This window comes from Amia ocellicauda, chromosome 13 (assembly GCF_036373705.1).
Source record: "Amia ocellicauda isolate fAmiCal2 chromosome 13, fAmiCal2.hap1, whole genome shotgun sequence".
Taxonomy (NCBI): Eukaryota; Metazoa; Chordata; class Actinopteri; order Amiiformes; family Amiidae; genus Amia; species Amia ocellicauda.
Window position 1 is genome coordinate 31,507,449 of NC_089862.1, and position 123,400 is coordinate 31,630,848.

A 123,400-nucleotide genomic window follows, 5' to 3' on the forward strand; every position below is an offset into this window, starting at 1 on the left:
GATGGGGCGAATGACCTCCTCTCGATTGTACACTCTCTTATGTTCTCTGCCTGTTTGCTTCAGAACTTATAAACAGGTATTTTCTCAGCCTTCCATTAGTGAGTGAGGCTCCCTTACAGGGGCGTTGCTAGACCCTATTTAGGGGGTTTCGATTATGAAGTAACAGCACGGTCAAACAGACCGACAAAACACCATTAGCCACCCCTTCTATCTTCTCTCAGCCCCCAACAAATACAACAAAGCAATGCAAGAATGAAGTAGTAAATCCGCAAAACACTGTCAGCAACCCAACCCCCCCCCCACCCCCCGCTCTTACACTGGAAAAAAACGACATCAGCACATAAGCACCGCCCCCCACCACCCCCTCCCGCTCCTGCTCTTACACAGGGAAAAGACACCGTCTGCCCACCTCCGATCCTGGACTCCATTTCGAAGCCCCCCTAAAACTGGAAGTCTGGAAACGTCCTGCTCCCTCATATGTGGTTTGCTCAGATGAGCCACAGGTGTGTTTTACCTGAGTCAGCTGATGGAGGGAGAAGCAGCTGTTTTTCGAGAAGGGGGAGGGGCTTCTCCTGTGTCAACCTCCCGTTCTTAACTGCTCTTCGCATGGCGTCACATGGCCTGAGCAGACACTGGGACGTGGGAGGAAACTGGAGCTCCCGGAGAAAACCCACACAGCCTTGGTGAGAACATGCTAGTAATAATACCAATAACAATGGTGTCAATACTAATCACTACTGATACACAAAAGAAATATGAAAAAAATATGATGGGTTCCACAGCTGAAGTTATTTTAATCATATTATAAAGAATTTAAAAATATATATATATCTGTGTTACTAATCCATTTGTGTGATTTTATTCAGATGAACAAGGGTAACATAGCACAAATATGGAACAGTCTCAGTGAATCAGACTTGCAACCCTTGTTAAAGGATAGCAATTCAGTCTGTGTTAATGGCTGTGCCATTGAAAGGTCAGTGCAACTGTAATAGTTAAGCAATTCAAGGAAAAGTCACTGTGCAGTCTTGCAAGCATATGTTTCCTAATTGATACATGTGTATTACATAGTCGTTGTCTCAAAACTGCATTTTACCAGGTAGCCTTTTACATTCAATGTTATGAAAAATGAAATGCATGTATTCCTAATAATGTTATGTGAAGCAGGAGCTCTATAAATCATTTTTAAATATGATTTTGATATCTGTTGTTATGTTTTGTTATACCTCAACACCTTCAACATATTCCCTCATTTTAGTTTTTATTTGTAGGTTAATTCTGTTTGATCTCAGTCTTACGTATTCAACTTAATTGTATTTTCAGTATACGTATATAACCTTCAGTCTTCATTCCACACCCATTGGAAATCCGGATTGGACTAGGTTCATAGTCGTTAAAACATGCTAGGAACTTTGTGGAAACTGGAAATTGTCAAGGAGAATGTGCAAAATAATAAATAATTAGACAAAAAAAGACTCTAAAGACCCTTGGACTTGTCAAAGAAGTAGAATATCTTCCTCAGCACTCACAGCAGGATATGTTTCAGGAACAGAAATTGGGGTCGTGCATTACTGTAATAAACATTTCATAGTGCTCCTGTCCTATTTAAATAAGTATTTAGTTCTGGTATCTAAAGTATAATATTTTGTACATTGCTTAGATGTTTGCTTTACTCTGAACTGCTGCCAAGACCACTTTCATAACAAACCACAAAGGAAATTCATATAATTTGTATTTTCTCCTCAGTCTGATTTTTTGTTTGTTTCTTTGTGTTCCGGGCTAAATGCATGGATTTCTACCGTACAATCAGATAAACCAAGACATCATGGAGATCCCAATAGGCCAAACAAATATGTATGTTTTATTGATGTACTCATTCCCATTATTTATCAGAAAATACAAGAAAAACAAGGGTAACTAAAGTTATTTATTTGGAACTAACACAGCATGCTATTTCTTTTTATTATATACTAAGTTATCAGTAACAATGTTATATAATGCTCCTCTGAAGGAATAAGTTAAAACTAATGAACTCACTTCATTCTGCTGTGTGATGAAAAATTGAAAAAACTAGCATAGCAAGAGCAACTGCTTTTTATTCTGAACACCCCACAGTGACACTACTCCATGATCATGATTGGCGAAAATTCTCTCAGACCAGAAGCACAACAGATGGCACGAAAAGCTGTATCCTATATGTGCCATCGCTGATGAAGTCAGAACTATGGTGCTGGCATGCACTATTGTGAACTTGAGACTGCTAACAAGATAAATGGCACAGGTGGCTGTCAGTCGTGAATGGATTTTTCCTTTTATGATGTTTCATCCATTAAATCTATCTTTCTCCGAGTGTTATCTGTAGAAAACAGAATTCCAGAAGAGATGACTTGAATAGATGAAAGAACAGACTTCCAATATTGCAGCTAATGCCCTATTCTCTGAAAATGAATGTTTTACTTGAACGGCCTGCAGAAAAACATATGTCCCATGATGTGGCCTCCATTACCACAGTATTGCCAGTGAATGCGGTATCATACATAGCTGTCCTGAAACGTATTATTTCGCTGTACAGGGATGTCCACATAGCACAATGGGACCCTACAAATGATTTCACGTTTTGAGTATTTTTGGTTGGAACACAGACCTTAGGTAGTCACTTTCCAGTATAAGGCTTCTGATTCATTGCAGTGTCAAGCTGTGTTAGAATTAAGAAAGTGATAAATGCTTGACAAATGCACATTGTTTGCACGTGTTTATATTGGTTTGAGTTCTAATGAAACGTCAGCTTTAATTAACAACCCTTTCGTAGCCAGTGTTGCTATTTAATTTTCTTTTCTGCATTATCCTCCATGTGCCTTTTACATTTCTGCAATGCTCCACCAATACTTGGTTATTTTAGGTATCACTACGAATTTTATTCTTTAAAATAGGTTTTGTTGGATGTTTTCTTCACATACAGTATTTGTATTATTATTTAATACATATTTTATTATATATAAATATTATTCATGCTACAGCATCTGTTGCTGGTTGATTGAAACACACATGGGAACTTCAACTATCTTAATTATGTTATTATCTTATTTGACATTATTAAAGCTAGCAATAAAATGGGGCAATTGATATTTGGAATATTGTTGTAACACAGTTTGATTTTCAGTTTCTCTGCTCTGATTTCATTTCACACACACAACATATCAAACCAATGAAGCAATGGGGTGTTCGAATCAATGTCCACAGTACTGTTTGTGCAAAAAATGTTTCCTTTTTCATCTTCTGCTCAGTGGTTCAAATATGTATTACAAAATGTCTCTTTAGTGTTTTCATGTAGAAAGTCTTGATGGAGATTTTGCTTTATGGGAGCCAAAATCACTTCTCCCCACACAGTCCTGTGCAAAATATTCATCTTCCCCATGAGCCCGTGATTTAGAGAAAACACTGCTTTCTGAACTTAATAATTCAATCATTATTCCCCTCACTTCACTGGCACATTTACAATTAGTATTTGCATACAGGCATAAACAGAAATCTGCAACCCATTTGCAAGGGAGAAAATAATAGCTGTGGCCAGTCACTTTAACTAGCGCCATCTTTCAATGATGTTTCGACATTTTATTTTTAATCAAAATACTACATCAAAGACATACTGTAGTATTTGTTTTCCCCTGAGTTGTGTGTTATCTTATAGAATAGTACTAATTAAAACATGAATATGCAAAGCTTATATATCTTCTTATGCAATGTTGTCACAAAAAAAAGCTTTCAACATGAACCCAGAATTTTGCAGTGGATGTAATTGGGCAATTAGATAACTTGTCATTAAAAAACTGATATTAGAAGTAACTCTGCTTGAATAGTTGGTTACAGATGAAGTGTGTGCACACTGAGTCAGAAGTGTGATGAGGATGAGGTTGGCAACTTCAACAGAAAGAGTAATATAACTTATACTAAGACCTGGATAATTAACTGTGACCTCAAGTCCAAGGAGCAAATCATGCAGTAAGAACGTAGCTGCTGGTTAGATCATAAGCACTGTCTTCTGGGACACTGGAGCGCAATTTTATTGACTGCATACCACACAAAGTAACGTTCACCAACGTTTGCATTACTTAATTGACTGTAGCAATCGATCAAACAAAATATTGGCAGAAAAATAAATATCAGATTAGCAGCAATGAACCAATATATATATATATATATATATGACTGCAGCAGCTAATGCCTGTGGCTGTGGCAGGAGGAACAGGGCTAATTGCTCATCAGTGATGCCAAGGCAAGTGCCAGTGGGAAAACTGCAGTTCATCAGTGGGGACACATGGACTACAGGTGTGGCAGGACTATTTAATCCTCCCTGTGTCTCTAAAGCTGGAGAGAACAGGGGAGTGAATGCAGGCAATTAACATATCTATATGACAGAATGTTTTGTGAAAAGTATGTATTCAGAAAACTCAGGAAATGAGTTTTCTGAGCAGGACACTCTGCTCTGTTTTCTTGACATTGAGTTAAAGTTCTAATTGAATTCCACAGATCCTTTTCAGTAAACAGGGCACTGACAAAAAATGTACAAATCCGATGAGCAGAAACGAAGGTCAGTCTGCATGTAACAAAGACATTATCGGAGAACTGTTTACATGTCCCAAATTTAGTTCGCTTCCACAATAGAATTGGAGATTTCTAGGTGTTATTTTCTGCAAACACACTTTCTGAATGTTTCAATACGTGTGTTTATATGTGTCAATATGGCAATTGAAAAAATCAATGCAAATAAGTTAGTTGAAGTGATGTATTTGATAACGCGAATGCCAGAAAATGCAGCAATTTACACTTTTTAAGGTGAAAATAACTTACTCACCCCCCTCACAGGAGACATTGGAAATAAGACACAAATGCACACATCAGTGCTTTTACCAATACCTCAATGACACACGATGCATGCGCAGATGAATCAGAAAGCAATTTGTATTTGTTTGTTCTTGCTTTCAAGGAATAAACCCAGCATTTTAAGAATGAACGGGTACATGTGATTCACAAGTAGTTCACCAAAATAGGGCTGTCAAATTATTTAATGAAAAACTAAAAAGCAAACGTTTAGTTATGTTTTGTTGAGTAATATTTAATTGTGAACTAAACAACATGGCAAGAACCATGGTTTCTATACATTAAGATGTATAGAAAAACTTCTGTCCGGTTTGAATGTTTTTCTTGAAATATGTGTTTTAGTAACAATACAGAATACAAGGTATACAATGCTAAATTTACAATTTTATTGATCAATGTTTGCACCATCAAAAATAAATCAATAAATACTCTTTCACCTTATACATGAAGTGCTGCACAGTGTACAATAAAACATGTGCATTCAAACTAGATTTGTAAATTAAATATAATTAATAAATAAACAAATATGCAATCCATTGTGAAATTGATCTTTAAATATAAACGAAAAACAAAACTTGGTTTACTTTACAAAGCTGCACTCAAGAAATATATATTTTAAACACACAATAATAATAATAATAATAATAATAATAATAATAATAATAATAATAATAATAATAATAATAATAATGCCAGTCAATGCAGCCCTGTTTCTGTCTGTTGAACCAGTTGCTAATACCAGTTTATTCACAATTTCATGTTTATTTACAAACTGACCTGAATGTGAGAAAAGCCATTTGCATAGCACCATTGTAGCTGACATCGCAAAGTATTTACTTCCCAGATCTGCTGAGCTTTTGTTGGCCACTGCATGCTTTGACCACACCAGTTCTTCATTCTTATCGTCTGTGCCATGCTACACTCGACCCAGGGTTGAAGAATTTGAAGTACGATGGGGGGAACTTAATTTGTACCTGTTGTCTCAAGTTTTAAAAGAGCAACAGACTCACATGCAAACTACACTATCTGAGCAACCAAAAAAGAAAATGACAATGCTGTCAGTGACAATTAACAATCAGCACTGTCTTATTCCTTAAGCTATACAGTACCTATAGGAAGTATAGACATTTTCACATTTTGTTGAATTACAATCTAACATGTTGCTGCATTTAAATTTTATTTTTTTCTCTTTGATTTACAGAACCTACTCAACACTTTGAAGATGTAAAATATGTTTTATTGTGAAATGACAGTTAATGAAAAATAAAACAACTGAAAGGTGTTGGTTAGAGAAGTATTCACCCCACCTGAGTTAATTGGTAGAACCACCTTTGGCAACAGTTACAGCTCATTTGGGGTTTGCTACCAGGTTTAATCATCTAGATTGTAAAAGAAAATCATCCAATCTTCTTGGCAAAATTGTTCATGCTCTATCAAGATGGATGGAGACCATTGGTAGACAGCAATCTTCAAGTCTTACCAAAGATTCTCAATCAGATACAAGTTGGGGCCACTCTAGGACATGCAGTTTCTTGATTTTAAGCTAGTCCAGTGTCACTTTGGCTGTGTGTTTGGGGTCATTTTCCTGCTGAAAGGTGAATCTCCATCCCAGTCTTTTGCACACTGAAGCAGATTTTCCTTTTTCCATCCATTTTGCCCTCCACCCTGACAAGCTTCCTAGTACCTACCACTTGCAAAACATCCTCATATCATGATGCTGCCACCACCGTGCTTCACTGTAGGGAAGGTGTTACCTGGGTGATGTGCTGTGTTGGGTTTAAGCTGGACATAATGCTTAGCATTTAGGCCAAACAGTTATTTTTCCATCAGACCACAGACCCTTTTGCCATATCTTTCATGGAAATTCCAAGTGGGAGTAGACATTTTTGCCAACTTCCATACAGGCCAGATTTGAGCTTTTGTTGATACATGGACGGTTTCTCCCATCTCAGCCATCGAACGCAGTAGGTCTTTCAGAGTTGACATTGGCCTCTTAGTGGCTTCTCTGACCAATGCCCTTCTTACCCGGCTGCTCAGTTTGGGTGGACAGCCTGCTCTAATCTAGTTCTGGGTGGTGCCATATAACTTCCACTTCTTAATGATCAAATTAAGAGTTGTTTTGAAAGCTCCTTGTACTTTATGGTTTATATCGTTGCTCTGAAATGCACTACCCACCAGAGGGAACCTTACAGAGACAGTTGTATGTAATCTGAAATCATGTGAACCACTTTTATTGCACACAGATAGACTCCATTCAACCTATTGTGTGAATCCTGAAGGCAATTGGCAATTACTTCCTATAGCCACTGTATGTTTCTTCAGATGCTGACTAATTGCTCTCACTGCCTAAAATCAAATTATTAAAACAGTGCACTATACAATAACATATGGTAAGTTAAGAGGGTCAAAACAGCAAAGTGTGACTCAAGTCTCATTTATGCTTCTGCGAAGATACGCATTAGTGTCTCTACATAGTGATGCAGAGCAGGGGTTTCTGGGTAAGCGTAGCCCCCAGAGGCTCTCAGAGGAGCAGACGCGCACTCCTCTAAAACCTCAACAGCGCGTTGCGCATCTCTGCGGTCCTGTGCATTGGCCATGGTTCTCAGAATCTCCCGGCTTAACCAATCAGCGCTTGCATGAGCCAGGAGATTCTGAGAACCATGGCCAACCACTCAGTGGTGGGTCAACTGGTGTGCAATGTACGGTTGTAGGCGCAGCAGCAGGTCAGAAAAACGATGTGGTGACATACGAAAGTATTCAAAATCCATCTCCTCAGCCCCAAAAGGCATTTGTCGCACTAACAGCCTATACCCCCCTCATCTGGACATGTGCAGAGGTCTCACAAAACTATGGAGCACCTTTTGTATCATTCATAATTTCATGCACATAATGAGTATTTTGTCCCACGAAATGCCCACTTATTTCGTGCTTGGCAATTTTGTGGATGAAATGTAAAATGTACTTTGCCGTGGACGGAATGAACATCCGAGTATGCATTATGTCCATGAAATTATGTAAGGAAAACAAATGTGTGTACCAGTCAACCTGTCACCAGCCCTACACCTAATACAGAATAATTAGCACTCATGATCAAACAGGTGACTGATCAAGGCATTGATCCAGAGACCTGGGTTTGCAACGTGATCAGGATTTAATTCCAAAGGAAAGTTAGAAACTTCCTGAGCCGATCAGGACAGGCAGACGAGAGCTATATCAGGTGCAAATCTAATACAATAAAAAATTATAATTAATAGGCTATATGATGTGTAGAAAATCATGTGTTTCACCAATCAACATGATTATAAATCTTTCACAATTACTAATTTTATTCCAAAGCCCATATTGTCAGCTATATTATATTCAGGAGGCTATAGCCTATAAACTGCAGGTATGGCGGTTGGAGAAGTAAGTGTTTATAGCTTATTCATTTTGATGAGTTTACAGCTGAAATGCCCTATATGTATATAATTCTAATACTTAGTAACATATACGAACAGATATGCAGGAGAAATTCACAGACGAAGAGATATTTACTTGGAAAATCCACACAAAAAGTGTCTGGTGGTTCTAGTGTTAAATCTCTAGCCAACTATAGCAAGACAATATAGATCTGCACATACAGGATGCAATATGGAAATTTGTATGTGTGTGTGTGTAGTTTCTGTAACATGTCATTAAGAGTAAGTGTGGATTTTCATCCATACAACACTATTCCCACACCACCTCGGCACCCCGCCTTCTGTCCCATGTTTGGATGACAGAAAGTTGACAACCCTAGGTGCACCATGGAAAACGGGTTTCCATTTTTGTGTTTCTTCTTCGTTTGCTGTATATTGCGATGTGGTAAATGCAACACTGCCCCCTATGTACACGTTGACGTTACATGCAAGTATGTTGGCAGACACCATGCGAATGTCTCCGTACGATGCCTGCGCATGTATGCAGAGGTGCAGACGCAGAAGCATAAATCAGCCTTAAGGAGCATAACTAAATAATACTTAAAATGTATTACATAATGTTGCTGATTATAATTTACTTCAAAGTTGGATTTATATTTCTAACATATGAACAAATTTCATTACAAAATATGAACAATTTAAAGGATCAAGAATTCGTTCAAGTCTTTATAAAAAATCCTAACATCTGACAGACGTGGTTGGTTATTTTGTGAGGTTACATTTAAAAAAAAAAAAAGATGCTAGATTTAGTTTAATTCTTTATTTACTTAAATTGTTTAGCCGTTTGGCCTCAAGCCTTAAATAAAGGAAAGCAAGTAACAATGCTTATAAAAGAGAACCTGACCAAGCAGGGATAAGACATCAGGTGGAACAATTTTATACACCCGCATACCTGTGAGTAAACAATTGTCTGGGTTACTTAGAAAAAACAAATAAAGAAACAGTAGTTCATTTAAGCAGGCTCTCTTCTCGACTCTGCTGTGGCTTACAGAAGACATTTTGTTCTCAAGGACACAGGAAAAACTGTTTTCGACAGAAACAATCTTTATCTTATAAAGTATATGGTAAGAAGAAAAATATACAAAAGTAGCAGTTCAATAACTGGATGCAGAAGTTCTCCTTTTCTTTTCTCCAGCAAGCTGAAGGAAAGGGTCTTAACCACGGACAGTCTGTCACTTGACCTGCTTTTTCATAAAATATGGTTTTAATTCGCAGCAGCCAGTATAGAATACATTTTAGGAATGAAAATCAAAGCAATTCAAAAACAGAGGAACAAGAAAAGAAGAAAATAAAAAAAGACAGTAAAGGAATACTTTGCTCAGCAGCAGAGGATATTACAAGGTACTTTACAATTGGACCTAGCTTTTGGAAATGCACTTGTCACATATAAAAGATTGTACATCTTTACATTTCTGTTGCTCACATGTACAATGCCAACTGAGTTTTTATTGCTAAATATACTCTGCATACTGTACTATTGCACAATCCTTTAAATGTACTGGAAGAGAAAAAACAAACAAGTGGATAAATAGGCTTTCTTAAAGTGCATTCCCCCATTTCGCAATTGGTTGATGAGGCCATAACGACAATAATCCATAGCTAGGCCTCAGTATTGGCCTGAACACAAGAAGGTACACTCTGCTTTAAATGGCAATTTTAATTGGGAGCTGAATCACAAAAAGCTGTGTTCAAATTTTTATTTTTGTTGAAATTATAATATCTGTGATTTTGACAGCAATACCACCATGCAAAGCAAAATAATTACAACAAAGGAAACAAACATAAAATGAGTTCAAACATACAAAAAAAAAGATTTTCCAATATTCCAATAAATTCATATCCCCCTATATTTCAGATATCATTTTTAACAGTGTACTGAGTTTTCATGTGCGCCACACCTCTGAAAGTATTGAATTCATTACTGTACACTACTGTAACAATTTGCACTAAACTACATTTTTACTTACAATAGAAATGTTTATAACAAAGATTTATCCATGTTCAGATCAACTAACAACTGCTAATGTATGTAAAAATATGTAAAGTAAGTAAATTAATACATCAAATAAAATATTGGACCTCTCAGCTTAAAAATGTTTCTCAGTACAACGTGACTGTTTTTTTTAAAGCCAGCTGTAAAGATGTAAAGTATACACAATAGAAACTCCCAGTTGTTTCCATAAGGATTGCATTGAAATCCAAAAATCAGCCTGACTTAAAAAGAGTGTTCCCTGCAATTGTATTTTTGGCCATTTAAAAAAGAATATCAGAAATGGCAAAATAAAAGAAAGAAAGAAAAAAAAGTCAAACACATGGAAGTTTCTTGGTGCTGGAATGAAGTGAATGGAATCTAGATAGTAATGTGTAATAGCAAATGATTTAAAAAAATCTTACATACATACTGAATGTATGGGATATATACATAAATACATAATTAAAGGATTGATTTGTATAGATATGTTTGCAGAAACCAAATAAGAAAGAAATCTACAATTTTTCTGGTTAAAAATCAAGCCAAAGTGTAATTCAAATTCCCTCTAAATTATATTATGTATCGTGTAATCTATGTACAATATTTGTATGACTGGGAAAAAAACTAAAGAAAACAAAACAAAAATATATATTTCTCACTGAGTTTATATTAGCAGAAAAAAGGAAATTTTATACTTAATTTTATAGTGATAAAACCTTGGGAAAGTGGTAAAAAAAATATTACATACACAGTTTCACTGAAAATGAAATATAAAATATTTTGCTATGATATATATTTCTTCTTTCGAATTTAAGCACTTGTAGGTGTTTTGGTCCTTTAAAAATCACTAACTGAAGACAAGACTAACCTATACAACTGCTGCCTACAAGAGCTTATGTCAGAAAAGCAGAACAAATTGAATTGCATACAGTACAGTTATGTGATTTTACCAGCATCTACTATGTTCTATCTTACAAATATGAAAATAAGATGATTAGGATATATATATATATATATATATATATATATATATGTGCAATGCAGGGACTCAAAGTATTTGAAGCACAACTATAAATATGTGAATTAGTCTCATCAAAAATTATAATGTACATATATATATATATAAAGGAAAAAAGATATATACATTCTAATGGCTAGTCAATCAAAAAGCATTGCAGAAACAAAGGGTGACAAAATCTTAAAGTAATTTTAAGTTTTGGCTGCTGTATGCCAACTTACCAAAGCACATAGATTAGCAGTTATTTGTTGTATTTGGCATGTCTTCAGTCCTATGTTCAGAATATTTTACACGGTGTTCAACCATCTACTTTGTTGGTACCAGACCTTTTATGGCAGGTTCCCTATTTAAGTATGTGGCCCAATAAACCAAGTTAAAGCTTCCGAATAGAACAGGGAACATTATTCTCGACATCCTGTCAATTTTGCTTACGCTGTTGAATGTCTTCTTGTTTTCTACTGGCTTGGCTTCGGGTTTGGCCTTGTTTGGATCTGTAGTGGCACTTTTGGATATTGTTGGGAGCACAGAGTCCTTCGTGATATTTGGTGCATAGTTTGCTACTGCCACTGCATATGCGTTGTTCTTCTTAATGATGGAGGCCTTTTCCTTTTTCTGTGAAAAGAAAATCAAGAGCATTGATGTTGAAAGGTCAGTCCTACAGCATTTGTTAGAGTCAAAATTGATAGATGCATCCAGGGTATGCTTAATAATCATTAATGAGATTACAGAAAGGCTAAGACATCAATCTGAATTCAAAAAGAGTCCCACATAAGGTCATATCTGGCGTAATGAAGCAACAGTGCCTGCATTTTATTCATGACACCGCTTCACCCATATTATATGAATGTTTGAATTGAATTTAATAATTTACACAACTTAATCTGACCTCATTATACTAAGCCTCCACCCTGTAAAGTAGAGTTTTACTTCGAATATCTCCGTGACACACCTAAATAAATGTATGAAAATATGTAAATATGTATTTTTCTCCAGCGCTCTCCTGATTGTAATGACATATCATACAAATCAATGTGTGGTGAACAGATTAAACTTCATATCAAGATCACCATTAAATCGTACAAGAGGTTAATCAAATAAATTAACCAAAAGCAACATTCACAGTCATTTGCGGCAAATTTAAATGGGCGTATTAACTGAGAGTGGTGTTAGGACAGAAGACGGGACTTAGTGAGCGTGAAGGTTAGTACAAGGTGTAGGGAAACTTTTAGTAGGAAATGACAAGCAAGTAAGCACTACATCTGTTTCCACTAGCAGCTAAACTGCACTAAGCTGTACCTGGAACAAAATACTGAATACACCTGCAGTTAGTTTAGCATAAAGTTGCTGACTGATTAGTATGATACTATCTGGATATCATGTCCAGGGCAGTACTAAATCAATCCCATCTGCAATGCAATTAACTGCCACATGCAATCTCACAAATGCACACACAAACACATACAGGTGCTCATTATTAAATTAGAACAATAATAGGAATCTGAACAATTTTACACACTATCAGTTACCAAAATACTGTTACGTCATGCAAAGAACATGAAAGGATCATACACAGTTAAAAATGTATAATAATTTTCTCCAGTTACACATGCCGATAGAGAAGTTTCAATCCAACGTGAGCCGTCAAACTCAGATGAATGCAATACTCTCTGAAAGGGAACGAAAATCAGTCACTGGCGCTGAAGACAATATCCGTGCTGGAGTAGAAATTGCATATTTTGAACAATCTTGTTGAGAATGTAGGTTTGTGCAGACAGACCAAAAACTCACTTCAGCTCTTTCAATTCTTCGACCACGATAGAGAAAACTGACCCAGAGACTATGCATATCGTCAGTGTTTCTGACGACACGGTGAATTAGTCAGCATGTCGCTTAATTAGTGAAGGATCAGACCACCTATGGCAGCTGGCAATTGTACAGTTCAATTAAATGCCTGTGGTTTGTGCCGCTCTCACAACCTTTGCTTTCAATTTCCAAAGATAGAGATGCGTGCCAGCAGCCTACGAGCCACACTGTTCACCAGGAGCACAGGACGTTCACGCGCTTAATAATATGGTGCTCAGAATAAGCATGGATGGGACCGACTACTGTATCAGTGAATCCCCCCCACAGGTTTCATTTGTTAACCTGTTAATAATTGATACAGACAGTGGCACAGCTTCTCTGGGGCCCCCTGCAGGACATGTTTGGGACTCAGAGTGCGATGCTGTGGATGTGCCAGACACTTAACTCAATGTGTTAATGTATTCTTTTATTACACTGGGGACGCATATCCTTTTGAATAACTTTGTATAATATGATTCCCTTTCTTGAGCTGACCATCATTTGCTCGTATTTAACTGCAAATGGTCAAATAAGTACGTCTCCAGTCTGCAAGTAAATAACACTTCAGTACTTATTTTATTAATCAGCTTGATTTGATAGTTAATGCATTATTATTGTGATAATTAGATATTTTAGTGAAATTTATAATATATATTCATTATATAGAGAGAGTGAAAGCTTTAGTTGAATTTAGCCGAGTAAATTGCAAATGTTTTACTCTTGAGATACAATCTTGAAAACTAATGAATAAGGCCTACTGCTATCACAAGTACTGAACTTAGTACCCAATTAAGTCGTTGAATTCCATGCCTTTTTCACAACTACTCATCCTTAACCATTGTAAGTGCCATTAAAACCCACTCAATACATTAGGAAAGTCACCAGAAAAGGCTTTCCCCGATGAGTGCCATGAAACCCTTTTGATTGATTTGAAACACACCATTCTGTAGTACAAGATTTCAATGTCAGTGTTCATGTTTGAGCAATCCCCCACCCCTTAACTGTGAATGGATATAAAAATATACTTTAATTTCTGGTTTTATTAACCATGTGCAAAAAATGTATTAAGGGAAATGTTGCAACTCGGTGCTCCATAGTGCCTAGTGACAAAGACTGCTTATTAAAAAAAATCAAAGAGAAGAGTAATGTTTCATTATATAAAATGCTCAAATACCACAGTGATACTGTTTTGGGAAAGCATGCCAACTCTGTGTTTTCATTGGACATCCATGTTCATAAAGGTATAGCATGTGAACAGCTTTCACATGCAATGCAGTACATACCTTTTGGATTGGATAATTGAATGTGCTTTATTCTATCATTAATTACATGAATTAGATACAAGAGCTATTGATTACTTTAGTGTTTGAGGATATTTTCTGCATTACCACACATTTTGTAAGCGTTTCAATATAAAATACAATCTATATGCATGTTATTAAAAACCAGGATTGCCAACACAGCATTTTGTTTTATTTTGGTAATTTGGTCTCAGATATACGCACCTATGCAATCCGGTACCAATGAACTCCCAGATTTAATGATGGTTCAGAAAGAGGCAAAGGAGTAAAATACATCTAATCCAAATTCACAGACGTATTTAGACTTGTTAAAATGTGACGACCCTGCTTTCAACGCCCACAGTTGGTTTAACATCCGATCCTCATGCCTCAGCAGAATCCACTTGTACAAAACTACTTTCACTCTTGTTGATCAACTCAACTCGAATTGAATTACTACAATACCTGAAATATCATTTTTTGTTTTTTCCGTATTTGTTGTTGTCTTCGCTGTAAAATCTCAGTAAAATGATCCCAGACAGGTTTCAAGGATGAACCTACTTTTATTAACAATCAATGGGAAAGAGATATTCTCTCCAACAAATGTTTTGCCATCTGACTATTCTTTGCATATCTCCTCCTCCCTTGCCTCCCTGGGAAAACCAACTACCCATGGACATCAGGACTGTATCATCTCTGTCCGTCTTCCAGCATCTACTCAGAGCTCACCTGTTCAGACTGCACCTGTAGATGTGTCAATCTGCTTTAGTCCTGCACCTATACATTTAATTTTTCATGTTTAGACTGATGTGTAAATTTAATTTTACAATAAGAGGCTAGGTACTGAAATGCCTATTCACGTTTTGGTCTGTCCCTACACCAAACCTAAGAAGCATTACAACAATTACACTTAGACTGCCATATATTATTTAACATACAAACTGTCAACAACAATCTAAGAAAATGTCCATTAAGATGTAAATATGTATCTGTACCCATGTTTTCACACTTAATTCAAATGCAATTCCACCTCCTTGCATTGATCTGCATTCGTCCCGTCTCATCATAAGCTTTTCAGTAGCTGTCGCAGTTGCACACGAATGCTACACTGACTCTATTTCATTTACTAATGAGAGCTAATCAAACCGTTACATAATGCCATACGATTTACTGTAGATTATATAAATGAAAGCCTTATGCAATAGTGTCTTTCAAAAAGCAGTTTCTTAACTACAGATGAGAGAGGAATAAAAACAGCAATGTTACCAAAAGGTCTAATACTGATTTATGTCTCAAAATGTCTACGATCACAGGGCAGTATCTTTTAAAAGACATTTCATCTTGTGTGATTCAATTTATGTTTGCAGTGGTGCTGTCATTTATGAGGAAGGTGTTGAATGTGCCTTCTAAATGTGTTAAACGTCCTGTTATAAACTATTACAGTCCTCGACATTTGCATCAATATTTATACATTCAAAATAATACAAAATAATACATGGTAAGCTTGTGAGCTGACAGTTAAAGTAGATCCTAAGAGGCTGTATGGCAGTTGAATGAAGTCAAAGTCACGTGTCATAAAACTACCTAAACTAGTATGTTTGTGTGGCCTGGGGTGAATGGATACAAAAATAATTGAAAATTGGTGAACTACATCACCATTTGTACTGCAAACAAAAGTTGAACACAAGTATAACGCATGATATATCGGTGTTTGGATAGGTATCTGCCCATACTGCCACAATATACAGTCAAAATACATTTTATTGCATATAAAATATACACATGCACCAAAAAAATGCAGAACGGATTAAGCATTTTGGATTATTTTATTTCCTTTGATGCATTTTTTAACATAGATTTCAGGTGAAGGTGATAGGCAGCAGAATATTAATATGCTATGAGAAAATGCACGACTGACCTGATGGTGAGAACCACTTAATCACAACCATAACAACAACAAAAATATATAAATTTATGGAAATAACCAAAAATGTCATGGCAGCTGGCTGATCATTGCTTTGTCTACAGACTTTCCTGTCTGAGCCTCCACTACACTGGAGTTAAAACATAATGAACATTAAAACATTGCGCGTTCTGCTTTACATTTTTTTAAAGAAAATGTACTTTCAAATGTACTACATAACTCACAAAGTTTTATATATATGCAAGTGGAAACATCTGGGGAAGGCCTTCATCCAGCACAAGATCGATATAGGCTGATGATGATGATGATATTAAAACAGTTTTAAAATAAAAACATCAATAGGATAACAATTTGCGGAGGCCATCAATCCATATTTGCCCATTGGTTATTGTATCAAAGTGATGTTATCATTGAATGTAGACATATCTTAAAGAATTCCAGAGAATATGTGTTTACAAATTCAGTTAAAATGTATAGTTGTTACTGGAAATATCTTTGGTTTACTTCTCCAATAGTTGTGGCCTTTTATAAATGTAAAAAGTTTATTAACTGTATTTTTGCTAATCAAAAATCACAGAGGGTCTAAAACAGATGCCTGGAGCACGCCACTTATTACCTCAATCCCCTTATCAGCGCACTGGGTTTTCTGCACATAACCCAGATGTTAATCCATATGCACACGTGACATGCGATTCTTACACTTTTCAATTTAGGATTTAATGTTAAACTGTTTTAAAAGCCTATGTACTATATGACATGTTCTACTTATATCCAATTTTAAATCAATACACAAGTTAGACCACACCTGCCTTTTCTTTACCCTTTTTCTATAACCTGCCTGCAGAAACACGAGAAGAATGTTAAGAGATGACGAATCATGTAGTTAATCTGTTTTAATGTTTCTGTATCTTAACATGTAATAGATGTAAGACTAATTAGTCCCTAGTTACCTTGCCTTTAGATTGCATTTGCAGCTTTCCAGTCAGTGGAAAAAAACTCCTGTCTTACGTCTCTGTTGACAGATCCTAATTAACGGTCTGTAAATAAAATTCCTCATTCTTTCATCTGGAAAAATATCAATATATTGTCAATTTGGCATTGTGCTTACACATTGTTTTGAAGAGAGAAACAATCCTGATCAGCTGGATTGTATGCATTCCTGTCTAACAATCTGCATACGTGAGTCCCTATGATATTCACCTAATTTAATCGTAGAGAAAGTTGGACCTTTGCAAGTAAAACTGTGTAACAGACGTGTATGGATCCAATTCAAAAACAAATACATAATGCTCTACTAGAAGAGGACTGGAGCTTTGTGCACACAGCCCTGAGGCAAGTCAGTATTCCAGTTAGTCACGCACTGCATGAAGATTGTTTATATTGATTTCCAAAGCATTAGCACTGCTGTTGTCTGCATTTTATTTCGGATAGCATGCAATTACTGGAAAATTAAAAAGTCCTATACAAATTATCAAAAACAACCCAGCTACAGTATTTTTTTTTTTTATTAATTGATAATCCATGGAAGTCTCAGATCTTATTCTTGGGGCGCACGGAGACGTTTAAACCCAGCTTCTGCACATCAGGATGTTGCCATGGAAACATAATCCTTTCCAACATATAACCAGCCGCGGCACTTCAGACACGGCCGTCTCTTCCCCAAGTTTCTCTATACTCCACTGTATCACTGAAAACATTTTTTTAAATGAGGAAAACACACTATTATAGAGGCACACTAATCCAACATAACATTTCAGTTCAGTCCTAGAACCACCGCTGCTGTCGTGAAAGGCGATTATGATGCATTACTAACCCAGCGCTTGATCTGGCCCCTACAGTTCATATGGTCTTTTACAATGTGATTGGGAATTGTATGCCCTGTATTTTTCAAGCACTTTTCTGTTCGATTAGTGGATTATACTCTCATTTGGATATATGCATTTTTCTAAAAATATAACTATAATATAAATCATTGATCAAATTCACAAGCATCAGATGTTGGAATGCCCATTTGTAATAAACTGTACAACCAGCATGGGGGAGATAAAGGCAACATAAATGCCTTCATACACACATACATACAGCCTCATTTGGCCCATGGTGCTGTTTATACAGTATGAATCAGAAGCAAGGCACGGCACAGCCACTACAATGCAGCTATAGCAAGCTACATGAGGTGTAGTTGCATGGAAAGACACAGAAAACCGTATCAACGTCAAGCCTAACCAACTCCAACATTATTCAGCAAATGCCCATATACCCCTTAGAAATCCTTCTCATAAAATTTGAAAGAGCATTAGGCTATATACTAAATTGTTACCAATTTAGCCACTTTATACCCTAATCTAAAAATACACTGTGATGGCACAGACACAAAAAAGGTTTTACACAAATAATTCCTATACGATTCAACATCCATAATCTGTTTTTCAAGGCAAATGTTCTGTTACACGGGCCATAGGACTTGGGATGCTCTCCCTGATTAAATGAGACACAAAGACCTCCCCCTCCCCCCTTTCAGCAGACTATTGAAAACCTATTCTATGTAGTTTATTCCTGCTGGGGAATAATATGATTATATGTGTAATATGCATTGGAATCTGTACACATCAAAACAAGGTCAATTAAAAATGCTGCATGATATGGTCTCCAAGGGTGCTTGTTTTTATCTATTGCAATAAATAAAACAAAAACATGCATATCTTATTGTTGATATATAACACAGAACAATTCAAGAAAGGTGCAAAAAATAGCTTTAGCTCACAAATGGTTTGCTTTGGGTTGCAGCTTTTGTTGATGGGTTTAAAACCATAACCAGAAAATGCTGACAGATCAAGTTAATCTTCCAGATAATTAACATTACATGGGTCCCTTATGCTAAAATTATGGAAGGAAAAGCGAACAATATTAATCAAAATATGATGATTAAACATGCTTCTATTTAAAGCACATACTATTCTGAGAAACAGGTGTTGTTTAGATGTTGGCATCAAATAATGAACACCACAGAGGTCGGTAAATCCCTTTTCATTGCCAGAAATAAAAATAAAAAAAGCCTTCAGTAACTAAACATTATAAACCAGCTCTTGGTTGTAAGGGATATAAGTAAACTGAGCATTTCTTCTGTATAGTAAACAATACATACTACATCTCCCCATGTTTCAAGTGAAAACTACTAAAACCTATATGATTATGCATACATAAATCCTGTCTTTTAAATATCAACTTTTACGATTTTAAACACAGCATTATCTGCAGTAAATGTGGTCCACCTTCGCTTATAATAATATATTTGTATTAGTTAAAGTCTAACATTTGAATTTAACATGCATACAAAAATAAAAAGAGATGAGATTGCCACTACAAACCCACACTTTAGACAAGCTTTGACCCCATCAATATCAAAAGAATGGTTTGTACTCTGGACATCACCACATTTATACTTCTAGTAATTACTTTCCCAAAGCAGTATGATACGTTTCTGCTCATCATATGCAGTGCAGATGGCACATGAAACCAAACACACTTTTATGGCCCATAAAACATAGAAGGATATAAGTTAAAGGTGCATCATATTGCAATTATAATATGAAAATGTGTGAACATCACAGGGCAATCCTGTTATTTCTACCTTACACCTTGCTTTGATTTATTCTCAGTTGGTATTCCTTGTCTTGTATCTAATTTTTTTCATCCTGGTTTACATCAAAAGATACCATTAGAACTTCAGCCAAAAAATAAAATTCCTGGTATCAGACCTGCCCAAAACACAATGCATCCTTCAGGGTCTCTATAGAAAAGCAAACATTAATGTTCCTTTTGTAGTAAAGACTACATATACATTATCGGAGGGCTAGTCATAGGGATCTAGACCTGAAGAGCACTGCGGGAAACCCTGCTCGTTAATCTAGTATAATTTGTTTAAGCCATGTTTCAACATAGGCAATCACTATTGTTTTGTTTTCTCACATGATCATTAAAGAAAGAGAAAAGCATCTACTTTACCTTATCGTTCACTACACTCTTCCCATCCCAGGCCCATCCACGTTTTGTAAAGTAATTCACGGTCGCAAACTCTATCAACGCCGAGAAGACAAACGCGTAACACACGGCGATGAACCAATCCATAGCGGTTGCGTAGGCCACCTTGGGGAGGGAATTGCGTGCGCTGATACTCAGGGTGGTCATGGTCAGCACGGTTGTTACTCCTGAAACATAAAACAAAGGTCTGCAATGTAACTTACATATAGATTCAATGTATCTTCAACAACTGATTGTACGTATTATGTCTACTTGACTCACTTGCAACATTTGATGGCAATAAATAGTGCATGCAGACAAACATTGTTATGGAGCCACAGTTTGGACAGAAAAACAAAAATAATTCACTTTGTTGAGCTCTGAGACCTGAAACTGCAATCTAATCTTCCCCCTTAAAAAACAAACAAACACTGCCTTCAAGCAGCGATCTTATAACCTTCTTATAATCTTATAATCTTTATAACCAGTGAAGTAGTGATTTGGGCTTCAGGATATGTTTTATGTGAAGTTGGTAAAACTCACTGTAATGTAAAACATGAATTCAAGCTTTCAGGTTCTGTGTTTTGAATTTTGAATATTAATAAAACACTACTACTAATAATAATAATGCAATTGTTGTTAATCGAGACTATAATAATGTTTCTTTATGTAGTGCATACATTGCTTATTAGTTATTAATTTTGAACAATGACCTTTGTGATATGTCTTTGTGAAATATTTTGCCTTGGGGCACACTAACACCACAAGTATGAGAATGTATGATCTCTAATAAAGGAAACATCACACTTTAACACATTATAACCATAGCTGCATATTGCACTTAGGTTTCACACCATTGCATTTATCACATCAAACGTCTGCTTATCCTAAAATACACTTCCAAAAGTGTTGACTCAAAAATATGTCCTGTGATATTACAGAAGAAAAGTGTTGAAACTTGCAGACTAATAATAGAACTTCCAAAAGTTATCTTCTCAATGGCTTACATCATTTCACGTTTTTCTGTGCATCCTATAGTAGTTTTAAGTGTGCATTTGAAAAAGTTGTGTATAAAATACAGGCAGAGTGAATTATATTCTACACATGTTCATATGGATGTTTGTTTGAAAGACACAGGGTTCATTTTCTTGTTTTTATCTTTAAAAAAAGGTATGATTATATCAGATACAAGCAGAATAACAGGCAGATATAGTATGTTATCATAATAAACTCCTGATTTGAAAGTTTTAGAAAAGAAGTACACTCCATCTTCACTTAGTGTCAATGCACCAAGGTCTTTGAAGAATAGGAATTATTACACCAGGAGATTAGTTAAGATTATAGTTAAGATCATTAACAAATATTCCCATAATTATAATTTACTGTATGTCAATGTCTGCGTAGATTATATGAAATACATGAATACAAAAAATAAAACATGCAAAACAAAATGATTTAAGTCACCAACACTTTGCACAGTCTTTATATTGTACGGACTGATGATTTAAGTGATCATTAACACTTAAGAAAATAATGTATTAAGAATGTTTTTGACTGAGCCATTAACGTCATTATAGATTTGTGATCATAGAAAGCAGGAGCATAAAAGGGACCGTTTTCCTATTAGTGATACATATGGATACAATTTAATATAACAATACTTTTACAGTTTAAGGTTAACAGTATATATATATTTGTCTATCCATTATTTATACACTAGTTTTGCTGGTATAATCTTATATTTAGTTTGGCAGCATGAATCAGAGCGGTGATAGTTATTTAATTAACCTTTTCTTGAAGCACAATGAAAAAGCATGTATGACACATGATTCATACATGACATAAAACATAAAATGTCAGGTCCAATCTGAACTCTTAATAGAAATATCCAGGTCAGTTATTTGGCACAAGTATTAAGGCATTACATGTAAGGGAGAATTAAATAATTACATTCCAATTCAATTAATGTAACACTTTATGTAAGCCTTATAGCCTATAACATATCCAAATGTTTTGAAATCCTCCTAAATACCCACCTATCTATCTATCTATCTATCTATAATTTTGAACAATACAAAAATACACAGGATAACGTGTTCAACAAACAACAAGGACACATTCTTCTAAACCTTCAAAGCACTTGTATCTTAATTATTGATACAAGAATGCAAGACGGTCAATCAAATAAGTGTCAACTCGAGCGTAACTAAATTGGGTCCTGTTGTTTAGATGCCTTGTGTTGTTTGGTTTTGTTTTGTACTTAAAATTGTGTGGCATTAAGGAAACTAAAGGAATAAATTAAGCAATGTAGTGCGTTCACCCTGAGGTCCCCAGTAAACACTGCTCTCTGTGTAATAAGCAGAGATGCAATTGATCTGCTAAATGAATAGCATGTTTTTATTAAAGACTGTCCATCAGGGCCTATATTGTAAGCGCAGTTTTGCGAGTGAATAGGAAGGATGATAAAGTAAAGGATAAAGGATGATAAAGTAAAAGACAAGCTTCAGTTATTGCTGCTGAGTTTTTAATGCTTACTTGACACAATTGTACATTGTATTTATGTCTATTCTAAGAACTTCTCTGTTGTTATTTTTTAATGTTACATATTTCCATAATGTAATTGTTTCTGTCTTACCTTTTATATTCAATGTAGTCTTCTTAAATAAATTGGACAGCATTCCTTATTGCGAGGAACTATGTGTCCTGCTAATAAAGCTAATGGCTGTGATTAAATCAAAACTTTGACCCACCCGCTAATATAAAACTACAGAACTGTACTCAGTTGCGGCTTTATTTTCATTAAGATGCCACTTTCTTCTAATCAGAAATGTAATCGCTTTGATGCACAGGTTTGTTGTTTGCTATTAACGGGTGGGTTTTGATTTAATCCGGCCCAATATTTCTAGATTAACCATCTTTTTTTATTTTAATAAAAAGTAAAAGAGATGAAATTTGAAGCATTGTACTGCTAAAAGCTGATAGTGAAAAAGACAGACATATGACACTTCCTGTAACAGGACGCAATAAAAAAAAACATTAGCTTGCTGCAGAATATTGGAAATGAATGTTTCGGTAAAGATAAAAACATTTTCTCCTCTCTAAAATGTCTTTGCAACCGATTGGATATTACATCCATTAAGTTCATTTTGTACATAATGGATTCTTCAGTAAACTGACATTTATGCTACTGGGCTGTAATAACCCAAGGTTGTCCTATAAAGCTACTTTAATCATTCACAGTTTTAAAGCAAACGATGACAGCTGCATTCCCGCTAAATGAGGCAAAAATCTAAATATTTACAGTAATAAAACAAGACAAGGTTCTTAATCTGTAGAGTCAGCATTAAATAGGAAATTGACTGCACAGCATGCATCTCATTTGTTTGCTTGTATACATCTATTCCTAATCACCCCATTCATTTAGGCCCAGTGGTCTATTAACAAAATGTATTTGGCAAACCTTAGATAGTTTTTCAAATAAATAATGTATGTAATTACCTAAAAGGCAACCCTTCGTTCAGGGTGATTGATAAAGATGGATCGATATTGTTAAGAGCATAAACACGGCCTTATTTTCATTCCTGACTCCAGTCTTTATTTTCTAAGGCGGGGGCAGTCATGGCTGGCCTAGGCTTCATTTTCAAAAGTGATTAGTTAGACACTTAGGCATCTTATCATTTTCATACATCACCGATCATCACTTCTGAGATGATTATCTTTCTCAAGAAACCCTTACGACAGCTTCCAGTCTAATTTTTACTTTGTCACCTCAGTAATTACTGTAGAGGAGGCTTGTTTCGTAAATAGAAGTCAGTTAACAGAATGTCCGAGATAAATGCTACCGAGATAATCATATATTTCCTTATCTGACCGCATTGTGGGTTTTAAGGTAAAGCAAGTTGCTGATGGAGGTTTCATGGTTATACACATCAAACCAGAGGAGCTTTCCCAGATCTGCAGGGACACACGAACCCAGGGACACAAATTGAAATTGGGCTTCAAGGCATTCAAGACAGAAAACAGGAGACACTTCTTCACACAGAGGCGTCACAATCTGAACAAACTCCCCAGCGATGTGGCTGAAGAGACAATTTGGGAACATTTAAAAATATACTGGATAGGATCCTTGGATCACTTAGTTATTAATGGACACCAAACGAGCACAATGGGGCGAATGGCCTCCTCTCGATTGGACACTTTCTTACGTTCTTATTTCAGGAGAATGGCAATGCGGAAAGCTGTTATTTATTTTATTTTATTCCTATTATCATTCTGCTGTATGTTGTTGTGGGTCTATGGCGCACTGTTCAGTACTGCACATCGTATTGTAATCCTAACTTCATAAAACATTTATATTCACAGCTTGCAGCTCCATCAGTGATGTGAAAAACCACTTGGGTAAGATCAGTAACACAGAGTATTAGTATTATCTAGACGCAGGGCACACGCCACAGCTGCACACTGTTTAATTTGAGCAAGCGGTCACTTGACAGCCATGGATTCAGTGATTTAAGTACTGTTCTCCGCGTGCGATGAAAACCACCCTTTTTGTGATGTTCGTGCAAAAACAGCTTGAGAACTGTACCTAGAGCTAATTTACATATTAATTCACTACTTTGCCCTTAATTTGCATGATGTCGGGTAAACAGCAGCTCAATCAACTAAAACCATGTATAGACCCATGTATAGTTTATAATAATAATCATCATCATCACCATCACAACCATAATCATTACAATCCATCCACTGTTACCTTCATCCTAAACTGATTTGATTTTTGGAGGAGAAGGGTGCTTTGTTTAAAATATATACATTACTCGTAAGACTTAGAGTGCCAGAGTAAGTCACACACTGTAACTGTAAGCTAGTTTGAAGTGCTCCAATTAAGACACACACAACATAATTATGTTTCCAATTCATCCAATAAGAATTTAGTACTTCAATAATTCCAATAATTAAGTTAATTATTGTGAAAATACACACAAGGACTTACTATCGTAAACCTTTTAAGACATATATGTGATCATGCATTAACCATATTATTCTTTACAAGCGATACAAGACTGATGTTGACATTTTCTACACTGTCTATTCCCTATGTCTTAGTCTAGCACAGGAAAATCAACAGATTACATTTCTGTACTGCTTTTGTTTTTGTTTTGTTTTGGTATGAAGAAAACACGAGCCCCGTCATTCAATAGTCCTGCATTTAGTCACGAATACAGAAAACGGAATGTAGCACACTATTGTTTTTCTGTTGATGTATTTTACATTTCTGGAATTCTCTTCCTGATTTAACCGAAAGCAATTTGGAAAGCGTTAAATTGGAGTATAAACAGACTTAGCATATTGGCTTAAATATGTCACACTGGGGTATGCATAGGTGGAGACTGCATGTTCCTGCACCTGCTCACTGCTGACGCGTCCAAAGGCAAATGCTCCGGGAAAATTTTGTTATCTAGTGCTCTACAATAACTGACAGATGAATTCACTGTATAGCAGGAGAGTATGGGGGTGGGGGTGGGGATAAATATATGAGAGAAACTTCATATATCTTATCAGCAGTCTTATCAGATATGCTTATTAGCTGGTATGGTCTATAAGCAGTCAGTGATCCAAAGAAAATATTCAAGGTTCCCAGGCATCCATAGATTAAATTCCCATACAAGTCTGTCGCTGTCTTTAAACTTGAAAATGTTGATCAGTTTCTTCAAAGATAAAAACCTGGGTGTGATATTCCATATTCGTAATTTTTTTCATAATGACCTCAGTGTACCAATTAATATGCAATGTAGAATAAATATTGAATACTTCTAAGTTAGCAAGTGTTTGAATTTCAGGTTTCATTTATTTTGTATTTATTTTCTTTGCAGGTCCCTGGGTCTAAGTGCATGACATTTAAGGGGTTCTAAAACATGCTTTAGCAAAGTGTCTAAAGTTAATGGCTAAAGGAACCTAGGCAATAACAATTGGAACTTCTTTAATAGTCATCCTTCCTGGTGCCGTTCCAATGATTGAACCCTAGGCTACAATCTCTCTCCCTGCTGTCTGACAACCACCGACTCTCTCCATTAAAGTACAGGCTGACCTTGCGGAGAATGCTGGTCTTTCTGATGTTTTACCTTTGTTTATATACAACGCATGCAACTTCATTTGGATGATGATGATGATCATGGAAATGGCCGTTGTTCCTGCGTTTTTGTAGTTTTTACGTAATTTACTTGAGTATTTGTGGTTGAACCGGTACTTCTCCATTGCCATTTTTTGGGCCGTAAATCTGATTATGACGTGTTTTTGGGACAAACGTGTCTCTTTTCACAAGTTAAATACACTTCCTCGAATAAAACACTATGATTGGCACAGTATTGCTGTTATACATTTTTAATTTTTAATTTTTAAACTTACATTTAAACTTTTACTTTAGTTTTTCTGTTTGTTTCCCACTGTTTAAATATGTTGTATTTTAACTTGATTATCCAACACTGCTGTTCTTTCAATATCATATAAATTAAATGTATTCTGCGTATTTGTACTAAACACAAACGCTCAACGATCTTTTGTATGTTTGATCAATGCTGACAACTGTTCACAACATACTGGTTAAATAATTGTGCCCTGAAGCACAGAAGATCCTTACACGAGGTTGTCTCTTTTGCCGAACCCCAGCTTCTATGCTCTTATAAAGGGTTATATCAATACATATATCTATTGCAACAGACACACAACGGTTTAGTACGAGTAAAGTGCCGATGTAGAGCCCTTGTTGTATTAAAGTACTTTTCAGAAAGATGTTGGCGCTAAACTAAAAATGTTACTTCATTAACATTTATATTAATTAATTCAGTCATCATCAGCCTATATTGATCCACTGATGGATGATGGCCTCCCCAATGTATGTATGTATATATGTATTTATTTATAGAGTTTTGTCTTTTCATAAATGCATTTCAATAATTAAAGGTAAGATAAGAACAATACTGCATATGTAATATAATTATACATTATAGTTATTGTTGGGTATGAAGATGCCTGTATGCAGAGATAAAGGAGGAAAGAAAGATATATACACACATGCTCTGCAGTTCTACACATTCCTCTTCAATGTCAAAATGACGTAACGCAGCAGTCTGTCAAAGCGGTTTAATTTATTATCAAATCTGAAATTAACAAAGTCAGTATACATTGTGTTACTTGATATCGGAAGCCTTTCCACTGAAGTCCTGATAGATTGTTTAGAGAAACGCTCACATTGATATCTATTTGGTTGAACAGAATTTCAACTTGAATCCAGTTTAAGTGTATTATAGTTTGTTTTCTCATTTAAAGAGGTCAGAACTGCAGTCACAATAATAAACCCTAACACACTGACATTTTAGTGATATATTGTCATATGAAACATCTGAACAGACTTAGTATACAAAGATATGTTCTGCCTGCAGAATAGATAATAGAGTCCATCATTAATATTCTTTAACTATGTATATTCTGGTTTTGTTTTCGTTCTGTTTTTTTTCTGTAATTGGTTCTGTTACAAATATAATGCCTGTGTCAGCATTGTAAGTTTAAAGTAGGAAATCTGACCTTTTATCATAAGCAGCAGATCTGTATAAATTGTGTACTAAATGTGTTTGTGTCTGATTCTCTGCATATTAATATATATTCAGGGTCCATCTGGGGCTAGAAAAGTGTACCTTTGACTAACCCATGATAATGATTCATGTCTATTGCTCTCCTCTTTAGTGCCATGTGTTTATTAGGCTTAGGTGGTGTAATGTTAATTGTGTCCCAGCAGTCAGGACTCCTAGCTTTTCTTATAACAAATTAAATGTGAACACTGACCTGAAGCCAGAATGTACTTACCAAAAACTGTCCTTGCAGGCACAGACTCTCTGTTCAGCCAAAATGACACTTGTGACAGAATGACTGTCATGATGCATGGTAAATAAGTCTGAATAACAAAGTAGCCAATCTTCCGTTTCAAGTGAAAATGTGCTGTCATGACTGTGTATTCACCTAAAGGAAGAGAAACAGAATAAACAGAGCTGTTCAAATTGATACTCATTGAGAACAAAACAGGTCAGTTTCAGAAGGACAGTTTGGAAAGTCCTGAAACTTGTGCTGGAGAACCAGGGTTTTCTGTGGTTTTCAGACTTGTATATTCCCTAGTAATCCTTTCTAACATCTGTAGTCTTTGGGGAGAGGCATTTGTCAGCTACTGTACTGTAAAAACTATTTGTTTGCTACAGTTTTGGAATTAATTATTTTAAATATTGACTTTTGTGGGCACCATATTGGAAAGGTTCCTCAAATAAATTATAACATGCAGATGAGTGTAGCTCATTCTAGGATGATATCTTAGATCATGTATTATTAGTCATTTGCAACTGAGCAGGCAGATTTGACTTGTGTGAGAGAGGCGAAAAAGAAAAGAAACTGAACTTCACAAAACCCTTTTAATGACATATTAAACATTTGTGTAGATATTAGAAATATATTTAAATCAAGGTTCCTGACTCTTTTCAGCAAGTTATCCTTCAAATTGAGAATACTACCCAAAGGCGGAGACCTTGGTTGAATGTATTTTTGTATAACAAAGCTCACTGTGCACTGTCACTCCTCAAACAGCCACTCACCAGGCCTGAAGGCTTCCAACAGCCTCCAGCCCACCAGTACAACCCCCAGCAACTCTTGAATTAGCACAGGACTCCTGGATGCTCCAAATTATATCAGTTGGCTATTCCAAACCAATCCAAGCCCACCACTCCTCTTTCAGGGGTGTGGTGTGGTCGTAAGTGAAGGACCCCTTTACAGAGATCTCAGCACTGCTGCACAAGTGCGCAATTCCTGGAAGTGGACCCTCCGGTGCAGCACAAGTGATTATATTCCCCCTACTTCCTGGTGCTCAAGAAAGACACAGGTTTCTGCCTCATCTTGGATCTGAGATGTTGGGCAACCAGCGCACCACAGCCAAGGCCATTCCACCAGGCAACTGGTTTATCATGGTGGAACTGAAGTATGCGTATTTCCATGTCCCCATCGTACCAGCACATTAGAAGTTTATCCGCTTTGCCTTCGTACAAGTCTGTCCTTCAGCCTGTCTCTAGCTCCTCGCACTTTTTCCAAGTGCATGGATGCCATGTTAGCCCCCCTTCATAGACAAGGGCTGGTATGTTCACTGAGCAGAAACCCTTGGCAGCTTCCCCCTCAGAGCATGCTGTGGCATCCGAACTCAGGCCTGCTGCAGCTCTGGGTCTGGCTCCTGTGCAGGACTGCCTCACAGCTCTAGGGGCTGTCTGGTGCTGCTGTGGTCACCATCCAGCTGGCGAGAGCTCCGTCCATAAGGTAGAAAAACTCTTACCACTGACAAACTTTCCTGATATGATGTCTGGACAGAAGACATGAGTCAGTCACCTGCCCTATAATGGTGATTTTGCAGTTTCTGCAGGAGCAGTGGAAAAAGTGGTCTGCTGTGCTCCTTGTGGGCTTTGCAGTGTTACAGAGGACTCCTTCGCACAGACCAACTGTTTGTATCCTATGGTTTGTGGACACTAGTCCAATTTGTTATTATTTGGATGCTATCTACTTAGCGTCCAAATAATAACAAATGGAAAACAGGAGACACTTCTTCAAACATAGAGTTGTCACAATCTGGAACAAACTCCATAGCGATGTGGTAGAAGCTGAAAATTTGGGAACAAATTTCGTTTGTAAACTTTCTTATGTTCTTATTTACAGTTGAGCTTGGTATGCCCTGCTCCTGGTTTTATGTTAGGGGTAGGGGCAGATCTCTATGCTACTCTATGTAGATGTCCTGCTCCTCGAGTACCCGATGGGTGATGTGCAGATGCCATTACCTGCCTACGTCCAGTGTTGTTTTATTTATTTGGCCTGTTGCGCCCTGCTACTGGTCTGCTATGGTTGGTGTGTAGGTCCCTGTTGGTTCTCTGCCCCTTCTTTCATCGTTACATTGTTATATGGGTTAAATTGAGGCCTTCTCCCTTAGCAAGCGTTCTACTCACCAGAAAAAAATAATGAGGGAAAAAAAGCCTACACATCTTTTAGAACTAAATGTTAATCAGTTTTAGTTTTGTTTCTCATTTTGTGTGATCAGAATAATAACAATCATATTCGTCACTTCAATTTAATATATAGTTTTTAGTTATTATGTTGCCCGTCAGTAGTTAAGCAATATAATCTATTCAGCAAAGGCTCATTAATTGCTTTGTGTTGTTGATTATTTGCAATTACTTAAAACATGTCTGTTTCAAAGTGTCCAGGAATTATGCGGCCAGATGGTATGCCTAGTCATGTCCATTTTGTTTTTTAATTAAGTAAAACCATTCAAAAGTTATACTGTAAACTTGATTTTAGTTTATGCATTTACAGATTTGTGTTTCAAATTCATACATGGAAGCAGAAACTATAATGTATATTATTCAATGAATGTCATTTATTTATTTGTATTTCTTGAAGCTGTATTCAATAAAATAAGCTGGTTTACTTATTAGTGACAATCCTTAATAAAAACAAACATTTCTAGACAAGCTTAGGGATCTGTGAAGTCTGCAAACGGTAAAGATTAAAATCCAGTGAATACTCCTCAGGGGGAATAAACTGGGAATCTCGTAATGCTAGAGATACTAGTAATCTCACCATTGCGTCACAGTGCTATATTTAAATTAACCCACTGAGGCTAATTTCATTAACATATTTTCTCTTAGTACGTATAAAAAAAAATGTCAATTTTTTGAATTCTCAATGAAAATGTGGCTTGAATTATTGTATGTAAATCTTAGTATATATGCCCCTTAGTGTTGACAAATTAATCTGTAAATATGACACGATTCTATGTAGAGTACTTTAATTTAGATCAACAATTTTGATGGTGTACTTTTACTCATTAAAATGATCATTATTAACATTGATTTTGTAGAATATACCCTTACCTGCGGCAACACAAAGTTATCGTTATCACACTTTGCTTGACTAGGTGTAAGCATTCTATTAGAGTAAATGTATGGATTTAAAAACAAAAAAATACAAAAACATGTGTAACAGCATGGATTGGAAAACTACAATTATTAGTAGATTTACTCTTCACTGCCCTAGTTCATGCATAAAACCATTACCTACTTCTGAAAATAAGGCCCTCTGGGTTTATTCATGGCATTTTGCTTTGAAAATCATAGTCCATCCAAGAATAATGTTAATTGTTCATTTGCGACTCGTGTTACATGAAAATGAATCAAATCAGTCTTTAGCTGCATTTCGTATTCCATTGACAGGAAGTGAAACACAAACAAATGGCTGATTGCTCAGATTACTCAATATAAATTTGCAATTATTACAAAATACTTTATAATTCTACTTAATCAACATTAAGAGAGTGTTGCAGTGCATCAGAACCTAATTATATATACTTTGATTATTTAACATTCTCTGGTGTAATTATTTGATATTTTAATATCACAGATATTGTTTATGAAATGACTTTAATTGTGTGGTAATTTACCATATGATATGATATGAAAAGTACTGAAACCAGTACACTTTTACAAGATGCCATAGCTTTGACAGTGTCATTTCAAAATAAGTTTGGTTCACAATAGTGTATAGAATGTGCATAGAATGCTTTGAGGGTTGTGAAATAATACAGAATTGTTCAAATAAAACTTTAATTACAATCAAAATCACTTTTCTGCTTTTTTGTTTGCCTGTTAAGAATCTAATTTTGAGTGTTGTGTTAAAAAATCATCAGTGAATCACCCAGTGGAACAGGAAGAGGGGCAGAATTTAAAACCATGGGGAAAAACTGAATATTCAAACTACCATTTTAAACATGTGAAGTCTTTTGCATACCATAGCCAGCTAATTCTTATTTTACTTTTGTGTAGTAAATCATTGTATTAATTTTTGTGGCTGGGGGCAGGGACTGTCGTTATGTATTAGTGTGTAAAATAGCCATTTGAATAACAAATACTTTGAGTATTTTGTAATTGCATCAGAGAAATAAACCAATGTTGTCTTAACAAATTCCTCATTACATTTCCCACGAAGGAAGGGAGATATACCCACAGTACACCATAAAGCTGGGACATTTCTCTGTTAGCCCATGAAGGCGACTCCAGTCACTGCTTTGCTTTAGTTTGTGTGAAGGACCCTGGTTGTAAAGCATTATTTCAAAAATGGTGTTCCTCTAATAAAGCCTTAAGCACAGAACACTGAACAGTTAGACTAGACTAGTTCGCTTTCAATGCACAGAATATATATGCGATTTATTTTGGCAATTCTAAATTAAAAATACACTTCTGAAGCAAAGATGAATACAATCAGGGTGATCAAACTGGCATGAATAATTATTGGTATGTGACTTACAAAGCTGTAGTTGAAGTATAATCTGTAGGTATTATGGTGGTTCTCTGACACCCACCACCCCACTTTTAAATGTTTAAGTACTATATGTTTGATTAATTACATTTCAACATCCAACAATTACCATTGTGCTGAAGTTCAGATACTCTGTAAGTCTGTGTTTCAAAGTTGAGCAGGTTGTGACAGGTCAGGCTCCCCTGTCACAGAGATTTAAAGGTACACCGGTCTGCGGAGGCTCGATTGATTGATTGGCTACCATGAGAATGAAGCAATTTGCTGTCTAATATAAGGCTTGCCAATCGGTCAGTGATCACCCTGGAGCGGGACTGAACGCTTTTAAAGGAGCCTATGCTCTTAAGGGGGGACTGTTGGACAGTTTATCATGTGAAATGTCGAAAGCAGGAGATGTTACATTGCTGCGGTATTAATGTTGTTACGGGTTAATGTGCAGGTTGTCTATTTATTGGAATTACTGCCTCCTGTCTCTCGTGTCGCGGCTCACAGGGTGTTAACAACATTCAGAGACAATTATCTAGCAGAGAATATGCAGAGAATTGAGAGAATTCCAGAAAATCCCAAGATGCACAATTCTCTTGAAATAAGCCTCAGCCCTTTCTTAAAATAACTAAGCATTATTGCATGCTTTAGGCTGAAAGGGATTTTTTTGTAATCACTGAATTGTCACCTAAAATAAACTAAAAAGTTTATATTTTCAGTCAAATCTCATGCTACAGTTGCTCTAATAGAAACCATGTAATGCATGATATTATTATAGTGATAGAAGGAAATTCGATCATAGGGATGCTAACATTTCTAGCATTACTTTAATTAGCTCTGTCAAAACTATGGTAAATGATGAAATCACCAGCCAAGAATATTAAGTTGCACCAAATGAACATCACTCTGCATCACTGGAAAGAGTTCACTAGCAAATTTAAAACTCTATGTTTTTGAAAATGTTGTGTGTGTGTATATGTGTGTGTGTGTGTGTGTATGTATATACATATTAATTTGTCAGTTATGAATCCCAAGATGCTACATCATGATGTCAGCTGAGTAATGGAACCAGGCCATCACTGTGTTAGTATAGGCTCTATAGGTTGTGCTGAGCCACAGTGATGTTGGCAGTGGGTCCGCACGGACTGCAATATCTGTCTCCTTTAATCAGAGGGCATTGTGGACTTGTTCAATTAGTGTAATCAAACTGCAGCAAACTCTAATGCTAAGGCATGCTGTGAAGCTCCAAACGTATTGCTGGGCAAAGCTCTTCCTGGGATGAAAAGGCCAACGGTTATTGTTTTGAAAGACATGTTCTATAAAAGCACATAGGACACGTTATTCCTGCAAATTAGGTACCAACCTGTGTTGAATCAGAGCATGAACTTTGATGTTTCTCAAGGATTAAATAATATATATACATAATTGTATGCAATATTTGTAAAATTAAATACTTGACCACTAATGTTTCCTAAATAGTTCCTTTAGGTTTGCAGTTTTATCAAAAATGGTTTCCCCTATATTGCTTGTACTCTGGAGTAGGTTACTTTAAAATTAATGTAATTCCTGGATTTAATATGAAATAAAGGATGTAACATGTAACATGTGTGTATGTAACATGTTAGATTGTCTGTTTACCTCATAATAACTTTAGCTTGCTCAATTTGATTATAATTATTTAGCAGTTAATCTGGTAATTCATTAAAACCAACTGTAAATATGTTACAACATGTGTCCTTATAAAAATAAATATCCTGGATCAAATAAACACTTTGACCCAAAAATCACACATAAAAATTGCAAGACAAGTTATTTGTTTGACAGAGGATTAATTCTGCTACCTAATGCAAACTTGCAATCAACACATTTATTTTTAATTTGCAATTGATGGGTTGAAGGTTTGATTTGGTACAGGCCACAATTTAACAAATTAAGCCAAATATTTAATTTTGTTTAATCGCCTTTTCCTTAATACAGAAAACTAATATTTGTTTTCTTGTAATTAGAGCAGGTAGAATTTAGATAGGGAGTATATTTTCAAAAGCACAATTTACAAAATAAAGTAGATTTTTTTTATATTGATAGAGGCTTCAATGTCAACAAAATATTCAAACAGTCACCAAAAACCATAGAAAATAGAACAGCACAGAATTATGAATTCCATTCCAGATTTCCATAAAAATCATATTGTTTTTATGGTCACCATAAAATGTGGTTATGTATGGGTTCAAAAGTTAAAGAAAGCTGTAATGTATAGTTCTGACATCAGAATCAAATATAGGAGCTTTAGAGCTTGATCTTCCAACACAAACCATCAGTCTAATGGGGAAAACTGCATTACAGAAAGTCAATTACGCTGTGGTGACACCACACTAAATCGCTGCTCCAAGCCTTTATGTATTCTGCTTAAAAAAGGGAACACTATGAAAATAGCAAATGGGTGACAACCCATAAACAAGGTTATGTCCCATCTCAGGAAGTGAAGCTTGGAGAAATCTTGAACTTCACTCTTTAGCTCTCTTTGTCCATAGTAAGGCTGTGTTTCTCAGTGAAATATGGGCTTGTTATGGACAACTGGCCATGTGCTATTGTATGTATTGTATTTCACCAACAGTTTATGCACCCACCGATTACGGAGTTGTATCTAAAAAACATAAATCCAGCTTCAGAGACGTGGTGGTTTCCATATAACTCCAGCATGTTATTTCCTCAAGAGGATGAGAGCACCCCAGACGATCCTTTTTTCAAAGCAAGTCCAATAGCAACTCATTTATGTAGAGACTGTGCTCTAACTGTTGGTAGAAAATTGGAATTGTACTGAACAATCCCAGGGTGGCGTAGAGCAGCTGGGAGGTTTGCCTGTCTTTGTATTCCAGTGAATTTGTTTCTTCCACAGTGCATTCCATAGCTATTGAAATACTACTTAAAGCTTGGTCATGTTGTGCTCCGCAAGTCTCATTTTATGAACTTAAATTTCATGTTGGAACTTGGCTGAAGTGGAAGGCACAACGTGGTGACAAGTGCAAGATCTTCAGGAAAGGTTAGTAAGGCTTCTTTCAGCGAGGATTAGATATAAACCATGTCTCCGTTCTCTCCAACAACGACGCACAGATGTCCAGGAAGTGAAAACAATCAGTATCCAGGCTTGATAATCCAAATGTATAATTATTCCACACAGGGCGTGCGACAGCTTCTTTCCAGATAGTATTTTTGGATCTGATGAGCAGCAGACATCCTTTTATACCATCCGCTGCAAACCGTGATATTTCTTGGGATATACGGTCACAGCAATACATTGCGATATAACGAGCGTTATGTAAACAAAGGCTTTTGGCAAAACACTAAGACATATCATCTGTAATGGCAAACATGTGTTAATACTTATCAATTGCTACTCACGAGTTCTACTTACCTGTACTTGATTTGATAGTTTCATTTCCCACAGTTTGGCCAAGCAAATCGTACTGATTTAGTCTGGACCCATCTTCTGCCACCACCACTGATTCAGAGGCATTGCGAGTCCAAATATATGTCACTTCTGTTATTGTGTAGGCATCTGCGGAGGAAATGAGTAGAGCAGTGGGGAAAATCAATAACACATTAAGATCCTAAGGAAGTCGGCGCAGCACTTATGGGAAAATATCACTTCTGTCAATGTGAGAATGGCACTGGTTCCTTTACTCGGCAAAGAAAGAAATCTTATTTATTAGTATACTGAGATCAAAATGAATATAGACCACAGGGAATCGGACATTATTTTCCATTGTACGTGCCCAATTTTTAATTACCTACTGTTATTCAAGCGAACTTGCCCGTGGGGATCCACAGAGTAGTCACGCACATCTTTCAGGATCTTTCTGTGCTGCAATTCCAGACAACAAACAGCAAAGCCTTCATGCCGAATAGAGAACAATCTCATCTGTATAATGTTCAGGCCTTTGTGAAGTAGCAACAAGGAAAGATGCTGCACAGCAACCTAGGGATCCCCTTGATCCATTCATCCTATCCAGTCCTGTGGGCATGGGGCTAGTTTTACACACAACTGGAGACCTCAAACTGCCATTGGTGTCCCTCTCAGGATGGGCTGAAGTAAGACTCCAGACATCTGGGCTAATCTTGCAATTTGGGACTGAGGCTTTATATGGAGGAGACACAGAGACATTCTCCATGTTAGCCTTTAGCGTCTTTTTAAAATAATGTATTCAAAATGCAAGTATCCTCTTCAGACATATGAGGTAGTTTTCAGTACTAAGTTGATTGAAAAAATGGAATACAACATATTTTCAAAATATAAACAGAATTATGGACATCACTGTTGATAATTTGAGGACAATATGTAAGTACAATTATATACAACTTTTCCCCAAAGAGAAAAATTCCAAGTATTGATGCATTTAGGATATCTCAAATGTATGTGTATTTCACTTTTGAAACGTTGACAAATGCGACTAAAGGCTTTGCCATTTCACTGTCAGCACAAACACATTTGGCATTCTCGATGTACCTCGACCCACATACCAAATGTTTACACATGACACCACTCTGCAGAGCATTCGACTTCAGATACCACAGATTGTGAAATTTAAATGAAATGCAACATCATGTCTACTCACAGTCAGATTTTAATATGTTGGTAGTTCATTATACAAACATAATGACCTATTTTGTCTGTTTTTATAAAACCCATTTACTCAAACGCATATTATTAGCAGTACTGAAATATTTCTTGGAGAAATTACGTCTGTCAGTGACATAGTTCCCCTCCTCTACTCTCCCTGTACACATTTAATCTAAAATGATAGAAAACAGAAGCATAGACCAATATATAATGGCTTTAATTTCACAGGGATGAAACTGAGCATTAATCTGTACCATTAGTGAGGGATCAGTCTTTCATCCTTTTTATATATATATATATATATATATATATAATCGCTTGACTCTTTATTTATTTATTTTTACTCCAATCTTAAGAAAAGGCTCATAGAGCTACAGGAATTAACTAGAATAAATAAGAGCATGACAAGCTATTTTATCAATAGCAGATCAAAGTCCTCTGCTGCAGCCGAATCCCCCCATGTCACTTTATTTGGCTTCCCGAGGATCACATCCATCCGGTTCTTCACAGCTTCTTGCTTTTATTGTTCTCCGTTCTGTTTTTCATTAATCATGAGTGTGTTGATCCCTGTTAAAGCTTTCCTCGTCTCCCTGTGCTTCGTGCGTGGCAGCTCGGTTGCATAAATATAGCAGGCTGTTCTAGGTGAATTTCCTTTTTTAAGTGCAGCAGAGATTGCAGCTGGGTTGACATGCATATCCACATGCAATGGGAAAGAGAATGACCATAGCAACTGTTTGCTTATTTCACACACACACACACACACACACACACACAAAACATATTGCCAATCTTATTGAAATCCATTTAATAATGTGGGATAATTCAATGTTTTTTTCCACCCACGCTACTCCCTGCATTCCTAATTGGATGTGCCATAAATTAACCTAGCTGGGAGATCGAGGCCGCATTGCATTAAAATAAGTACATTTTTAAAGGATTGGGAGGATTAGAACAGAGTGAGAAGCCCTCTGTTGACTGAGAAGTTAGTGCCTGCTAGATCATGAATATGTATGAAATTAAAATGATGAAACTTTTACCATGGGCTTCCATAACGCATTTGCATTCAAACCATATTTTAGGGTGACTAACGAAGATTACTAAAGCATACCAACATGTCTGTACAAAGGAAATTAGAAAGAGAATTAAACCTAGGACTTGTAAATGATTGTAAAATGTCAGTAGATTGTTTGTAAATGTTAAATTACTCTAAGGTGTTAAGCCTCTTGCATAATGCTTCTATCTCTAAAATGCTAACCTTCACACAGAGCTCTTTGTGGTTCTTTGCTGTTGTATGTTGTAATGCTTTTGTGTATCATCGAGGGGAGGGGTTTAGCGATCACCATCTCCAGCAAAAATAGCTGCAGCTATACCTAGCCAACGATGTCCAAAAGCCAATATCCATTTCCATAAAAAAGCCACTACAGTATTGTCTTTTTCTAAACACAGTAAATGTACAAAATCAACAACTGGCTATATAGCTAATAATAAGAGTACATCTATATTATATATTAATTCATTTCAAATTCGAGGACAGGAAAACTAAATGAGAAAGACAGAAGAAAAAGTCCAGCATATGGTGACACTGGATTGTATGAAATAGTAATTTGTATTAATTAACTAAAACAAGTTCGCACCACACAATACTTGCTTTTAGACCGATCAGTGTTTTGTGCCAGTGAAATACACCCTTTTAATAGGTGTTTTAGGAGTGAAAACAATTAAATGTAAACATTTTACTGCTTCCATTAAAAGACAGAGTAACAAATTACATTTCAGCTTCTCGGTCATTATTGTGAGTCTCTTTGAAAGCTTCAGTCTGATAGTTGCATTTGTTGGAAGCTGTCCATTTCAGAAGGAACAATAATACAAGAAAGACATTAAAAGAAAAAGCGTAATTTGCATTAATTATACAAATCCTGTTGGAGATTATATCAGAAAGTGAAGATTTCAATTGTAACTGTTTCTCATTTTTTAAATGTCACACACTTCATTTTATCATTCTTATTTCTTCATCAGCTAAATATATTAATCATTCTTTAAAATGTAATAAAGAGATTTTTTGTGCTAAACATAAATATTGGTTTTAATTAAAGAGGAAGACAAACACTAGCAAGTATCTTCCAATAAAATGAAAACTATCAATGTTCACAATACATAATGCAATTATTATTATTATTATTATTATTATTATTATTATTATTATTATTATTATTATTATTATTATTATTATTTTAATTTCTTGGCAGACGGACTTACAACATAAGTGCAAACAAAGTGCAAAAATACAAAAATAATAAAAATACAGTTAAGCAATGTATGGCAAGAAAGGGTAGTGTATGAAATTAAAGCAAAAGTATTATTATTATTATGTAAATCTCAATTTGAAATATTTATTTCCACTACAGAATACCTTCCTTTTTCTTTCATTATTATAATAATTTTCACTTTAGGAAAATCTGTGCTTGCCACTGGGTGAAGATGTACATACATGGCAAAATTAGGTACATGAAAGTCCCAGAGCCTGATCAAACACTTCAAAAATAAACCTTCGCGCTTATATACTGAGCTATAGGATTTGGAGGGTGAAATCTAATTATTATGGGAATGTGCCATTGGCAAGTGAGTTTTGCTTTAATGCCCGACTACAACATTCACATCTGTAATATATTTAACCACATATGTCAGTGTTAATCAAAGTAATACAGAATGGGAATAGCCACTGACTACACACGAGGGCTTTTTGGGGCTCTTTTGGGCTCATCTGTCCAGTACATCTTTAACTTGACCAGTGAACAGACAGGAGTATATCTATAGCACATGTATTTTATATGTATACTTCTGTTTTTTATTTATCAATACTATTAACCAAGTGCAGATTCTTTTGCGCCCTCCAGTTAATAACAGCAATGCTGACACATATTGTATGCAGTCTGAACACCACTTGCTTCTGTGTGGCTAATTCATACTTACAGCTGCCAAATTTCAAAGGACATGCGTGGGCATCCATGGGAAAATCTTCAAGGTGCATAGGACATTCTGCCTGAACAGTTAGCCTAGGAAGAAAATACAAATTCCCTTGAAAGTATATCTCCCTCCAAGGCATGTTTAAGGCTTTAAAGGTTAAAAGACTTATGATGTAGGATAAAATGCAAAAAGAAAACATATTTTGGAAGGAAGAATATAAATGATCTGACTTCATGTTGTATGTGTTGGTAGAATGTGAAATGGCCTTGAAATTGAATAAATATGTTGTGTTATTGAGGGTTTTGATGAAAGTGGAAGTTGTGGACGGACAATAACAAACAGTTTACTTAAACAACCCCGACATTTATAATACTCATATTGTATGTATGGTGGGATAGGTGTATTTTTATTTAGTTAGTCATTTTGTTTAGTGTTGTGGAAAAAAAATGTCAGGGTTCCACATGTCTCTCATTTATTTTATATTCTTAGATGATAATTGTGCAATTTATTCACATTTCATTGGGACTCTTTTTGCACTGGACTGCAAGACAGAATGAGCCCCTAGTTGAACATACAGCAGACCTTGCACCTAACTGCATCAGTAAAGAATCAATTATGTTTTCCGAGCATTATATCCCTCCAAACAATAAGACGAAAAGCATATGAGGATGACATAACAGGTATAAAATACAGTGGGCGGCCTGCCAATCAGATGGAACACATCGAGTGTATGTGCGTTTAAGAATAGAAGTTAGACGTTACATAACTTCGCTTGATAATGTAATTGGTGAGGCACCGGGGATGTGAGGGCATGCAGCTTGGTGTGTTTCCCAGGCAACTCTGGATGGGCGCTGTGGGCGTTTCAGTTGGGACTCTGAATGTAAACGGCACTGCAAGACTGTGAGGGTGACTGCCTCCGTTCCTGCTGTCTTCCTACACAGTGAAGGCATTAGACTGATGCAGTACTTTATAGTGATCTGGTTTTAATGTGGTGAGTGCGTTTCTATCTCCCACACAGGGGCAAAACAATCGCGTTTAAAACAACTTTCTTTTGTATTGTGCTAAATGTGCCTTCTTTTCACTGAACTGAAAGGCTAATTAAAGATTAATTATTAATATGCACCCATTAATCACGATTTTTCATGATTCTGCTCACATTCTGCTCCATGAATGTCTTAAGCAACAAAGGTATTGTCTGTTAAGTAACTGGCACATTTTGTCTTTTTTTTGTCTGATAACGTTGTATCATGCGAAATGTTGTGCAATTCTGCCATTGTACATATACGTTTTTCTTTACATGAGTTGGAGACACGTATGTTGCTATTATATTGAGTATATATGTTTTTTTTTTTTGCTTTCTGTATTTGTTTTTATTTCATAACATAAAAACTGCCAAAGCAAAGCTGCAAAGCTGTGTCGGGGGACTTCTCTTGTCACAATAATGGTCCAATCACTGCACTGAGTGAAAAGGGTCAAAACATGTTTCTAAAATAAATAAATAGAGATACTGTTTGCCTGCTTCCCCAGGATGATGAATTCCTGTCTGTTCAGAATGATGAGGTGATTGATGGACCAATTTGTTTATTTATATTGTGAAACCAAAATGTCAGGTTTGGTATCTAAATGCATAATACAAATTCAGCAGTCGTGATTTTATCATGATTTAAGCACCTGAAAGGACAAACATGGATTTATGTTAATAAAGAGAACATGGAGAGATAATACAATGCTAATGTGATAAGCAGCCATGTGGAATATTTTTAACCTTTTCAGCTTTCTATTTTGTACTGATTGGGGAAGAAATCTATATTTGAGTTTGCCTTTCTTTGTTTTTTGAAAAGCATGAGCACTATGTAAGGTGGTTACATAGAAAAACAAAGGGATACATTAGTTGAGAAAGAGACTACATGGAAAGAAGAAAGACCACACAGAAGATGAGTATGGTTATAACACTGACCATCACATCTCCTTGAAACGTGATAAAGGTTGTACCTCATTGTATACAATAGCGTTCCATCCTCTTGAATTCGCAGCAGCTTGTTTGGCATCGTCATGTTGTGAGCCACTGACTTCTTTCCATTATGGAAGAAAGTGTCTGGGGTCCAAATTTTGCTGGCCATCAGGTTGTTCAGTCGCAGGATGTTCATAGGTCCATGAAACTTTAACCTCTCGTCCTTCCAGCTTTGTCGGAAGAAGACATCTATCGTGTATTCCTGTGAATTACAATGACAAATCGACATATTGTATGATGGGCAGAATCATTAGAGAATTGTTTTTACAAGGATAAATAGATGAGGGTGCTGTATCTTCTGCAGAGAATATTATCTAATTTAATGTTCCATCCACACTGACTATTTTAAAACTTTAAAAATTGCTATGCTATAAACATAGCACTATATACCTGATAAAAAATCTACAAAAGTGTATTCGATAATTTGGCCTGATAGAAAAGTCAGAAATAATGGCTAGGCAATGTTTTAGTTTTTTGTTCCCTTAAAGAATGATTTCCATTCATGTCTAGTGAGTCATGCATATCCTGTTCATTTGAATTCAGGGGATCTAGCCGTGTACCAATGTGATGTGTCTGAGCATTAGTATATCTACACAGACTGACTTCTATGTGTTGAGTTAACTGAATATTATGCACTTTTAAAGGAATAATATTTTAGCCAAAGTTGTGTACTTGTTTGTTTTTGCAAAAGTAGGGTGCCAACCTTTAGCTTTATAAAATGCAAACAAATCCATTAAATCATTTACTCCACATGTATTTCCTTTACAAACTGTATGAATGTAATTTGAAACAATCAATGCGTGCCTTCTCAAGCATAGTCAACATCCTGAAAAGTAAAACCTTGTACATTAAATCAATATGTTTTACAGTTTAGATTCAAAGGCTGGTATCTTCAAAGGCAGCCTCCAAAATGTTCAGTCTAGTTGACGTAACTTCATATTTATGTTTAATCATATAATAAATCAAACATGAGAAAATCACCCATCACTGAGCAACACTAAAAAAAAAACATGAATCATTATACATAAACATTAAACCCAATTGCTGTGACTGTAGCTTCCCCCCTGCCCCCCTCTCCCCAAATAGCTAAATCTGCAGCATCAGAAACGGTTTTATTTTATGAAAGAATATTATATTCTCTGTATCAAACAAGAATAATCAATATCATATCAATCTTCATCTCATCAAGTGAACTATTACATAATGTATCGGTCTCAGTGAAAACCAAAACAGAAATGTTTCTCTTTCTTCCATACTATATTTTATTATTTATTTCTTAAGATTTCAAAATATGTATTCTTGGCTCTTTAACCCACAGTCAAAATTAGGTTTGAAAAAAGAGTCTAAGATTAAAACTGAGACATAAATACACAAAATACATGAAGGAATAAAAAGTAGTGGCACTTATCCTTCTATATTTAATAACACCAGTGGACACAGAGCACAAAACAGGGTACTGGACTAGATGCCATCTAAGGGCAGCACTAATGCACACACAGCAAATTAGAGTAACTACCAACCAAAGGGAGATGGGAGGAAACTAGAGAACCAGGAGGAAACCCACCTAAACACTGTGTCACCTTGAAACAAAATAATAATACTACTACTAATAATAATAAATATTCCCTGAGATATGTGTGTGTGTATATATATATATATATATATATATATATATATATATATATATATATATATATATATATAACATTATAATTTGCATTATACTTTTTACAGGAATGAGAGACACCTATGTTGCTATTATTGTTTGCTTTTTTCACACAGGTTTTCACCCCCAGGCAGGTGTCAGACCACATTTATATCACCAATTTGCTCAAAACCCTTCAGGGCTTTCTGTCACAATGCTGTTCAACTTAAACCGCGGAAGCATCGCGATTGCTGAACCACAAAAGGTACAGTCTGTTTTGTTCTCTGCTTTGGCCCAGTATAACCCGATTGTGCTTCATACTCCAGTGGAAAAATAAAACCTTTTTAACCTGTTTCTTTGGGAATATTTAACAGTAAAACCCAAACAGGCCAATAATGAAGGATAAATTGGACTTTGGCAGGGCTGTGGTGCGGACAACATGCAGTGGGTTTATTCGGCTCCAAGAACTGGAGTCTTCTGTTGAGTGGGCACCATGTAATGCTAGCACCAGACACCCAGCACCAAACTAAGACACATTTCCTCAGCTGGTGCTACCCAAAGGATCACGTTTTTAAAAGTTTCCAATCTCCTCAAAGCCAGAAGGCTGAAAATTTGAAATGAATTGACATTTGGCATTGACTTGTGGTTGCAGATCTTTCTTACGCCAATAAAACTGCAAATGCGGCACAGAGAATTTGATATTCTAAAGGGGGTTCTTCATCTCATTGCAAAGTATCAGCGGGACTATTCTGCATTTCTGAGTGCTGTGCCTGGTGTGTGTCCTCCAGTTGGCACAGAAATGCGGTTGTTTCCCTCTGGGTTGACTGCATGAAAGGAAACAGCTGGCTTTATGATTTGGTCTTGCAGGATCCTGGGCTAAATTAAAAAAAATTAATTAATAACTAATCGACAGGTGCAACCTAAACATAAAGGACTTTCCTTTTTTATATTCTTATGTATCTTGTTCATGTGCAGAAACAGGATTACTCTACAATATTAGGACACACAGTAGTGCATGTTGTTACTGGACACAATGGAACCAGATTTAGACAGGAACCAACTAGAACAAAACTGAGCCATCATGTACACTATATTATATATTTTCTGTAACAACTGCATCATTTAAAATGGAATTGGTCTCATCAAGTGGTTCATGCACAGCACCAGATACAACAGTCACTCTAATTAAGTAACCTTTTAAGAAAATCACCATCTTGGATTAAATAAAATAAACCTTTTTCATTTTTCCTTGTCATTTTACAGTGCTGGCAGTATTTATGTTCCCCAGATACACACAGAATACATTTTAAACATATTGTAAATACCCGATTCATATGTGATCAATACATGTTTTGTGTGGATCAGTGTAGTATTTGTAATATAAATGTTTGTTTTTTATATTCGACATGTATGAATGTATGGATACATATTTTTCTCATTTTATTTTATTTTTAATATGACTAATATACTTGTCCATGCATGTTTTGGTTAATCAACATTTTATAATTGTATTGTTGCCATATATTTTAAATATGTTTTATATTTCATGTTTGAAATATATTTATATTTGCATTCCCATTACTGGCAGATATGGGTAATTTATTTCAATGTACATACATGGTTCTTCCATATGAGTGTCTTGTACAATAGAACTAAATATAGCCCAAAAGATGCCATGTGACTGTTTAAAAGGTTTTGTTGAAGAGGAACCTAAATTTATGAATCGAATGATCATCACAGAACAAATAGAAATTACTCTAGTCACACTTTAAGGTTTGGTTTTGATTTGACAAAATTGTGGTGAAAGAATGACTATATTGCATGCAGCAATGAATAGCTAAGACTAAACCACAATACTGTGACCACATCTGAGAACTAAGTGTTGTTGACAGCTCTTGTCATTTACTCACGAGCAAATGACAATTTAAAATACGTAAATGGGGCAAACTGTACAGATGACATCCAAAATGCGTAAATGGGTTTTAATCATGTGCAACTGCTCTCACAATTTAGTTTTTCCCTTTCTAAGTTTTGTCTCAGAGGTCAATGTGGGAAAGAGATTTGATTTGAAAATGCATATCCAAAAGCCAGGAAGTAAATGGGGAAATGAAAAATGAAACAAATATGAATGCTTCCTTGAGTGAGACATTTCCCCGCTGTGAGGATGAGATCATAAGAAATGTATTGCTAATCCTCACCACTCATGTTTGGATTCCAGCAGTTAATTATAATTTGAAACAAACGATCAAATTGTGATGGCATTAACAAATGATACTAAATCAATAAATACACATTTTAATTTTCAAAATATAAATTTCAATGTATTGTTATCTTGGTTTAGGAACCATTGCATGAAAATGTATTATTGAGTCACATCCATCCATACATGCATCCATATTCAATAACGGCTCCTGTACAACAACGCAGCGAGTTACACAGGAGGACACAAGTCACAAGACTGGATACACCCTGAGTGCGACGCCAGTCCCATCAGAGGGCAGCATTGATTAACATATTTGGCATTTTCAATGCCCATGTCATCTGGATCTCTGGGAGTGACTGAGATGATGGTTATATATGATTATAATTATAATAAAATAATCAATTATATTCCCCCAACATTAAGAAACATTATGTCAAGGGTGATCTTGTTCTAGCATTCATTCGATGCACTACAAACTGACAATCTGACTAAAGCAACTAATGTGGGTCAATATCCTGTCTTACATTGTGTTATCAATACATAAATAAATGACTGCACTAATACAAAAGTAAAACAAATACTAGTGGTTCTATTTTGTTGGCTTTTAAAGACATTAGTTGTACAATAATGCTGTATAATACAGTGGACATTCACCTGAACTAATTGAGATAAGACTGTCACCTTATGATGATATTACACAGGGAGACTGACAGAAGAAGAGAGTATGCCTTGGCTCTTTGAAAGAAGATACAATCAAATGTATTTATGATAACTCTTCATAAGGAAAGGTGTTATGTAAAGGAAAGTATAGGAACATTTAAAAGTAAATGTTTTGTAAAATGGAGAGTAGACAGAGCACAATTGAACAACCGGAGCTGAACAACTTATTAAAACTTCAGGGTTAACTGTTTTCTACCCAGCCAAACATATTTGTTCATCTAATCTTGGTGAAGATTGTTTTCCCCCAACATAGTGATATGTGCCCAATCTATTGAATAAACATGCACAGTAAGAAAGTCACTGTGAGCCAATCACATCAGTTGTTATTCAAGCTAACAGGGAGGATGGAAGCCTTCATGAGAGACTACATAACCGAAACTAAAACACACTAACAGTAAACTATATTAACTTGACAGTGGATATATTTATTTATAAGTAGAATAATTAAAATGAAGCGTTACACTGTGTAGGCTGTGATTATTTAGCATTTGTTTAACATTACTACGAGCTATTGTCCAGTGTAACTGCGTGTATCTGGCACTGTCTTTGTCTGTATTCAGATATTAAGCGGCCAGTAATTGTGCTATTAGCAGTCCTGTGTGGGAGGGAGGGCCATCCTGACCAGCCTTGTGTCATTCAACGCAACACAGGTGTGCACTGTCCTCATTGGTTACAGGTGACGTATTTAACAGCCCCCCACCCCTCTGCGCCAGCAGTCAGCGCCAGCAGCCTCAGTGCCCCCCTTTCGAAGGGCCCCAATTACAAAGGGCAGGGACTCTAGCTGCGGGGACTCCAGCGAGGAGAAGACTGCAAGGAGACGCTGCACAGCAACAACAGGCAACCATGACGATCTCTCCAATTCCTGTCCTCTCACATCTCGTCCTGCCCGTCCCTCCCCTCTTCAGCCTTAGTTCTCTCTCTGCTGTTCTCAGTGCAACCCAAACTAGTCTGCGTGCCGCCGAACAAAAGTGGAAAAGGACCAAACTCCCAGCCGCCCCCGAACTCTACCGCTCCCTACTGTCCACATTCTCGTCCTCTCTCACCTCAGCCAAGAAGTCTTACTTCCAATCTCTCTTCGAATCCACTATCAACAACCCTCACAAACTCTTCTCCACCTTCTCCTCCCTCCTTTCTCACTGCTGATGATTTCGCCTCCTTCTTCTCCACCAAGATTGCAGACATCCGCAGGCTCTTCAATACTCCACCCTCATCTCCCATCACACCGAATCCTCCCACCGACCAAGCTTCCTTTTCTTCATTCTCACCTCTCTCAGATGCTGAAATTTCTGCTCTCCTCCTACGTCTCAAACCCACAATATGCGACCTGGACCCTCTCCCTTCTCGTCTCTTCCAAGCAACCGCTCCTGATCTTCTCCCCTTCATCTCCTCCCTCCTCAACTCCTCACTCCTCTCTGGCTGTTTCCCCTCTGCATTTAAACAAGCTGCTGTCATCCCACTGCTCAAGAAACCAACCATTGATGCCACCTCTCCTCAGAACTACCGCCCTGTCTCCCTACTTCCCTTCCTCTCCAAGACTCTCGAGTGGGCGGTCCACCGTCTGCTCTCAGACTTTCTGTCCCATCACTCACTCCTTGATCCTCTGCAATCCGGCTTCCGCACAGCTCACTCCACTGAGATGGCTCTCCTGGCTGTCACTGACTCCCTCAGCCGTGCTCGGACGGCCTCCCTCTCCTCAGTCCTCATCCTCCTTGACCTCTCTGCAGAATTTGACACCGTTGATCACTCCATCCTCTTCTCCTGCCTTGCTGACCTTGGGATCTCTGGGACTGCTCTCACCTGGTTCTCCTCCTACCTCAGCGACCGGTCCTACAAAGTGACATGGCGAGGCTCCTCATCCACCCCCCAACCTCTCCTCACAGGCGTTCCCCAAGGTTCCGTCCTGGGCCCGCTCCTGTTCTCTCTCTACACTTGCTCCCTGGGCCCCCTCATCGCTTCCCATGGTTTCTCCTACCACTTCTACGCTGATAATGCCCAGATCTTCCTGTCTTTTCCCTCTTCTGACCCTCTCATCCCCTCACGCATCTCTTCCTGCTTGTCTGCCATTTCCACCTGGATGCACTCGCACCACCTCAAGCTCAACCTCTCCAAATCAGATCTCCTCTTTTTCCCCCACTCTTCCTCACCTTCTGCTGACCTCCCCATCTCGATCCCCTTGGAATCCACCACACTCTCTCCTTCTTCTTCTGCTAAAAATCTAGGAGTCACCCTCCATCCTGCGCTCTCCTACTCCCAGCACATCACCACGCTGACGCGCACCTGCAGATTCTTCCTGAGCAACGCCGGATCCGTCCCTTCCTCACCGACTACTCGACTCAGCTACTCGTCCAGTCACTGGTCCTCTCCCGCCTGGACTACTGCAACTCCCTCCTGGCCGGCCTGCCTGCATCCACTACCCGCCGCTCCAGCTCATCCAGAACTCTGCGGCTCGTCTGGTATTCTCTCTGCCACGATTCGCACACGCTACTCCACTGCTCCGCTCCCTCCACTGGCTCCCGATAGCGGCACGCATTCAGTTCAAGACTTTGACCCTCACCTACCGCTGTCTTGACCACACTGCACCAAGCTACCTTCAGTCACTCGTCTCTCCATACATCCCCTCCAGACCACTGCGCTCCTCCAGTGCCAGAAGGCTAACTCTGCCTCCTCTCCACTCTCCCTCCTCCAGAGCCGCTCCTTCTCATCCCTGGCCCCTAAGTGGTGGAACGACCTGCCCACCGAAGTCAAAACAGCAGAGTCCTTGACCTCATTCCGGCGCTTACTCAAGACGCATCTCTTCCGACAGCACTTGTAATATTAGTCCTCTATCCCTGCTAGATAGCACTTCAGATTATTATGCTCTTCACGTTCTTGATTGTTTTCCTCCTTGCTCCCTTTCCCGTAGCCCTTGACTGTGACCCTACATCTTGACAGCACTTAGCTTTCACCGTCCAGGATGTAGGATGCACTAAATTGTAAATTGGAATTTGTAAAATGTATTATTTTGAATTGCTATGTTTTAGCTAAGTTGAATTTGTAATGATTGATGCCTTGTACTTCTCTGTATTTTTGCACTTTGTACTTATGTTGTAAGTCGCCCTGGATAAGGGCATCTGCCAAGAAATAAAAATAATAATAATAATAATATAAATGTTATGGGAAGTTATTCATCCATATTTAACAGCACTGCCAATACATATATGTATATTCATGGTAAGGAAAAAGGGGGCATAGCCACATTGAAAGCAGTGGCACAGGTTGAGGGGTGTGTGGGAGGGGGTTTTGATGTCATGTTTGTGCCCCCCAAACCCAATCGGAGATTCTCACTTTCACGGTCGCGACTGTAGATCACATGACATAGTTGTTGTTATGCTGCTCAGAACAACTGCACAAAAAATCACGATGCACATTAAAATATCGTCGAGCCTCACCACAGTGAACACCATACCTGCGACTGTGACTTCGACATTATCTGAAATAAGAGGGGCTGCGAGAGCATATGCAGGTTTGTTCTCACAAGTATGTTTTTGATTCACCACTCCCACAACAACGCTGAGCCATGAGAGTCCATGAGAAGCTCGTTTGGGACCACGAATCAGAGCGAAATCCATCTGCAGTAATGCCACTAATGCCTCTGCTAGGGATTCGCAGCTCAAACAATTTTATTTTCTCTGGCCCTATGTATTAAAATTGTGAATCAGAACAATATTAATGCATTAGCCTCCAAAGTTTTGGAATTAATTTGAAACACCGACAATGCATATAACAGTTGTGGGACAGAACCCACAGTGAACACACACCCGCTGACAATTACTATATTTTCATGACAACAGTTTGCAATACAATGAAAGCAAACATCTTTCATAAATGTATTTCAGCACAATATTAGTTGATATATGCAAGTAGTAGAATTAAAGAGGAGAAGGCATTAACTTTATATCCCTTGAAAGGGCAACGATGGTTTTGGCCAGTGCAGGGGAGGTTGCAAAATAGCAATCTAATTTATTACCGATATCTACAATAAAAACTCAATAGGAGCAATTTAACAATATGATATTGCTTCAAAACCATCAGCATATACGGGACAAGGCAAAGAACTTTATACAGAAGGTCAAATCTGACAAATGAAGATTTGAGACAAGCTACTGTAATTTTCAGGTAAATAATAAAACAAATATTTTGATTTAACCGAATAAAAAATCACTCCGTGGGTCAATGTACATTTGCACATACACATCAAAAAATCATATATGTGTATGTGTGTGTGGGGGGTGGGGAGTTTTATGTATGTCCCTGACTCCCCATACCACCAGGCAGTTTTGTGTTTCATACCATATTAATTTCTTTATACCATTTGAAAATCAAGGAAGAGATATAGTATAGGAGGCACAGTCGATATCTGATGTAATTCTGAGAAGCTATCAAGTTTAAAGGAAGGAACAAATTATCAGGGAAGCAGTAAATTAAACCTAAAGTCAAGCCAGTCTTAGACTTTTATAAGCCACCTACCTATTCAGCAACCCAGGCATCGAGAAACCAGTTCCATAAGCAAAAAGCCAGGCATGATAGTTCTTTATAAAAAGTGTGTCATGCAGAAAAGTGAATACAGATAGAGACCCTTGGAAACGAACATAAAAAAGGAATAAGCCTGACTTTGAAAAGAACTGAAATATGTATGAAAGGATGGGAGCATGGAAACTGTGCCAGGCAAATTATCACATAAGAGAGACGTCCTGACAGTGAATTTATTCGGTGTGAACAAGAAACCACACAAATAGAATAAATTACATAAATACCTTATCTTTTTCAAGCCTGCCAGCAGTGGACATTTCCCTATTTGCAAAAAGTGAACACAAAAGACACTAGCATGGAAAGCTTTCAAAGTATCTCCTACTAAACACTAAGTGCTACAGTATAACATAAAAAAATTAAGTTGAAAGGGTAAATAAAAGTAAGAATAGAAATGGTGGTTTATCATTGTATATAAATCATGTTGTTGTGTGACTTGATCTGTAAACAAATCAATAAATAAAAGTGTAGACATTCCATGAAAAAGGAGACATCTGAATCTTCATTATCCAGTTCAGTTCAGATCTATAAATGTAATTGTTTCATAGTAACGTCTAGTTATGTAACTAAATGAATGGCTACTGAAGCCAACTGTAACTTATGTGTATGGCTTACATTAAAAACAATATCAAGTGTACATTTACAGAGCACTGCATCCTGGTTTCCAGAAATCTCCAGGGTTTGATACATGTATTCCGAAGAAGTGTTTCTTGTTTGTTTGTTTTTCCTGTCATCAGTTCAATCTCCAAGCCATGCACGTCTATTCATTTATTTTATTTTCTTCCAGGAGTAGAGTTTCTTCCAGTGGAAAGAGAGAACCCCTGGGCAGATTTGTGCCTCCTACCACAATGGCCATTAGCCAAGCATGCACTTAGTAAAGATAGACCCAACAAGGCAGCTATTAACCCAACGTCTGTCAGCGTGTAATTTTCCCATAAAGGTCATTAGTTTGCTTAGCCTCTAAAAGCTGTCAAAAAAAGGCTACAAAGGGGAATGAGTTACTCCCACACAGTGCTATTATACCCCTTCCTTTACTGTGTCTGGCCAGGTCTTTCCTTGAGGGGCTTTAATGATGACTTCGCTCAAATCCAAAGGTATTTCTCCTCATAAGCATCACGAAATGACCATTTATTTTTGCAACAGTTCTGAAAGAGGTTCTGGTTGACGTGTTACTCCACATTAGGACTGTTTTATTTGTATATCGAGTTATATTAAAATGTACAATACTAGTACCTATGTTAATGGTTAAGTCTACTCTGCTCACATTTAAAAGACAACAGAAGACATGTTTGGCATTGGAACTATAATAGGTTTCCCTAATGGGATAGATTGGGTCAACCACAATAATGTAATTCACCTACTGTATAACTTAGTTGCATCAAATGAATGCAGTGGAAAATCTCCAGGAACATCTACACACAAGGCATGTGTAACCAGCTCAAAACTAAATACACATTGTTGATTTAATATGTGTTTTAAAAGGGTATTAATAAGGATGCACTCTTCGTCAAATACCTAAATAACTGCTCAGGCACGTGCACAGATAGACCCCAGGGGGTGCTTGAGCCCCTGCCCTTTTTCCCTAAGACTCCCAAAGTGCCCTTTACCCCGAGCACCTGCCCCCTGGACCGCACTTTGTCACCCTCCCAGCCACTTTTTGGGATAATGTTTCAGTTCAGACAGGCTGAATATCACTGGCTCGATGTACGTAAGAATTGTGATGAATGGAATTTGTATTTTTAAGAATGAAAGAAGAATGCATTCTTCAGCTATTTGAGAAACCTGTAGGAATCTGTGATTAAAATATGAGGACATCGATGTTATATCTTGTAAAACAGAACTGCAGAATGGAAATGCTGCATACAGAAAATGTGTGCTATTAAAAACAAAGTTAGTACCATGATGTGTTAGGTAAACACCAACTGTTGAACATGACTTAGTTGTACCACAAATGTGTTCACATTAAAGCAAAATCCATTGCTTATAAAACATAACCCCGTGTAACCATGCCAATATACAAGATACGTTAGGTAGTGCTTTTTCTCAGACACTAAATGAGAAACTGAATGTTCCCGAATCTTTTTCTAATTAGAGCGGGTGATTCATTTCCACACATAATATTGTATGATTCCTGTGCAAAAGGATGTCATTCTATGCCTTTAGATAAAACTAGGACTTACCATGTCTGTATCAGAAACTGGTCCGAAACTGGTAACATAGATGTCAGTCTTCACTTCTGTTACACGATCTGTAAACAAACAAACGTGCAAATAAGTACACAGATAAATGCATTATAGATCTCCTAGGCTGGTAAAGCAACTCCCAGGAAAATCCTGTATGAAAGCTTCCAACCACTGCGTCAAAAGCTCATATTTTAACATTAAACTTATATGACACTGCTGCCATGTCAACATCATGTCATCATAACCACTTTAATTAATTCATTTCCATGGGCCTATTCAGGTTTGTAAATATATACATTTTGTACATATTGGATCGTTCTGATAAAGAAAATACACACACAAGCAAACAAACTTCAGTTTTAAAAACTAAAAGTGACTCATGTTTTCACCACAATCGATATAATTTACCTGTAGTGGTTTTTTATTTTATTTTTCAAATAGATATTTAATGATAACATGCAACCCCATAAGCCTGACTAATCCAACAGGCTTTCACTTTCTTTTCTCCCTCGACTCCCACCTACATTCGCTCTCAGGAAAATGACCTACATTTTAAAGTGCATCTCATTAGGATAAACAAAATGCTCCCAAGCAATATAATGAATCTGAGTGCTCCTTGAAATTGAATTACAAACTCTTATTCTTTGCATATGTTTTTACATTGATTGAACAAATGTGCAGGAAAAAATATTCACATAGCTCTTATATCTACAGGGGATTATTTTTATGTTATTATTATCTGAAATATACACATTTGCTAAACGTGATTAAAACAAATTTAAAAATATACAATGCTATGTAAATGAAAACAGTATTCCTGAAAAATGGATATCCTAAATGTATACTTGCAACACAGACCCTATTGTTTGTTCAATTCCTGTCTTGTCAGTACTGTATTTATATATTGCTATTGGTAGCAATTAGCCTAGCATAGCCAAGTATAGAAGTTAAAATCAAACACCATAAAAGCTCCGGTTAATCTTGGAGGAATCGATACATCAAACAAAACTCTCAAGAAACAAGAGAAGTAATAAAGCATAGGCAAAACCCCAAATCAAAAATTAACTACACTGAACTGTGCAAAGCAGTCAGGATATATTACTAATGTTGTAATACAGTTCAGCTATAACTAAATTAGAGAAACTATTGACCAAAAAATGAATGCAATAAAACACCTTAATCCAATAACTGCCCTGAAAAAAGATGATGGCACTGCAATCAAGAACAGAGATGCAATTTTCAAGAATGGATGAATTCTGCAGAAACCTGTGCCCTAGTGATAACAGGAGCGCTCATGATGAAGAACAGCTCACAGTGAACATGTGAGATACCAGAAGTGATTCGAGAAGAAGTAGCTTATGCCATAAAGAAGATTAAAAATGGAAAAACACCTGGAGAGGATGGAATCACAGTGCAGATCCTGACAGAAGCTGGAGAAGAAATGGAGAAGATTCTTGCAAAGCGTTTTGCACGGCAGGGGGGCAAAAAGATAATCCCAACCTAGATGCTATTTAAAAAACCTTTTTGCAAATACATATTTTGGCTGTTAGAGAGTAGTCTACTAAGTCAGATTGTATTCAAGTTTAATGTCTCTGATCTAGGAATATCCCCGAATAAGTAATATCAACCTATTAATCACTTTACGTCCAATCAAAGAATGTAAGATCTTAGAAAAACTAGCAGAGACGAATCACCGCCTCGATTTCTGAGAAAGTGATTTCAATTATTGTTATTGGCCTATTATTATTATTACTGTTTTTATGATTGTTATCATCTTTATGATTGTAATCATTTGCATAATTCTCAGATTACAGCACTAATTAAATGATAACTATTATTTCCTCGTTTCATATGAGGTACAATTGTGCGCAGCTGTAAATCAGCGTATTTCAAATTTTTCTAATGGACTAGCCCAGTGGTTCCCAAACCGGTCCTGGGGGACTCCCTACCCTGCTGGTCTTTGTTCCAACCGAGCTCTCAATTACTTAATTGAACCCTTAATTGAATTAGCAATCTGCTTAGTTTTTACTTTTTAAATTGTGTAAGAAAATAGTTGGTTCTTCAATAAGTTTTTTAATATAATTCTATACTTAACTTAAACCCCCTACTGTTTAAAATAATTTAGGAAATTATTAGTTCAATTGAGGGTTCAATTAAGTAATTGAGAGCTGGTTGGAACAAAAGCAGGGTAGGGGGTCCCCCAGGACCGGTTTGGGAATCACTGGACTAGGCCCTCACCAAAATAATGCTGTGAGGGAGAAGCATGGTGAGCTCCCCACTATTATGTATATTTTCTCCCTCAACTATTTAGAATGCGATCTGCATTTATAATGACTGTTACACAGGGGGAAGGCGATCACAGACTTTTAAAAGTTTAAATTAATTATTAAATATGCACTTTAGCGGATGTGTTGTATCAGGGATTTATGAATGCATGTCCAGAAAATAAGCACTGTACGCATTGATGGTGTATGTATTCAGAGACTTTAATGAAGGGGGAACGATCAGGTCGTGGTGTATGTAATAAGATTACCTACCTGATATATTATCTTCCATCTACAAGTATTCGGCTGGGTAAATAAAAGTATAAGTGGTTTGGGGAATACTTACTGAACTGGGAGGCGGCTTCTCCGGAGCAGGTCTTTGTTTAACTGAGGTGACGTGACACTAATGTATTCTGTTTAGCAGAGGCGTGCTCACCTCTTACATAGAGGAAACCAATATAAGCTAATAAAAGATTACCTGCCGGGTTCATAGGGTCTGTGTACTTTAAGATATTTATGTATCGTGAATGTTTTAATGTGATTAACATTGTATTTATTATCGGACATGTACATTGTGGGTATTAAAGAGACTTTGGTTTTAATTAATGGTTTAGCCAGGAGGAGGGTCTATTGAGGCTAGCCTATATAAGTCCCCAGTAGGAGACCTCTGGGTGAGATAGGTTAGGAGAGATTCTGCCTGCATGTGTTTGCACAGTGATACCTTGTTTTGAAGGTTTGATTCTTGTTTTTGAGTTTGTTCAAATAAACTTTTGTTACCTTTGCTAAAAACAGTTGTGTGCCTGCCTGCTTGACTACAGCAATGAAGATCACCCACAAAAATGCATAATGTAATTGCTGTGGGAGTCGGGGACACTTTGCCCCGGAATGAGACACACCTGAACCCCAGCAAGAAACACCAACACCAAGAAATGCCAACGCCAAGAAACACCAACATCAAGAAACGCCAACACCAAGAAAACGCCAACACCAAGAAACACTAACGGCACGGCCAAAAAGCTGCTCCATTTTCCCATATTAGTACTTCTCGTCTTATAACTTCTCCTGTTATCAATCCTATTATCCCTTCCAGTCCAGTGGACTCCGCACTAACTAGCTAGACTGTGACTGTAGCAGAGGAGAAAGTCAGGCAGATGGCCGCTGTGGGGGTAACCGAACCATCGAACAGCCGCGCTTGTGAGGAAGAAGGGTGGCTCGTAGTGATTCTGCATGGACTTTAAGAAGCTGGATCATGTCACGCTGATGGAGTCCTATCCCCTCCCCAGAACAGATGATGCCCATGATTACATCACTGGGATGACAGTTTGTTGGACCTCCACAGCGGCTACAGGCAGGTAGAGTCAGCGCCTGCAGCCTGGGCAAAGTCTGTGTTATCAATAGGGCAGAGGCTTCCCCAGGATTTTCAGTAAGCGCAAAAGTTTCTGCGAGTGGTGGGTGGAGTATTGACGGATGGGGCAACTTCGGGTATAACTGGAGATTGCGATTTGCTCGGTAGCCAATGAGAAGTGGGAGGTGGAGGGTGACTTTGGGTATAATCAGAGATTGCATTCATCTCACAACTGCCTCTGTACATACCAAAATAGCGGGAAATGTAAGCATATCGGTACAATATTTATAGCGCAACTTTTTAAATTATAATTGTGTGTATGAATGTATCTCTTTCTTTTCAATAAATCAAGGTTGAACCTGACTGGGGTTTGTTGTTCCTTCTGTTCAAAGTCCTATAGTATGGACCTATTCAAAAGAAAGGGTGAGGTACAGTGAGTTTGTGTATAAGTGGTATTTGTTACATGTTCAGGTGGGAAGTGAACTGTTTCTTATTGGCGGGAGCTGGTGCTTGAAACTTTACACCAGGCGGTGTAGTTGAGCAGTCAATGTATTGGGGACACTGTTTGTGTAATATGCTCCTCACCCCTTTACCCCTTGCCACATTTCTTTCTCAAAAGCTGGATTGTTGTGTTCAGGGAGTGGTTCTGTCCATAGCCAAAGCATTTTGCTGGGAATTCAATTAGACAAAAATTGCCGGATATGAAAAAAGGATGATAAAACACTGAAAATTAAATCCTTGCACTTTCAAAGGTGTAATTAACCGGTTACACTTTAGACTAAGGTGCTGCTTATTAATGTGTTATTTGTGATTTATATAGTATTATTAATTGATAAACAGAAACTTTATAAAGCCGGAATAATGCACTATAAATTAGTTATACTGCAGTTATAGCACTCCATGGAATGGTCACAATGTTTAACAGGTAGCTAAAAAGTGACCCTTTTCACTACTGCTTTGACACATTCATAATCAATATTTTTTCAGTTTTGGATCATTATTTTTTTATAGGAGAGACACTTTTTAGCTACCTGGTCGACTGTGGCCATTCCATAACTGTGTTATAAATAATTTACAATGTATTACCAATGTTTTATAAAGTATATATTACTCATATTTTAAACGTATAAATAATTAATAACACATTGATAAGCAGCACCTTATTATAAAGTGTTACCAATTAACTTTTTCTTAGTTTTATTTTTTTAAGATGTAAGAGGCTGTTGTGAAAATTTTTAATTAGTTTTCAAAGGTTACCTAATGTATTACAGAGGTATGATTATATTATGTTATATAAATTATATAGATTAAAGGTTAAGTATGATCTCAAATTAATGTGGTACTAGTATCTTATAGCATTGTATAGTTCTGCACTTTCAATTGCACTTTTGCAGGTTAAGGCACATAGCTTAATTCAATTCCTTCTATAAGACACAAAAGCAGTTATGAATAACATTTTGTTTTATTAATTAATTAAATTTTGAACTATGAAACCATCACCAAGGTTTGTATTGTTTTATTTTTCCTTTTCCCTGAATGTACCTAAAACTGTTTCTCTGCAGCGGTTCCATGCAGATGTCTATTTGTATCCATTTGCACATAATGTATATTCTTAATTGTGTGAATGTCCCTGAATGGCACTACATCTCCCAGAATCCTCGGCAGATGATTCGCTCTGACATTTAAGACTTCCCTGATTGGTTGGCTCCTCCATATAAGCAGCAAGCAAGCAGCCCTTGTTTGTTGGAGAGGCAGGAAGGAGTGCCAGGGCAGTTGAAGAGTGAAACAGCATTTGCGTTGGACTTTGTGGAACTGGAACTGTGATTTGGACTGGTCGCTGAATGGCTTGTGTTTGTCCTGTCAGTTATTACTGCATGTTTAGAGAGGGACCTGTGAATATGTTTAGTAAAGGTTCAATCAAGAGCTAGGGTTGCGTTTGGTCTGTCTGTTTCTTTCCTGCACCAGGACTGTAAATAATAAATATGACCTCCTTCTACCATACTTGCTCACCTTTGTGTGCCTGTTTACCTTGACCCCCCGCCTATACACCAAGCCCAGCAATTTATAATAAATATCCTGAAAAAATACCTCAGATTCTTCCTCAGATTGAGTATTTATACTTGAGTACAAGTTATGAGTATATAATCAGTTTTGTTGTATTATTAGAAGAACAAATTCCCCTTCCTTGCCAACTTGGGAGAAAATAAACGGGATTTATATTTTGTGTTCTCTATTCAAATACACTTTGGGAAAACATTAAGATGAAGAGGTGTAACATAACTCATTGTGTACATGAACCTGTTTTAGTGACATCACTCCCCTAGACCTGGAAGAAAGTTCAAATCCAAAGCATCACGAGATGAGTCTTTTTGTGTATTGAAACAGTAACTCATTAAGTGCACAACAAAATAAAATAAAAAGAATGAAGGAAAGCGAAAGAAAAAACAAACCAAAAACACACCTGCATCATTGCAGATTGATGGAAATCAAAACCTGATTTTACAAAAAGGAGTTATGTCCCTATTTCACCCACAGCACATACCTCTTTTTTCTCTTTTCATTCTTAATCTATCTTCAGTTAGGAGTCTTTGTGCCAGATGGACTGTATTGTGTCTATGCTGTCCCTCTGCTCCAGACCATTGCCACTGCTCAATGATCACCTAACCATCCTGAGAGGATTGTGTGATACTTTTCATTTTCTTCCCGTTTGATAGATTGCCCACCTGACTGGCTGATTAAAAAGGGATGCCTAAAGGACCCCTGCCTCCAGGTTCAGATTAGACAAAGACAGAGAGGTCAAAATAAGGATCTAATGGGAATAAAAGCCCAGCCAGGCTCATCATTCGCTGAGCCAACAAGACATCCTTCATTACTGCTCCCATCATGAGCGTGTGTTCTGTGTCGCTGCTCTGACCAATGCATATTGTCAGCACACAGATGCAAGGGACAAGTACCCTTTTATGTTAAATAAGTCTCATGTCTGTATTACAATTTCTTTAACATAGTCATTGATTATATCCAATTCCTGGGGGTGGTTTTCCAGTATTTCAAACTGGAACAAATTCCAACTACCAACAAATCAATACTGGCTTAGCATTCACCACACATGTAGTTCCTCACGATAACTGATTGGCTAATTATCTTGTGCATGGGTCCTGACTAGGTGCTATTCATCTTCTTTTGTTTGCCTCACAGATGCAATTATTTTTAAGATATTTTAATTTTAATTCTTATTTCCTCAATAAAATCATGCCAAAAAGTACCTTCTAAAAACATTGTGTAATATTTAATATGTATTATACTTTTTACTTCAAATCATACATGGTATTTGTAATAGCTGAAAACTATCTTGGGGTGAGGTGAAACACATAGGTGGACAATAAAACTGTATAACTGTGTAAGTTCATTTTTCCATTTTATTTAGTTATTTGTAAGCCTTTAAGGCTAATTGGATGTCAGGATCATCCACCGGGGTAGTGTTTAGTGTGACCATTTGGCAGAGTTTGATGGTGGAAGAGAAAAAATACCACAATTTGCTTCCAATTAAGCTAAATTGCAATGCACTAAAGCTAAGCAAAATAAGACCATCCAACTTCCCTTCCATGACAATAGACTTGAATAGCTAAGACCCAATTATCTTTCAGCCTTGCCATGTTGGGGCAATTAAACTCCAAGAAAAGATTTAATGAACGGGTTTGTTCTAAGATGGGTTTTAAAAGGGACTTCTGTGAGGGAAACACTTGAACACAACTAAATAATACTGAATATTTTGTTGTCCTTGTTTATAAATAAGTAGTGTTCAGACTTTAAGGAATATATTTTAAGAGAAGAACAATTGCACTGCAGTTAAACTGGTATATTTATTAACAGTTAAGAGATATAATAAAATACACACATCCACAAAACCCTAATAAAGACCAAGCAGTACAATTCAACACAAAAAATGTCAAAATCAGCATCCCATTACATTTGCATAACATTCTCTTATAATAAGACAACTGATTATGGTGACATACCAGTATTTTAAACTTAAATCACACTCCCATTGTTACTTTTGCCCTCACAGTGCATCTGTCTGTATATCTACTGATGACACAGTGTTTGGGATGAACAGCAGTTTTAAAAGGGATATTTTGAAGTTGTTAAACAAGATGGCGGATTCAAGGACGACCATTCTGCAGACGTGATAATGATAATATGCATTAATTTATTTGACGGTAGCATTTTAATGACCATATTGTTGTAGTTATTATGAAGAGTTAGTGTACTGCATTTTCACTTAGGTTAGGCTACATGGAGCTTGAAACAAATGTAAGAATAGTATTTCAAAAAAGATACTACAACTATGAGTTAAAAGTGTGATCTATCGCACTTACACACTCTTCGGCTCATATGTAGAAACCCACCGCACTGGCTTGTTTCTCAAGTGCAGAAGATGCCCTTTCATTCACTGCCCAACACAACAACTCCCCGATAAAGGACTGCCGTTGAAAAGTGACCTGGCAAATCTTTTCTTACTATCAGAATTTTAAAGGGTATCATGTATAGATCCAGTATTTTAGCAATTATCTGTATTCTTTGCCATTATTCGTATTCAGTTAGTTGTATTGTCTGTGGAAAGATATATTGATAGTTTTATTGGGCTGCTACATGGCACGCTGCCACAGATGTGCCATGGAACGGGAACAAAGAATCTACTTGTCATTTTGTCAGAAGGCACATATTCTCCTGGGAGTACATTAAGCACAGATACTCCTCACCGCTTCAAAAAGCAGTCACTTGCTCTTGTGATTGATGGAAGGGTACTCCTGGGCTGTCAAATTCCTTTTTCTTCCCTTTGTTTATCCCTCAGTAATCTATGCATACTTTCAAAGACACACACACACACTCACACCATGAACCCACACAAATACCAACTCCCACACACTCTCAACTTTCCTCATTAAAACAAATACACATTTTGTTTTACATTTTTTTAGATCTCATTACAATCACATTTCAAAGCAAAAATGTGAACTGGCTGCAAAGTCTGTGAGTAAATTAAGACCTTATTAACTCTGAAGAATTTTCAAGTTAGCGGAATGACATCATTGGATTGGTCACATACTGTATAAACCATACTTACAGGGCTTTAAATTGAATAATGGGAAATCATCATGGACTGACGCAATTATTTCCCTTTAAAGACACATAACTGTGCATGCCCATGGCTTGTTCAAAGCCCAGGAGTATAATTGACCAATGTGTTGTACAGTATAGACTCTGGAATTGTAGATTCATTGACAAAATCAACTTCTTAATCCCTTCTCTGGGCCCTGATGGGCAGACCTGGAAAGACTATTTAGTGTAGTGAAACTAAACTCTAACATAGTAGTCCATATCCCTGAAGCCCAATATGGCAAATGTTTTGATCTCCAGTTGGCTGTAACTCTATTATATTCTTTACAAGACTAATACATTTTATTCAATCTTCTTCTTTAAATGTTTTTTAACCAGAAAATCATGATAATTTTCATCCTCATTACAGCCTATCAATGTACTATATAAAACAGGTTTATTTAATTGTATTAATTTTAATGTCCCTTCATGCAAGGAAAAACAGACACTTTTGGTTGAAGATAGTAATGCATATGAAATTGATAAATGCAATTCCATATATGAAGCAAAAAGTATATGTCTCTTTGCCAGGTCAACAAACTATCTGACTGGTTTAAAGCTCGTAAGAAAACCGCAGTCTGTTCTATTTTGTTTGACAATGTAGCACAGCAGTGCTTTAATAATTAACGAACACACCATGTCTGCATGCATCCTGCCTTTACTACTTTAAAAGAGAATACATGATGAAGTTGATAAGGGCTGTGTTATATAATCTACGGTATGGGTATCAACTTCAAAATGCTGGTAGGTGGTAATTAACAAAATACTCATTAGTTTTGAATACCTGCCTTATATACTTCACTTCTAATCATGTTATTCTGGTTATGAAAATGAATAATGGATAATTATATAATATATACATTATGCATATTCCTTATATTACACCATTCAGGTAGGGCAATATGTTATTTTTTGGTTGTACTAAAAACATCATTCTCAGAGCAATGTAAGAGTTGTACTTGGCAAACTGAAATAACTTTGTAACTGGTGCTTTATTAGCCTGCATGTGAGAACATACAGTCTTGTTGTCTTGGAAGATCTTTCATTTTATTATTCATCTTCCGTTCAGCTAAACACTAACCCCACCTGCAGTTCTTATGCTACATATACCAAACTTCATACAGTGGTTCTCCATGATACATAGTTTAATGCTTATTGGTTTTTACGGATTTGATTGATCTAAATCACCAACAATTCCATTGACGATGATGGAACACATGAAATCCCTTTCTTGCACACTTCAATGCTGTCCAGTCGATAGCCAATCAGCATTGAGCCATAAGTTCAATAGCCAATAAGCAGTAAGGACATACAGGCGATTACAGAGTAGATACCTTTAAATTAATATTGAAACAAACTCTGTCAGTAGTTCTTATTTTCTCAGCATTGCTCTCCTGCACTGTGATTTCTCATTGTGGTCCTAAAACAGCATATTATTTGATTTCCCATTATAATACTTTATTATACTAATACTTGTACTACTACTAAAAATAATAATAATAATTTTGATGTGAAATTAAATGTGTATATACAGGACTTTAGTACAGATTATTATTATTATTATTATTAGTAGTAGTAGTAGTAGTAGTAGTAGTAGTAGTAGTAGTAGTAGTAGTAGTAGTAGTAGTATTGTTGTAAGTAGGGGTTACTGTTGACTGCAACATCCTTTATCAGGAGGGAAATACACAGCCTGGTTATACCTGGCTAATTCAGGCACTTGCTCTGTGTTGATTATGAGAAAACCACAGCCAATGTTTGAAAGAAGCTGCCAGGCAGTCACCTTACCTCATGATTCAACCTGTACAGAAAGCTAATTGCTTCAATGGAAGCTGAACTAAATGAAAAATCACTCGAGCTTTAATACAGATGTACACGGTGGCCATTGCAGTTGACAAAAAAGGAGACAGGAAGGGGAATTTGAAAATAACAGGACATAAAAAACACTCAATAGTGTTACATCCAAGCCGATGTTAAAACATTACCATGAGCTTTGACTGGCACTGTACAATAAATACTATTAAACCACATTGTATAATAAATATAGATTCTAATATGGAAAGAGTATTAGCTTAAAGAAAGCTATGACACAACACTTGCTTAATAAAATCACACACACAATACAATTTTATTTTAGATTGGGAAAACTAAGACCTCTCTTGGTAGAATATTGGCCAAAGAATGTGGCTAAATATACTTGTGTTAAATGATCTGGACTGATACAACACATCCATCATTTAGAGATACAAGAGAAAAACAGTTATTCCATGTTTTGAACATGAAACAGGAAACATGGGAGTTACCTAAACTGGCAATCATCTAAAGGACTTCCTTTAACCTCACACTGGATAAAACATATGACAGCAAGCTGGCAAAATGAACCAGAGCATCATCTCTTTCTTTGATGAAAACTTCATCTCATCTCTGAGCAACATTTTCAAACAGAAGGCATTTTGACTGACATGAGCTCCTAGTTTATAATCCTATAAGTATCTAATTCTGAGGGGTAGATCCATACAACAAATCAAAGCTTTTCTGACATGTCTGTATCTGTATGCATAACGTAATTATTAATTTTAAGAAAACCAAAATGTTACATTTATTCTTTTTATTCAGTTCAAAATTATTCTCAGATTTATTTAAATTATATTATAATTCCAGGATTCAGGTACCATACACACTTAATCAACTATAACAATACTGTATCTAATCTCCCCATACATGTCAAGTTAATATATCAATACATTATTATATAGATGAATGAGTGAATGAATCAACTAACTATATAAATACACACATAAATAAAACATAATACATACATAATGCAATCTGAAACAACATGTTTTGAAACTGGGCAAAACTGATAATACTGCATTGGGATTTAATTGTTATCGATTTGTAAAAGTAATGGCACTGTGGCTTGCAAAGGCTTTTCCATTTGAAATGTATATTAGATGTTAAAATGGAGTGGACATCCTGATAAGCATCTCCCTTGTGAATGTGAATGCTTTTCCTTCCCTCATTTCAACTCTGGTAAATTAGCTTCTCCATCTTAATTGCTATTCAACAGCCAGGACAAGCTATTCTTCCACTAACTTTTTCACATGATCTATTTAGGTGGTGGTCACTCACTGTAAGTAAATTGAGAAGTCTGAAGCACCCACTTTCTTCCTTACATTAATTGAAATGGAGACATCTAAAAACAAACTTCCATACTACATTGAGGTCTCAAGCAAAGGTTATGGACATTGTTTTCACCAGATCTTCACCAACCATATGATTAATTTGCCCATTCAGTGGGACCAGAAATGGTCAACAGATGATATTGTCCTTAAAAAACAGATCTTGCCTCTAAACTTTCTTCTACATTAAAATGTTAAATTTATCTTAACCTGGGGCTAGACTTAAAAAAAACAGTGTAGTGTTCTGACTACTAAAAATACAAATAAAAAAACATTTTGCAGGCAGCACTTTAATCATTTCTGTGCACGTTAGTGTCACTACACTACACAAAAGATGACCACGAACATGTCTACATAAGAATTGACTGATTAACTTATAAAAACACAGCATGGCAGCTACAGTATATAGTTTACTAAAACAACACGTTATAGGACATTGTTCATCAATACTCTGATACACTGGTCAAACGTGTTGTACTCATCCATTTGGAAAGGTATGACCTTTCAAAATAACTCCTGCTATATTAGCATGCAATGTTATTTATTATAACCTAGATGGTAGTAAAAGCTGAATGTTGTTTCTCCAGCAGATGCAAGCATATTACCTCATGGACACTAAAAGCAGTATTGTCTTCCTTCAAAATCAGTTTACTGTTTTTTAATATTAATATAAAACAAATAATAGGGCCCTTATTCTCAATACTCACATTAAAAAAGTAGAAGAAATATACAAGGCAACTGTAACATCCAGAGTGTTTACCCCAAGCCTCATTTTGAAATAGGTAATCCAAAATTATTTTTAAATAATATCACTTTTTTGGGAGAACACCATCAGCTTTGGTTGCGTGAGATGACACCAGCACATACTAAACTGCTTATGACTGTCAACACAAGACCCTCGCTCACATATGCAGGAGAAATACTTTGTTTCTGTAACAGTACGTTGTAGTAATAACTCTCATCTGCACATGAAAGCTCCCTGGGGGATTTGTTGATTTGAACTTCAAAGTTTCCTGGATTTTCTTGTGGATATACACATGTACAATGTCTAGAGTTTCATATAGTAGTGAAGAAAACTGCAAATGAAGACAATCTAAAATAGAGATGCAAAACAATGCCTATTTCTGATGTTTAAGATCCACATCTTCTGTCATGAATTAGTATGCACATCAGTAGCTATATTTCTAGTCACAGAGAAACATCCACAAATAATACTAAATGCCGCTGCTGCTGTAAGAATAGGAGTTGTGTGGATTTCAATCCTAAGGAACAGCAAAGCAGCAGAGCTCAATACGAGATGTACTTAATGTGCCAGAAGAGTTGATTGTGGTATTCACTTCTTTCTAGACAATATCACTTGAGCAGATGGAAACATGAGTACTTTACAAGGTGTCCCTACATTCATTTTAACTAGGGCTGGGATTAAATCAAAACTTGTGCTGCTTTATTTTGAGTAAGATGTTACTTCTAATCATAAATGTAACCACTAAGATACAGGTTTGTAGCTTGTTATTAGTGGGAGGGTCAAAGTTTTGATTTAATCCTGCCTCTAAATTATTCCATTCATGTTGTTTTCTTCCAACAAATGAATAATTAGTTTGTGGTTGGAGTAAAAGCTACCAGGATTGGGCCATTTTCATATTTTAACTGTTCAGTTCCAAATCCATTGTTTGTAATTTAAACATATCATGTGTGCAAAAAATGTCATAACAAACCATCTTTAAATACTGGTAATGACAAATTAGATGTTTTTTTACCTCCTAATCCAGGTCTAAGTCGATTATCATAGCCGTCCAGCAGTCTGTCAAGAATTCTCGTGAAGAGAGTGATGTTATTTTTGAATGCATCTGTCGTTGGGTTAGCCACTACTGATCTAAATAGAAATTAATTGAATTAAATTGTGCATTTTATAGAAGCATGTTAAAGTCAAGAATCTGATATTTTGTATGCTTTTCTTTCTCTCTTTGTCTTGATACATATTCAGATAAACACACGTATACACACACATGTACAAACACATATATAAGACTGTATGTTTGTACACAAACAGACTCACACACTGCAAATAGTGGAGGTTTATATTATTTTACCACTCAGCAAAAAAAAAAAGAAATAGCATGTGTTAATCTCTTTTAATACACATTTAGTTGATCAATCTTTAGCTTTTAACACTTTTGGCTCTTGTTATGTCATAAACACCAATCTGCTTCCATGTGTTTTATTGGATTTCAATCCAGGCTTTGAGAAACCATGGTCAGTATTGAATGCCTCAATCTGTTTTCAAGCTATAGCTGTTCTGGTCATTTTTCTTCTTTGGCGTATGCCTCTTTACTGCACAATTGAGTTTAGTATAGACACGACTTATCCTACCAGTTATTTTCCTGATTTGCAATGCTCTTCTGGATTGATTTGCTTGCCTGATCCAGGATATTTACTGTTTGGTGGTAACACAAATTATATCTCTAGTCATTTCATTTGTGTATCCTCCACAAATTATTAAAATTCAAACTATTAACTGTGTGGCAATTCTATTTACACAATACCCTTATATAGCAAAATTGTTAATGACAATTTCATTTTTTTAATGTTATTTTTGGAATCGAGCGTCCTATCAAACAGCAGCCTTTTCTGTTTGCACTGTTTTATGTTTTTACATGCTTCCCATATATTTAAAATTAGTTCTTTCAAGTCTGTGAAACGCTGTCATATTACATTTTGTACAATCTGTCAGAATGTTAATTTGTGGAAAGGCTCTTGGATGTCACATTTTGGAACAAATTCACTGACATTGTCAGAACAAAGCACATGTCACAGCACTGAAAATATATTAGGTGGACACAGTCAATTGTTTCCTTGGTTTTGAAGAACTGTGTCTTTGATTGTTAGAACTCTTATTTCTGATAATATTTCAGGGTTCATAATAGTTAATAAATCTTAGCAAAATGTTAAAAACAAAGTAATGCATATATATGTGTGTTATGTATATTAAACAGCAGTGAAATGCAATGCTTAGCTGTGCACGTGTTTAGCCATTCTGAATTTGTTGCATGTTAGTGTTTTTAAATAGGACTTCATCATTCTGCTTCCTATTTAACAACGTCAAAACATGTTTCACAGCAGGTAGAAAATTTGCCATGAAAAAACATGCCTTCTGCCCTTTTCGTTTTCTTCCCCCCCTTTGTTCAGATGTTTAATGAGAATAATGTTATGTATGGCATGTACAGGTTTTTTTCTTTCTTAATGGTATAATTTATTTAGTCACGTTTGAGTTTATTTGGCACTTAGGCATGATATAATTAGATCATTAAAAAAAGTCATTGCATAACCAAAAGCCTTTTCCCCAAATTGAAACATGAAGCTATGTGCTCTGTAACATTGAAGCCACGAGGCTTTTCAAGTCACGTTACGCTCACATGGCTCTGCTTGAATCTGTACTACATCATCATCATCATCATCATCATCAACATCATCATCATCTTAAAAACAGTTACAGCCTAATTAATAAGTCAATAAATACATGCATAAATAAATGATATTACAGTTCATGATCAATACAGTTAATATCTTTATCCAGCAGAGCCTGTTATAAGTGTTGTCAGTGCACAATCAGTCAAGAATTGCACCCTGAAAATCTGGTGTAGTCTCCCCTGCTGTGCATTACTTAACCATGAACTATTAACCATAAACTGTTCATGTCGGCTCTGTGAAGCTGTACACTGTCTCCCCCTAGAGGAATTGAGCCACAACTGCGCCGATGCTGTGGCTTGTTTTCGGCAGCAGGGATGCTACACTCGCGTCCTGCTCAATCCTGCACTTTCCCCCAATCTGTCTCGACGCACGGAGACGCAACACTTTCTGGAAAGTTGCACTACTTCGCATGTCATGAATAGCGACTGAAGACTTACGAAAAAACAGCATTCAAATTGTCCCCTCAAGTACTATTAAATAGCTCTGCTTTGGCTGGGGATTATAGAAACAACAACAACGATTAATAATAATAATAATAATAATAATAATAATAATAATAATAATAATAATAATGAATGCACTTACCTTGCCTGCCAAAATACCACCAAGGAAAAGCAGATGAGTAAATACTGAAAACTGTGCACCCTCTCCCTCATAGCTGATATTCACACCTGCACACAAAGGTGGAAGGGAATTACAATTGAGGCTTCACAACGCATGAGTAGCCTATGCATGGAGCAGAAACGAAATATCTTAAAGAGTGTAATGAAAAATGTATAACATAGTAATACAGTAGATATTGGTGGACATTGCTACATACACGGAAATTGAACTTTATTATCTAGAGATAATGCACGCACACCCACATATACCTCAATCCGATTCTTTATACACTAAAATCCCTCATGTAACATACATTCAAACACATCACGTCTGTGTATGTCTATGTGCCGATCATTTCTTCAGGTTATCCTCGACAGAATTGTGAATTACATTAGACAACTTTAGTTGAGCTTCCTCTGGCATAGGCATTACACAACACACACACAACAATATGAGTCTCAATATGACTGTGTGTGCATTTCATCCCATTCTTGATTTAAAAATCCTCAGATATGTTGTTGATGTACAGGGTAGGCAGCCAGAAGAGTTAAGCTACACAGACTGCACTTGCTGTACTGTAATAAAAGACCAGGGTCAGTTACCATTTAGCAGCAATAGCCAGATTTGTGTTTGTTTGACCCTTTTGGGGGGTAAATGAGCACTAATGAAAAATAAGCAGCTTACCTGGGAGGATTGCTGTCTTTCCCTGGGCTGGTTGTGAGGAAGAGGAGGAGATGTGAAAGTTGTGCCGAAGTGCACTGCAGTGCCAGTCAGATTGGGTCTCAGTGAGCTTTGGGTAAGACCCCGGGAGCGCGCACGGGAAACGAGGGCGAGCCTGAATCAATTCCCAGCATCAAGGACTCACTCGGACCGCCGACACTGTGTGTGCATCCCAGAGCCCCGTGTCCCCCAGACTGCCCCGATGCTCTGCCAGATACCCCCGGATTTCAGTGCCTGTCACCTGCTGACATGCGGATCCCAATACGCTGCCGCCGGAGCCGGGAAACACAACTACAAAGACAGAGGAGGCGCGCCACTGGGTCCTAACGCCGTCCGGTTCGCAGCGCTACTCGAGCACAACACTAGAGAATCCTGTTTAGAAACGCATGATTTATTTTTGCATTTCATAACGCCGAAGATGGACATGTTATTTGGTCAAACTGATTTTTGTCGTATCTATGTTTTCCATGCACAGCCATCTAATATGTAATAACCCCGGTTATATACCGTTATCCTGATGAAATGTCACTAGGTATCGGACACAATATTGCTGGCTTTCTCTATTTTGTTGCAGATAAAGAACACGTTTAACGCTGCAGTGAATGTGGCTTTGTATCATATCAATATTTAAGCGAGGACTTCGAGATTGCAGATGTGCAGGCAAACTTTATTTATTTATTTATTTATTATGCATGCATGCATTCGCTCATTTATTTATCATGTTAAAGAGCTCCTGTGGAAAATAAAGGAGCAGCCATACACACGAGTGAGCATTAAACAGAAAATAGGCAGTTATCACTACAATTCGTTTGCTGTTCAACGTAGTGTGAATCATTTATAGACATTGTTTTTCATGAATCATATTGTTCTATATGTAGGAACACATGTAATAGGTTGATATTGTCTAGGCTGTGTTAATATAAATACAGTGACATTTCTTATATAAAAAATGTATTGTCCTCTTTAGTCTCTTAATAATGTAGACAATGTAATTGAACTATTGTGTCTATGCTGGCATAGTGTGCAATATAAATAATTAAATGCAAGCCTGTGCTCACCACAAGCAGCACTGTGAATCATTAATATGCATAATTTGCCCATTGGCACAAGACTAATTGAAATTTGCAGAGACGCAATGTATTGTCCCCAACAGTCCTTATGAAATAAATTCAGCGACCAACACAGAACGGGAGATGTGTGTTGTTGTTTTTTTTTTTTTGTATGTTTATTTCGCCTCCTACCATAAATAGTTCTGTCTAGAAATATAGATGTGTGAGTGTGTGTCCATGTGTGCATGTCTGTGTGTGTGCGTCTCTGTGATTCATCTTTCGTTAAGGAAACAGTGACTCTTATTCTTCTGAGGTTGATTGAGCGTAATGCCTGAACTAAAGCTTGCTTTTGCTGCAAAGGACGAACCATCTGTCAATTCAGTTTCACGTCACAGAATTACAATTGTCGGCAGTGTAGTGTTGCACTTTAAATATTTTAGACAAATTATAAATGCAAACCATTTGGGTGGGTGTGACTACATATTAATGATATCCCTAAGCATGCCCCAAACTTCGTCTATCGCAATGCGTTCCCAACCGCGGTTTGAGCATCTATCACATGACATCTTGTTTCTAGGAGAACCGCTTAAAATGAAATCAATCGTAAAGTTAGCTGGGTGGAATGAAGAGATGTGCTCATCAAAGACGTTAGAGATGTTTATTCTTCATCTAGACCAAAATGGACCGCAGTGTGTTCATGTTGGAATAGTTCCAGCGTGTGACTGATGTTTCTATTTACTGTCAGCGTGTTTTACTCAAAGGAGCTGTCCTTTCAGCACCAACAGTCATGTAACGGCAAAGTTAAAATTGTTGGATATTGAAATATGTATTTATATTGAATGCAATAAAATAATGAATTCGTGATAGTTTTGCATTAATTTGCAATACACTAACGCGTTATTAAAAAACCTCAGTACAGCCATTAAACCATACGGGGTCACCATTTGTATGGTCATCGCAAACTGTGTCATTCAGCTGCTCCAGTGATCCAGCTTAGCTCCATAACAGTTCCTGACCAGACCTGCATCTGCTCAAGCCAATACTGCAGCTCAGCACTTTTATATGCTGTTTGATTGAGGTGCTCCCTTGTATGTCTGATTATTTTTGTATTTTAGACATTTTAACCATTGAACTGTTGAACTGTAACTACTACTACTACTTAGCACACACCAGGGATGGAGCCCTGCTATGTTTAGATTATATTACCATAATAGTATTGTATATGATACTATTATTGGGAAAATTACTTTACTGATAAATTGTAAATGGGAAAATAAAATGTTGGGAGTTAATCTGGGATTATGAGATGCTTTTACTTTTTGAATGCATTATCATACACATCCATAAACTGTACATACATGCAGTAATCAAAACAAACACAAGTTGTAGTACTGGATTCCTACAGTTTGTGTATACAAAGAGAAACAGTAAACCAATATGGATCGGTGACATTTGGGGGAGGGGACACAGACAAATATACTACTACATACCTGTGAAGACTGAATATAAACTGGCCTAGTATAAGACAAAATAGAGACAAAAACATGGACACCAGATTTCCCAGTTATGTCTTTTACATTCCGTCTTTACTGGTTGTCTCAGAAATCACTTTTTGTTTTCTTGCTGGTTACTTAATTATTATGTTGGGAAATTGTACCTAGCTGCTTCCACCATTATGTTTCTCAAGACTCTTTTGCTTGATTTATCCACATCATATAAAGGAGATGATCCTAAATCTGCTTTCCCACAAATCACTTTCAAGGGGGCTCCCTGGTTTCATCAGACATACAATCAGATGTGTAGTATTTCTCATCTTCATCAGACAGGCCATAAACCAGTCTGGTGTCTTGGAGGAAAGTTTAAGGTGGTTGTGTTGCCTCCAGGCATATTAAAGGCTGAGTGATGGGCTACCGTTTTAGTTTATTGGTGATGTGCATATATATCCTATGGGGCCAGTGTATTGGTTGACCAATCCCATCACTTTCTTTCTATAATTTAAAATGATACACTAGCCAGAAACCCTGTTAATGTATGGTGTAAGGTGCAGTGAAATTATATAGTTAAAGAATAGGTTCTATGACTCAATGACCTACACAGTAGTACATTTATATTGCCCGTTTTGGACGTAAGTCACCAACCAATATAATGCTTCAGTGTTAATGAATAGAATTATATTGTGCCTCAAAGGAACAAGAGAACATGTAAAGTTTGCCCTTCAGAAGGGAAAGTATTCTGTAAGTCAATGTTCCATGTAATTGGATGCACAACACCATCAGCAGACACAAATATGCATGAAGCTCAAAAAGGAAGACTACATGCAGGAGTTAGACTGCTTATTTGAGAGTCCACCATAAACTCAATGCTAACCAGCCTGCTGATTTCAATGTCATATCCAGTTTTGCCATACCAAAATCATTCATAATGTCCTTTTTGGGAAACAGATATGAAAGAGGGATTTTCAAAACAGTGGATGAGATGTTGAAACCATCACAGACCTTGTGGGTTGCCTTGGATGCAGGCATGTGCCAAGAAATAAATGAATACATGTTGAGAATCAGCACTAAATCATAATCATTGATCAAAGGAACAGTGAAGAATAGTGTCAGTATCATTCAGTTAATCAATGGCATGCCATACCTTGAGGAAGGTGGTGACAGGATTGTTTTTTCAATATAGAAACCCTTAAAGCAGTGTGACTTGACCTAAAAGACCTAGGAGTCTATGTGGATTCCTCACTTTCTCCATCCAAACAATGTGGGGAAGCAATAAAAAAGGCAAACAGAGTGTTAGGGTATATTGTCAAAAGTATGGGAATGTTCTACAGAGAGACTGAGGGAACTGAACCTTCTCACCCTGGAACATAGGAGACTACGTGGGGACTTGATTCAAGTCTTCAAAATCATGAAAGACATCGACCACCTCAACCCAGAGGAGCTTTTGGATCACTTAGTTATTAATGGACACTAAACAAGCATGATGGGTCAGATGGTTTGTAAACTTTCCTATGTCCTTATGTTCTTAAAATACTGTGACCTCCATTGTCATAGTAATGATGCTTAAATCAGTAAAGATACATTTTGTTCAATAGGTACCTCTGCATATGTTTAATAATGACATTCAATCTTTATATATTTCACATTAGAATACAGACCCTTCTCCTGTACAGAATTACAATAACTATTGAAATGTGACTTGATAATTGTATTTCAAAATGTTCATGTAACATTTCATCATGAAGCCATGACAAGGAAGGAAATCCAAGAGAGGTGTGAACAGATCTCCACAGTCTATTTCCTCACATTATTGGGACTATAGTTTCATATTAACATTATTAGTGCTTTGAACTGCACATAAGTAAAGAGCCATAGGAAGAAACCCTTGAAATTGATAAAGCCAATATGAACAAGGACATTCAATATGGTGACCAGAAACAGATCCGTCACTCACAATGCACTTTAAGTAAAGAGACATATGTAATGATGCATGAATAGGGAAAGCTGTGGTTATGTAACTGGAATAAATAACCTTGATGCCATCCTAAACTGTTCAGTCTCTGAGCCATTTTCATTCACTGGGAATCTGAGTAAAATATTTCTGGGTGGCAATGAACAGGGCAAAATTGATTGGAAAAGACGACATCCTGGGATTTATGGCAGAAGGCTAAATGGGATTTTCCATATAATTTAGGAGACATAGGATAATGGCATTGCTTTATTTATGGTTTATTATTGAATCCCTTACTTGTTGAATATAAATATTTATTGTAATTGATATTCTGATTGATTTTCCTGCTTAGATTGTTAGATGCCATGCAAATTGACTATTCAATGAAGAAACTTTAAATAGTTGCCATTATTGGGTTTCCACATTACAAAAAGAATATCATGTGTGTATATATTTTTATATATACCTTTTTCCTCTGCCTTGATTTGATTGATTTGTGGAACCATTGGCATTTTATTTTCCTCCTTTTTACACATAATAACACATATGAGCTCTATTTGCATTCTTACTTGTTTACCCCACTTTTTAGTACAGGTCATGCAGCTCTTTTCAAGCAAACAGCAGAGGTAATGTGTCGTACGGAGGTCTTAAGAGAGCTCTGACTGATAGCACAGCCGGCTCACAGGTGCACGGAAAGCCAGCGAAGCATGTCAGATTCCAGCAGTGCTTCCTGATAATGCGCCGGCCCTTGGGAGCTCCTGGTCACAATCATGGCTAATGACATAACCCATAATCACACGGTGAACTTTGGATTATAGACCTAACATGCACTGCACAGAGGCCTTCACCAGTTGAGACTGGGGATTCTCATTGTTTCCGCTTTGGTGAAGCAATTTGAGAGCACAAATTGTTTCTAAGCCTGACTCACTATTGCTCATACTCTAGAAATAATTAAAGACTCATATGCATATGTTTTCCAGCCAACTGTTCCTTTTAATTCCACAGCTACATCAGGGAAGTGGCACAGATAATTCGGGGCCTTGTGTCGATTTAATCCAAGTCCCACAGATGCAGTTCACAAGTATATGCCAATACAGGTAAGCATGGCTTATGACTATGAATTAAAATGTTTCTAGGTACAATCTTCCACATTGAAGGCATACAATCAGCACTATAGGTTCAGCTTTGTGATTTTATTTAGGACAGATCTCTAGAAGAGGATACGGTTCAGATGGTTTTCAAACCGGGTGAAGTGAAATACCCGAAACCAAGGAGTTGAAACATTATTCGTTATAAAGTACGATCGCCCACTAAGTTTCGCTAACAGTAATAAAACATTTTTTTGAAGTATTCAAGCATTAAAGGCACTAGAAACCTTAATATTACATCTGTAATGTATTTGCTTATATTTTGCTGTAAACAGGGTATTGCCAACCAGCCATAGATTTCATTAAATCAGAATGAATGTCTTTCCTTTAGTTTGCATGAATGAAAAAGGATATTTCCAGGTTAATGGAGTATTGTTATATTAAGACAAACTGGGTCACAACTCAAATTTAATATCTCAACTAAAAACAGAACATACATTGAAACAGAATGTTTCATTCTTTCCTGCATATGTATGATGAAGATAATAATAATTACATAATAAAGTTAGTGTTTGTGTTGTTGTTGTTGTTGTTACAATAATTTTATTAATACTTGCATATCGTTTCACAATTGCGCAATTCTATCATTTTGACTTAAGTTATTCTTCAACCGTGGCTTAAAAGTCATAGTCTGTTACATAGCAGGTGATCCTTCTCTTTTCCAGGCAGGCAATGCAGCACTAAAATAGCTTGTTACTCCTCCTTGTCTATTAGGTTGAATGATGAATTTTCAGGCTAAACCACTCATCCAGGGAATCTTTTATATAGTGGGCTGCTGTCCAAACTACTAACATCATGTTACTTCCAGGACAACTGGGTAAGAATCTGACATGCATAACAAAATATATTATTACAATTTCATATTTTATTCACAGGTGACAAGTGGAGCCACCAAACATTTAATAAAATAACAACTTCCAGTGATGAACAGACTGGGAATTGCATTTGACATGTGTTGAAATTAAATCTTGAAAAATATCACGCTCGACTTTGGTGAATATATAACAGAATGTTAGGCAAAATTAAGAACAATAAAGATGCCTGATAACATAATAATAGTACACATTTATAAATTGATATATTATATTAAATCAAGTATTTTCATATGTTTACACGTAAAGAAAGTAAGACTCATTGGCCTGCATTTATCTGGGAGAGTTGCGGCCCCGTTTTAATGGATAGGTACAACATAAAGCATTGTCCAATCAGTTCAATCTGCCCCTACATTACGCTCCTATTGAAATATCCTAATTAATGGTCTGTGCATTATATATGTAATTTCTCTGAGAATCACTTATTGTATTGTGTGAGGTATTGATTTGGAAAAGTTGGCGATGAACTTGTAACTTTTTCAAGTGTTTCAGCTACTACTTTATCCCACTTCACTACTGCTAAACTCTTATTTATTCCTTCAGTAATTAGGGTCACATGAATACATATTTGTATACATATAATCACAACATTTATATGAAAAGTATAAAATTATAATCTTGCTGTTTGGAAGTGTGTGTGATTTAATACCACTTTTTAATTGTCCGCCTTGGCAGGATAGAGTTTGCAGTGCTATGACCTTTGATTGGTTTAGATTGTATTAATTCCCTTAATCTGCTTCATATAACAATTTGGCTCAGTGAATGTGATAATCAAATCAATCAAAAGGAATCAAACTGCACATCGATATCTGTGATATTAAGTATGTCAAACCTCATTGAGGATTCTGGAGCAAAGTGCAATGCGGAAATGACAGCCTGTGACTTCTGAGTGAAGCTTGACGTTAGCCCTCTTGACACATACAAACTGAGACCACTGATACCATCAAGCAGGATCTCTGGAGAAACTGTACATGCCAAAGAAACCAACGTATCATTAGGTCTGACTGATTACTGAACTCCAAAAGTCCTTTCTAATTGTGCAGGTAGTAAGCTGTAAAGAGCTAACATATGTAAATTGTGATTTAGTATGTGACTGTAAAGCACAAATACGGGATGCAACTTCTGTATGACCCAAGACAGGCACCAATGCATCAATTTAATGCTGATTGAATGAAAACTTGAATATATTTAATCAGTATATAACAATCAATATATAAACCTCCTTGAAGCAAATATATATATAAATATTCCCTTTATTTACAGGTTTGCTCAAATGGCCTTTCTTGGGATGTTTTAGGGAATGTCAGTATTTTAAGTGAATTTCCCTTGAATATGCTATGGTAATATATTAAGTGGGCAGTGTTTGGGTGTAAGTACTCAGTAATAACAGTTACAATGGAAGTAACTTTACAAATATATATTCCAAATCCAGCTGCAATTAAAATATCTACCCAAGCCTTCATTGCACCTTTCAAACATTGCTTTGTGCAGTCAAGGATCTTTAGCCTAAAGTAATTAATTATGTCTTTATTTCCCTTGCAATTTAAAAAGCATACAGAATGTTATATATGTCACTAACAACCACCTGGTAATTAGTTATCTATTGCTGGGACTTCCTCATTTATTTAAACAACCTTTCTTTCAACAGTGTGATAAAGAAATAAAACAAACACAGGTTCCACTTGAGCACTATAAACTTATTTTACATCTTATCAAAATTAATGCAACACCTGTTTGAAGAAAAATCTCACATAATAAACAGTGCCTCGGGGTTACAGGTCATTGTTCTAGATTGTATTTTGACAGCTTTAGAGCTTCCCTGGCACTCTGTTAATTGCTCTGGGTCACTGTGTTGTATCCATGAACAATTAACAGCTAGAGATTGGAAAGACTTTCCTGGGTTTTGGTTTGCCTGTCATAAATCAAAGCCATGGTTGATTTGTTGTTCAATGAGCTGTTCCATAACTCCTATTTCAAATAATGTTGTTGTCTGACACCTATTTCCACATTACAGAAAGGTTGCTCTATTCGTGTTGTTTTCCTAATGGTGACTTCTCTCTATTTTCAATCCCATGGAGTTACATCGCATAATAAATGATTTATGCTTGTCAGTAGACACCTCAACCAGAAAGGATCAAATATATAACAAAATAATATAGTAATGGAGCATCGGTTTATAGCACGAGGCTGAGTGTTGCTAGATTGTAGTTGTTTATAGCATGTATGTATGCATGCATTCTTGCTCAATATTAAAGATAATTTAGGTTTAGTTTTTCTGGTTTAATTTTCAAATTAGAAATGAAGCAGACTGCTGCCCGCACACGGGAGGTGGATTGGCATTTCAGTGTATTATAAGTGCAATATCTACCAATATCTATGTATTCAAAGTATTGTTCTGTTTCTTTTAATGTATGAGAGGATGAAAGCTATAAAGATTTTTATTTTTTCCAATTATACTTAATATCTGTACTTATTCTGCAATCACTTTCAAGAGACAAATACTACAGGAGAGTATAGAAAACAGAGACTCAATATAGTCAGATCGGTCACACTAAAATAAGGTGGTGTGTTTCCTCATGAACATGTCGTGAACTTCTGAGTTCTTGTTCGTCATGAAGCAGAAATCATTGCTGAGATCATTATGGTATACGCATTGACAACTGGCGGTTGCAAATTTCATTTTTCAATTCTTATTGCATTTGTTCAAAGTGCTGCCACCTACTGCGCGTTTCAGGATATGCTCGTACAGATGTATATTTAATGTCTTGAATTCTTGACAATACATATTTTATTGTTTCATTCCTCCAGATCAAGACATACATTAAACATATTATTGATGTAGTGCTTCTACATTGTGACTCTAGAAATTGAACCAGCTGATCAGAAATACCTGTAGTGTTTTTTTATCATTTTTTTTTTATTTGATGGCAATAGTATTTTATAATGTGTATTATTTGGAGAAGCACATTTTTTTGTTTTTGTTTTTGTCATCCTGTTCTCTTAACAATATTACAACACCTGGGACATACTATACTATAATATATACAGTTTAAATCACATTATAATTTTCTAAATGTAGATTCCCAAGATGCAAATTGCAGATACAGTAGGCTGTCACACATTTCAAGAAAATAATATACACTTGGAAGCATTAGAGAAAGGACATGCAGACACAGAGAAAAGACACAATATAAAATATTTATGAAAGGTCACTGGATGTATGTTGAGGTTTGTGAATTTCGTCCGTTTCGGGATTTCATGATTTCTCAGTGATTTGCCTTAAGTGCAATTCAGGTCATCTGAGGGGGGACTGTTTGTTATTCACATTACTGATGCAGAATGTGATTGATGAGACCGTATAATTTAATGTAATTTCAATCTGCCCGTTCTTGAGTTCTATTAAGATTCTACTGTTTTCTACTCCAGAATAAAGATCAAAACAGTTAATCATAAATAGGTATACACAGATGCCCCCAAACATTGTTATACTCTACCAGTAACAACCATTATATATCTTAATCTAATTTTCAATTTCATACAACACAATTCTACACAGTAGTTAAATTGATAAAATGTAAGTAATTCTATCCATTAATGTCACATATATATATATATATATATATATATATATATATATATATATATATATATACCTTCCCTAATGGTTCTGAGTTGGTGGTATTTCAATAAACCGTGTGCTAAATGTGTACATAAATCACAAAACATACATTTAAATACATTGCTGGGACATATCAAATGCCAAATCCTTACTTTGTGCCTTGAAGCACCAGAACTTTATTCTAGGAGTCCATTTTCCCTCTGTTCAGAACGCTAGTCAGGTCCCAACAGGTACTGACCCACATGTTCCCCACCTGGGCCCAATTCACACGTGTCTTAGTAGGACTCATACCCATTATCCTGTTCACTACTGACCTCAAAGTCACTAAGCCTGTAGTCTGGCTGAAACACCAGGACATGGCCTTCATCTCCAAATTCAGTCCTACAAAGTCTAGTCCATGGCTAAACCCTCTGTCAATAACTAGAAGACTCTCCTTATCTTATTAGGCTTATCTTTGATGATTCCTGCTTCTGTGCCTTATCTCAGACTCCTGGAATCCCGGACATGATGCAATTTCTCCTCAGTGCTCTTACTACACACTGGCACTCTGCTAAATGGGAGGAGGGGTTTTTGTGGGTGGATGGGATACTTGATATTGTTGTGATTTAATCTTCCCAGTGCCTTTCATATATTACAGCAAATTGATTTCTGTCATCTACAGTTTGAATGCAATCTGTGGAATACCTCTTTTAAAGCAAATAATTGTTCAGTTACATTGAACTGAATATGTCTGTGGAATAGCCTTTTAAATAGCCAGTTTGAGTGCTTAATTGCTAGTCTCTGGATTGACTAAACCTCTGAATAACGCAAACTGCAAGAAAAGAGGGCATTAGATATGAATATTTAACCCTCTATTGCATAAGACAAGGATAACAATCCAGTTTTTGCTGCATAATACACATAAAAAGGCTTCAATTCTGTAGTTGCAGGCTGTGACTCCAAGCTAGCAGTATAATAAACCAATGGCAGGCTGCCATTTGCTCATAACACTTTTTTTGGGGTGTAAGTCATGTGAGTCAGAAGCCCTGAGGCACAATAAAAGTTAAAGCTCTTTTATGGGCTTTTATGTTTAGTAACTTGGTTCAAAAGCATTCAGAGGAGTGTTTATTGTGACACTTTTGCAAAAATAATACTTATATTGTTTAGACAAAATGTGTAAAGTGATATATTTTAATTGGTTCGGCAATTGTACATTTTTACTTCCAGGACACACACCTAGAATTGAGTTCCCAAAATATGTGAGAAAAACTATGTTTTATTATTGCAAGTTAGACCTGTTAAAATATATAAAAAAGCTAAGAAAACATTGTGTTTTATAATTTTTTCATAATGTGTGCAATATGGGGTTAAAATGCAAGTAAACACAATCTGGAGTTTCGGTTCCAGGGGAACAGATAGACTGTTTATTTTTAGTCCTCTTCAAAGAGGAAAATGATTCTTCTATCAAGCGACAGTATTTCCTGACCAGGGGCCCCACATGGATCTATGAAGCAACAAATTTATTTAATCGGCTGGACTACATTGTTTGAAAAAAGAACACATTTTATTTATTATTATTTGTAAGCTGTTTCATTGCACCAAATTTCACAAATATTTATATGATGTTATACATTTATTTACAGCCATTTTATCAGAGTCAACACTGCAACACCTGCAATGGAACAATTGTCACAGAATGTGTTTTTGCCTGAACTCATTTTGATCTTTATGTTTGTGATTCTAACTATTTGCTTGTAAGTTTAGAAAAACTTTTTTTTAATGGGTATAAAAAATATATTACAAGTAAATTGATTTAAAAGCCATGTCATCTGGTTCAGGCAATGTAAGAACAACATTACAGCCTTGTATTTAACATCTCTAATGGCTATATCAATGAATTGCTCAACTGTTAGTAATGGAACTGCAGTAGCATGCTGGAAATTCTAATTAAAGAAATTGATTGAGTTTAATTATTGTTTAATGCCTTTTAAATAGAAAAGTTGTCTGTTGTTGTTTTTTCAAATATTCAAAGTTAATGTATTAATTTAATGAACCCACTTTACTAGTTCTCTGCATTTAGTGGTTTGTTTTAAGAAGATAGAACAAATAACGATGTCTATGTTCCCACAGGTTAAGTAAAGAGAAAGCTTTCAAAAGTGGAGTATTACAAAGATTAAAAAACCCAATGCAAATGAAAAGCAAATCCAAAAACAATCCATATCAAAAGACATTACTGTAGCTTTAGACTCACATTAGCATACCCCTCCCTATACTGAAAAAAGTATATTTGTTCTGCCATCAATGTTACTTATTTTTTAATAGCATTTTCCATCTCCTTCTGCAAATATTGTAACATTCCACAGCAAATAAAACCTAAAAAGAGAAGACTAAGGCACCAAATGAGCAGGAAATACATACAAATCAAATCACCTGAGTCTTACAAGAAACTAGGAGAGAATTCTGATGAATACTTTGTTGGTAATCTCTCATTGACTGCACAATGGAAAATCAATGCACAATTATGTCGACTATTGGCATTGCTGTAGATTAAACTTATGTCTGTTATCTGTTTCCTTGATGGCACTATAAAGCGTTGAAATGCTTTATTGTAATAAAGGGTCATTTTATGTAATATAGTTAGTCTCTTAAAACTCCTCGTGCTTCACTTACAATGTTTGCAAATCCACTGTCCACATACTGCTAATGTATAATTATAAATAATTCACAATTTAAATACAAAGTAAATGTAGCATAACGAGACACTTCCAAACTGATAATCTTCCATGGCAGTCAGTGCACATTTAGGTCTGATTCAAGGATAGAGGAGTGCAATAACTACTGTGTGAATGGTTTTCAGACCTGGTGATTGTGAAGGACAATCTCGCCCTCGGCTCTGATGATTAGAAACTGAACTCGTGTTATACTCAATGGTGTGTTAAATGGCACAAACATCATAATATTCTTTGCCTTTAAAGTATGTATAAATCCATGTACATTTATTTTGATATATAAGTAAATTACAGTCCACCAACAGTTAATTTACTAAGCAATTTCTCCTTAGGAATTTGTATACAGTGATGACTTAAAGACAAACAAACAAAAAAATAACATCCAGAAGAAAAGCTTTGTAACATCATTAACTGCAGTATAACTTTGTTTTCTAGTTTCTTGTAACACAAGCAGCACTTAACAGTGATCTTTGAATCCCTGCCCTTTAATAATTTGTAGAGAGATTCTTTTCAGGTTCGTCTGACACTGCTTACACTTCCAGGCAATAAGGTATGACAAGATGTTTCAGCAGATACTTGCAGTGGCATAGTTGGTTATGACAAACAATATTCTAAATAGAACACACTTTGTAAGATATGCAGCAGACATCCAATTAAATAAGACAGGATGATCAGATATGAAGTACTTTATGTGAGCTTGTTTTGCCTCAGTCAACTCCTGTTTCTACATTAAGTAATGTTGCAGAAATGTGCTGTGTGTCTCGAACCAAAAACAACAAAGGTAGAACATCAGAAAACAACCATAAAATGACTTTCCTGTAAATCAGGTTTCAATATTTCTATAGTGTAATATACTGTATGTATACAAGCAAACACACACAGTGCCTTGCAAAAGTATTCAGACCCTTTCTATGGTGTCCCATTTTGTGAAATTACAAAATGATGCATACACATTTATTTTTTACTTAATATTTTATTAAAAACTTGAATGCTCAAACTGATGACTTGAATTGGTAAGATAAGGTATAGTAAATGTCAGCAAAAAATAAAGAGACAAAAATGAAATGTGCAGATTGCATAAGTATTCAGACCTCTCAACTCAATATTTAGTGAATGCACCTTTGGCAGCAAACACAGATACAAGTCTTTTTGGGTAAGTCACCACAAACTTTGCACACCCGCTTGGTGCAATTTTTGCACATTCTTCTTGGCAGATTTGCTCAAGCTCTTTCAAGTTGTGTAAATGTAAGAGAGTCTGAATAATTTTGCAAGGCACTGTACACATACACACACACACATACAGATGGGTGACTAAAGGAAAAACCTGAATAAATGAGTGGAGCAACATAATGAATGCAGACACCTCCAAACAGGTGTACTGCATGATACAATTAAGCAATTAACATCCTATCATGCTCTGAGGCATGTATACAAATGCTGAGCAGGCCCAGATTACTTCAATTTTGGATCAAGATGGCAAGAGGAAAGGATCTGAGTGACTGTGAAAGAGGGGTCATTATTGGGACACGAATGTCAGGAGCTTCAGTCACACAGACGCTCAACTGGCTCGTGTTCTGGACAAGTGGGCGAGTGCCTGTGTGGGACACCAAGAGAACGGGACAGGCCTGACTGCTGCACCCCTACAGTGAGGGGGTCTGGAGCCTCTGTTATGCAGTGGGGGGCATTTTCCTGGCATGGTTTGTCCTCTTAGAGGGAAGGGTTACTGCAAATCATGACAAAGTGATTCTGAGTGATCACCTTTATCCTATGGTGACACATTTCTGTCCTGATGGGAGTGGTCTCTTCCAGGATGACAATGCCCCATCCACAGGGCATGAGGGACACTGAATGGTGTGATGAGTATGAAAATTATGTGAATAATATGCTATGGCCTTCGCAGTCACCAGATCTCAACCCAATTTAACACCTATGGGAGATTTTGGTCCGACGTGTTAGACAGCACTCTCCACCACCATCATCAAAACCCCAAATGAGGGAATATCTTTTGGAAGAATGGTGTTCATCCCTCCAGTAGAGTCCAGAGACTCATAGAATCTGTGCCAAGAGCATTGAAGCTGTTCTGGGGCTCGTGGTGCCCACTATATATATATATATATATATATATATATATTATATATTCGTCTCATGTGACACACAACTATTGTACAGCACTTGAGTAAGAAGACACCATGTGTGTTTCTCTGAGTGGTAGGTCTATTTTTGTATAAGAGTATCCCAGAAATCCCAGGACAGAGTGCAATGAGCCTGCATAGTGTGGCACAAACATGCTGATAGATTCAGATTGTAAGGTATTACTGAAGAAAGAGTCTCTTTGGTTGCTTTATGTTTGAGGTCAACAGTGTTAAGTGTTAATCCTTGCTCGTTGTCAAAAACAGTGCCACAGTCCAAAATTCAGATTGGCTATCTGCAGCTGCATAACATATAAGCTTGGCACTATAAATTGTAACAAACCAAGTCCCACAAATGAAACCTGGCTTCATTCATTATAAACAATGGGATCAACAAGATGCAGATAGAAGGTATTTGTAGATTTAGTTCAAACATACTATAACATTTGAAATGGGAAATGATCTATGTTGTATTGGTGTGGAATTATTTGGATTATTTGGTTGTTTAGCTTTTTGGTTTCAATTTATTTTCTTACTTAATTATATACTTTATGATGCATTACCAGAGGTAGACATCGTCAGAATCTACTGTTTTCTAGAAAGACTTCAAACTTAATCTGAGTAAATTATTCTATATAAAGTAGAAATTAAGTAGAATATAGAATAAAAATTAAAATAAATTGAATACCGACAGGCTGTTTCTTGAGATAAAGCGGTGGATTCTGTTTTAAATAAATGCTCACAATGAAATTATGAGGCACAAGCCTGTGGATTGTTTTCAATTTGCAGTGATCCACAGTCAACATAAAATATGTATAATCCTATGGGTTTTAAGTGTGTAGGCTAGACCATGTGCTATAAAGCATGATATAATAGATGTTATTTAAAATGACAGCTTCATGTCTTTTTTTTAAAAAAGAAAGAAATAAGAACATCCTCATTGCCTTCACTTATAACTTTATAATCTCAATGAATTTATACAGTGTACTGCAGATACACAGATATATAATATGCAGAAAATTACAATGAAGGGTTGCCAAAACATTGGACACATTTGCTGGACATATTGCAAGAAGAACAGATGGACAAAGGAAGCTATTGAATGGATACCAAGAGATGAGATGAGAAAAGACCTAAAGGATGACCACATAAAAGATGGGGAGATGAAATCATAAACTTTGCAGGTAGAAAAGAGAAGCTGCAGGTCAAAGCAAGTGGAAACATCGTGGGGAGGCCTTCATCTAACTGTCGATTGATATAGGCTTATGGTGGTGATGGTGATACACACACATATATATACACACACTATGTAAAATATTGCAAGATACCTTACATCCTGTATGCTGTTGTTATCTATGTTATTAAAATAACATATGGGTCATGTTTGCTACAGTACTATGTAGGTGGGTGTGCAGGGGAAGGTAAAACAGTTTTACAGATAGAAATCTGTACGATTCTTCAGAACAAATATCTTTATATATCAGAACAGGTCAGAATGCCTTTTTAAATTCTCTCCAGGGCAATATTTAATTCTCTATTACATCTTCTTGATTCAAGACAAAGCTATGGACTATATGGAGCACATGTGTAGATTAAATCGACCCAGGGGGATTCTAGAAAATCCTTTATTTCATGCCATAATGCAATGGTATGGACCCAGACAGGTGCAAAGCGAGGGCTGCCTCCAATAGGGTGAAAGGGCTGGTGATGGGTAATTGGTGTCCTAGGCAAACTGCCACAATAGCACCCTCCCCTCCCCCTACACACATGTAATAGCCACACATATAGTGAGAAAAAACACTGAAGATACTGCATACTTTAACATGAATTAATGTGTAATATGCAATTAAACAATACTTTATTGTGTCGCATTTATTCACTAACCGTATGGAAATTTATTAACCCTTTACAGTGAACAATGCCTGATGTAGCTTATCATGTCACAAATAAACAAACAAAAGGAAATTCAAGTTAGTTTTGAAACTAAGTGTAGAAGTTTACTTTTCATGCTTTTTGTTTTGCAAATTCAACCACCAGTTGCTTAAGATCGAGATCCAGGAATTGCGTTCAATCTTGGCACCCCTAAACGATGGTGCCCCAGGCAAATGTCAAAGATTGCCCATTGGCAGTGCCAGCCCTGTGTACACTAGTGTCTCCAGAGTGCTGCTCTGACATCACAATCTCTGTAAATAAACAGCTTATTTTATTGCAATTGTTCGGAGATAATATTTTCCAATACTAAACCATTATTTATAAAGACCAAGAGAAAACTGAACAGTAGAGGAAATTCTAGGCAAATAAATAAATCAGTGCTGTACAATTGAATTAGTTATGCTTAAAAAATGAATGCTTATTGAAATGTGGAAACTGAAGCAAATGAAGCAGTTGCGTTTTTAGACATATTAGTACTTGCTAGATATGAGCTATGAAAGGTTAAAAGGCAGTTTACAGTGCCAGAGAACTCTGCATCAATAAGATCCCACACAATCTTTTCAGCTTATTTTTGCTCGTCCTATTTTACCATTAGCTTTAAAACACAGAAACATTTTAAGCCTAAAAAGAACTCTAAATAGTATACAATTTTCAGATACTTAAAAAAAAGCATAATAGTGAAGGCCAATTATTCACTAGATGATAATACAGAATATAGACCGACATTAATGCATTTTCAAAAGTTGGTGTTAGAATCAGAATGGATAATGTATTCTGAGTGTCCAACCATTTCTTGATGACAGTGAATATATTATCATGGCACTTTTTGAGATATATAGTAGACATTATTCAATTTGAAGATTGAAAACAGAAGTAACCAGTTTAGTTACTATTCGTACTGAATAATGAATCAAAAGCTATTTAATCATGAATATTACAGTTGAAAGTATTTCTATTTAATTAAAATAATTCATTTCTGGTGCTAAAGAAATTGGACTGTTGGACAATCTCAAGGATGACTAATCATTGTCCAGAAGAGCTGCAGATGTTTTTTTTCCATGTATTCTGCATTTTATTTAGGATGAATCAGGGTGCAACAAAGTTTGAAAATATATCATTGCAAATACCTTTTGTTCAATCAACTATGTTTATTTAACCACATGTGTCACCAATTAGCATTGATTACATGTAGCATGTAGATACTTTGAATTAAAACTGTATACACTGAGTGTACAAAACATCCGCTATCCATTAAATAAACTGACAAGGTGAAATTAGGTGAAAGCTGTGATCCCTTATTGATGTAACCTCTCAAATTCACTTCAATCAGTGTAGGTGAAGGGGAGGAGACCTGGATTGTGTATCTGCTCCATTCAGAGGACAAATGGGAAAGACAAAAGATCGAAGTGCCCTTGATAAAAGTGGATCAACGTTTGAATGCCACAGGGTATCTGAATATCATTGCCAATCAGGTGTATCATTTCATGGCAGTGGTGTATCCATCTGGTAGTGGATGTTTGCAGCAGGAAAATGCCCCAACAAATTGAAACTGTTCTGAGGGCAAAATGAGGTGCAACTCAATATCAGGAAGTTGTCCCTAATATTTTGTACACTTAGTGTATTTATACTGTAGCAGGATGTGAGGACAGGTCATAGATCATTGCAATGTGCCTGCTTGGTTTCTCTCTTTACTGGCCAACAGGACCACGGACAGCAGCAGGAGGCTTTCCAAGGGCTGTGATCACAGACCGCACCAGGCAGCTCTTCCAGGGTCAGGACCCCGGACAGCGGTGTGGAAATTTCTAGAGTGCAGCAGAGCAGATGCACCTGTGTCTCATGCAATCAACTGAAAACACAAACAGGTGCAGCCCGTCAAACCTGGGCCATATATATACCTGATCCCGCTTTTCTTTTGTCATAGTAGTTGCCTGGTGAAAGGACAAGGCAGCTGTGCAATAGAACCAAGCGAATATTGGAAAGGGTATTTCTGTATGAGCACAGAAATCGACTGAACCCCAGCTCCAGTACCATGCTCAGCCAAGCCAATCCTAAATTAATGCAAAGTGACCAAATGCTTCTCTGTACCATTATAATGGATCACATATCCATCAATTTTTATGTTTAGGTCAGACTAAAAAGTATGCTTCCATTCAAATGTAACTTTCTAGCAGTTAACTTGCCCACCATTTTTCAGACACGCTTGTCAGTTCCAGTCACTTTAAATGCCAGAAAATCTACAAGAAAATGTACAAACTGCCAGTTTCATTCTGGCAAATACCATCAGTAATGTTAGGTCTGTTCCTCTACAGTCAAATTCCTTTCTGAAATGATCTTTCCATTCAGCTGGTTCCAATATGACAATGCTTGGAATGGCAGTGCACTAATCGCATTGTAAAATGGTAAAAAGAAATTGTCCTCAAACTATAGGATTGTGCTTTTATTATTTTTACCCTGCTAACTGGCGATCTATGGATATACTCTTCTTCACTTCTTCTGTTCACCCATTCAATACTGAGAGCAACTGAACCAGATACAATTAGTTTCAGGTTAGCTCTTCATCTAATGTGAATAGAGTTGCATATCTTGCTGGGAAATAGACATACAGTCATGTGCATCATTACTATCAAGTCAATCATTACTATAAAAAATGGGTATACACACGCACTGTCCAGAAATGTACTAATTCAAATTGTGTCTATATACACTTTTCTTTTACATATATTCATTCAACATTGTGTTCAGAATTCTTTGTACTTTTCTGGGTAAAACAGAGTTTAAGGCAGACACAAAGGATATACCTACACAGGCACAAATATTACTGAATATGAGGACAAGAAAAACTAATCTCACCCATTCCATTGTAATTGAAAGAAGAGAAGTAGAACATGTCCTCTCCAACTGACAATAATAGTGAATTAGTTGGAACATTTCCATCAGGAATACTCCACAGAGCTGTTGTAGACGTAGAAAATGTAGAAAATCTCCCTGCCTGAGATGTCTTTCTTTTAATTTTCATAAATGCCCTGTGATGGACTAGCATCCTGTCCAGATTGCACCCTGTCTTGCGTAATAGGCCCTGGATCACCCTGACCCTATTCTGGATGAGGCAGTTATTCTAAATTGATGGATATTTATAAATATAACACCCAAACCCTAACCCTAACCCTGTTTATATATTTTCCCTTCAGTGGAGCTCATTCAGTTTTATATCTTAGCCAGGCTTTCCCAGAGGGAAGTGTACAATTGGCTAATCAGGTCCAGTTGTGTGGAAGCCTTGAGTGGGGTATTAGGTTTTCCTCATTTCTCTCGAGATTCAATAATCAGAATGATCAAATTTGGTTAAAAAGTGATATGTATTGTACTTTCCAACTGTTAAAAAAACAAACAAACACAAAAATAGACATGCAATTGGACCGTGATCAGAAATTACAGTGACAAAGAATATCTTTAAAAATCCGTCTATTGCTTGTTTGTCTCCAGGTGCTGTGTAATTAGTCTGCATGGGTGAATATGCACTTAAAGGGAGTACTATTATTTTGCAGGAATATTATTATTCATATTTATTATTAATATTATTAATATAAGAGAAACAAAAAAACAGATCACTACCAGAATTAGCCAACACATTTAAAATATTAACAAACAAGAGGACATAAAATTAAACAATCTATCCCCAGGGACATAATGAAAGATTCTAAAACAAACCTTCATTACTTATCCTTTTCAGAATTGACCTTCCAAATCCTAACCCTGACCCAAACCCCAAGCAATCACCCTGGCACCAAAACCCTCATATTAAACCTTCATTTCACAATAAACCCACAACCCCCAGCCTAGGCCACAGACCCCAAGAACCCTAAAAGTAAACCCATAAATCTAATGGATTCCCTTACCTTAACCCTGACGCTAACCCCAAATTACACTCTTTACCCCAACCCTAACTTCAAATTTAGGTCCACTAATCCTAATCCCAAACCTAGGCCCCAATACTTCTATACCTAACCCTAATTTCACCAACCCTAATTTGAACCTTAAGACTTAAAAAAAAAAAGGCCACACTATGTCATTTTTATTATCCAGATTTGCACTTTAGAGGCTGTTAATATCACTATATTACACTAGATTTAATTGTATTTACATCTTTGGGTTAAATAAATATGTAAGATACAATCCATTGCACTTTTGTGTTAATTATATTATTCATAATAAACATTACATGAAAAGACAACTCTTGAACAGTCAGCATATTAATTCTGAATCAATATAAATGCAAAGAAAAGATAATTGTTTGAATATCAGAAATAAGCCAAAAACTGAGGGAAAATTAGCCTATGCCATCTCAGAAATGTCTTCATTGTTGTCTTTACTGTTGTGTGTGTGTGTGTTCACAATAACCCAGTTGTTGTAAACTAATCTAATACTACAAGAAGAGAAGAAAAAGGCAGATGCAGTTGATTTTTTTTAATGCCATTGAGACTAAGCCCTTCATTATGTGAAGAGCAGATGTGTCATTGGATGATGCAGTGAGTCATTCCTCCTCTGTCTATACATCACTTCACCTCCACTGGAAGGCCCACCAGTTGTCAATTAGTGACCATCAGGGAGGTTCTTGCACATTGACAGATCCCCAGCAGCAACTGAGTCCAATAGATGGTAATTACACTTTGACCTCCAATAGCCAACAGGGAAATGATTTTGATCACTATTAACCAGGGTTGAAATTGAATGACCCAAGGGTTAGAAATTTAATTAATAATCCATCGGGGAACCCAGACAGCTGGCCTATGCCTGCCACCCGTCTGGAACTGTTCAATATATCTTCAAATACAATTTTCAACATATTTGTAAATAATTAGAAAATGTCTCAGATATGAAATGTATTCCAGAGGTCATGGCATATCGTAAAATATCTATGCTTAATTGACAGGTACATTTAAAAGCTGTAGAGAATCTCATTAATTTGATCATATTTCATAACAACTTCCTCATCATTTTAAGATGTCTGTAAATGTAAAGTGATTTCAAAGAATGTGTCATAATCACATTATACTTCAGACCATTAACATTTTGACATTAATGTCCATACATTAATTTGAGATAGATAACGGACCCGAACACATCTCTAAGAGAATTCCAGATACCCTAGAAGTGACCTTAATTAGACCTATCTATGTTATTAAACATACCAGCAGGTAATTCCTCATTTGATTTGGAAATACTAAAATAAAAAAATTGTCATTTAGCTTTATCATATCATAGGCTTCATCTGCATATTTTGAGGCAAAGGATCTGAGAAAGTGTAAGGTGTTATCAGTGATCCCCATTTATTTCTGCACAGATTTCTGAAAAAGGGCAAATAACTTAGGGAATGAGTTATATCAGTTATATTTTATTATATGAAATAGTTAAGAAATTCACATGTGTGTGTGGATATGAATGAATGTGGATCAAATCTGAAACAAGATGGTTGATGTGGCAGGGCTCTATATAAATGGGAACATGATCAGTTCAAATAGAAAGGCAATCTTTATGTCCTGTCGACAGAACCTCTCTGGTTCACATTGCCTTTGAAACGTGTATATAAAAAAAACTCCTTAACAATTGATTCTGGGACTATTTCACAGTCCTTCAAGCCAACAAGCAGTTTCGCACACTAAAACAACTCCCTTACTAGTATTCTTTGATGTTATTGTCTTTTTGAATGTGTGGAGATATTATTAACTTGTTCATTGACAAGCAGTATGTGAACATTGTGATAGAGGTCTAAACGTGTGTGTGTGCGTGTGAATGTGAATGTGAATGCATGCTTACTGACCTTTAGTTAGTTTGTTTGCTTGACCAGTGCAGACAACTGTTCAGAATGCACTGGTCTAATAAGTGTGCCTTGAAGCACAGAAAAAACACGCATGGTTTCTAGTCTCTATTTCTGCATTCAGTTTCTATCCTGTCATAGTATGATATGGTTTGATTATTTCATTTATCCTATGAAGTACATACAAAAAGTCTCAAAGAGTATACTTCTGAAAAATAAAATGAAACCGGCAAGCTCATTTTGTTTTTCATAAGTTTAAAGAATAATGAGCATAATTCCAAGAATCTAGTTTACTCAGAATGCATAAAAATAAATGTCTGGCAATATTACTCGGACAGTGATAGTGCTAACACACAGGGAGGTAAACTCCTACTTGTTATATAAAATGACATTGCTAAACTTTTCCTGTGGGCTGATCTGCTTATTTAGTAAACTTATAATTACAATTGTTTTCTAAATATATTACAATGTTATAATCATGTACATATCACTGTATTATGCGCAGTTGTGGACAAGCATTTGCACAACCTTTGCAAGAAAATGTAAATCAACCACAATATTTCATTAACATTAAAATGTAAGAATATATATCTCAGTTAATATTCTATGCACAAGTCCTAGCTACAAGTGTAATTAAAGACTATTAAGCAAACTGAATTTGTTGTTGCTTAGTTCCAATGTACGTACTGTACCTGGAATAATCAAATAGGAAAGATATTTGTAATGTCCAATATTTTGGAAATATTAATGCTATTTGTAGGCAAATTAATTGAAGTTGTGTGAGACACTATCCAAGTTGCAAGAAACATTATGCTATGGATTTACAAACACTTTTCACGGAGAAATGCATTTTTAGAATGAATCGATTTAATTATGTATGTATGTATTTATTAATGTAATTGAAATATAGTATCTCAGCTCATTTCAGCACAAGTCCCCATCAGTCATTAGCATAAACCTACTTCTGGTCACATAAGAAACAGTCTAACCATGGACATAAAGATACAAATACCAGGACTAAATTGCACTTCACAGGAAAGTGCACTGGTGGATTAGGTGTAGCTTTAAATTGCCGTTTTGGACAGGATCAGGCTTTTTGCTATTTTTAAGTCTAATATGTTGCTGAGGTTTGCACAGCTATTAAAGATGGACTTCACTGATTAATATGTTTAACTCTGGATGCACCTAAAGGTACAAATGGTCTTACCCTTTCATTTAAGTAGTTTCAGAATAACATTTTCATCAGTTTAGCTCAACTTTGAATCAAAATGAAATGTGAAGTTCAGACTCGTGTTCAGATGTTTGTTGGGCTAATTATAGTTAGGGCTAATCAAATGCTTAAAAATTGTGCTAGATTTGGGGATTAAGTTGTAATTATCCAGATTATCACCTTCAGAATGTCCCTGTAGGTTCTTATATCATATCAGCTTTTAATTGTTATCCTGCCGACACGTCATACTTGCAAATATGCTTTATTAACAGCCTCTAAAGTGCAAATCTGGATAATAAAAATGATATAGTGTGACAGAAATGACTTTGTGTTGGTCATAGAAATGAGAGCTGCAAAGAAAGATCTCTTATCTTCTTGATTGTTTAATGCAATGATTAAATATATTTATCTATTCAGAGTGTTGTCCTGTGCCTCCTCTTGGGTCCCTTGTGACCTGTGTGGTATATCTTGCCAGATAAATTTGGTTAAACACCTTTCGTGTAACTGCATTCCTGCGTGACTCACGGATCTCCAGACCAGTATCGGGCTGGTTACTATAGAAACAGGCCACACACTGCGACTGAAGTATCTATTAATTCTGACAGTGAAAAAAAATATACAGCTTCATGTTTAAACTGTATGAGTGCCATCTCTCTTTATATACAGATGAAATTCAACGTGGACAAGTGCAAGGTATTACACGCAGGTAACAAAAATGTCCACTATAATTACACTATGGGAGGAATAGAACAAGATGAAGTATCGCATGAGAAAGATCTAGGAGTCTACGTGGACTCCTCACTTTCTCCATCCAAACAATTTGTGGAAGCAATAAAAAAGGCAAACACAATGCTAGGGTATATTGTCAAAAGTGTAGAATTGAGAACAAGGGCAGTAATGTTCAGACTGTACATTGTGCTAGTTAGAGCTCATCTGAAATACTGTGGACAGTTCTGGGCTCCACACTTCAAGAAAGATATCGCTGCTCTAGAGGCAGTTCAGAGGAGAGCAACCAGACTTATTCCAGGTCTGAAGGGAATGTCCTACTGAGAGACTGAGGACCTGAACCTTTTCACCCTGGAACAGAGGAGACTACGTGGGGACTTGATCCAAGTCTTCAAAGTCATGAAAGGCATCGACCACATCAAACCAGAGGAGCTTTTCCAGATCAGCAGGGACACTCGCACCCGGGGACACAAATGGAAATTGGGCTTCAAGGCATTCAAGACAGAAAACAGGAGACACTTCTTCACACAGAGAGGCGTCACAATCTGAACAAACTCCCCAGCGATGTGGCTGAAGAGACAATTTGGGAACATTCAAAAACAGACTGGATAGGATCCTGGATCACTTAGTTATTAATGGACACCAAATGAGCATGATGGGGCGAATGGCCTCCTCTCGATTGAAAACTTTCTTCTTAAGTACTTACACTCACCTAAAGGATTATTAGGAACACCTGTTCAATTTCTCATTAAGTGCAATTATCTAACCAACCAATCACATGGCAGTTGCTTCAATGCATTTAGGGGTGTGGTCCTGGTCAAGACAATCTCCTGAACTCCAAACTGAATGTCTGAATGGGAAAGAAAGGTGATTTAAGCAATTTTGAGCGTGGCATGGTTATTGGTGCCAGACGGGCCGGTCTGAGTATTTCACAATCTGCTCAGTTACTGGGCTTTTCACGCACAACCATTTCTAGGGTTTACAAAGAATGGTGTGAAAAGGGAAAAACATCCAGTATGCGGCAGTCCTGTGGGCGAAAATGCCTTGTTGATGCTAGAGGTCAGAGGAGAATGGGCCGACTGATTCAAGCTGATAGAAGAGCAACTTTGACTGAAATAACCACTCGTTACAACCGAGGTATGCAGCAAAGCATTTGTGAAGCCACAACACGTACAACCTTGAGGCGGATGGGCTACAACAGCAGAAGACCCCACCGGGTACCACTCATCTCCACTACAAATAGGAAAAAGAGGCTACAATTTGCACAAGCTCTCCAAAATTGGACAGTTGAAGACTGGAAAAATGTTGCCTGGTCTGATGAGTCTCGATTTCTGTTGAGACATTCAGATGGTGGAGTCAGAATTTGGCGTAAACAGAATGAGAACATGGATCCATCATGCCTTGTTACCACTGTGCAGGCTGGTGGTGGTGGTGTAATGGTGTGGGGGATGTTTTCTTGGCACACTTTAGGCCCCTTAGTGCCAACTGGGCATCGTTTAAATGCCACGGCCTACCTGAGCATTGTTTCTGACCATGTCCATCCCTTTATGACCACCATGTACCCATCCTCTGATGGCTACTTCCAGCAGGATAATGCACCATGTCACAAAGGTCGAATCATTTCAAATTGGTTTCTTGAACATGACAATGAGTTCACTGTACTAAACTGGCCCCCACAGTCACCAGATCTCAACCCAATAGAGCATCCAACCCATCTCCTAATCACGTATTGCAATCAATACTTTATTGAATGTCCACATATAAATCTACCGTACGTGTCATTCATTCTACCAATTGTTGTTGACATTCTTGTAAAATGCTTGAGTTTTCTATACTCCCAGGAAGTTGCCAGGACATTCACAGGTCGAGGGAAGATGCTAAATGGTTTAACGTATTTCCTTCAGACGTGTAGCCAGTCGTGCAATATGTATCGCATGTATATTCCTAAAATATAGGTTCAATCTTGATTTCATGTCTGTGTTTGTGTGTGTGTTTGGGTGGGGGAATGATTCAAGTTGTGACTACATCTCTGTTAATGTGATAGTCTACGGTCTATTGAATTCTTTACTGCAGGAAACAAAACTCAGCCTACCTTGGGGAAAATGAATATTAATTGTTGGCACTTTGAAAGATAATTCCAGTCAGGGTTTCCAAAAAGAACTGCTATCCCCAGCACCCCCGGGGGGAGGAATACATCTTTTCTATGCCCATCTAAAAATATTTCAGGCTTAGTTTATCATCACTGTTTCACAGCTCCCTAATTATTGAGAGACACTGATTTGAGTTTAAGTGGCGATTCCTTTCCAAAGTGATACAGTTCCGAACCTCTCAATTGCTAGAAATATGACCAGTTGTTTTTTACTACTACTACTACTACTACTACTACTACTACTACTACTACTACTACTACTACTACTACTACCACTACAACTAGTACTTAGAATTACTATGAAACCAGCACTACTGTTTTGTAACCTTGCATATTGCATGTTTATCACAGCTGTTCACTGCTGAATGTGGCTCCAGATTCAATCATTTGTTTTTTTTTATTGTATTGGTTTCTGTTTGTTTTTTGTTCCCAGATTAACTTTCTATGCAGGGATCTCCCTAAGATAGTAATTAAAAAATGGATCATTGTTGCCCTCCGTGATTACTCCACTGTGACTCTGAAACTAACAGCAAAAGCAGAAATTAGTGATGATTTCCTAATTTATCAAGAGATCCACTCTCAACACTGCACTCATCAAACACTAAAGAAACTCAACATTGTGACAGATAACAGCGTTACTTGTATGAGCATCCACTAAGATCCGTTGTGTAATATGTGCAAGATGTGTCTGTATGTATTTAAAAAAAAATGATTAGTTCTATTATGCATTTTCATTCGCTGCCCATTTCAATAAAAACTGGATTACAGATTTACTTTGTTTTCCACCTCTCTGCCTTTTCAAAATGTCTACTCCATAAACCGCTTAAACCGAAACAACATTAATTGTTCAATGTTGATCATTTATAATGGAAGTAAAATACTGCATTCTTTCTGCACTGAAACATAACATTTTATTTAAAGTATCAAACAATGCTTGACTAAAAAGATCTGACACATCCAAATAAATGTATTCAGTAACTGACAGGCCCCATACTAAATCAATGGATTAAACATTGCCATACAACACTAAAAATAAGCTATTGCAAACTCTATTTGGATTGATATTAATACACCAAGGCTAACTTATCAAACCCATTATCTTGGTCACTGTATCTCAAATTATTCCACAAGGAACCTACAAGAGCAAGTCCATTTAAATGAAACAATGGTTAAAGGTGCACAATCTTTCCTATTATGTCATTTTAATAACTGTTCCCCGACACTGGCTGAAGACCTCCAATTCCTTTCTTGTTTTCCCCTCTTAGTATAATGCATTATGAATATTAACAAAACTCCTCTCAAATACATTTAGCAAAGTAATTTGATATTGAACGATCACAGAACCCAACTGCTGGAATAGAAAAGAGACACTGTATAAGCCTGTCAATGAACAGAACAAGAGATGTATATCTTCTACATATTAAGTCACTGTATTTGTTTTTTATGCGTTTTTTTATTTTTTATTAGATTAGCAGCAACGTTCCTCTTTAAGTTTTAATATTGGTAAACAGAACTACAAAGCAATACAATGAAACACATTTGCAATCAGATCCAGCAGATTGACTAATTTAATTATTTGATATTTTGAAGATTTATCTGATTAGTGCAGTTACATTTACTCATATCCAGTTTTACTGTACATAGAGACTATGGGGTAGCTGTACTAAGAAAGGCCAATCGCAGCTCAAACATATCGCATGTAGCAGTATTTATGTTCAGAGTCCACCCCCCCCAAAAAAAAATACAAGATCCTAGATACTAAGATAAAATAGTTTAATGAGGAAAGATGCAAAATAATGATTTGAATATATTATAAAAAAATTCTACAAGAAGCATAGCCTATACTTCCCTATATTTGAGATATTAGGGTGCATTTAGGAATATGTACATTTAGCAGATTATAGAAATATGTTAACACTATTGAAAGCACTTAGAAAATCTATTTGGAAAACATGCTGGTTACCAATACAGGGGCCCGAGCACTGAGGTGATGTGTTCACAATGTGCACGTCAGTGCGGAGGGAGTCTCCAGTATGTTGTACTGCACTTCAAAATGTCCACACCGCCCTCTAGTGGAGAAGCACAATTATTTATGTATGAAAATTGATTAATCCCACCAAAGGTTCAAGTGCAAAGTTTTTTTTCAAAGCAAGTCATCTGCTTAAATGTTTCTTAGTTTAAAAACATGTTTACCTTGAATGTCTCCTCCTCAAAAAAATAAATACAATTGTACTCATTCTGTATTATCTATCTTAAATATGTTTCATCCAGTTCATATTTGAAATACAACTTCCATCTGTGCCTTACGACTTCCACAGACACGATATTATCAGAGGTATTGTGACAAACATGACCTCGCTTGAGATGAAGGATGTGTTACACGGTTTTATGAAGAAATCACGGCCACTATGTTCATAGTCTGAGTGCATTGACAGCATTGTTGGAAATGTATAGTGAATGTGTATGTCTGGACCCGAGCTTTGAACTGATGTCACAGTCATACACCTTCAAGTGCCTGAATTACACCAAACCAACGAATTACAAACCTATCATGTCAAAAGACCCGGAGAGAACTGGGGAAACAAACGTTCTGAGAATGCAGGGAAGTGATGTCATGGTAGAATGGCAAAGGGGCATGGATACATACAATGGGAAATACAATTGATTATTAGCGAGATATTGAATTCAATATTCAAAGTGAAATACTGAGTTTAAAGTCTGCTCTTCAGAAGGACGCTCAATAGCAAAACAAAAATCTAAAATATATTAATACCAACCACTCTTGAAAATGCACAAAATGCAGTAGATAAAAGCTGTATATTTGCAGTACTTGTATCAGTGGTATTTATTCCTACAAATTGCCTCAGACGAAATACAATACTCCTTCTCACACTCGGAAGCCTATGGTGCAAAGTATAGGCTGCTTGGAAGTGACTGTGATTAGTTTGGACAAATAATGCAGGCAACACATTATATTCTCCATTGTTACGAAGGATAAACAACTGCAATCTCAACTGTATGATTACAAGCACGTATTTCTAGTAAGGGATATAGCTAATATGTCAGGTTAACATTAGAAAGCAAGTGTGTTATTTGGTAATTGTCAAAAACTAAATACAATATTTACTCCTATTCTGTGAAAATTTTATACTTAGAGTTTATTAAGCAGAGTCTGAGAGCGGTACATTTCCAGAATGAAAATCAAATGTGTATGATCACATTTCGAAATATAAAAATAAGCTAAAAAGCTTACTGTAACTGTGAAAAAGTTGGAAGTTAGTCAAATATCCTCCCTGTTGATGAGAATAGGAAAGAGACTTGCAAAGTGTGGGTTTTGATTAATTTATGTTTTCCATCACAAAAGTCTCCTGACAATTTAGTGCTTTAGGTCTTCACACACCACTGTGTGCATGTTCTCTCCATTTTCATTAGGTATTTCGGGAACATCCATTATTACAGTGAAATAGAAATGGTGAGTGTGACTTCATTACTCACTCATCCAGTGTGTACATTAATGCTTCGATAATGTAGCTGCATAATGGGTGTTCTTGTCTGGTAATTCCCCAAAATAGAGGTGTATATATTTGATCCAAAGTTCAGATTAGGACACTTCAATAGCCCTTTTATTCACAGTAGAAAGCATGTTAGGGGAAAACTTGTACAGAAATAATGTACATCCCAGTCAGCTCCTGCGGCAGAAATGTCTCACTTGTGAAATGACACACGGCTAAAAATATCCAAGACATTTTCACATATTGTAGTAATATTCTAGGTCAGATGAGCAGAATAAGCTCTCTGCTCCTTACACTCTGGCAATCTTGTGTTCTCAGTTTATGACATTTGAATTTATCTTTTGTTCTGTAAATCGATAGGTTGTGAATGTGCCCCCGGTTATCTGAAAAAGGGAATACTACCCAAGGGGTACTCAGGAATTGTCTATCAAAGCTGTCTATAGGCTGTCATGAGTGTCACTCAGGCAAACCCACCCCCACTGCCGACTCTATCTACTGACACTCCCCACGTCTCTCTTTGCTGGAGTGCAGCCTTTCGATAGTATTTTCTTTTACTGATAATCAGGCTTGCATTTCCAACCTATGATCTTAGTCTTCAAGTTAAGATGACTACCCAAAGGGGTGAGGTACAGTGTCCGTTACACATATACGCTGTTGTGAAGCAGCAGCTAACGCAACGTGGTGTATTGCAGCAGGTCACCGCTCTGCGCCAGCCAGTGTGCTCACCAGAACCCTCACTGGCACTCCAACCACCAAGATGCGTCACCATGGGGGGTGTTCCCATGCACTTGAAAGATATCTTTCTGAACATATCATTGAATACGTTTACATGCACAATATCTGCTAATTCGGAATCAATTCATTCCCACTGGACATTCTGAACATCTGTTTACAGGAGGTTTATTGTGGGGGCCTGTTTACACGTCAATCATATAACCCGTATAGGCTACTTTGTGACTTGCGCAGTGTAGTTTTGCTGCGCAGTTTGCCTTTTCTCGCATAAGAGACGTGTTACTTTGTATTCTGTGCGTTTTGCTGGTTTTAGTCATATCCTTGCGATTGCAAACTCTCATCCTACTATTCAGACGGCAACGACATGAAGCAGAGGTGCTTACTTCAAATGTCATGACCATGTACAGCAGGTCAATATATCCAGAGAGGGGTAAGGACTGGTGGGAAAGAGTTGTGCTGTTTGAAGTCAGCTAATTTAGAGCAGACCAAGAGAAACATGCACACTCAACGTTAACTCATTCTGATTCCCCTATTGAACAGTTTATCAAAGGAATATACTAGGTTCTTTTTTCAGAATGAAATTTCATTCAGAATGGCTCAGTTCACGTAATTCTATTCCGAATTAGGTGTTTATATGAGGGAAGTTTAGTCTGAATTGGCTTTATCCGGATAATTAACAGAATATTAGGCTGCATGTAAACGTATTCACTATATTAATTAATTAGCATTTAAATTACAATATTTGGATATGGGAGAAAATGGATGCACGAACCTGAACCTAAAATATTGTGTAATACAAGTTCCAAACACTGCATTGTCTTTATACAAATGATGTTAGTGAACTTATGAAAGAATTAGTTCAGGCACTTGATACAAACCTATGTAAAAGCATTTTCCTTGTGAACTTCAAATAGCAGGTATGCTGGTGTTTGGGTATATCATAACATTGAAATGCAATGAGTACAAAATCCTGTTTAAAATTCAATGCTTCAGACTGGGGGATGCAATATTTCCAAATGCCACCAGAGTGGCTTTAATACTATGAAGGCTTGTCCCAGAGAATTAAAAAAAAAGTTAGAAATATGTAAGATGCATATCTCCAACTTCCACTCAAGATGCCCAGGTGTCTGCACCATGCGTGTGCACAAATGGGAAAGAAGTACTGAAGAAAAATATAAGAAAGTGGTTAAATTGTTTTTAACTTACGTGTGCATTGCTTGCATCAATCGAAGTCAGCTACCCCTCCTACAATAATCATAATGCTGTACATGAGGACAAGAAACTGTGCCTGAACTCCTGTTCAACAAAAACTAAAAGAAAGGGAAACATATTGAAAGTAGCTGTGTAGTAAAGGAAAATGTTAATTGTAAATGTCAAAGGCTACACAAGGTGATAAATCAGGATGAATGTATTGCTGTGGGTGTTTGAATCAATTGCTATATTTTTCTTAAATCTGGATATTCCACACGCTCTCCTTGGCTGATTTATTTAAGCAACACACAAACCCACAAGCTGTAAATTACAATTTTATGAAAAACAGGGCCCATCACACTAATGAAACATGTTTCTGTACTATATTTCCAGAGGAGTTGGGGATCTGTTCAGGGATACGTTCTTTCTGTTTCCAATGTTTTAATGATCATAAAGATTATACACTTTTAAATAATCAAGACCCTGTAGTAGGGCTAGGATACATTGAACCTTACACGATCCTGTTGTGATCAACACGCAGAGCTAGATGAATGATTAGGCCAGACAGGGCAGCATAATTCACTAGCATTAATACAGTGCAGAGGAACTCCAAAATCCGGGAGTCTGCAAACGATGCTAGCCGTTGATGCATAAACTAATAACAAGACTATGCTTTCGTCACTCGAGGGCTGCTTAGTTTACACATGGATGGCAGGATCAACTGAATGTCTCCCACACACTGTGGGATATTAGTGATCGATGACTGAGGCTCCAGCCCTGCAGGTCTGTGCTCTCTCTCTCTCTGACACTGACATACCTGCATGTTATTCATTCCTGTCTGAAGAGTAATCGAGACCATAACCTATAGTGTCATGGTAAATGATAATCCTTTCTACACCATATATCTAATGCATGAAACGGACCAAGACCAGAGTACAAAAACAAACAAATAAGTAATCAAAATCTATGTATATATTTTTTAAGTTGTATAATTAAATAAATGCAGCCACTCCATCAAAATACAGCAAATCAAATGCAAAGCTATATGTCTTTGAACAAAGCATTACATATAGTGATGCTGCCTTCGAATAAAGGACAAAACTATGTGGAACTGAATTTAAAATGTGAAATTCTTGACCACACCCATCTACGACATTTCTAGTATTTTCCAGTATCCCTTGAAATATTTCAATTTCAATTAATCTCCCTTGGAAACCCCTCCAGTACAATTAATAGCTGATGACATAATTATTCATTTAAACTATTGTGTTTTATTAGAGATGTGTTCAGGGGACATCCTTTTTGCCTGAACAGTTTACCCTTCTAGATTAATTGTGTCAGCATAGATACAGCCTCAATATTGACTTCAAGAGTTCAGCTCAAGAGATTAATATTTTCCTTGTGGAACGCTCATCAGAATTAACCTGAGCTCAGTTTCACTCAGAAATAAATGAACCAATGAAAAGTGTAAAAAAATAAGGTCAACATTCCCTTAAATTTGTGTTTTCCATCCAAAATATAGTTTTCTGTCCTTTCTTTCTCTTTTTAAATTGTGTCTACAACTTATTAAATCCATACAAACAACCCAAATGGGCCAGGTATTCATTATTGTTAGTCTTCACTCTTAACAGTGGAATAATGATTCCAGGAGATTTCCTAAATAATGCTGTGGATAATGAATGGTCATGTATCATTGGTTGATATATTGATATCAGCATATATTTCTCATTATTGCAATTCAGATGCCAAATCTCAGACAGATCATTACTTGTATAATTGATAGATCATGTATACACTCACCTAAAGGATTATTAGGAACACCATACTAATACTGTGTTTGATCCCATTTCGCCTTCAGAACTGCCTTAATTCTACGTGGCATTGATTCAACAAGGTGCTGAAAGCATTCTTTAGAAATGTTGGCCCATATTGATAGGATAGCATCTTGCAGTTGATGGAGATTTGTGGGATGCACATCCAGGGCACGAAGCTCCCGTTCCACCACATCCCAAAGATGCTCTATTGGGTTGAGATCTGGTGACTGTGGGGGCCAGTTTAGTACAGTGAACTCATTGTCATGTTCAAGAAACCAATTTGAAATGATTCGACCTTTGTGACATGGTGCATTATCCTGCTGGATGTAGCCATCAGAGGATGGGTACATGGTGGTCATAAAGGGATGGACATGGTCAGAAACAATGCTCAGGTAGGCCGTGGCATTTAAACGATGCCCAATTGGCACTAAGGGGCCTAAAGTGTGCCAAGAAAACATCCCCCACACCATTACACCACCACCACCAGCCTGCACAGTGGTAACAAGGCATGATGGATCCATGTTCTCATTCTGTTTACGCCAAATTCTGACTCAACCATCTGAATGTCTCAACAGAAATCGAGACTCATCAGACCAGGCAACATTTTTCCAGTCTTCAACTGTCCAATTTTGGTGAGCTTGTGCAAATTGTAGCCTCTTTTTCCTATTTGTAGTGGAGATGAGTGGTACCCGGTGGGGTCTTCTGCTGTTGTAGCCCATCCGCCTCAAGGTTGTACATGTTGTGGCTTCACAAATGCGTTGCTGCATACCTCGGTTGTAACGAGTGGTTATTTCAGTCAAAGTTGCTCTTCTATCAGCTTGAATCAGTCGGCCCATTCTCCTCTGACCTCTAGCATCAACAAGGCATTTTCGCCCACAGGACTGCCGCATACTGGATGTTTTTCCCTTTTCACACCATTCTTTGTAAACCCTAGAAATGGTTGGGCGTGAAAATCCCAGTAACTTAGCAGATTGTGAAATACTCAGACCGGCCCGTCTGGCACCAACAACCATGCCACGCTCAAAATTGCTTAAATCACCTTTCTTTCCCATTGAGATATTCAGTTTGGAGTTCAGGAGATTGTCTTGACCAGGACCACACCCCTAAATGCATTGAAGCAACTGCCATGTGATTGGTTGGTTAGATAATTGCATTAATGAGAAATTGAACAGGTGTTCCTAATAATCCTTTAGGTGAGTGTATAAGCTACTTATAATTCCAGCAGCATTCTAAAGTTATTGTATTATATCATATAATTGACCTAAGAAAAAACATCTGAATGTATAATGGAGATTTTGTATTTCTTCTTCATATTATTATCATTATTATTCTAGTAGTAGTAGTAGTAGTAGTAGTAGTAGTAGTAGTAGTATTTTGAATTTCCAATCACTTGTACCCCCTTTTCTTGGCCGAATTTCATATTGCCAATTCCAAAACCTGACTCGCCACTAAGACTTCTAGGAGGGATGAGACAAAGTATGCATCCTCCAGTTCACTTGCCATCAAAGCCATTTTTCCCCACAGCGAGCCCAGAATGCCGAATGTCCACCTATCGCATCAATCATAATATTTGATGTAGATGGAACAGCTGACATCCTGAATCTGGACACCGTACAGGAGAACTATGTTTTAATTAAAACTGACGTTGCCACCAAATGTTATACTGACTATAGGGACATTATCTGTCTTACTTACTTGTTTGGACACACTATGTCAAACATATGCGACATGTTCAGCAAATGGTTACAAAGGTACTGTGTATCAACTACTTGACACATTTCAGTTAAACAGAAGAACAGCTTGAACACATTTGCTTAGAAACAGGAAGTAAGAAAAATTACCTTTGCATTAATTGTTCAGCCTGTGTTCACACATGTCTGGTTTTTGGTTGTTTTCTAATGACATTGAAATATGAAACATCAACCTATGAAAAGCTGTCATTACTGGAGCGAGTGTTTATGGTCGAAAGAGCCATTGTGGGAACTAAAGTGTTATCCCATTTGTGATTATGTAAAGGGTGGTCAGTCAAGAATTAGAAAACCAAGAGTGCAGTATATTTTCAAGGGCAAGTTGTGATAGATGTGATGGATTGTTTGAATTCAATTTTGCTTTCAAGGAGAAGAAAACAATGTTTGAAGAATGACTAGATACTTGCATGTCAAAGTGCTGTGCTTATTAATGGACATTTTTGAACTCTCTAACGAATACACAAACTAATCTAATCAGTACCAACTGATGAGTGACTACAGTTTCAACATGCAAAGAATGAGAGAATTAACAATGACACCCATGTGTTGAAGGCTGCATTTGCATGGCTATTCATATTAAGTGTTTATGTTGTGGTTCAATGGGTTTCAAATGATATTCTACATCTGTTCATGCATAATAATTTTCTGTGCATAATTTAGGATTTAGTTTTTTCATCATTAATTTAGTTAATGGGATATTAACTCAATATCAAATCTGAACATGATAACAAGATAGCTAGACCAAGGGAACATCTCGGAGCAATGGGAGATGGCAAGCTTGATTTGCGCAACCTAAATTGAATTTGTCTGTGATGATGGGATATCCCTGTTCTGGCTGAAAATGCAATGTTATATTTCATATCTTCAGGACTAATATCCTATCTGACAGGTATCCCATAGTCAGTATACAGGGCCATTGGTTTACATGTTACGGTTCTTCAGCTGCTTTGTTTTTATTTGTTTGTTTAGGCCTCCCAGGATTGGGGCGGCTGGACTGACATTTCTAAAATATTAGCCTCCTCCTCATCAAAGACCTTGACCCTGGGCAGACAACTGTGTGAGAGCCAGCTTGTGCCTGCGGCCTGACAGCTATGTCTTCTCAATTAGAAAATGTACTGTAGTAAACTGTTGTGTAGTAGAAAGACAAGACGTCTATGACAAAAAGTTTGTATTTTAGGAATCTGACAACTCCTAAACAAGTGGATTGTAATGATCCAATTCCTTCAATTCCAACAATGCCCTCACATTTTCAATGTCCTTTGAAAGTTTCTTGTTTGGGGCGTAGAAAATGATTATCTAACAAATCAAAAGCCAAGAAAAGGTCTGCGCTCTAAATTTACGGCAGTCAACACCCCGAGGTCAGTCTGTTCGGACCGAAACATGTTTGTGTCTGTTGTGGTCTTGTTTTTTGTGTCTTACATTTTAAATAATTTTAAGTGCAGATCTTTTCTTTGTCTTGGAATTATACAATTTCTGTGGAAAATTGCCTAAGGAGCCTTGCAAACTTCAATACATAGAGGCATGGTATTTATATCTAATAATGTTGGTAATGTTACTGCAGGAAAGAAGATCTCATGGATATCCTGTTGTTCTGGCAAGCCGTTGCGTTTATAGTGTTTATTTTTCTTGTGAACTCCAGATGACCCTGTATTATTTTTTGGACAGTGATTAAAAAAAAAAAAAAAAAGATGCATTGAAATGCAAATGCTTTGCAGCTTTGGTTCAAAATCCAACATTATGTACAGTATAGTGGAAATACATTGCATCACAACAAGGTTACACACTGGTGCTCCAGAATGCTGGAATGCCACCTTTGGTTTCCTCTGAATTTGGATGAAGCCTCCTAATGCAGTTTAGTAAAGCCTTTGGGCATTTCATCTCTGAAGAAGAAGGATATACACTCACCTAAAGGATTATTAGGAACACATGTTCAATTTCTCATTAATGCAATTTTCTAATCAACCAATCACATGGCAGTTGCTTCAATGCATTTAGGGGTGTGGTCCTGGTCAAGACAATCTCCTGAACTCCAAACTGAATGTCTGAATGGGAAAGAAAGGTGATTTAAGCAATTTTGAGCGTGGCATGGTTGTTGGTGCCACACGGGCCGGTCTGAGTATTTCACAATCTGCTCAGTTACTGGGATTTTCACGCACAACCATTTCTAGGGTTTACAAAGAATGGTGTGAAAAGGGAAAAACATCCAGTATGCGGCAGTCCTGTGGGCGAAAATGCCTTGTTGATGCTAGAGGTCAGAGGAGAATGGGCCGACTGATTCAAGCTGATAGAAGAGCAACTTTGACTGAAATAACCACTCGTTACAACCGAGGTATGCAGCAAAGCATTTGTGAAGCCACAACACGTACAACCTTGAGGCGGATGGGCTACAACAGCAGAAGACCCCACCGGGTACCACTCATCTCCACTACAAATAGGAAAAAGAGGCTACAATTTGCACAAGCTCACCAAAATTGGACAGTTGAAGACTGGAAAAATGTTGCCTGGTCTGATGAGTCTCGATTTCTGTTGAGACATTCAGATGGTAGAGTCAGAATTTGGCGTAAACAGAATGAGAACATGGATCCATCATGCCTTGTTACCACTGTGCAGGCTGGTGGTGGTGGTGTAATGGTGTGGGGGATGTTTTCTTGGCACACTTTAGGCCCCTTAGTGCCAATTGGGCATCGTTTAAATGCCACGGCCTACCTGAGCATTGTTTCTGACCATGTCCATCCCTTTATGACCACCATGTACCCATCCTCTGATGGCTACTTCCAGCAGGATAATGCACCATGTCACAAAGGTCGAATCATTTCAAATTGGTTTCTTGAACATGACAATGAGTTCACTGTACTAAACTGGCCCCCACAGTCACCAGATCTCAACCCAATAGAGCATCTTTGGGATGTGGTGGAACGGGAGCTTCGTGCCCTGGATGTGCATCCCACAAATCTCCATCAACTGCAAGATGCTATTCTATCAATATGGGCCAACATTTCTAAAGAATGCTTTCAGCACCTTGTTGAATCAATGCCACGTAGAATTAAGGCAGTTCTGAAGGCGAAAGGGGGTCAAACACAGTATTAGTATGGTGTTCCTAATAATCCTTTAGGTGAGTGTAATTTAAGCACATTACCACCAAAAATATGTTGTTTCAAAGAACAGTAAGTAGAGAAAAGCCTATGCAAGTTGTAAAAACACTGAATATTTTCTTCAACCTGGAAAAAAAAAAAAACTGTTTTAAATGATCTGACACACAAGTTAACCTTACAAGTAAATTTACACTGCATGTGTAGGTATAGGTTATACCGTACCTCTAGAGAGATCACTGTGACCTGTTAGTTCAGTTACATACAGTTACCTCCAAATGTATTCATACATCTTGATGTTTAATTCAATGTTGATTTAGCAAGAAAATGCATGTGTGTACAGTAATGTTTAGTTTACAGATGCATCAAAATGCTAAAGAACTGTATAACTATCAATATTTTGAATATACATGGCACATCTGTCAAGTCTAGATTATGTCATGTAACTAACGCTGGTCTATTTGAATGCCGTGGCATATAATAATAAATGTTTATGACAATTCTTTACTTTGGTAAAACCACGGTAAAACCGTAAAATGTGCAAAAGCAATATGGTAAGTACTTTTGTCATTAAATCCAATGTTAGTCTCAGGGGTACATTTGTATTCAGTTACAGAACTGGAATAGTTTGACTGCAAACAGACATTTTAGTCATGATTAACTTTTAAAAGAAAACAACTTACAGTGCCAAATTCAAATCAAGTAAGTTGGCATAATGTTATTTCTGTGCTAGTGCATGCTGTTGTTTAATGGCATCAGTCTGTCACTCGGTATAATGAGCTTTGTTAGATAACCATTGCAGTTTCCACATGCATAAATCACTGTTTATATAAAACACATAGTTATTACCTGTATTTTTCAAGAACATCTGTTAGAATATTTAAATCAAGGGATTATTACAGTAATCAAGACTCCTTGTGATGATATCTAAATCATGTTATAGTCCACATTTCAGTGGATCCACACCCCAACGGTATTTCTGTGATCTATTCATTTATACAGAAGCAGAGCAGCACAGCCGTTATTGACTCCATGGGACACCAAACTCTATATCGGTGCGAAACAAAGTAGTGAGCTGATCCCAAGTGACACGTCACTGTTCATCAGCATTAGTTGTGCTGTTAACTTTACAAATTGGTTTAATTATAAGCAATTACAGTCATGTATATTGCATTAGAAGGAAAGATTCGGCACCACATAAAACATTCTCTGTTTTATTAAAATATATTCACCACCAAAAAAACATCTTTACAATACATTTTAATTGCAGTATGTGTAACTGTAAAAAACATTTTGGCTTGTTTTGATCTCCATAACAGTATTGTTTGTGTAATTTTATATAGTAATTGTTTGTTTTAGGTACTTTAAGTGAGCTTGAACAACCAGTGCAATAGTTGCATCTGTGCAAGGATAGAGTTGTTTGTATTCTGTTTGGGTTCCAGTCGGTACAGAATGGCAAAAGCCAAGCAGACAAGGTTTGAACATTAGATTAAACAAAGATTAAACAGTTGACAAAACTCGGCTGGTAAATCATACAGAAAATTGCAGAAAAGCTTTCTGTACAGAGCAATGCATAATTAAGAAACATAGAGCAACAGGGACTCCAGCTGGTACAAAATATAGCAGCCAGAATTCTGTTTGCTACCAAGCAATATGAACATAGTAGTTCCCACCGACTTATCTGACTCAAAGAGTAATGTATACACTTGAGGAGTAGACCTATTTTACTGCAGCTATAATTTGAAATAATGTAATGTCTAAAGCAAAGATGATCATATCATTTGATTGCTTTACTTTATGCAGGTAAACGCTGTAAGCATTTCTGCCAATAATCAGACTGGGCCAAACTTTGACCCACCCACTAACAGAAAACTACAGAACTGTACTCAGTTGCGGCTTCATTTTTAGTAAGATGACACTTTCTTCTAATCAGAAATGTAACCGCTATGATGCACAGGTTTGTAGTTTTCTATTAGCGGGTGGGTCAAAGTATTGATTTAATCCGGCCCTATGTAAAGGTCTCGGTCAGCATTACATGTTTCTGGGGAAAAAGACTAGGCAAATTAGGTTTATATGCTTGGTAACAGAAGGTGTTGAAGGACATTATATGGGTAACACAAAATGATTTAAAAAATTGTGTATATACAGCCCTGGAAAAAATTTTGACCAATTAACATTGATATCTGAACTTGGAGTGGTCTCTTAATTTTTTCCAGAGCTGTATATATATATATATATATATATATATATATATATATATATATATATACTGTAAATATATCTAAGATAACGACTTCTAGGAGACATTCATTCTCTCTTACATGCTGCCTCTCAAAGATGATGTTATGTAACTGCCAGCAATGCTAATTCCTTTGTTTTTTTGCTTATATCATCTTAGTTACTTGCATACATGTATGCATACATATATGCTTTGCATACATTTTTGAAACTTAAATTGCTTTTGGTTCCTTATCTGTTCTTAGTGTAATGGCTGTTGAATCTATTGCCTCATGAAAAATGAATAACGTTTGAATTACCTGTTTTTTAGCTGTGGTGTGCTGTGAAGGAACACTGAATATATAAACAGCTTCTGTATCTGCTATTCGAGAAGCTAATAGGGTTCTGTAGAATGGAGAAAACTGGAGACTTGCACAGGGGTTTCAGCTTGCAGGATTGTTGTCTGCATCCAAATAAAAGACTGTTTAAGGATTTAAAGTAAACAAAATAAGGGGCCTTACATTCTTGTGCCTATTTTTCATTTCAGGTATTTGCTGCTGACAAAATACTTTTCCAAATATCTCACAGGAATTGAACTACGCACATTCATACAACATTAGTGCTTGGGCAAATTCATCATGTATTTCTGGAATTGGAAACTTCAGAAATAACAAATGTACAGACGCAACAATGTTTCACCTGCAGAAAACTGTGCATTGTGTATATGAGACTAAATGTTACATTTATATACTAAAGATGACAAAATGTTTATTAATTATTGTTATTGTTATCATTATGCTCCTTAGTGCATAGGTGCAGTATATTTGCAGAAAATTGACATTTTGACATCAGAAGGCTGCCAAGAAGCTGCCATTCATCACTCGTAATTGCTATCATTTCATCAGATTTGCTTTTTGCATTTGCTTGGAATTGTATTCCTCCCCCTGAAGGCAGTGCAGAAGCTCATGAAAGCCAAATTCACTCATCGAATGACTAATGTGGTGCAGTTTTGACTGAAGCTAGTTCATAATTTTGTAAATATGAAGAAAAAAACAAGTACTCATGAACAGATTGGTCTCGGCTCTCGGGTTGAAGGATTATTAACTCCTACCTCTGTAATTTTCCTAAAGTCCTCGAGAAGATTTACAGTATAACATCCGTCTGCACGGTTTAAAACGGCAGCGATAAGATAAGCAGTGACGCTTCAGCTGTGCTTGATTATAATGATTGTAATTCGTGCTGTTTTGACTACAACTTTTTTGTTCATCATGAAAGAGAATATAAAATATATTTTATCTTCAGAACAAGCATGAGGGATGAGAAGCTTGGTTGCCATGGGATACCCATCCGTATCGTAGCTTTGTTCACCGAGCCGGTGTCTCCCTGGGTTATGATATGAGCCTTTCTTAGAAAAAAGAAAAGAAAGAGAAGAATTACGCACACAACACTTTTGATGTGGAGTCAGAGTGATGTGCAGGAATAGATTTGAAATGTAAGAGAAAATATGCCACGCAAACCGAGCAGACATTTTGCCACAAGGCTTTCTTATTAGCCGTCTCTGAAGTCTCTGTAAAATGTTGGCGTGAGCCCCCTACTTCGTGTAACTGCAACTTTTTCTCTCAGTTTCTAAGAGGAAGCTGTCTTATCAAATGCTCTTCAACAGTGGTCGTTCTCCACAGAGTTTCAGTGTTTCAGCACTGCTATACTGCCTGAATGCGGTGGGAGTGCGGCATATTTCTATACCAATCAGATATTTTATACAAGAATGCAAAATACATCTAGGCATGCCACTTCGCCACATGATTTGTGAAATTGTGCAGACACAGCAGGCTTTTCTGCTCACCTCTTTCTCTCAATCATTTGAGAAGCACAAAAAGATGAGTGCCATCTGTATGTTTTTTTCTTATTCCAGCGGTAGATGTTTTTTTTTTTTTTTTTTTTTTTATGGAAATGACAGTTGAATTGAAACTTGAATACATAAACCGAAACACAGTGGATGGATGTTTCAAAATAATTGAAATGAAACAAAAAGATGATTTTGAAAACCTGCATGTATGTTATATAATATTGAAAATAGATAATACATGGAACGTGTTATTATTTGAAAGGATGGGAAAGACATTACTCTTCGTTTCTAGGTGGAAATGTTTTTGAATACATTAATTCATGTTGAAAAATAGTATTAGTTCAATGGTAAATCAGGAAACCTGGTTAGTAAACAGCTTGGTTTTGCAGGGTTTGTAAACGTTTGACTGCCACTCTTCTGATTTCTCTGTAATGGCAGACAGAGCTTTTCACATCCTGTCTTCACTCTGAATTAGTGTTCAGTACACTTTATCTTAGGGTTGAATTGCTAAAGTAATGGGTTTATGTGTCAAAGATGGATATTTAATTGATTTTATTAATTCAGTTTGAAACTCGGTTTTTCTTTTGTGCCTTTTAGAAAACTCTTGCCTACAAGGATTCTGTTAATTCATTTTAATGTTCTTCTTCAATCCAATATTGACATTACAGTTTCACTTTTAGTTTTCTCCATACTTTCTTAACTTCTATTACATTTCAGGTGCTGATGGCTGTAGGTATAGGGTGGTTGCCTAGGAAACAAGTCTTGTTATAATACGGTTTCATTGAATACATTTGATTTAATAACACAGAATTTATGACTACTGCAAAATACAGTGTCAGATTTGTATTACTGCAGACATACTTTTGATTTATTAAAGTTTATGAATAAATCCTGAATTATCTTTGAAAATACCTGCATCAGGCTACGAGGGAATATTTTGGATTTACATTGCTGGTTTAACACATGGTGCAGGTTACCAATGTAAACCAGTGAAGTGAAAATTCATCTTCTTCTGAATAAATATTGATTGATCCACAGGGCAAGAGAGAAGAATTATACCTAAAGCTCAGTAGGCAGGAAATCCATTGTTCTACCAGACTGAAAACCCTACAATAGTTGCAATGGAAGTCGGTTAGATCCTTTTCTGATATAAAATATTTTAAAAAACAGAAGCAAATAGTTTTTAAAGGACAATGATTGTGTTGACTTGGATGTTGAAAACAGTTGTTAAGATGATTGTTGTCTAATAGGGAACAAATCCTAGTAAATTCTACAATTCTTACAAAGCTGTGAGGATTACCAGTCAGAAAGATAAGTACTTAATTTAGAAGATATTAAGTGTTGTGTCCCTACAATAGGAAAGTCTTCAGATTTGCCTTGAAGAGACTTGTATCACGCTCCATCACCTCGGCCGATTGGACGCATGTACCCGCGTGAGTAGTAAACTGGAGACTGTTGGGTTTTACAAGTCACCTGCAGGAGAGAGGAGGCATGGATAAGACAAGATCAAGACATTTGTTTTTACTAGGGGGAAGACCTAGACAAATTGTTTTGGTTTTTTACCATTTTATCGCCAAGATGGATGTAAGGCATTTTAGTGTGTTTTATAGGTTTTATTCTTCCTCTTCTGTATCATGTAAGTAGCAGAATTTGTACCCTGCACTCGTGTAATTTAGGTTTCTTTAATTGCCCTCTAAAGTGAAGAAAATACACGTTTTGAGTATGTATGTGTATCCTGGGATTTCTGCCAAGTCTTTAGCAAGGAAGGGGTGGTAATGAAGCTCCCTATCATCTTAAATATCGGGGGTGGCGTAGTCGATACGTAGGCATGATGGTGGTGCACTCCACATCTTTATATGCCTGCTACACATGGTAGGCATGTCTATAATTAATCTCTCTGTGGCATATCAGTATTTTTATTTCTGTTTGTTTTCTCCTCGTTGTTTTGTCACCTGTTTGTGTTATTATTATTATTTTTAAATATCAGTTACTTTAAAGTTTAGCTGGTAACCATGAAGCACATGTTTTGAATTTACACTAAATTGTACTATGCTATAGTCATCAAGTCTCTTCCGAGGAGTATTCATTAACTCATTTTTCAAGAGATCAATGCCAAACATAATATTTGTTACTAGCAACATGGGCCCCTTGACATATAACTCATTGATGCACTTAACAAAAGAACATTTAAAAATCTCAGAATGACAGGATCCCAGTTCTTTGAAAGACTGAGTCAGCTTCAGTAGCCTGGCTGGGTAATTTGTTCCAGAAAACAAGATGTAGCTGTTAACATCCAAATGAGTGTTCAAGTGTGTTTGGTCACATGACAGGGCTGACTAAGGATTTGGTGAAAAACATGTTTATATAGTGCAGTCACATTTGTGCCATTTTCTTTTTAACAGATATCTGTAATATTACAACTCCAGAGGGAACATAATTTGTTTGTTTTTCTGTTTTTTAAATTGTGAAGCTGATTCATTTTCCATTTGGCAGGTACTGTGTGAAAATTACCAAAATAAGCATATGTTTTAAAGGTATCCAGTTTATGTTAAACATATGTGCTGGGAACCTGAGAAAACTAATATCAATGTCTTATTTCACTGCTGAGTAATGCTGTTGGTTGTGTGGAGCAATGGCTCCTTTAGCTAGGCCAAAGCTTGGGTCTTAGTTTCATTTTATAAATCTGGCTCCAATGCAAAGCTCAGGATATTCATATCACATTATATAAATCCATTCAGTGGATTGCACAGCATAGACTTAACAAAGGCTTCATAGAGAATATGACGACTTCACAATGCATTTATTTCACTCCTTATACAAAGTAAATATAGCCCAGTGCTTCTTTCTGTTTCAAACACACGTGTTGCTTTTAACTTGCAAGATCTAGTGTCTTCCCCTCTTTATTTACTGAATGGTATAATCCTACTTAGGTACTACTTTTTTTTTTCTTCCATACTGTGAAACTCAGTTCAGCACAGTGACAAGTGAAGAAACTTCTCCGGATACATTTTGAAAGGCAGGAACACTAACATACATTTAAAAGCAATGCACAGCCGTATAATTAATGTTAAGATCAAAGTGCACAGTGCAATTCCAAAAGTGTCAGACGGAGCCTGTATTCAAGCCGGAGCTATCAGGTATCTGAGAACAGAGACACTGATTCAGGCTTGATTTTGAATGACACACTTATCTGTTCTTAAACACCGGGGTCAGTAATGTCTGTGAGTAATCATTATCGTTGACTCTAAGTAAGAAGTGTGTCACCCTACAGCTCCGAACAACCAAGATTTAAACTACTTGACATACAGAACGACTTCTGCCACCCTAATGCTGCACTGGCCTCTTTAAACCGTCACTTGCAGTTCAGCATTGTTGCAGGTGTCATTTCCAGCCAAACCCTTATCATTACTGTTAGAAAACATTTAAAGTACTTAAAAGCCTCTTTGCTGCACAAGTAGGGCATTATTATTTTTTTAAGTACAAAGAAGATTCCCTTTAAAATTCTTATTAGAATATTATAGTATGTCTTATTATATCTGCAGTACTTATGCACAAATTATATTGCTTCCAAGTGTTGCTTCATCTCGTATAATAGGTATCACAAATTCAGTATATGTTCAGATTTGTTTAAACCTCTGTAATGATGGGTAAGTTAGAAATATAGGTTGGTATGATCTGGATTTGTATTGTATGTGATATAAAAACCCAACAGTTTTTTTTTTCTTGTCCCTGCTAATCTTGATGAGGACCAATGCCCATCTGTTATAATAGGACAGCAATACCATCTTATTAAACTACATAAGCAAAGTTATGAATGACAGGAGGTCATCTGACCCATATCACGCATATGGTTGTTAGTAGCTTAATGATCCCAAACCCTCCTCATTTCCACCAGTGACTCAGCATCTGCACCATGATTTGACAGTTTGTTCAATACACCCACAGCCCTCTGTGTACATAAGCAAACTGTTCTTGATCCTGAATTTTGTTAAATTGTAATATCTTATCATATGTCCATCAGTACTAGTTAACCTTGGTCTTGATTTACTAGCCTGGTCTAAAACCAAACTCATTCTTGGCATTAAGTCATTTAGTCAGTAAGTAACTGTGAGCAGGTTTTCCCAAGAGGCAGTGCAATCTAGAGGTTTCTGGCACAAAAGCAACCCTTCGGCTTGTTGTGTGTTCAGTGGGATGTGTGTCTTCAATGTGACACTTGACAATTGCTATTTGCATTGTGGGCTTGCACTGAGAAAAACACTAGAGGGAAGCCTTACAGTATGTAACAGATGTCACCTGGATCTTGTCTTCATCTTTCCCTGGTTGGTATGATGGATGGAACAGATAGCTGATCTGATGAAGAACCTTGCATTTGAAAAACCAATAATACATGTACGTTTCTTATCCATTTCCACCTTAAAGTTGGCAGACCACCCCCTCTAGTGGCAATCTCCATTATTTATATTTGGCGATCACATCAACAATACCAAAAAAGCGGGTGAACTGAGTTTACTTTCATCAAAACATCCTGCATAATATGTTAAATAAGGACAGAACAAATTTTGTAGAGGCTGGTAATTGCATACAGAGTGAATTCACTGTAAAAATTAGAGAGTGCAGAAATACAAGTGTAAAACAGACATTTCCGCCCTTGCGGTTTTTATTTTAAGCTTACAATTCCATTCTGTCTGCGCACAAAACGTGCTGCATGCTTGCGATTTTGACAAAATATGATTGATAACTCTTACTTAAACTTAAACATAAAATGTTTGAATAAGTTTGGAGAAGACCATATGACTGTTAGTATGGGCCTGTTAAACAATATTGTAAGACATTTATAATCAATAATCAAAGTAAATTAATAAAGAAAACTTTATAATAAGTAAGACACGTGAGTGCTTTACTTAATGCATATTTTTCTCATAAACTAAAATATAATTAATATTGTAACACATTATGATGACTAACTGACAAACTTGGGAGTCTGAGGCAAGCTTATAAAAACACAAATTGCAATGCAAGATGTTCATTATCCCATCGCACCTGTCAGCTGAAATTGTCGCATGCCATTCAAGGCCAAAAAAAATACATTAATTGGCAAGATTGTTTTTCACATTTTAATTAAGCTTAGACTGAAATCATTGCCTTTGTTACCTTTGTTATATTCCAAGAAATACTAGGATTCATGTTAATGAAAGGATTTTGAGGATGCCAGAGTACATTAAAAACAGGTGCACGTCTGGAAGGAAAACAAGCTGTCTGTTTTGAAATATCTGTTGTCAATGCATGTATTAATATAAACCTAAAAACAAATAATTAGACAAATAACAAATCGCTGCCAAGGGCATCAATTATATAATTTAATAAGAAATGTCAACAATTCAACAAAATCTAAAAATCAATCATAACCAGAACCTCTGAGAGCATTTTTAATCAGGAGAGAGAGGCTGTATTAGCTGTGCGAACATGACAGAAATAAATACATTGGTATAGTCAGTATAATTCTTCATGACTAGTTTTAAGATTAATGCATTATAACATGAGTTCTAGGTTGTTGTTTTTTGTCATACAGTTTCATTTATTTCAAAGTTTATTATGTGTTTGATTTGAAGTGCATATATCTTTAAGGTTTTCTATATCAGAGAAAGCATATATATATATATATATATATATATATATATACACTCACCTAAAGGATTATTAGGAACACCATACTAATACTGTGTTTGACCCCCTTTCGCCTTCAGAACTGCCTTAATTCTACGTGGCATTGATTCAACAAGGTGCTGAAAGCATTCTTTAGAAATGTTGGCCCATATTGATAGGATAGCATCTTGCAGTTGATGGAGATTTGTGGGATGCACATCCAGGGCACGAAGCTCCCGTTCCACCACATCCCAAAGATGCTCTATTGGGTTGAGATCTGGTGACTGTGGGGGCCAGTTTAGTACAGTGAACTCATTGTCATGTTCAAGAAACCAATTTGAAATGATTCGGCCTTTGTGACATGGTGCATTATCCTGCTGGAAGTAGCCATCAGAGGATGGGTACATGGTGGTCATAAAGGGATGGACATGGTCAGAAACAATGCTCAGGTAGGCCGTGGCATTTAAACGATGCCCAATTGGCACTAAGGGGCCTAAAGTGTGCCAAGAAAACATCCCCCACACCATTACACCACCACCACCAGCCTGCACAGTGGTAACAAGGCATGATGGATCCATGTTCTCATTCTGTTTACGCCAAATTCTGACTCTACCATCTGAATGTCTCAACAGAAATCGAGACTCATCAGACCAGGCAACATTTTTCCAGTCTTCAACTGTCCAATTTTGGTGAGCTTGTGCAAATTGTAGCCTCTTTTTCCTATTTGTAGTGGAGATGAGTGGTACCCGGTGGGGTCTTCTGCTGTTGTAGCCCATCCGGCTTAAGGTTGTACGTGTTGTGGCTTCACAAATGTTTTGCTGCATACCTCGGTTGTAACGAGTGGTTATTTCAGTCAAAGTTGCTCTTCTATCAGCTTGAATCAGTCGGCCCATTGTCCTCTGACCTCTAGCATCAACAAGGCATTTTCGCCCACAGGACTGCCGCATACTGGATGTTTTTCCCTTTTCACACCATTCTTTGTAAACCCTAGAAATGGTTGTGCGTGAAAATCCCAGTAACTGAGCAGATTGTGAAATACTCAGACCGGCCCGTCTGGCACCAACAACCATGCCACGCTCAAAATTGCTTAAATCACCTTTCTTTCCCATTTAGACATTCAGTTTGGAGTTCAGGAGATTGTCTTGACCAGGACCACACCCCTAAATGCATTGAAGCAACAGCCATGTGATTGGTTGGTTAGATAATTGCATTAATGAGAAATTGAACAGGTGTTCCTAATAATCCTTTAGGTGAGTGTATATATATAATGATATTATTTAAATAATATACGTTGCAGGTATTTATACACAGGAACTAACTGAAGTAGGTTGGTTCTTATTATACCATGTTACCATATCACTTCTAAGATATATTATCTTTCCCAGCAAATTATACTAAGTTTATTCATTTTAAAATATGTATAAACAACTTCTGCTTTGTAGTGTAATGCTAATCTGGAAAGCATGTTATAAATCCAACGATGGAAGCACCTTATTTGACTTGGTCATTGCCAGAAGATGAACCCTGGTAGTCTGGATCTGGTGCTGTCCTGACATTCCTCTTTAATTTGGCATATCAGAGAATGCCATTGTCACTTTCAGGGTAACTTTTATTATTATTATTTAAATTAATAATATGATGTATGTAAGACTGTCTCTCTTGCCAATCAAGCAGGACGAGACTGACTTCCTGATGGCAGGTGGAGAGCAAGAGAGAGGAGTGTGAGAGAGAACAAAAACGAAAACTCATTACAGTAGCGGGACTTTGATTACGGATTACAGATTGTGGACTGGTTGCTGTTTGTGAACACCAGTTCCATAACTAATAAACAACAAGAAAAACAATAGCAAACAATCCAAATCCATGTGTGTAATCAGCAACCCAAGTCCATAAAGCAAGTCGTCACCGATAGAATTTGCTGTCTTGATCTCTCTCTCTCTCTCTCTCTCTCTCTCTCTCTCTCTCTCTCTCTCTCTCTCTCACACACACACACACACACACACACACACACACTCACTTACTCTCTCTACCTCACTGGCATGTGTGTGTGTGTGTGTGTGTGTGTGTGTGTGTGTGTGTGTCTGTCTGTCTGTTCCATTTTGAGGGAAATTAGTAGTGCATTGCTCATTAGCTATTTAAAAAAATCAGTGTGCATAAACATCACCTTGTTCTGCCCATAGGCAACATCATTAAACCAATTTTGTGTTTTGTTGTTTTAGGTTTTCTTCTGTTGTTGTTGTTGTTGTTGTTGTTACAACAAATTTGCAGTTTATTTTAAAGACAATGTAAATATTTTAAAATAAGAAATGTTCCACTTGAATTTAGAAAAGTAGCCACCCCAGAATGGGTTTTTGCTCAATTAATCAGAAAAGGTTACATTGTTAACTGAACTAGTAAGTCATTGTATCTCAAACCTCTGGCTTTAAATATGATACAAATTACTTGCAGGGCTGCTTGTATTTTCGGAAAATGGAACACATAAGGGCCAAAGTGATGCAAACTGATCTGCATTAAACTAAATTTTTTTTGTCATTTTTGCCACAGGGCAATATATTACAGCTGATGGGGAATGGCATTGTGCATCTTTTTCAAAATGACGTTTGTTTGTTTTTGATGCTTGTTCTTGCCAACTTGCTTGACCTCCATGCGTTTATATATTACTAGCTCCTGAAATTGATACCCTAGTTTGTAAAGTAGTCGAAGCCTTTGTTTAATGACGTGACTTTGGCAAGCCAAATTATAATTTAGAGATATCTCTAAATCATTTAAAGATATCTGCAAATATTTCAAGATATCTTCAAATAATTCCAGATATCTTCAAATATTTGAAGATATCTGCAAATCATTTCAAGATATCTCATTTAAAAGTACATTTAGAGATATCTCTAAATGATTTGCAGATATCTCTAAATCATTTAGAGATATCTGCAAATCATTTTGAGATATCTTTAAATATTTGAAGATATCTTTAAATGCATTTAGAGATATTTCTAAATGATAATTTGGCTTGCCATACGTGACTCACAACTTCTTTATGTCACTAACTATGCTAAAGAAAATCAAGCAGAGGTATGTTGGTTAACTGCGAAATATAACCAGTAATGTAATCTAGAAAGCCAATCACATTTGGAAGTAAAAAGTGTTTGTTTAAAAAGTAAATGTGATTCTTTCTCTCCTTGGCAAGACCTGACATATTCTTGTTTATATATAGTATTTTGGTGAAGTGTAATTTCCTTGTCAGTGTCAGTGTATTTTTCAGAACTGGAATTTACCTCCTCTGTTTGAACCTGATATAGGGTAGTATAGGGCACATGACATTGCCTGTGACCTAGTTGTTAGAAAACCTGCAGCACATTCTGCTCAGACTATATAAGGTGTCTGCTGAGAGATGGTCTTTTTTCAGTTCCCTTTGGATGTGACAGTTCAGTTTCAGTGTTTCAAGCATTCATATTTCACACTTAATACAGTTGTGATAGAAGTAGATACAAAGGAACCATTCTATATGAAAAGAATGGAAAGCAATATGATGGTAGGTGGACAAGCTACAAGTAGGCTTAATGTGCTGAAAATAACTTTATGGAACTCTGGACACGATTTGAACAGACAAGGCTGTCCAGGAGCCAAAACATCTCACAACAACTGTTATTTGGTTGTAAACTCCCTGATGCTGTTGAGCCATTAACACTGGAGAGCTCACTCGAGAGCTTTCCATGTACGGGATGTACTTTGTGAACAAGTTGCCAGATGTCCAGTGTTCTGTGACCTACTGATATATTTCTAGAAACAAGACATGTTCTCCTGCTGTCACTGATACCTGTAGATATCAAGAAAACTGGTGCAATATTCTCTTCACAGATATGTCCGTAGTCTGCATTCATTTTAACTTCTGAGAGCTTGTATCCTTGCCACCAAAATAACTAGATCTGGACCTAACTAATGCATTACAGAGACGTGTTTCCAGACATCGACACATGGATGTGTAAGAGAGAAGATGCGTCTTCGTACAAAAGTGAAATGTAATGACTTCCAGCTTGTATGACACAAGAGGAGACACTGTGACATATGACGAGCTGTAAGCAGTGATGACATCACCTAGTAGGTTCCTTTCATTATTTCAATTTGATTCACATTTTTGGGATTCCTTGTTTCACGGTCATATCGTATTGAAAACCAGTGTGTGTGCTGTGTGTTCAGAGGTCTAATAACATCTCACCTCTACGGCAACTTATTACTTGAATGGGTTTTCAATTAATCTTGAATTGAGCTGGTTCATTAACATTTGAATACCCATCTATATGCTGATGGTGCTCTGGCACTTTCTACAGTATGGACTCTATGTAGTAATGAGAAAAGTATATGGTGATTACTGGAATTTACCAAAGCATCCTCTTGCTGTTTACCAA

At 36.7% G+C, this 123,400-nt stretch overlaps 1 protein-coding gene across 1 annotated transcript; it reads right to left on the reverse strand.

Moving 5' to 3' along the window:
- Positions 1-9,064: 9,064 nt before the first annotated feature.
- Positions 9,065-70,837, reverse strand: gabra2a (gamma-aminobutyric acid type A receptor subunit alpha2a). Its single transcript, XM_066720612.1, has 10 exons — positions 70,372-70,837; positions 69,670-69,755; positions 67,374-67,489; positions 53,669-53,736; positions 42,336-42,556; positions 40,350-40,432; positions 36,174-36,317; positions 28,253-28,405; positions 20,378-20,580; positions 9,065-11,938 (listed from the first exon to the last, which is right to left on the reverse strand). The coding sequence occupies exons 2-10, from the start codon at positions 69,738-69,740 to the stop codon at positions 11,633-11,635; spliced, it is 1,365 nt and encodes a 454-aa protein (XP_066576709.1). The 5' UTR covers positions 69,741-69,755; positions 70,372-70,837; the 3' UTR covers positions 9,065-11,632.
- Positions 70,838-123,400: the final 52,563 nt, after the last annotated feature.

Excerpts from the sequence above, each read along its gene's own strand:
- gabra2a (XM_066720612.1), bottom strand. The coding sequence starts at position 69,740 with ATGAGGGAGAGGGTGCACAGTTTTCAGTATTTACTCATCTGCTTTTCC. Across the intron at positions 42,557-53,668 it reads CAGTTTCTGATACAGACATG|GAATACACGATAGATGTCTT; the intron begins GTAAGTCCTAGT and ends TGTAATTCACAG. Across the intron at positions 20,581-28,252 it reads GCCTGCAAGGACAGTTTTTG|GAGTAACAACCGTGCTGACC; the intron begins GTAAGTACATTC and ends TTTATGTTTCAG.